The 144,179-nt window shown below is 46.3% G+C and overlaps 1 protein-coding gene and 3 non-coding genes across 4 annotated transcripts; all 4 read left to right on the top strand.

Annotated features, from left to right (window-relative positions):
* Nucleotides 1-33,766: 33,766 nt before the first annotated feature.
* Nucleotides 33,767-113,111, top strand: LOC119162198 (uncharacterized). The gene is made up of 3 exons (XM_075879229.1): nucleotides 33,767-34,274; nucleotides 94,798-94,878; nucleotides 108,975-113,111. Exons 2-3 carry the CDS (start codon nucleotides 94,810-94,812, stop codon nucleotides 110,658-110,660), a joined length of 1,755 nt encoding a protein of 584 aa, XP_075735344.1. The 5' UTR covers nucleotides 33,767-34,274; nucleotides 94,798-94,809; the 3' UTR covers nucleotides 110,661-113,111.
* On the top strand, nucleotides 102,760-102,832 carry TRNAT-CGU (transfer RNA threonine (anticodon CGU)). Its single transcript has one exon. It is a non-coding gene; the product is annotated as a tRNA-Thr (tRNA).
* Nucleotides 103,216-103,288, top strand: TRNAT-CGU (transfer RNA threonine (anticodon CGU)). Its single transcript has one exon. It is a non-coding gene; the product is annotated as a tRNA-Thr (tRNA).
* TRNAT-CGU (transfer RNA threonine (anticodon CGU)) lies at nucleotides 103,672-103,744 on the top strand. Its single transcript has one exon. It is a non-coding gene; the product is annotated as a tRNA-Thr (tRNA).
* Nucleotides 113,112-144,179: the final 31,068 nt, after the last annotated feature.

Below are 144,179 nucleotides of genomic sequence, written 5' to 3'. Positions count from 1 at the left end.
TGGCGCATCAATGCTGGTTTTTCAGCTTGATGACTGTATGCGCTCATTTTATGTAGCACATGCTTCTAATTTAATATTTACGTGCACTTCGGATATTTACCGCTGCATGCTCAACATCGATGTACACCCGCCACAAGCAGTGTTATCCCATAGTAATGTCGCAAGAGACTCCTCTCACATCGCCTGTTGGAATAAAAACAAAGGCTCTGTGGTTTATTACCAAGTTTTTCTCTGAAGTTCTTTGAATTACGTCCTAGTAAAACAGGGCATTCGAGCAGTCTATGTTAAAAGTTATTCTTCTTGATGCAAAGAGCGTCTACAACTAACGCATATTGAAGAAAATTGGGTTTCGGTTAGATTTGTGAGGGATACCAAAGAACGTTTCTGGAGGAAAGCGATACAAACGAGACTAGGTTCGGCATTTCCCAAGATTGTAGTATCTCCAGATGGTGCAAGCGAAGGGCGTATTAGGCTGTTGTGGAAATAGAAGAAAGAAAGAAAGGAAGAAAATAAAAACATATTTATGACAATATCATTGTCATTGGTTGAAACGGGCGTCGACGCACGTGCTGGAAGAACGGTTTGAAGTGAAACTCGGTGTAGTGTTTATTTCAGTAAACGTTTGTAAGAAATGCAAAGACACGAAAGGCAGGACGCATAGAAGACGCTTGCACTCTGCTTCCTTGGCTCGCGTCTCGTCGGTGTTACACGCGCTCCGTCTATATTCTCGAACGCGATTGGTGTTCCTGACTCGCACCTCGTCGGTGTCGCTGGTCTTCCACTCCGGACGCTTGCGTTCGGCTTCTCTGGCTCGCGCCTCATCAGTGTTTACGTCGCCATTCGCGATCTTCTTCACTAACCCTTGCGACGCCAGTGACTGCCGGGAAAAGTGCGCGCACACTGGAAGCATGCCGCGCCCGCATCCTACCCGTCAGCGCTATCGCGCGGCAAGCAGCGGTGCGTGGTCCATATTGTCTGTGCCGCGAGATTCTTGAGGCGCGCGAGGGTAGTGGTGCGGACAGAGGGATCGCGTTACACAGGCTAGTCAAAGAGCTACTTCGTATCTGATATTAAGTGCAGGAAGTGAAACGTCCCATGAGGCTGTCGGCTCAGTGTTTCCCCAGTTTCATTATAACGAGAAACCAGTGAAATCATGGCTGCATGGAGCAGTTTCCTTTGTGCATGCGACCAACGAGCCGAGCATGTCCAGTACCAGTGTTCTTTATACTTGTCGGAAATGATTACTGTGCTTTTTTACACCACGATAAAAGAATAGGGTATAAGCCATGAACCAGGCAGTATTAAGAAATAATTCACAATGATAGCATGAACCGAAGATAAAAAACACGTAAATGAACATATGAAACTAGAGAATACAATAGTGGGTAATGACATTCAGCTGGTTCTGAATGGCATTCAGTTCGCGAATTCAATATCAATGAAGAACAAAGGCCAATAATATTAGATATTCTGGTATGCTGGAATAAAAAAGGCTATCAACAAGGCAAATACAATTTAATCGCTACATAAAAAAAGACACGGGCTCGTCCGGGATGAGAACACGGGACCTCTCGCACCCTAAGCGAGAATCATACCCCTAGACCAACGAGCCAGACACACCGCATTTTACTACATACGAATACATATACAAAAGGCTGATATTAATGACTCCCTTCCAACCACCTCATTATTTCAAATATAGTGAATTGAATATGATGAATAAGCAACAAACTTAGTAGTTGACTACAAAAATATTAACAATAAAAAATTATTATAAAATAAATACGTAACTACTGTGAGGAGGTTTATTCGCCGTTAAAGACAGCGACGAGACAGCGCGAAGAACCGTCCAGCGATGGGCACAGCAACGAACCGAAGCACGAGCCGAGAGAGCCGGGCGTTGGCTATGCTGCTTGCTGCAGGCACATCTTCTTCACAATCGCCCCCGCTGAAAAAAAGAGCCATCCTGGCGACCTAAGAAGTTTCAGGGAGAGGCTCATGATACGGTTTTAGGCGGGAAACATGGACGATGTCACGTGCACGCCGGCGCATGTTTTCCGATCGGGAAACTGGATCAATTAGGTAATTAACCAGAGAGGTTTTCTCTAAAACGGTGTAAGGCCCCTCGTACCGGGGAACAAGTTTTGATGAGATTCCCGGAGTTTGGTATGGGATGGCAAGCCAAACGAGAGACCCTGGGGCATAGCTGGGATCCGGAAGAGAGGTGCAACGGTTTTCTTTCTGGCATTTCTGCTCGTCCGAGGTGAACACACGGGCGAGCTGGCGGTACTCTTCGGCTTGTCGAGCAGCATCGGAGATAGGGGGACATTCGGAAGCATCAGGACGGTAGGGAAGTAGAGTATCAATTGTATGGGAAGGGTCACGTCCATAAAGAAGAAAAAAAGGTGAAAATCCCGTGGTTGTTTGTATTGCAGTATTGTATGCAAATGTCACGTATGGGAGAACACGGTCCCAGTTGCTATGATTAGATGCCACGTACATTGAGAGCATATCACCCAGCGTGCGGTTAAACCGTTCCGTTAGCCCATTAGTCTGCGGGTGGTATGCTATCGTTTTCCGATGAATGACGTGGCATTCCGAAAGCAGAGCTTCGACGACCTCGGAGAGAAAAGCGCGGCCTCTGTCACTAAGGAGCTCTCGAGGTGCGCCATGTCGAAGGATAAATTGACGTAAAATGAAAGAGGCGACATCCTGAGCGGTAGCGCTCGATTAAGCGGCTGTTTCGGCGTAGCGTGTTAGATGGTCGACTGCCACTATAATCCACCGATTGCCATCTGATGTCAATGGAGGGGGGCCGTAGAGGTCAATGCCAACGCGATCAAAAGGCTTGGCAGGGCACGGAAGTGGCTGCAATTCACCAGTAGCACGTAGCGGTGTTGATTTGCGTCGCTGGCAGTCAGGACAGCACTGCACAAATTTGCGTCCGAAGTTGTACATGCCGCGCCAGTAATAGGGATGGCGAAGGCGTTCATATGTTTTGAACACCCCGGCGTGGCCACATTGTGGATCGTCGTGAAGAGAAGCCTATACCTGCGATCGCAAAGTGCGTGAAATGACCAGTAGCCACCGGCGGCCATCAGGAGAGTAGTTGCGTCGATGGAGAAGTTGATCGCGGATGGCAAAACGGAAAGCTTGACGTCGGAGGCATCGAGATACCGGAAGGTTGGGCGTATCGGATAGATATTCGAGAAGAGATGCGATCCACGGGTCACGACGTTGTTCGGTGGCAATTGATTCAAGATTTAACGATGACAAGTACTGGAGGCACGTTTTTCCGCACGTCGGATCTGGTGGCAAAGGTGAGCGGGACAGGGCGTCAGCATCAGAGTGTTTGCGTCCACAGCGGTATACGACGCGAATGCCGTACTCCTGGATGCGGAGTGCCCATCGCGCAAAGCGGCCAGAAGGGTCTTTCAGCGTGGAGAAGCAGCAAAGCGCGTGGTGATCAGTTACTAGATCGAACGGGCGGCCGTATAAGTACGGCCGGAACTTTCCAAGCACCCACACCAGAGCCAAACACTCTTTTTCTGTCACGCTGTAATTAGTTTCGGCTTTCGTCAGAGTGCGGCTAGCGTAGGCTACAACGTATTCTGAATAGCCGGGTTTTCGTTGGGCGAGGACAGCACCTAGCCTGACGCCGCTGGCGTCGGTGTGCACTTCGGTAGGAGCCGTCGAGTCGAAGTGGCGAAGAATAGATGGCGAGGTGAGCAGACGGCGCAGAGTAGGGAAGGCAACGTCACATTCAGGGGACCAGGAGGAGAGGTTCACGTCACCGCGAAAAAGCTGGGTTAATGGTGACATGATGGATGCAAAATTTCGAACAAAGCGCCGGAAATATGAGCATAGGCCTACAAAACTGCGAAGTTCCTTCATGGTTGTCAGCTTGGGAAATTCTGCGACTGCTCGAAGTTTTGCTGGGTCAGGTAATACGCCGTGCTTCGACACGATGTGGCCTAAGATGACGAGCTCGCGTGCAGCGAAGCGGCATTTTTTCAGGTTAAGCTGCAGGCCAGCGTTTGTCAGACAAGTCAAAACCTGCGTGAGGCGAAGGAGGTGCGTAGGAAAGTCGTGCGAGAAAACCACGACATTGTCGAGGTAGCAGAAGCACATATTCCAGTTGAGGCCACGTAGCGTGTTATCCATAAGTCGTTCAAACGTGGCAGGCGCGTTACAAAGCCCAAAGGGCATGACGTTAAACTCGTATAGACCGTCAGGTGTAATCAATGCAGTTTTTTGGCGATCGGCTTCAGCCATTGGAACTTGCCAGTAGCCAGACCGCGAATCCAGCGACGAGAAGAATTCCGCTCCGTGAAGGGTGTCAATGGCGTCATCAATGGGCGGCAAAGGATATACGTCCTTGCGGGTTATCTTATTCAAACGACAATTATCTACGCAAAATCGGATAGATCCGTCTTTCTTACACACCAAGACGACAGGAGACGCCCAGGGACTGTGAGATGGTCGAATGACGTCTCTACGAAGCATATCTTCGACTTGATCGTTGATGACGCGGCGCTCTTCAGTGGAGGCACGGTATGGTTTTGACGCAGTGGCTGGTGTAGGCCGGTGTCAACATGATGCTTGACTTGCGACGTGCGGCCTAGTTGAGGTTGGGACACATCGAAGAAATTCCGGAACTCATGCAGAAGATCAAGCAGGTCGGCCTGTTCGGTGGGAGTGAGGGTGTCGGCGATGGCGCTAGAAAACGTATCCTTGGACGACTCCTCGAGGGCCGACCGTGATTTTGGGTGGTCGCAGTAGTCATCCGGGACATCAACCAAAGACGAAGGGTCGAGATCCTGCACGCGGCCGAGACATTCCCCCGCAAGCAAAGTGACAGGTGTAGAAAACGGGTTGAGTATGAACATATTGCTTCTTCCGGCGGCAAGGTCAATCGTTGCTAAAGGCAGCGGCAGAGCTCGACGACTCGTGAAGATATCGGAAGGCATAAAAAAGACTGTAGCGTCAGTGTAGGCATTGCATGAAACTGGAACAAGTGCGAAGTTTTCAGGTGGAATATCGGTCTCTTCATGCACGAACAACTTCGGCGGCTGATGAAGAGCGTCAAGTAATGTGACATCACAAAAGGGTGAAAACTCAACTTCAGCGCGTGCGCAGTCGATGACGGCATTATGGCGGGATAGGAAGTCCCATCCGAGGATGACATCATGCGAACAGACAGCGAGGACAATAAACTCCACAGTGTAAACAATGCCTTCGATGGACACTCTTTCAGTGCAGGCTGCGAGAGGCGTTACTTGCTGTGCACTTGCGGTGTGGAGTGACAGTCCCGAAAGCGGCGTCGTGACTTTACGTAATACACGGCAGACATTAGCGGCAATAACAGAAACAGCGGCGCCGGTGTCTACAAGGGCGAAAGTAGAATAACCTTCAACAGTTACTGCGACCACGTTAGCAGGAGAGGGGGAGGGCTTAGACAGTTCGAAAATGGCGCAGTTCTTGCCTCTTGAACTGCGGTGCTTAGTTTTCCTGGTCAGAAGGTATGGGCCGGCGACGCATTGGGGAGGGCGATCGCCGACGAGGAGAGGGTGCGCGCGGCGTCACGAAGTCGGGGTCGTTAGGAGGGGCATAGCGAGGTGACGAGACCGGCCCGTATTGCGCGAAGGGTTGGCGGCCGGGTTACGACAATCGGACATAGTCGCCGAACGTCTCAAGTCGACGGCGGCAGTAGCAAGCAACGTGTCCGGGAGTAAAGCAGGCGTAGCATATCGGTCGGTTATCGGGCGTCCTCCAAGAATTGGCTACTGGTGGTGCCGCCCAAGGTGCAGTATAAGCAGCCGGGTGTGCGGGCTGTGAGCGCGAGGTGTAGGGTGGTTGCGGAAGCCTACGCACAGCGTCTGCATATGTGAACGGCGCTGCTACAGGCTGCATAACTTGCGAGCAGGCGCAGGAGGAGCCACAGGCTGCGCTGCATACGTTAGGGGCGCGGCCACAGGCTGCACGGCTGGCGGGTAGGCGACAGGAGGGCCTACCGGCTGCGCGGCACGCTGGCAGTGGGCAAGGCTGGATAGAGGCGGCTCGTGGTGCGCAACAGGAACAGCTTGGGCAACCTGTTCCGAAATAGCAGTGCGAAGCGGGGCAGGTAGACGGGTGGTGGTCTCGTGAGTGAAGGGCACTAGGGAAAGTTGGCGGGCGACTTCCTCACGGACGAAGGCTTGAACTTGCTGAAGCAGTGGTGAATTGTCCGGCAGGGTGTCGAAACTGGACAGTGACTCACCACCATGCTGAGGCTGCCGAGTCAGAGTGCGTTGCTTCTTCAACTCGTCGTAGCTCTGACACAAGCTGACGACTTCGGAAACTGTGCTCGGATTTCTTGCCAAGAGCATTTGAAATGCGCCGTCATCGATGCCCTTCAGGATGTTTTTGACGTTGCCAGATTCGGGCATGGTGTCATTCACACGTCGCCAAAGGTCGACGACGTCCTCAATATAGCTGGTAAAGGTCTCGCCAGTCTGCTGAGAGAGGACGCGCAAGCGCTGTTCTGCCCTCTGCTTGCGGACAGCCGGCCGACCGAACACTTCAGCACATGACGTCTTGAAGACGCTCCATGTGGGGATGTTGTGTTTGTGGTTATTAAACCACAATTCGGCGACGCCGGTGAAATAAAATATCACGTGGCCCAGCTTGTCGGCTTCATTCCACTTATTGTTGGCGCTCACCAGTTCGTAGTGCTCGAGCCAGTCTTCGACGTCGGTCCCATCCGCACCGCTGAAGACCTTCGGCTCCCGTAGCCTAGGATGGCCAGGGCAGTTGAACTGGAGCGAAGGCGTCGATGTAGTGGCGTTGGTAGTCATGACAGGTGGTAGCATGCGGCTTCGCAGCTCCAGGGTGTAGCAACGGGGATTAACAGCACCTTCCATCAAATGTGAGGAGGTTTATTAGCCGTTAAAGACAGCGACGAGACAGCGTGAAGAACCGTCCAGCGATCGGCACAGCAACGAACCGAAGCACGAGTGAATTAGCCGGGCGTTGGCGATGCTGCTTGCTGCAGGCACATCTTCTTCTTCCCACTACATATTTACTACAGTTTAACTCGAATGACCTGGCTGAATAAAGGGAAATAAGAAAAGAGGGAGGAAAGACAGGGACGCTTACAAATTTGCACAAATGGAAAGCTACCATACAGTGGGAAAGGTAGAGGGGAGTTTCGAAGGTAGAGGTTGAACGAAAGAACAGCGGGAAATATGCTGTAATTATGCTTAGAATCTTTTTTATTTCATTTTGAAGTGTGATTTATTAGTATATAAAAACTAGGAAAAGTTTTATGAAAAAAAATATCCGTCATCGCACGTAGTGGGTCCCCATCATGATCTTTTTATTTCCGCCAATGCAGGTGCATGGTTTTAGCGCCAATAATAGATAACCACACTGATGATTATTCTTTTTTAATTGGCATGAGCGTACTACGAGAACATACCACGCACCAAATTGTATTACATAGTAAAGATATAGTAATGAGAACACAAAAGGAAGAAAACAAAATATAAAAAAATATATTAATACTTTCTGATTTATAGCTGACGTAGTTTGTGTGCAGTTTTTTAGCTATAGCTTTTCTGCAAGGTTCTTTTATTGCTGCTTTTTGAAAACAGCAGGGTCCCGTAATTAACAGACGAGTGCTCGGTTGTGTCTCACTGTGTCTCGATCTTTCAGTATCCGTCTATTTCAGACTGTAAAAAAAAGAAAGTGGCCAGAGATCATGAATCAAATCACTCTCCCGAGAGCCTTGTTAAGTGATGCCCTCTGCCCCTTGTTGAAAAACGACGGACCGATCCCGCCGAAGCCACCACTGTTGCGAAAGACGGCGACGCCAACACGGCCCCGGAGGCGCCACTGCTTTCAACTCCGCCGGGAAGGTCACCAGCCGTTTGGTAGCGTATGTTTATCAGCTCGCGACTGCTTCTGCGCAGAGCTGATAAGACGAGCGGACGAGACGACGGTGAGTTAAACAAGGTTTATGTACAGCATATTTACAGAGGCGTTACAATTTCGGCACTGGGGCCGACAGAGACTCGAAGAGCCGAGCTCTTCTCTCTAACACATAGGTCAGTCTTTCACCTAAGACCGCTGACTCACACACATGTCGGCACTCCGACACGGGGACGCCTCTCACATAGGACCGCCGATCCCGACGCGCCGCAGGGCTTCTTTTATTTACACCGGGTCCAACCAAAGTGTCCAATCAGAAGCGCCGCGGGTCGTCCGGGCAGATTCCGCCAATGGGGGCCGCCGCGCCATGCGTCAGACCACCTGACACGAGGACGCCGGCTCGCTGTCACGTGCGCAACTGACTCACTGCACGTGGGCCAGAGGAGCGCCGCGCGTGTTCACGCCGTCGAGGTGATCGCGCCAGGCAGACTGCGGGCTGGCCTTGACCCAGATTGCCTTTTTCAGAGGCACGGTCGTTTGACGAGGACTCGCTGGCATAACAGCACCCCCGCCGCCAGACAATGCACCGGAAAGACGAGCTGCTTCCACGGGGCTCGGATGTCAGGTGCGCTCGTTCGCCAGGTCCCTCCAGGTTCGCCTCCAGGGCCATGGGGAGAATACAGCTCCAGACTGTTCCGGGAACACATCCCATTTTTGACGACGGATCCCAGCTCCACTGGCTCGTCGCCACACCTTGTCGACCAGCTTCACTCGTCTCTTCTGACCATCTTCGGTTTCAGCACTTGTCGATGGTTCTGCAACTTGCTAAGAACGGTTCGACAACAGACAACACACGACACAAGCAAGTGCCCTCGGTCACCCGACAGAACACCAGACAAAGTATGGTACAACATATACCTATCTACGTGTCTATCGGAATTTTGTTCCCTCTACATCAAGAGGCACATGTGGGACACAAGACTCTTAAAATGACAACTCAATATTTTTTTTTCCACGTACAACAACGTAACGAATAAGAATACCACAAAGTTGGCCCCTTGAGATCACTCTGAACGAGAGCGCTCAGCCCAGGTCGTGATGAGGTCAAAATTTTGCCCCGAATCGCCAGCCAGAAACCGAAAGGTTGAGAAGGTACTAGCTAGAACGCACTGCTCAATGCACCTGCATTAACGTTTACCTTTCCCTTTTTTTTTTCTTTAGCGAACGTCAAAGTTGCGCTGTGGAGCAACATGCTCCACCTCAGTAACCGGCCACTTTTAGGCGACGATACCTATGCGGCACCAAGAGCGGCTCACACTTTCGACGTTGTACAGGGGAACAACGATACGGCTTGCTACTGATTGACTCCTCACCGCTTAGCTCGATATCGTGTTCGACCACCGTCGCGTCTCCGGGACGGTCCGACAACACATACCCAAACTCGGAAACAATCTTTCTCAGGTTCTCTTTCTCAGGTCCTCCTTCACTTAAGCTAGGCTCTAGGTTTATCTGCTCCCGGATTACTTTCGATCCCCCTTCGATCACCTCACTAGAACTCAAATTTTCTGCTTCCTCTTCCTCTGAAGCCTTCAACAGCTGATTTACGACCGCTTGATATTGAACATTGGGTTTCATCAAGTTGTAAATTTTGTTCTGCCACCTTCCTACTTGCACCTCATAATTTGTATCGCAAGGCTTCGATAATACTTTGGCGGGCCCTTCCCAATCAACCTCAAGCTTGTTCCTTTTGGATGGCTGCAGCCGCATTACCTGATTATCAACTTCAAAAGCGCGCTTCTTCCCCGATTCCTCGTAGTGCTCCTTCGACAGCACTTTTGCCGCGTTTTTCTGGCTTTCCACGAGCGCTTCAATTTGGCTTTCCACTAGCGCTTCAATCGAGAGATCCTCACTCTGCCCTCGAATGAGCGTCTCTCGATCAACTCTCGGCAGCTCGCTCCAACTTTCCGCTACAGGCGAGAGCGTTGCAACCCTCTCGCTCTGACTCAATGGCGCCACGTCGTCTCCCCCAGCGCATACCGCGCCGGCCGCTCCCGCGACGGGCCGCTCGCGTGACTGCTCACATGACTCATGCGGAAAATTTCCTTTCTGGGGTTCCGTCGACCCGCCGACAAGGTCACTTGAGAGTTCACCGCATGGAACCAAGTCAAGCTTCCGCGAAAGCTTTCGCGCTTGCGATCGCGTGAGAGCCATGCACGCTAAGTTGGGGAAGAACGATTTGCCCTGATCTTTGAGAAGCTGCTCTGAGTTGTTGGAGAATAGATAAGGAAAACGATCATTTAGCGCGGCAGACACAGCTGCTTCGGTGCAAAGCTTACCGAACGGGCCTTCAATGACAACCGTGGCGATTGGTAAGCGAACACTCGGCACCTCGGCGACTTGCCTAATCCACGCGCATTCTCCTGTGAAGTCATCCGGAGACACCAATGAAGGATGGACAATGTCCATGGTTGCCGCTGAGTCTCTAAGTGCTCGGCACGTTTTCTCATTGACCCTAATTTCTTGGAGATACGGCTCCAACAACCGAATGTTTTTTTCTGATTCTCGGATCGTTGCGAAGGCAAACTTTTCCTGACAGTTTCTCGCGATGTGCCCTTCCTTTTTACAGTTGTAGCAGATTAGCGGCTTCCGTTTGTTTTCCGGTTCTAATGCCTGTGTGGTAGAAACCTCACTCGATTTCTCCGCTTCTGTTTGCCCTTCCCCTACACTGTCCTTCGTAAGAGACGGGTCCTTTTTGAAAGTACGGTGCGGAACGGGTTTCCGTTGATCAGGTTTCCTTGAAAAGCCCTCTTTCCTTTCATCCTTTTCAACGCGCACTGCCCTGCTATGCAACTTTCGGCGAGCATAATACTCCTCAGCTAACTCAGCTGCCTTATTTAACTGTACTTCCCCAAGTCTGTCCTGCAGCCAAAGTTTGACATCCTCCTCGATGCAGCGGTAGAATTGCTCCAATGCAACGCAGTCCACCACTTTATCGCGGTCGTCATACACACCTTCGCCCTTGAGCCACTCAATTAAATCGGCTTTAAGACGAAACGCGAAGTCAACGTGTGACTCATTCCCCTTTTCAGCATACCGGAACCTTTGCCTGAAAGCCTCGGGTGACAACTTATAACGTCTCAAAAGCACTTCCTTAACCTCGTCATAGCTCTCAAACGCTTCCCTCGACAAGCAAGTTATCGCGTCGGACACTTCGCCGGGAAGAAGAGCTAGCAGGTTCCGCGCCCAAAGAGACCGCTCCAAAGCATTTCGCTCACAGACGTGTTCAAACTTGACGAGATACTTCGCCATGTCCTCGCCTACTACGAACGGTGGCAGTTGGTCCCGAATTCTAAAACCGCTGACCTGAATCGTCGGAGAAGCTACGCTAGGCGCCTGCGAACACTGTAGGATTGCCAATTCTAGTCGTTTCAACTCTAGGCGCTCCTGTCTCTCGGCTACCTCACGTTCACGAACTTCTCGCCTTTCAGCCTCCTCGCGGCGTGCTTTGATATCCTCCCAGGCCTCATCGACTTCCTCAGCCGACACTCCCTCATCCTTCATGATCTCAAGGATCGCTTGCTTTCGTTTCGCACGGCCCAAAGTAATGCCGAGTTCCTCACAAATTTCGATGAGTTCCTTCACTTTAAGGTTCTCCATCGTTCACACTAGCCTCTTGCTGTCTGCCCCTGTTAAAAATCTACTTGCCGTACCCACTATAAGCCTACTAGCAAGACGCGCAAGCAATTTTTCACTCTCCCGTGTTTACCACCTCCGCATTAACTTTGGTTTCAAAGCACTTCAACTTGGCTTGAAACGATCAAAGCTCACTCGAATGCTTCACGCAGCCCTTCTCTAAACTACTACAACCTGAGCTAGAGTAGTCTGGTGAACTGAGGGGAAAACGTCAGGCACTCACCGCATCGATGTCGCTGACGCCGGCCGATCCCGCAGCTGCCAACCACTGTTGAAAAACGACGGACCGATCCCGCCGAAGCCACCACTGTTGCGAAAGACGGCGACGCCAACACGGCCCCGGAGGCGCCACTGCTTTCAACTCCGCCGGGAAGGTCACCAGCCGTTTGGTAGCGTATGTTTATCAGCTCGCGACTGCTTCTGCGCAGAGCTGATAAGACGAGCGGACGAGACGACGGTGAGTTAAACAAGGTTTATGTACAGCATATTTACAGAGGCGTTACAATTTCGGCACTGGGGCCGACAGAGACTCGAAGAGCCGAGCTCTTCTCTCTAACACATAGGTCAGTCTTTCACCTAAGACCGCTGACTCACACACATGTCGGCACTCCGACACGGGGACGCCTCTCACATAGGACCGCCGATCCCGACGCGCCGCAGGGCTTCTTTTATTTACACCGGGTCCAACCAAAGTGTCCAATCAGAAGCGCCGCGGGTCGTCCGGGCAGATTCCGCCAATGGGGGCCGCCGCGCCATGCGTCAGACCACCTGACACGAGGACGCCGGCTCGCTGTCACGTGCGCAACTGACTCACTGCACGTGGGCCAGAGGAGCGCCGCGCGTGTTCACGCCGTCGAGGTGATCGCGCCAGGCAGACTGCGGGCTGGCCTTGACCCAGATTGCCTTTTTCAGAGGCACGGTCGTTTGACGAGGACTCGCTGGCATAACACCCTATAGAGAACTGGCAAAAACTATGGACTGGACAATTGTTATATAGTGCGAAGAGTACTTGGAATTGGTCGTGACGCCTAACATTGTTATGACGATAGTCTTTCCTGGGGACCTTCGACGGAAAAATTTTTGTCTGTCTGTCTGTCTGTCTGTCTGTCTATCTGTCTGTCTGTCTGTCTGTCTGTCTGTCTGTCTGTCTGTACACTTGTCTCTTTGTCCGCCCTAACGGTACCTCATACGGCATTAAACGGCCAACACCATTCCCAGCGCCCACCAATATTGCTCAAGGTTTAGCGTCCATAGTTGTGCGATTGTCAAGTAAAAAGGAAATATTAAGCATATCTGAGGCGCCACAACAACGCTTCGATGTTTTCTATGTCTGCATTTATACTAGAAGAGGCACGCACAAGTTACTCTAAGGAATGTAGCGTTAAATCGCGTTGCGTGGACAGTGCAACGCGATGCTCATGAAGGTGTTTCCAGCACTTTGCTACGACGTCACGGTGGTGGCCCCTGCCCGTCGCTTTGCGTTCTACACCTTATCACCTGTGAGACTGGCACGCATCTTTCTCCGCGGGCTGCACACCTTCGTTTTCGAAGATAACTGCCAGATGGCACTTGTGTCTAACGTGCCTTAGAGTGCCTCGATGCGCGCGCCCCCGCTTAGAGTGGTGTCAGCCTTTGTAAAGGCAGGTGCCACCTCCTCGGACTTAGCGGCGGCATGGCCGCCATTTTGACTCCACTCAGTCACTTCTGCGTGTTCGCTGCGCCCGAATAATTGTGCTGGCGCTCGCTACCATCACCGTAGTGGGTATTGCGTGCCGCAGGGCACTAATCATTGCAGAAACTCTGGAAGCTGTATCGTTTCCTAAGAGACCCGAAATGAAGGCCTTTTCAACAGTGAAAATCAAACATGACAAGTGGCATCCGACAAACAGATCATCCGTTCACAGCGTAAGTTTCCAGCCGGTATTCCGAATGCATAATTTGTACCGGCACCAATTTCGTGTAAGCAACAGACACGCTGACGGCTGTATGCTTGATTCTCGTGTGCATGAATCGCGTATTTCATTTCGTAAACATTGCTTGCTGCTCTTGGTTGGTACTGTATCTGCCCTTGATTCTTGGTTTCACTATGTGCGATGAGAACTTTATCATTAAATATATATTACACGTGTTTCTTTGCAGATGATATCTTTGTTTTTTTTTCGTAATATTCATTTGTGGGAATAAAGCTTTGCGCAGCGGTGGTGTCGTACCCAATGAAGTTTGAAGAGTGCGTGTACGTTACGGAATCACCATATGATCACGAGAGACGCGGTATACATTGGAGGACTTCGGAAATTTTAACAGGTGTTTTTTTGTAACTTGCACCTAAGTTTAAGAACTCCGGCATTTCATCTCCATCGAAGTGGGGCCACTGCGGCCTGAATTCGATTACCGACCGTTCGAGCGCCCAAACCGTTACAAAGCCACACAGGTTCTTTCTTTCTACGATCTTTTCCTCGGTTTAGGTACGCCTTCTATGCTGGTGTGATGACCCTTGTAAGAATGTGTGCAGTTCAAATTTTTTTCATTGTTCCTGTACTTCAACTTTTCTTTTCGTCCTGTCTCGAATCATTACGCAATTGATGTTGTTTTTTTAATCGATTACGACTACTGCGAAGCAACTAGTGACAGTACTCAGTGAATTATGCCATGGAGCGTATAATTTGAATTGCTTCTGGCAGCGCTGCATTAATGCACAAAAATAAATTATTTCTACACTGAATGATAATAGGGGAAACGGAAGGCGTGTACACACGCACACACACACACCGTCAGTATTTAAACTCTTTAAGCACGCATTATTATTTAAGTAAATAATTTATTTATTAATACTGTGAGCTATCAGGGATCATACGCAAGTGCTTATGCAAACTGTACTCGCGAAGCGTCCATACAAAGAACATGCATAAAGACAAGACGGGGCACCGCTGTGTAGAATGAACACGCTATGTCGCAAAAAAACAAAACAAAAACAAGTCAAGTTGTGCGATGAGAAGATCGTGGAGAAATAGTTAATGCAATAAGAAAGGCGTCCGCCTCAGTGGTACCGTGGGCACGGTGCTCGGTTGCTGACGCGAGGCTCACGCTTTCGATCTAGGCCATGGCGGTCTCATTTTGAATAACGTAAAACACCAGAGGACACCCATGTACTGTGTCAGTGCAGGCAAAAAAAACTGATTGTCAAAATTGCGGCAGTCCTGCAATCAGGCGTCATTTCAGAACGTAAAAGCCTCAGATAATAATTAACACTAACAAAGAAAGCATATAAACGACACCACCGATATAGATTTAGAATCCCCTCTGTGGTAACCGGCGTAGGGATTTGTTTTCAACATGAAAGAGTCAGCGTCTGCCTCTAGCGCATAAATCATGCGCAAGCCGTCAGCTTACATGAAATATGCGCTCCTTGCATGCATTCAGGCAAAATTAACTCTAAAAGATGTCCAAGCTTCAATAAGAAGAAAAGCTCGCTAGCTTGCACATGTTTCCGGGCGTATAAGGGCACCACACGAGCGTTGCGTAGCGGGCTTTGCATACGGTCGAGTTGTGGTGGGGAGGCGCAATGGTGGCGGTCGTAGCAGACGACGCGGCTGTCCTCACCCTCAGCGGAGCGCGCGGGCATCAAGGCACCCTAACGTGCCTAGATGCGCTCGTTCGCCTCCGCCACACGCTCAAGGCACTCCAACGCAGCGCCTTCAGAATACCATTCACCGATTTTCTTACGCAGAATATCACATAAACGTTTTCTTCACTCTCTCCAAACGCAAGACTATCGTCTTTCGACGACATTTACAGTGTAACATGTAGATTTGGGCCAATTTTATTTCGAGGTCTTTTTTTGTTGGTGGTGATGTTAATGTCTTCAAAAGGCACTTATATTTCCTTTAGCTTTTAGTGATACATGCTTCAACAAGTATGTATTAGCGGCAGCTCAATGCTCCTGCTGAGATGCGCTTTTAGTTTTTTTAGTGCGTTATAGGCCTAACTAAAACAAATCTGTTGCAAAACACAATCGCGGAGGCCTTAGCGCGTAGCCATCAAGCCAGCCGAATTATTGAAGCATAGGAGCCATACATTGCAAGTTTTTACGTTTGAAATTGCATCTATCGCACAAGCAGCATTTGTAATTAAAATAAGAGGAGTGGGATATAGCGCTCGCTTACAGCCTGAGGATTCATTTCTCCCTACAATTGCGTTAAGACTAAATTTGAAAACTGTATAACGTCGCGTTCACCCATATAATGATGTCAAAAACACAGTAGCATTATGGGATATTAACGCGACGGTTTTAAAGTCTGAGTATTTTTTCACGTTGCCTTTTTATACATTGTGACAAAGAGATATCTCCTTCAGTTTATCGGAAATTCTGCAGTGTTCACACTTTAGTGACAGATGTCATTCGTGACCTCTACTGTTTCTGGTCGTTTGACTAATACTATTACGAAAGTTGTCTAGCCCACTTGCTTCATCGTTATTGTGGTAACTATATAGCTCATCTTATTTCACCTTCTAAACCTGTTGGTTAGTTCATACCGCAACTCTACGTGAGACTGTTTCACAATTATAGTTTTCCGGAAAACATTTCTTGTGTGTTCCTTGCATTGTTTCTTCAGGTCTACCCCCATCGTGAGAGCAATCCCTTTCGTGTTAGTGACTTTTGTCTTTCGGTTGGAAAATACATTTGATTTCTTTTACTTTGATGAAGGGGTGTCTTATTATATATATATATATATATATATATATATATATATATATATATATTGGCATACCAAGTCTCGGTACCTCAATTTACATAATAACGCTACTGACGAATTTACACTGGCTGCCGCGGTCACGGTCGTAAAGACCCTGAAGACGCAGGTTCGACTTTGGTCGTCTCGGTCGCATTTCGAAGGAGGTGACATTCTAGACGTCTGTGTACCTTTGCTACACGTTCATAAACTCCACCGTATCGAAATGCCGGAGCCCTCTTCTATGGCGTGTCTTATAGTCCTATTCTGGTTTCGGCACGTAAATTACTAAAATTTATTATTAGTAACAGTTCACACCACATAAACGTTGCTTTCTTAAACTGCCAATAAAAAATTACTGCTAAAATTTGAAGTTAGCATGTTTATTCACAAGAAAGAAACCTGGGCTCGTTCGAGTTTTGAACCTGATACTTCTTGCGCCCAAAGCGAGAATCAAACCCCTAGATCAACAAGCCCGAAGGGGGGCTGTGGCCAACGCCATAGTGACACCAGTGTAATATCTCACCGACAGAATGAAACGAACCAAAATGAAAAGGCGAATGTTAGGGAATGAAGAAAGGAAGAAAAATAGGCTTATTTTGTCCCGCGGATTGCGACTAGGTCACGCACCCGGTAGCTAACCCTTTGCAGGCACCAGGGTTGCTCCGCTGGAAAGCAGTTCCGAGAAATGGTGTTTAAAAAGAGAAATAAGGAGGGAGAAAAGTGTAACTGCTTCTATACAAGTTCACTGAGTCCTCTGAGTCACGGCGGGCACAATCAGGTTCCAATTATATTCTGGAGAAATAACGTGCCACGTCTATAGGACGCTAAATTCTCACTCTGCAACAGAAGTTTGCCACCAAACAGTTATCGTGCAAGCGGCGAACGCTCACAGATGTGTAGCAACTAACGAACGCAAGCGCTTGAGTAGCGGTGCATGAGCGTGTTTCACATTTGGCGTGTTTAGCGCGTGCTTTTGTTTTCTATCGGAAAGATAACAACCAGGCATTGTTCAGCGGCAAACCAATGCTTCATTCTGGGGTTCTTCGAGCTGGCCTACAAGTTGATATCTTCATAATTCGAGCAAGAATAATAAATATGGTTAATGCAAATTAACTTGAAGTTTGAAGTTTGAAGTTTCTTTCACCACAGTGTTACACCATACAATGTGTGGTATATTAACTGCTTAGCAATGAAAAAAATACGGGTTTTTTGTACACACAATTACCACCTAATAGAACAGGGAGGAGCTGCGTTGAGAGCATACTTTTCCATTTTAACTGTTGTTACGAGTTAGCTAAAACACGTGGAATATATGCGGGATATGTATGGGTGATCACATCGCATGCGGGTATAATTTTTTGAAGCTATGTTTCATATTTCCTCAAATTAATCCAATAACTAACGTTTACTTCTTTCTTTGAGGTTTAATATTTTATTGTTCTGATGTGTAGGCTTTTACTTGCTGGTTAGGACGAGTGGAGGACTGGGAACTTCATTTCCCAGTCTTCCACTAGTCCCAGCCAGCGATTCAAAGATGAACTCCATGATAGCCCATTGTTTTCAGACTTGTTCACTCCTCCCTTCACCGCAAAACTATTTCTCCTAAGCCTTCCCAGTATACAGCTAGTTCCTTTGAAGTCGCTCTTATCACTTATCAGTTAATTTCATACTTCTTGGACCAGTTGTTGGAAGCATTGTTTCCATTTACCATTCGATTATTCTTTCCAAAATTATTAAAAGCTCTAGCAACGATTGCTTCGACGACAAAATGATATACTGTGATGTTTTACTGTTGCTAAAAACGTTGATCATATATCACGGAGCACTCTTCAGGAGCTTTTGCACGGTTCGCTTGTTTCACTTTTTTGCCCTTGCACATAAACCTCGCACCATTTCTCCGCCCAAAGTCCCTTAGAAACAATGTGCTAGGCCACTGCAAGGTTTACACTCCAGAATGAATGGAATACTTGCACTTTTTTGAAGAATGAGGTTTCAAGTCACCGTTACGTGGACTACTCAGTGAACACAAGACATGACTACGCCTGCATACTTCACATTCAATTGACTCATTAAAGAAAATACCCATTTTTCAATACTTTTGTGTAGTTACATCACCACACCTTGTAGTTGGGCTATAGTAACAGTTGTTCTAACTTTTTCTGTCCACCTTTAGTTGCTGCCATTTTATTTTATTTTATTTTATTTTATTTTATTGCTTAAGCAGACTTGTGTTGACGTTGTCACGCAGCCCACATGGTGGGCTAGCCGGACGATTTTTGCGAGTGTGCAAACGAGCAAGGGCGGCCCTGAGAACATGTAAGCAGGCTCTATGTGTTTCATTTTGCTTCCATGTTTACACCAAAGAGGGCCCAGCGGGATACGAAGTTACAGCAGCCAGTGAGTCTACGTTGACGCCACGCCAATGTCGTGAGGAGTTCTCGCGGAAGAGAACACTCGCCTCATTTCGGGTCGTTAAGGAGTGTGGCGACAATTTCAGGCGCCGCGCTGTAAGCACTCGGGAAAGAAAAGATGACGCAGCTGTTAAGCGAGGGCACCACTAAATGGCTCGGCTACCTGTTCCGGCTTCCTCTCGAGGTCACTTATCTAAGGTCAAGGTATTGTGGGTCGAAGGCTGCAGTGAAATTTGCGTAACGGTGGAAATAAAACAAACAAGTCTTGTGTGAAGTGTGTAGATGGCGAACCATGAAAGAGCTCATTGACCTGCGTATATCATGAACTCTCCCTCACCTGACAAGGACGTTTCTTGACCAAATGAAAGCATGCGAGAAGTCAACGCATTTCTGTGAATTTAAGGGTGAATGGTCACAGTTATAGCATTGCAGTGATCAAAAAACACGCTCACAGCGAGCTTTTTTTCATTGTCCTAGATGAGCAAACTTGCTACTCGGCTACACGATTTTACCCTGTAGCACTGTGCGGAACGATAACCGAAGCGTAAAGCAAAGTAATGTCACGTACATTATAGGCTTATGATGATGCTCAACTCTACAATCAATAACCAAATACCAAGCAATCTCTTCATGTTGCTAAAGCCTAATTTACGGGAAGTGCTGTGAGGACGAAGCAATGCATTTTTATCGCAAGTGTAATGTTGAGATTGCACAAAGAGAATATAGATCTTTTTTTTTTCAGTAGACTTTCAGAAAAATGCAATAAAAGCCAGGCTGCTTTCGTCATCGCGTGCGACCTCTATGTCGAGGCGTTGATACTCTAACGATTAGGAAGGGTGACCGCAAGAAACTGATAGAATGAAGAAAGAAACAACTCCAAGGTGTTGGTTGTTCGTTTGCAGGAAGCCCTCAGACACCACATCATGGGTGTCTACATTAGCCTAGCTTGACTAACACTTACCAATGCAAGCGTCATTGGAAGTAGTAGCAGAAACTAAAAAGGTAAGCATGTAAATTTGACGTGATATTCATAAGTCATGATAAATACGTTTTCGATGGTATTCAGTATGCCTGAACAGTGTGCACACCGTCAAAGTATTTCAATATGTGCATTAATGGGCAATCCCAACACGCCAAAGTGCGACTTCAGCTGACATTTCGATGCCGTTCTAGTGCAAAAAATGAGCCTGACTTCTAGGTGAAGCAGATTTCCCACATCACTGCTACATTTGCAGCATTAACCAGCAAGGCATTCTTGCAGGAGCGTTATCATTTATTTGGCTCTGCGCATTTGAAACCTCTTATAAGCGTTTTAACTGCATTTCTTCCATACACCGTAGTATTCATCTCCGCCTAGCGGGATGTGGCTCACTTTGATAGATTGGGAGTTAAATGTCGCTGCCTGTTGGAGATAAGAAGATACGATTTGCACCTATATGTATTAAGCACTGGGCTAGATTTAATTATTCTAATTCGTATCACGTAATCAGGCCAGGAATTCATACTTCTTCTTTTTGCCAAACAACATTAACGATGTACGACCAATCACGCCACCAATCTTTTCTATGTTTTTGCTGAATCATCAGAGGTACCCATCGCACCAATGTCTCAGAAAAAAGCACATAGATTATCTAGATCACTTCCAATAGAACTTTTGAAAAAAATCTATGATGTGCCCATGCAAGAAATATAACGGAAAACATAGAATTACGCACCCAGGGCAAGTAAATAAGTTACCCAGCTTGCCTCACCTAAATACACACTAAACGAAAATGACCTAAAATAACCTCAAAAACTGGGTAAACCATTTGTCCTCTAGCGCACTACCTTTCCTGGGTTTTTTTTACCACCTACTACCGAGGTAAAAATTTACTCTCGTGCTAACTGAGTTTTTGAACGTAGGGAGAGTAGTAAATATTTACCCCAGTGAGGTTTTCAGCGAGTATAGAGGGAGTAAATTTTTACTACCTTCAGAAGGTTTTTGAGGCTATTACTGGGAGTTATTTCTGGTGGTAAAAAAATTAAAATTGACGGGTGCATTCGCCCAGAGACGACAAATTTATTGAATAGCAGAACTGATTGAATTTATTGAACGGCAGAATTGGTGACACATAGATTCACATACAGACAAACACGCACATACAACAAATGCAGAATAATACACCACTAGAACAGACTGCACGCGTTGCTCAGCTATACTTTGACAGTCCGGTATATATATAGGCACGACTTTTTGACCGGCCCTGTAAGACCAGTAAGAGAGCTCTTTTTCTGCATCGATAAAAAAGAACAGTTGAAGGTGCAAGCGTAAACTTAAGGTGGGCTGCAGGACACTAAATGTCACACCGACCTTTTATTGTAAATCTACCCAATCTCACCTTTTTGAGTATCCAATAATTACTTGGCACACCGGGCTCATGGCCCCACGCGTGTTAGCACTGCTGATGCACAAGTCCATAAAATATACCTAAGTACGCACAAACTATGGTAGCTCAATGATTTTCATTGAGCGACGGTGCACAAACACAGTAGCAGCACGTATTCATCACAACGGGCGTAGAGGAGCGGTGCACGCCTGCACACAAGCTTCTTACCGACGGCGCACTAGGCCTTTTTGAGGAGCACGGCTATCCGATGAAACACAGCTGGCGATCACAGAACACATATCCTGTGCGAATTTCGTCGTCGTTCCAGACACAAATGAACACGTGGCCACTATCTTACGGGGACGGGGCGGTGTAAATACCACCGTCCGGGTTTTCTTCGTGCTCACCGGCAGCCGCTTGTTGGTCCCGTCTACCTCGTATAGGCTTTGCGCTACATGTTTGAGAGCATTTGGTGCATGAGGTGGGCAATTCGGGCAGCACTTTACTCATGCAGACATCGCCTACTGTGGAACAAAACAAATGCGATGCTTCTTTCACCTGCCCCGGCGACACACTCCCACTGGTCACTGGCGGCCGCGGCTCGGTGCCGACGACAGAGTGAAGCATTTTGCTTATTGCTTCTCCAGTAGGCAAGCACGGACGATGACACCAGATTGATTTTGTTACCACTGGCAGATATTCGCGATTCGGCTCGGAAGCGAGATATCCGCGACGTGCAGGTTCGGAGGCGTTCGGAAGCGCACGGTCGTTTGACGATGTAGGAAACACGTGAGATCCATCAGCCCAACCAGACACACAGATACCGAGCTTCTTGCACCGTCTGTCTCCAAGGCACCACCGCCGAGCAAAAGCAAACAATTTGCGAAAATATGCAGGACAAGTTTCCTGAGCAGGTTTTCTTTCTTTTTTTCTCTTCTTTCGAGACCCCCCCCCCGTCTTTTTTTTTTCTTTTTCGTTCACAGAATGCTGTTCACGCTTGTTGTGCTTATGCTGCCCCCAGTTCCAGTGAAAGTGCGTTGACTCGATGTCAATCCCGAGGCACGGCGATGCCAAAAAAAAAAAAAAACTGTGGTCCTCGCGTACCTTCAGGAGAGCGTCACAATGGGGCAAAAGCCACCGAAGCAGCTGCACCTTGCAGTCACGTGGTAATAAACTCTGAAACGCAGGTTAAAAATCACGTGACTGAAAACTCCCTAAGTGGTAAAACTGGATTTTGACATCCTTTTACTACTTGCCTGAGAGGTGGTGGTAAAACTATGTCATGTACCATCTTTTACTCCTACACGAGGTAGTAATTTTAAACGCAAGAGAGTTTTCAGAGGTCATGAGCCGCAAAAACCCCAAACTCGGATAGTTTTTGCTTACAGTGTATAGCGAAAATACTGAGCAAGAGTTTCTTCATTTTCTTCTGCAACAAGCACGTTACTTAAACTTTTTATTGCGGCTAAGGGCCAATGAGCTTGGGTTTTAGCAGGAAAATGTGATTTCGAGGCCTTAGAAAGGTGTATTCTACAATGCGTTACATCCATGTCGTCAAACAGGCTTGTGAGCAATCTACAGAGTGTGCAAACTAATGTAGAATAATAAACGCCATATCTGTTGCTCAATGGCAAACTATTGCTCCATCTCTTTGTATTTTGCCTCCATAGATTTTATTTCGTAGATAAAGAAAAGTCGTTCAGCCAGCAGAGATACTCGTTGTTACGAAAAAGTTGTGAAATCTATTCGTCTGACAGCTTTTGTAAACACCTTAGCGAATGTCTGTGAAGAAGCCACAGATACCTTAATTCTGCGAAGAGCGGAAAAGTGCCGGAGAATAACAGGGCCTGGCAATACGACGCAATCTTTGCAATGCTATTTGTAGAGAGTTCGTGATAATAAAGCTATTACATTTGGGTGGTTTGAACAGATTAGTCACCCCGCCGCGATGGTCAAGTAGCTACAGTACTAGGCTGCTGATGCGTAGGTCGCGGGATCGAATCCCGGTCATGGTGGCCGCATTTGCGATAAAGGCGAAAATGCCCGAGGCCTGTGTGCCTAGATTTAGGGGCATGGTAAAGAACTCCGCGGAGGTCTAAATTCTCGGAGCCCTCCAGTATGGCGTCCCTCATAATCATATGGTGGCTTTGGGACGTTAAACCCCAGCACGTATTATTATGAATCGTTCAAGCGCACATATTAATCAATAATCATCAATTGGACAGATTAGTACGAGTGATCAGTTGCATGCTGTGCTACGCAGTCCGGACTTAACGACACAACTATGGGCAGTCCAACGGGCCCACGACGTGCAAATGAGGCTAGGCCTATCTGTCTCGACATGGGAGCGGCCCGCTATGTGCTGTTGCACGCCACGATGGACCTAAATGAAGTTTTTTACATAGTGTACCATACAATTTGCAAAAAACATTGCCCTGATCAGCAATATTAGAGATGACTTTCACCAAATGATTGATGACAAAGGACTGATAATATGAGCAAGACTGCGCTTACATATGCTAATTGACAAGAATACTGGCCATGAGAAGGAAACGTACCAAAAAATAAAAACAGCTTGGGTTACATAAGACAGGCATTATCAAATCATCGCTGGCACCCTACCGCTATTGTAGGCAAGATAATTGGGCAGTCCTTTCGGTCTACCAGTACTTACATTTGCCTCAGAAACTTGAAGGTTAAAAAACTTGAGAAGCTCACGTTTATACAAGAATCAGTAAAACCCCAAGTGTCCTACGCAACGTTAAGAGACAGTAAGTGAAAGCTTGTAATGTTCGAGAGCACCCACATTTAAACTGTTTTGGCGACATTAAGTGAGAGAAAAAGTTTGTTCGGAAGGCCGTTTAACAAGCTGGGACAAATTACTGTAGCTCTATTAGAGTCACACAAATGGCGAAAAACATATTTCTTTAGTTGGGTGGGAAGTTTCTTACATTAAAGAAGAATCACCTGGTACGTCATTATCATAAATAGTTCGAAGTACTACTCCTCACGTTTAATTCTGCCCTAAATTACACTATTACCTGGGCACTGTGCTCCAGAGCACCATCCTGCATGGCTTCTGCAGCTCGTCTTACGAACTAATTGCCTCATTTGTGGCCCGGAAAAAGGTCATGCAGTGCACAAGCTCTTGAGCTACTATATGCTTCATTTTTTTTCTCTCTCTGAGGCTGTCTCTGTTATTTTTCGCAATACTTTTTCTCAAATATGACAGTGTATGCGAATGGAAATTGATCACAGCCAACTCAGTGTCAGGTATTGATCATCGCTGTGGTGCGCTCTGGACGTAAGGGCCAAACATCTATCTACCTCACACTTAAAAGTGAATGCACTGTTTATGTTATTTTCTTTGTTATTTATAATATTTTTATTCTCTTTGCCTGTAATTGTTATATCTACCTAAAATTATTTTGCTGGCCACCTAAGCTGTGCTTGTGGGCCTCTGCTGGAAGACATCCCCCGCCTCTTGAAAGAGTGCTCTTGGCAAGTGAACAGATCGTCGTAAATAGACAACTTCAGCTGATATGACGGTGCCCCTTGTACAAATCGAAGCCACTTGTTCGGTAGGCTGACATTCCACAAGCGGCAAAGTAATCGCCGCCAGAAGGCGAGCACGGTAATGAATACCAAAGACGCTGGCTGATGCTTTGTTTCTACGACAGTCATTATAGCGGCAATAGTGTCATCCAGCAAACACCAACTTTGACCCAAAAAACTAGTCGTCTTCTGATGTTTGCATTGGAAACGCTTTCCACACTAAAACTTTTTTCTCACCGACCCTGGTAGCTTAGCACGTCAGATATCGCATTGCTAATCTTGAGGACGTAGCTGCGATTTCCGGCCAGAGCGGTCACATTTCGATGAGGACAAAACATGAATAAGACGTAAAAGTGTGCATATTTATGAATAGGTTAAAAAACGCAGGTAGCTTGAATTCCAGCTGCTATATATCAAACATTATCCCAAAGATAGATGTGTTTGCTTGAGAACTGGTAGATGTTCTAGATTTAAGAGTACCTAATTTTCGTTGTTACAGGTTCTATGAGTAATAGTTAATAAACGCAAAGTAGAAATGCTTAGTGTACGTATTCTCAACCTTTTCATTATTTATCCGTTCTGTCAATTACGTAATGAGACTACTGCACATGTAGGTCGTATAGATGTGTGTCGCACGCATGAAACATACTGTAAACAGACTGAGTAGAAAGTGGCATGCGTGTTATTATTAGCATCGCTCCTTTCATTCTATACAGGAAGTCCCACGTAACATTAGCCAGAGTTTAAAAATATGTCGGAACAAGTAATTACGACGCGACCAAATGCATGTTGCTCACCGCTGACCTGGAGTTATTCATACTATTTTTTTGTATTCTCAGACATTTTTATTAGATCTGTTTAATTGACTAATTTTTTAAGGAACAAACATGGTAAAAAGTTTCAATGAGAAAGTTGTAGATCGGCTTGCAAAACGTCTGATTAGGCAGTTTCGAATTTTATATCTGTTAAACATTAGTGTTTTTCTGCAAAATACAACTGCCCGCAAAATACAAAAATATAATACCACGTGACAAACCCCCTGGCGCGCCTACGCGTACCGTGATTCTGGTGCACCCTATTGTTCCACGTACGAAAGACACGCTTCCCTCGCACCGGTTCATGACAGCGACGAGCAGTCACAGCGGTTATCGTTTTTGTGGCCGATAGCAAAACGTGTTCGTCGTAAAGCCACCACCATCGTTGCGGTCCTGCCAAGACAGCACAATGAGGCAAATGCTATGGTCTTTCGTGCGTGGAACGTTGGGGAGCACTAGAATCACTGTGCGTACTGGCGCACGAGCAGATTTGTCACGTGGTATTATCGTATTTCGTGGGCATTTGTGATTAGCAAAAAATCAGTAATACCTAAAACAGATATAAAGCTCAAAACTGTCTAATCGGACGTTTTGCAAACCGGTCTACAACTTTCTCATTAAACCTTTCTCATCTATCTTCGTTTTTAGTAGTAGTAGTAGTAGTAGTAATTTATTTTATTTCTTGAAAGGCAAGAAAAAGGATACAGAAGCAAAAGGCGTTTCATACGCCTGACAAAGGCCTCTGCACCTGTAGTTCGTCACAGATGCACTTTTTTTTTTTTTTTTTTTTTTTTGCAGATACAAACAAGCAACAAAAACTAACATGTCATGTACCACATGAGCGTTAACAAAAGAAATACAGGAATAAAAAAAAAAAAAAAAAAACAAGCAACATATAATACACTTAGCATAATACAGATGCAGGAACATAAAATGGATGCATCGTATACCATAATGCACTACTTACTTTCTTAACATTAACATTCTACCTACTCTTTTTACACAATATAGATTAGTGATGATAAGTTATTTCTCTTTTGATCAAAATTTGTTTAACTTGTTTTTTAAATGTCCCTAGGCTGACGTCAAACTGCAAGCCATTTTGGAATTCATTTACTATTCGCGTTGATTGGTAATGCAGTGTTTGCTTTCCGTAATTTGTCCTGGTTCTCGGTAAACGCTGTAAGTTTCTTCTTGCAGGATAACGTTGGTCATTTTCTTTTTGTTTATACCACTTATTTTTGTGTACCTCTTGAAGCAGTTTAAAATAATATATTTGGTTTGCCTTTAAGATTTCATGTTTATCAAAGAGCACTGAAGTGCTCAAACGGTCTATTCTACCCTGGTAATTTTCATAACAGCGAAGTATTTTCTTTTGTAGCATTATAAGTTTGTTATAATTTTTCGCTGTTGTGGTACCCCATACTAGTACGCCGTAACAGAGTCTCGAATAGAATAGGGCATTGTACAAATTTTTCTTCAGCCACTGAGGAATGAGGGAACCAATTCTGTACAGGCATCCTACCGTTCCCGCAAGTTGCCTAACTAAATGATTAACGTGGACATTCCACGTTAAGTCTTCACTGAACCATACCCCAAGAAATTTTTGATGTTTTTCTCGTTTTATGATGTTCCCGTCAAAGCTTATCTTTATGTCATATTTAACATGTTTATTTATTGGGCGAAATATAATATATGTCGTCTTCTTGGCATTTAACTGTAGCTTGTTTTGTTTAAGCCAGTTTGAGAGTGACGTCATATATTCATTTACATTTTTTTCTAGTATTTCTAAGTGATCTGATGTGAAAAATACATTTGTGTCGTCTGCATACATAATAAGCTGTGGTGAGGCGGGTATACATACAATATCGTTAACATAAAGCAAAAAGAGCAAAGGACCCAGTATAGAACCCTGCGGAACTCCTTGGGTCAACTGAAGCCGACTTGATGTGGCTGTCTTCATTTGTACTAGTTGGTACCGGTTATGCAAATAGTTTTGTAATAGCTTAAGGGTGACCCCACGTATGCCGTACCGTGATAGTTTCCGTAACAATATATCATAATGTATTGAGTCAAAGGCTTTTTTTAAGTCCAAAAATAAACCAAGCGTAAATTTCTTATTTTCCATATTTGTAATTATTTGATCTTTAATAATCGTTAACGCTTGTTCAGTAGACTTGTTTTTCTGAAAACCATACTGACATGTTGTGATGATGCCATACTTATTGAAAAAGGATAACAACCTGTCGTGAATAACGCCTTCAAAAACCTTTGATAATGTCGAGAGTACTGAAACGGGTCTATAATTTGACATATTATTAATGCCACCTCCTTTGTAAATTGGGGTTACCCTTGCAACTTTTAACTGTGCCGGAAACACGCCTGTTTTCAGTACAAGATTTACTATGTAAGCAAGCGCCTCGGATATTAGCGGACATATCAACTTTAGTTCAGCTGCGGTGATTTCGTCTATCCCTGGCGTCACATTGCTCTTAAGTTTTTTTATTAGGTTAGCTATCTCAGCACTGTCAGTAGGAAGCATAAAGATTGAATTCTGCATAGCTGTTGTTTCTTCGAAACACGAGTCATCTTCTCTTTCAGAAAAACCACTATACGCGCCCGCATTGACGAAATGACGATTTATAGCATTGGCTAGGTTCTCTCCACGCAGCACCCCGTTTTCCTCTTGCATTTCTGTGACGTCATGTCTTGCTTTCTTTCTCCCAGTAAGGGCATCCACTGTTTCCCAGACCCTTCTTGGGTTATCACATATGTTCTGAAATTTTTTCTGATAATATTCTCGTTTAGCCTTTTTTAAGTCTGATGTAAGTGCGTTGCGGTATTTTTTGTTACTCGGCAAATGCTTCGGGTTCTCGTAGGCTTAAAAAATTTTTAAAAAGGCCATTTTTTATTTGAATACGTTTATAAAGCGAGCAGTCTATCCAAGGTTTCCGGCAAGTTTTTCTCTTTCGAAAAGAGACTTCTTTCCTAGGAAATGCCGTGTTGTAACAGTGACGTAATGCATTCAAAAAACCATTATAGGCCTCATCAGCATCTTTTATCTTATATATATCATTCCAATCTACTGCTTTGACGAGCTGAAAGAATAAGTTCTTACTTTCACTATTTATGTTGCGTCGGACGAAGGTTTCCTTCTGTTGCTTTTGGTGTTTCAATAACAAGGGTATGTAACAAAAAACTGGCAAATGGTCGCTAAGATCACTTGACACGATACCGCTTATGATCTCCGCTGGGTTCGAATTTGTAACGCATATATCGAGTAATGTTGCACTGTCCCTGGTCACTCTGGTAGGGGAACATACATGATTTACACAACCAAACGCAGAAAGCAGTGTCTCAAAATGTACGGCGGGCGTATCGTTTGCAGCAAGATTGATATTAATGTCCCCCATGATAACATAAGAAGTGTTGTGAAGTAATGGGGAAGATAGGAGTGTGTCTATAAACTCTAAAAAACGTGTTTTGTGCCCTTGAGGCGGCCTATAAATGACAATCGCTACAAGTTTATCAACCTTTATAGCCAAACATTCAAAATCTGTTGTGATTACCGACAGTTCTAGTTTTTCATGGGTATATTTTTCTTTTAAATAAATTGCAACTCCGCCTCCTTTTCTGTCCGCGCGGCAAAGATGCTCAGATCGATATCCAGGAAAGCTTGGGACATTATTATCATCGGTTAACCACGTTTCAGTGAACATGAGCATATCAAAGTTTATTGCCGCGGTGTCTAGAAAAATGCTTATGTCGTCTATTTTACTTCTAATACTCCTGGCATTCACATGTAAAGCAGAAAGGAAATTTTTATTTTGTGGATAACACGATTTTAAATCAAGAACATTGTAATACTTATGAGTTTCACTGAAAACACTCATAGTGAACAACGAAAAACAACATTGGTACACGCAAGATACACTCAACAAACTCAGCACATTTTTTCTATGTCATCTTGACAGGTCACATTAACCACAGCAGAAGATTCATCCTTACGGGCAAGCACTCTACCACCAGAAGTCCAGACAAACTTCCATTGTTTTTCCTTTTTCCTTTGGATGGCGGCTGAAAGCAGCGCCTTGTTAGCTTGAGTTAGGTGCTCATTTACAAAAATAGCAGCCCCTGGTCTAAGACCAAGCATTGAAGTGTCTAATCTCCTCTTTCTACATTTAGCCAGAAAATCATTCCTCTTTCCACGCCTGACGAACCGAACAAGAATGTTCTGAATTGTAGGTTTTGGCGTGCGAACCCAGTGACAAATGTCAATATCTGACGTGTCAACGGTCTCACCCACGCTATCCCCAATCTTTTGAAGAATACTGAGAGCATCACTACCAGGTGGTATGCCTTTAATCTCCAGGTTATTTGAACGCTGATACTGCTCTAGCTCATCACACTTCTTCGACAGGCGCTCATTCTCTGTCTTTAGTTTCCTGTTTTCACTAAGCAGTTCCTTTATTTCCTGCCTTAATGTCCTGATATCTTCTGCGACGTCTTTAACATCATTGCATACATCAGAACAAAAAGACACTCCCTCTTTCAGTTCCTTCATTTCTACCCGGAAATCACGTTTGAAGTTCTCAAACGCCCTGAACAGGTCACGTATCTCTTTAGAATCTGAAGTATCTTTTCCAGAGCCCTTACTTCCCATTTCCAAAATGTCATGCACAACAACAGCAAAGACGCTATGTTCGGCAGCAGTGCACTCCTATGCCAGAGAAACAAATGGGACTAGCCTCACCTGCAAAAGCAGTAGATTGAGCGTCAGAGGTACGCCTTTCTTGTGCACTGCTGCCGAACTAAGCGAGCCGCAGGATTCCGCCGTCTTTTCTACTGTTCGCCGTCACTCCCTCCGTGTCAGCTGACTTGATAGGCTCATGCGCCGAAATGGCTGCGCAGAAACGCCGAAGCGATGTCCGGGGGCCAGCGTGTCTTGCTTGTTCGTTGAAGAAACGGCAGTATTTCCACGAGGCTCGGTAGGCCGACTTGGCAGGGAAATCTGCAAAAGCAGTAGATTGAGCGTCAGAGGTACGCCTTTCTTGTGCACTGCTGCCGAACTAAGCGAGCCGCAGGATTCCGCCGTCTTTTCTACTGTTCGCCGTCACTCCCTCCGTGTCAGCTGACTTGATAGGCTCATGCGCCGAAATGGCTGCGCAGAAACGCCGAAGCGATGTCCGGGGGCCAGCGTGTCTTGCTTGTTCGTTGAAGAAACGGCAGTATTTCCACGAGGCTCGGTAGGCCGACTTGGCAGGGAAATCTGCAAAAGCAGTAGATTGAGCGTCAGAGGTACGCCTTTCTTGTGCACTGCTGCCGAACTTTTTTTTGAAAAGTTAGTTAATAAACATATCTAATTAAACAATATTTGAGAACACAAAAAACAGTCTAACTCCAAGCAATGGTGAGCAACATGCATTTAGTCGCGTCGTAATTACGTGTTTCGGCATATTTTTAATCTCTGGCTAATGTTACGTGGGACATCCTGTATAATCTAGTTCCTCGAAATTAGGCCTTTCATGTGAAAACCCAAAAGTTTCAGAAGCTGGCTTCGTTTGAAAAATGCAATGTCCTCAACTTCGTAAGAATGTGACGTTTCGTAAAGAAGGTGCATGTATGATGTACTTGGGAAAGAGGCACGAGTCAAACAACTTATGTTCATGCACTCAAACTTTCCCAGGTAAATTCCTCCTGCACGACTGGTCATTCTTTGACGACTTTTCATCGTGGCCTGGATTAAAAGGTCAATGAGAATGAGTGTTACTAAATTGTTTCACTTTGGTTTTTTAACGGCTTCTGAAGTCATCATGTATGGGAAATGATTCCTAATAGCTTACTAAGAAACGGGACGCCTGTGTCAAGCGTTTTCGTTCCTAATGTGTTGTCACGGGCAAAACACTGTATCACAGAGCAGAGTCGTATAAACAAATTACCATGATCGAGAGACAACCATGCTCCCAAAACTCCTTCGCGTGCTTGGGCAGGTCGTCTTGGTGAATCAAAATAACGATTATACAGTTAACGAAGGCGACGATCAACGACTCGAAACATGCCTAGTGGACCTCCTTATGTGTGATTTTTGTGCTCATATACGAAGGCCTGTCGAAAGTACCAGCTTCACTGCCATCGAGATCTGTCCATCCAGACGACGCGCAGGGGGAATTGGATTCAATTTGGGGAGTTGAATAACACGGCCTTATGCGTGGGCTGAATTCACAGAGCTTTTCAGCGTAATGAATTGTTTTCCGATCGACATCAATATTGTCTGGTTGTAATTCTTTATTTTCATTCAGAAGCACTGCGTAGGGTAGCAAACAGGACCTCTCTATCTTCCGTTCCCTCTCTTCCCCACACACAAGACTAATACAGCCAGTGTTTGTAGGAACTGGTGTAATGCCTCGCTGCAAAAGTATTTGAGAAGCGCGGACTGCTGGGTGAGTTGGTAATTCATCCTAATTGAGTAGAGCGAAAAAAAATTGAAGTACAAAGAAAGACACTTGGACAAGTGTCTTCCTTCTGCACCTCAATTTCAGTTCGCGCAGCTCAGTTAAAATAATATCTAGAGTTGTACCTTCCAAAGCCACCATATAGTTATGAGGGGCGCCGTAGTGCAGGGCAAGTTTCGACCATCTGGTGTTACTTAACGTGCACTGGCATCGCACAATACACGGGCTTCCAGGATTTCGCCTCCATTGAAACGTGATCAGCGTGGTTGGCACAAAACCCGGGACCTTTGTGTCAGCAGCCCATCGCCGTAATCACTACACCACCACAGCTGGCAGCATGTCTATTGTTGCTCTGGAATAAGCTATCCAGTGGGTCAACGGGAACGCCGTTGTTATGGAGTGGTTTACACGGGCACGGGAAAGATCAACTTTCAAGTGGCTGTATGTTATATAACATTTCAACTTTATGTTTGCATTGTCGAAGCTTTGAACACTCGCTACTTGAACTCAACCGACCCTGCACTCCTCACAGAGCTAAACCTAGGTGAAATGGGTGCCTCCATTTCGAAAGCAAATTTTTTAAGCAGCGTGAGGCATAGCGCGTAGCGAAGCGCAGCGCGCTCGGCTGCTATGGGCGGTGGCCCGAGTGGCACGCTGGCCGGGCGAACGTGCACGGCGACGGAGAAAGGCGAAAACGAAATCCGGGAAGGCGCCGCAGGAGCGGCGGCCACACAGTAGCACTCGCAATACAATGGGGCAGAGATGCACGCGTCGGCAGGCTGCGACGCCCCCTGACGCGCGCGTGCGAGCGACAAGGGGGTCCCCTATCGGACGAGACGCGTGCGGCACCAATAGCAGTGGGTCGCCGAAGAAGAATAGACACGCTAGGGTGCAGGCCATCGACACCTTCGACATGGTGCTGCGAGAAAGCAGTCAAACGGGAAAGCCGCCGCGGCGTGCTGATAAAAGTTGCGTGGCGCATGAACACTCCATCAAAAAGTGCAGATTGCTTTGATCCAGTAACCGTGACAGAAAATACGTGAGATAGAGACCCTTACGCGTGCACACAAAAACGAGAAACAGTGCAGGCGAAGATCTTAGAGGTTGTTTCTAGTGACTTGGGTGGCTATGCTTTCCCCGATATACTGCCACAAAACCGTCACATCATTGACACAAGTTGGTCCAGTCCTGAAACAAAACGTACTCGAAAACACATGCGCCAGGATGAGAACGAGCACTGCACATCATATTTGCACCGAAAGGGCCCACTATTCATGTAACATAAAGACGCTTCGTAGAGTCCACGGTGATCACAGGAATCGGATGTAGCCGATTGACGAGCTACGGCACGAGTTGCGACATCGCAGATGTGTCTTTGCCCCACACCTGAAAATTTCAGAGCAGAATAACTCTTCTTCGATTAGTCTGGCATAAGCGTGGAATCAATTTCTCTCTCAGAGCGGCAGTTCGAATGTACCATCCGCTTGAAGCCACTCCTGGCGCGCGAAGCGTGCAGCAGGAGACAGTGATTACGGCAAGCTGTCTTCACCGTGGTGCTTGCGCGCTCTCGGTGGCGGCGCGTGCGAGGGCTGATGGCCAATGCGGACGCAAGCGAGGACTGCGGCCAGCCGTAACCGGCTGTGCTACTCTTCGCCTCGCGGAGACTCCGGACCAGCGGGGGAGCCCCCCTCCACAGCAGCAGCGGCGGCTCAACGAAGAGAGGGAACCCCCGAAAAAGGGAGAGGGTCCGAGAAGCTCATCTTCGAAGTAGGCCATCACGGACCGGTAACTGAGTATAAGAGACTCGCGAGGTCCCCGGGCTACATTTGGGTGCCTGCTATCCGTGCGTACCGGCGGCAACGGGACACGCTGCCTCCTCAACAACAGAGAGTGGGACTAGAGAGACGCTCGTGTCGTGCCTGCCACGACGGGATGAAGGACCTGTGTGTAGTATAACCGCGGCTTCACTTCCCACCCCCACCCCTGCTCCTTCGGATTTGACTGGACGGCACGGACTGCGTGCGCGCGACACACAGTGCACCTTCGACAGCAGCCGGAACAGCCACCACACGCTTCGCTCGCCGCCCTCAGTGATCAGCCGGACGAACCCGCTAAGGATGCAGCTGCTCTGTTTCTGAGCTCATCATACCCAGTGTTTCCCGTTTGCCGCATCTGACTTCACACCCTGGTCAGAAGCCGGGGCGACACGAACGCACTCTGAATGCGTTGTATCGTGAGTGTGCGACAGTCCGCTCTCTGACATCTTCTCTTTAAGTCCGCGCGACGCGTTGAGAACAAGGATACCCCCTCTGGACTAAAACGGACGCCTAACGATCAGGTGAGTGCACTACTCTAGTCCCTTGAAAAAGTGTCTAGACCTCTGATGGTTGCTGTTAGATATGTCATGGGTTTTCATCAGCATTCATGACTACGTTCTATTGATTTATGCTCTACGTACATTACAGTATCGTGGATAATTTACTTAAGAGCAATAACAATGCCTTACATACTAATCTTCCGCTTCCCATTTCAAATGAATCAATTAAATCACGTGACTATTCCACTTTCCGCAAGGTAAGACAAAACTCTAATACACGGACGCTGTTGCATTTCAATCACATTTGAATCGAAATGCAGCCGCTCCTATCCGATGTCCAGTCATCAAGGTATGCCTCAAAAATATTATGAGCAAAGTTTTTTTTACCTGTATTACTGGCTCATTGAAGAAGGGTAGTTTATATTTAAATGAACAGTGGGAGGCTCCTTAAATAAGAAGGCGCAGGTTATCACTACGTATAATCAACAAAACTCTAAAACCATTTAAAAGTCCGGGGATTACTCCGCTGAAAAGTCGTTACGATGAATGAACGTGCCAACGCTTTGCAGTCCAAAGAGGTGGAGCGAAAAAAAAATAAGAAGAAGCGTCTGACCTGGTTGAGTACTGATATTTTGGGCTTTTTCTTTTTGCGCTCCTCCTCGATTTGCAAAGTCTTGAGCCGTGTAGCACGGGACGGGCTGGCTCGTCCCACTGTTTCGAAAGCAATTACATCATTTTACGTTTATTCAAGTAACCGAGTGGGAAAGTTCTTATATAACATCTCCCCACATTTATGCTTCCTTTTCTAGACTCCGCGTTCGTAGTGCTGTTAAAAGAAATAAGCAGAAAAGCGGGAACTATAAGCACGAAAGAACAGAAGAAAAAAAATTACAACCGCTGTTTATCAATGTTTCAATAGACACTAAGAGGACAGGGTCAACGCAATGGCTGCGACAAAAAAAAAGAGCCGAACGAACCAAAACAGGGACGCAAGTTTGTTGCTTCGTTCGTATCGAAACTTCCACACACTCGGTGAACGCGGAAGACGCAGGCTCACTTTAAAGTTCCCGCGAAAGAGATATAGAAAAAAAAAGCGAAAGAGAGCAAGTTCCGGTGGCATCCACGAAGTCGGGACCCAATGTCTTCCTCTATTCCTAGCCATGCTTTCTCATTCGTAAAAATAACCGAACGGTTAAGGGGTCAAAGACAGCAGCGACGGTGACCGGCGCGAGGGAATATAAGCTGCTTTCTTGCCGCACGTGTTGCATAGGGAAAAAAATGGTGGGGGAGAAATAAAGAGAATGGTGCGATGCTCGCGGATGGCTGGCGACAGCCAAGGAGCGAATCCCGCAGTGGTCCGGCACTCAGCCGCTTCTGTCCCCGCGATCGAGCGGAACGGCTCTCTCTGTATATACTGGTGGTCCGACCGAGGGGAGCTTCCATCGTCGGCCAAGCGCGCAATCGTTGGGCGTGTGTATAAAGAAGCCGGCGCTGGCTTCCAAACCGCGTAACAACGCCGTGTAAGAAAACGTTCTCTTTTATTATTTTTGTTCACTTATCAGCCGAAATCCTCGTTCCTTCTCTTTCTCTGTCGCGAGGCTTTCCAACGGCGAGACGAAAGTCGCGTCGCGCAGTCTCGCGGAACGGAATCTCCCGTTACGCGAAAAAGGTCACTGTCGCGGCTAACGGTCCGTTCGCCATGGTCAACGGTTTGCTTTCGCAAAACCGCGTGCCCACGTTCACCGCTCGCCACAGTGGGGCTTTGCGAGTTAGACCCGTTCAGTGTGGCACCAATGCGCATGTTTACCTGAAGCTGCACCTGTGTTCGAGAGGCATGAGCTGTCGCACATGGCATCTCACTATCTCCAGAGGGGTCGCTGATCATTGTGAAATCTTGCGAAGGCTGTGAGGAGACGGTCGGAAAAAAAATTTAATGGACGAGGTAAGCGTCGCGACACTAACGCTAGGGGTTTCAGGCGTTCACCAGAAGCTTTCAACTCGTACTTGCGTGATTGCGTCGTTGCAATCACGAGACGAAAACAATCGAAAGTACAAACACAACTCGTCATTCTTCTGTTATCAGCTTCTTGTTGCAGATAGCTGTGGGGCTTCCATCATTAAGTGTCTCGTTCACATGCAGTGTTCGTAAATGCAACGTACTGGTAACCATGCGTCCATGATAGACGCACTTTTGACTGCTTGTTACGAACAGTGTTGGGGCACACGTGACTCTCAACATTCCTTCGAAAGCCTTCGTTGCTAGCAAGGCCTTCTTCACATTTGACACCGTCAGAAAACTTGGCTCGTGGTCATAAAGCTGTTAGCTAGACACTTTCGTGAGAATGGTCGTAAAGTACAGTAATGCATGCTCAATACATATGACTCGTTCAGTGAAAAACAGCTCTTCCAAACTAAGAGGCTTGGTAAATCTACCAGCTTTCCTTTTGCGCGACCTTTGATTATTCTGCAGTCATTGCACCACTCAGCGGTGCGTATTAGCAGGCTGATCGTTCGATATCACGGAATAGTCAACCCGTCACTTATTTCGCGGTGAGCCAGGAGATGTAGAAAGTGTCAACGAAAGCTACGAATTCTTAATGTACGCCGATGATTTGTATTACTCTGTCATTGCGGTATTAATGCAGTAGACTGATCGCTCATAACCAGATCCTGTAAGAAATAATGCTCATTGCACTGATAGCTAAATGTGTTTGTGAGTTTAAAACAGTTGCTTTCAAAGTATCACCTTGGAAAAACCATAAGAAGTTGGATCAGTTCCAAAGTTATGCAAAACATTCCTCTTGACCAATGTTACTCTATTTCTCCAGCAAATTAGCTATATTATTTTTTGTATAAGTATTACGGCCGCCGTGATTCAATGGTAGCTTGTACCGTTCTGGTCGCGCCACGCAGGTAATACATACAACAGCATCCAGTAAATTATTATAATAAATGATGACTACTCGCCACACTTCCGAACCTAATCCTTGAGTTTTCAAATCAAAATAAAAAAAGGGTAGGCCAGTAATGGCTACATACCTGTGGAAATAAATCACAGCTAATGTCACTTGGTTTATTTGTGTACGAATCACTACGTTTCGGGAATGCATAGAGCATTCATGGCAAACGCAATGTGATTCTTTAATGAGAACGTCACTACAAAGTCGAAGAGCCGTGCCATCACCTACACCAAGCGCTTAATTTGTCGCTGATGTGATAAAAACGAGAAGACGTATTTTAATACGGGGATATTACATGAAACATGTGTAATAGCTTGTTCTCGTCACACTTTTCTGCGGGCGCAAAGTGCACAGGCTCGAGCCTCTCTGCGCTAAGAAAAGGAAAATCGGGAACGAAGAGACACGTGCTGAAATAGGTGGAGCTCAGACACCCCCCTAATGCAACCTGGCGAACACACGGCACCGACCATTATTGGCTCGAGTGTCAGTCATAAGCATGCGTAGCCGTATTGTTTCGTTGACCACCACTGCAGGAGTGCCAGCTCTGTGAGTAATCGTTTGATTCATCACTGGCTCACTGTATCTCATTTCCCAGCTCAGCTGTAGTGAAATATTCGATTGTGAATGTAACTGCACTACTGAACTCTCATAATATTATGCGCTACTTGTGCAGAAAAGGGATATACAAATCCGATGTACATATCAGAATCTACAAAGTATTCAAAACGAAACTTTCGAGAACAGAATAAATCAATGTACCCAACCAGGTGTGGTGCGTACGATTCTTTTTCGTGACATTCTACACAATGTGCAGGCTCATAAAGTGTTTATGTTTGTGCGCTGTGCGCTGTACAATTAGCAAGCGACGCCTAAATGCAAGCATTAGTGCAGGTGAACGTATGCTGTCAGATATCGAAAGAGCGATGGCAGGAGTATGAAACCGACGTCTGAGGCTCGTCGATGGAAGAGCACTGAGAAGAGGCTCATGCAGGAAAAAGTTCGACACTCAACTAAATAAATTTTGGGCTTCTATGCCACGCACTTGTTGCACGCTAGCGCGCATCCCTCGGCAGAGCCAAGAGGGAAGAAATATTACTCTATTGTTGCTCAACAGGCGATCTCGGTCGAGGCCTCACCCTCACAGCTGTCTTCCCAGCGATTGTGATGCACGCGACCTAATATGTCAGATAGGCATGCATGCGCCCAAAATAGGGACATATCTGTCATGGCATACTCGAGGCATACATCCAGTACCCTGAGAACGAACAATTAGCAAAAAAACACGCAAGTTGTTCATTATTCATACTACAAGGCGGTAAGTGGGTTTTAGGGACCTATTAGACATGATATGTTCAGATTCAATATTGTCGTTGATTGTTTGAATATGCATAACCCAAGTGGCAGGGCTGCCACACGCTACAATGTTCTTCTAATCTATCTGCTGCAGAGTACTTAGGATCTACTGTGGCGACAATACCAGCGTTGGAAGAGATACGAGAGAAATTTTAAGTTCTCGGACGAAAGATGCTTGCGTACGCAATCTGCTTCTGTCCGAACAAACCCGCAATCCACTACGTCCTTGAGTTAAAGCTCTCTACTAAACGGTTAGGGGAAGGGGGTAGGGATCATAAAAGAATGTATCGCTTTATAATATAGAAAAACGTACACAGAGTTTCTTTTAATTTGTCTATTCCCATATCTCCATTGTTTGAGTGCTTGCACAGTGAAGCGCCGCTCACATGCATTGGTGCGGAAAGGTTGCCTGTTACCTCTGTTTATTGTCCCAAGCGAGTTTAACCTGCTATGCTCGTCTTTCCTGCCGTTTGGGAGCTGCTTCAGCTTTAACAAAATAGAGGTATTGGGTTGATGTCCATGCCGCACTGACCCGGCAGGGACAAAATCCATCCCTCGATAGAGCATTTGTAAACGATCATTTCATACAGCATTGTAATATATAGCATCACCCCAAGTAATGGACTGCGTGTATCCTCAAACAAAGCAGTCATCGTGGTACCAATAAGCAAATTGCTATCATAACATGCGGCTACATTACCTAGTGCCAATTTCTACAAGCATGCATGCTCTTGCCTGTTGGAACACGGCAATAAATGTCAAGGATATGGTGCACTCGGCTTATTGAGATCGCTGCAATGCTCGGTTTAGAAGGTCCTTGAGCTTATCGGGATGAAAGCTTAGTTTGAAAACATGACGTAATATATCATACCGAATATCATGTAGACTGGCTGAAAACGTACTAAAAGCACTCATCGCCACTCCGCCTAACTGTTAATTCCGAAATCATTCGCTTGACAGCAGACTTCCCTATCAGTGCATGCCCATTGTCTTGACTGTCCAAAATTTTCGCCAGCCATAGGTGTACTCGACCTGAGCTTCAACACTGAACCAAGAAAAAAAAACGAAACAGGAGTCAAGAGGAACGGGAACAGTTTTCTCGCATTTATTTCGGCAAAAGAACACGAGATGGGACGCGGAACTCGAGATCCGCTTTGCTCTCAGGTTCCTATTCCCAAACGCTCCTCGACTAGAAACGACCTCAAGAGGCCCTTGAGGACTGTTTCGCGTTTCGATTTCTGTAACGAGAAAAGTCTCAAGGGTCCCTTAAGAATGAATATCGATGTGAATATGGGCCTAAAACTCTAAGATGTCTAATGACGAAGAGTGCTGCATCCATCTTTATGATTGAAACACAAAATACCAGCTAGACTGCTCAAGCCCTGACATCAGTGCCGTGGCAATTGCGAGACACCGGTGTCACGTCACAGATGGCAGAGCCTCCTCGGGGTCGCTTACGTAATGCGGTAGCCGTAATGGCGTATACAGTGACAGAGATTTCGCAATGGGGGCTGGACCGGGTCGAGTAATTTATTTTTTATCTATTTTTTTCGTGGTGCCGAGGGCTGCTCTTCTTAGCCGCGAGCGGCTATCGGTGGAGGACGCCTTCCCGGTAAGTGACCCAGAAATCTGCGGCGCGATGACCAGCCAGCCGCGTTCGGGCAGGCAAGCGGCCGCTCTAAAACGGGTCACCAAGAAGACAAGAAACGCGCCCGCCGGCGAGCCAAGGTCTGCGCGCCGGAGGAAGGAGGCTTCCCGCTAGCTCTAATCGATCGAGCTCTCCTGGACGCTGCTGCTCGAACTGTCGCGGAATGCGGTTTCCTCAGATCCGACAGTTCATGGGCGAGTGACGTTGTTTTGGCCTGCGCTGAATACAAAAGACCTTGCACAAAACAAACGCTGGCACAGTATGCGACGCAGCGATACAAACCTGAGTCGAGTGCATCTTTTTTGTCGAACTTTTCTTGGTGTATTCAAAAAGTCACAGTTTTGCCGCAAAGGCGAAACAGTGAACACGATAGCAACAAATTCGAAGGTCACGCACAGAGTGGCAAGCAGATCAAAACGTGCCCCGCGTTGCTCACGCACAAATGACGCACGAAGCGTCCTCACAGGTACAGATGAACACGGATAAGCGTCTCAGTTGCTACTTCGCTGTGTCTGAAATGCACGCCCTTTTCGCAAACAGAGGCTGTGCAAAGATTGCAGAGACCTTTGTGCGCCCGGTAACTACAACGGAATCGTTCAGGTGAAAGCTCAAGGCCAGCCAAGACGTACGGTGGTCCCTACCACGAGATAAGCGCACGCGTTAGCGTCCACCCTGCTTTCTCTCCTCGGGACAAAGTACGCGTGGGAGATGAGGGCGCGTGCCGTCGCGTGACGACGATGTGGCGACGCGTGCTCAATGCGCTGTCTTGATGGCAACCCTGAAAACACGATAATTTACCCCGAGATGCCCGTCACCAGCAGCAAGTAGTAGATATAAATAGCTTGCTGTTTAGCGTTCAAGGAGGAACTCCTTCGTGGCTCAATGGTTAACGCCCCGCACTCGCGTTTAAGAGGTCCCACGTTCAATTCTGCATGCCGGAGTCCTTTTCTTAGGTATTTTTTCTTGCGTTTTCATATATATAGACACTTATACATATACCGTGAGTGATGGTGACCACGACGTCAACGCTGACGTCGGCGGCAAAATCCAGACGAGAGTGTCCATATAATTGTTATCGTAATAAAAAGCAAACGTAAGTTCAAAACAATGTCCATGCATACAACGCAAGCCCTTCTTAAATTAGTGGCGTCAAAACTCGTTGCCTTTGGGAAAATTAGGGACTATCTCGTCATTTGTTGCAGTGGGAGTACTTATGGAGCTCTCCCTCCACCTCTGAAATCTTGATTGCCTATATTTGAGATCAGAAAAAAGTCACAGTTTCGCCAAAAAAGCGAAGCAATGAATGCGATAGCAACATATTCGACTGTTTTGCGAAGCAAGGCTAGCATTTTTAGGAGCAATAATAATTGTAGTAAACATGCACTTGCTATATGCAAGCAAGTTTCCTTCGGCGCGGCCACGTTAGATTACTACAACAAGGCTCGTGCGTAGTCACGGCGCTAATGAGAAGCACCTCCCATGGGCAGCGCATGGTGGTACTAAGGACTTTACGTCGTGTGTTGCTGCTGGCGGCAGCTTTGTTACGTGTAGAGTGCATCTATGTGTGGGGAGGTCCTTCCGCGGTTGTGTTCGGGACGATAGTAACGCAAACCCGCACGGCGAAATAAATTGCGTATTCAATGACGTGTAAAAATGTAAATCAAAGGCAGCAAATATAGTATTCGATAGAAACACTGGTGAATGTAAATGAAACACAGCTCACTTGTTGACAGTGACAACCACCTTGTCGTCACTAAGGTATGTTGGCAATGGCACGCAGTGCACTCGTGACGCAACATTCTTTCCGAGCACATTATCTAGACACATGTTGTTTCGTGTACTTAGCTGTGTCAAGTCCAAGTTCGGCAGCGCGAAACGCCATAAGTCACTCATTTCCCCATCAAAGTACATTCACGTTGAAGCCTCCTGTGACGATCACCAGCACATCCTCCTAGCACGCCGCACTGAAGTTGTGAAGCAAGAACTTAATGATGTCGTTCCGCAAGGTTTCCAGTGAGATTTAGACTGCTGCGACGATGAAGCTGACTGATGTTTTGACTGCACATGCATAACCACAAGTCATCAAGGGCAGCGAGTTGAGTGGGTATCGAGCGCGGCAAAAGCGTTATACCGTCGAAGCGTTCGTAAATGGTAACTCCAGTAGCTCGGTGGTTTGCCGTTTTGCGAGGCTGGTGCACTTGCATCCTGGCAGTTCGATGGCAGCGCCCATCCACGTTTCCGTGACAAATTGCAATGTTATACGAATTGAGGCTAGCAGTCAACTCGTTTAGATCCGAACTCTCGTAACTCTACAAAACGCTTGTGTAAAAAAAAAAGTACATGGCTGCTCCAGGTACAATGTTGGCATCGTTTTTACGTGTTAAGAGTACAGCCGTAGAAGCTCCCGCCCGCTGTGGAGGCACAAGCCGCGCGCTGATCGTTGCCGCAATAGGGCGGTGACCATAAGCGCCCCCTTCCCCCTGTTCGCTTACGAGATAAGCGTGCGTGCAGACGATTCCGGCCGGAAAGGCGATGTTCGCTCCGCAGAAAGGGGAGGCTAGAAGCGCATCCTTCTCCGTACATAGGTATCCACATCACACAGCTTTACTGGCTTCTTGTTTTACCTCCGTTAAACAATAAAACAGTTTCCTTACGATTTTAGGCGCGAAATACTGCTATGTGTATTGTGTCAAACAGATAATCCACATTCAAACGTACGCCATCAGTTATATGGGTCACTAGCACACAACTAAGTCATCCAGCAAGGTTCCAAGAGCAGTGATTAGCACTGTGCGCTACTTAATCATACAGAGACAATGGCTGGACAGTGAAGGTACTGGCCGTACACGAACTGACCCTGGCATGCCTCTCGTATATAACCACTAAGACTTGAGCAAAGACTGGGCAGCTTAGCAGATTTATAATCACCGTTTCCCCGAGTGTTCTAAATTGTACAGACCTACAATGTGCGCGTGTAAATGAGAAAGCAGATAGATATACGGAAGTGAATAACGTTACTTTTGCAATGGCCATTCATGCTATGAGAAAGAGGGGTACCAAAAACAATATGTAACAAAAAAAAGGCGATGAGGCTGAAATTCTCACGATATATTTGTAGTTGCGCTGCCATGCCAACGTTTCCATGTATTTTATTCAAAAAATAGACGCAAACGAGCCCCTCGAGGTCATCAGTTTAAGGGAGGGGGAGTACGAGGGATAGCTTCGCTTCTCGACGTTTGAAAGCGTCGTTTGCGACGAAAGAGGTGCCTTTCGGAGCGAATAGCCTCCCTCTTTCTCCCAGGCCTTTTTTTCAGCGGACATCATTGTCCTTGGAGAATCGCGGCCGGCGGAAGTTGATGGTGGACGAACACAAATATAAATTGTGCACGATAACGGGGCTCATTTTAAGAGTCGGTACTTTGCTTTTGTTGTTGTCCCTCTGGCGCCGCTGTTGCTGCTGACCCAGCCGCAGCGTGTTTTCGTCGGGGGACCGTTTTATTCAGTTTCCGAGGAACGCCCAGCGCGCCAATCGCAGCGGAAAATGAGGACATTCAGGTTCCTCGGTGTATTTTAGTATGCAAATGCAGTTATTTACTCAGTGCCCCTTATCTATCGACGTCCAGCATTTTAACGATGATCGGGGCCTTCGGCACTGCATTATATATCCGACCGCCTTTAATGTTGCAACATATGATCGGCTACTAAACTTAAAACACAGAAAAAAAGAAGAGTCTTCTATACGACGTGGTTAACTGCTGGAAGCACTGGTTGTTTACCGACGGAAGCTGCTTGCTTCACCACTATAGTTTCACATGGCGTATAACCTGCTGCCTTGGCGACCGAGCATACACCTTGTTTTTTTGCAACTCTGTTTTCCTCCGCTGTCAGCTCCCCCCCCCCTCCTCTGGCCTATTTCTTTTTGCCTGGTGTATTTAAGAAATACAGGGACCAAACGTGATGCTCAAAGAATAGAAAGCAACACTACGTTGTAGCTTATATGTATAAGAGTCCATGCTTGTAACAAAAGGTGGATGGGTACTTGCTTCTCAACACTATAGCTTCCACAGCCGCCCCCTCCCACACACACCATCGCACTGCCCTTCATTCAGTGTTTCGACCGTCAATGTCATATGTCATCTCGTTCCGCTGAAACGAAATTATTTTATCCTACATATGCATACTGTACTGCACTCACACATCTCACAGAAAGTCATGTAAGGCGTGAAATGATTTTGCTTCTTCTTTTTTCTTGCGTTTCAGTTTGCACATTCTACATCACTGTCATTTAACTGCAACCATTCGACATGCAAAGTCACCAACCAGCCCAGATGCAAACCTTCTAAGCTTTTCTCAAGCTTGAGAAGCCGCAACTATTCTTATCCAGGTTTAGTTAAGAACCTCTCTGCAAGAACACTTTATTATTTTTGCGTCTGTAACGTAACCTGCACGTCCGTGTGTAACCTAGAGTGGACACATATTCGCTTGTGAATATACGCAGCCTTTCAGGCCCTGTGCCAGTCTCCCTTCACGAGGCGCATAATTTTCGCAAGTAAAGGAATCCACCACAAATTGCAATTATAAGTGGTCCGCCTTACGGTAAAAATTATTCACAACTGACGTGACCAAGCATGTAGGCCTTACTCATTTTCATCGGATTGCCACCCACCAGGGCTCATTAATGGGCTGTAGTGAATCTCAAGAGGAACCGACTCTCATATTATAAAAAAAAATTAAACGATGACTCAGCATTTGCTTGTTTACTTTGCTACATCAACGTTCGCGCTCGCATCTACGCACTTCCGAAACATTGCCGGCACCTTTCCGTATCGCACAAACACCATTCGACGGGCGTACCGAGCGAGCTGAATGTTTCTGCAAGACCGCCCACGACGTGGCAACGTCACTTTGTGTACCGGCGCACTTCGCTCCGTTCGCAATGCGCGTTTTAGTGACGGGGGTTAGCGAGTGGACTGATCGCGACTCCGGCGGGAGTGACTCAGCGCGCATCTCCGAGCTATCCGCGCGCACGGAAGAGGAGGCAGCTGCGGCGTCTTTCGCAACGCGCACCGGGAAGTTGCGCGGCCCGGGGCGTCAGGAAACGCGCGCCGGTCGAGGTCAATGGCGCCGGGAGCCGATGCCGCCGCGGCGAGTAATTGGCGCGCCTTCCCGGGGGCATAGGAGGAGCGTCCCACGGCACACGCGAGGCCGCGCTTACGAGCGAGAAGCGCCGGCTGCTGTATAAACAGTTAAACAGCGTTCCTCACGAAACTAAAAGAAAAAAAAAGAGAGATACAGGCTACGCTACGCGCATGGATATCGCCATTATAATAATAGTAATAATAATAACAATAATAATAATAAGAAGAAGAGGAATAAGAAGAAGGAGAAGAAGAAGAATTATTTCTGTGGTTTTACGTCCCGAAACCATGGTACGATTATAAGGGACCTTTTAGTGGAGGGCTCCGGAAATATCGACTAGCTATCTGTTGTTCAAAAACGTGCACTTCAATCTGTATGCGCAGGCCTCTAACGCTTAGCTTCCGTCGAAATGCGGCCGCCGCCTCCGGGATTTGATCCCACAACCTGATTAGCACGATCGTGTGACCAGGTTAATGGTACTGAATCGAAGGTTTGTAACGTGACCCTTGATCATACTGGCGCAAAATTAACAAAACGTCATCTTGCGTATGGTCGTTTTTCCATTGGTCAGTCGGCTTTTTCTAAGGATAGTTCAGGTGTCGCGATTGGTTGAAATATTCTCTATCAAAAATTTTTGAGTGACATCAGGTTTTTTTTTTTTTTCGGAGAAGGAACCCTCGAACTTTGAACTCAAAATGGGGACTTTCAGCCATAATTATGGCACGTTTCATTTTGATGCCTCAAAATTTCACTCTTAGTGGTGGAACAGCGGCTATGGCGTTGCGCAAATAAGGGCTTGGTCCCGGGCATGGTCACTTCTATGAATGTGAAATACGAATGGTCACGTACGTAGGTTTCGGTGTACGTCAAAGAATTCCAGATGGTCAAAATCAATCATGACACTGCAGCGTGTTGCAGAATCATATCGTGGTTTGGCAACTTTGAGTCAGCGGACAACCTGAACAGTTATGTCTCACTCTTCCATCTCGCATAAGGCTCTTATTCTGTGCAACCCGTTCGCTCAATGACAGAGCGCTGTAAAGTCTGAGTTTTACCAAGCCAATGTCCGGGTATGGAAAACACACAAAATGCTTCGTGATTCTGGGGCTACCGTGTTTGCGGGAGGAAAAAAAAAAATTTCTCATGGTGTACTTCAGTACAGTATGACATGCCTTGTGCCTCGTGGTACCCGTACCGTTCGAGTTATCGGTCGATATGCAAGCGGAAAACATCCGCAGTCCATCGCGATAAAGTCTATTGCGCGCTCTACTCGTATAGCGGCGTGATTGGATCGACCACGCCTGCGGTGTATCGAGTTGCCGGCTCTGTTTCGACGTCGTCAAGGGTCGGGCCGTGACATTCCGAGACGTTCCCGTAGCGCAGGCACGGGCAATTGGCCCTGTTGCAATATTTACGCTGCGCAATGACGAGTTGTTCGAATAGGCTCACTTTGTTTCTGCCTCGGGACACGTTTAACGCAGCGGAGAAGCGTCGTGTGGAGAAGACGGCCTTCGTAGACGATTCCCGAGCACGCATACAGCAGTTCTCTCTCACAAGCACACTCAGACATGCATCATACACTTGTGTGTGTGCGTGTGTGTAGAGGCGGAGTGCAGGGTTTGATTGCCAGTGTTTCTGGGCAGCCACGTGTTTTCCAATGGGGAGAGAGGCATAGTGACCCAGACCTTGGTATATTCTTTTCCCTCAGCTCCCCCTTTCCTACGACGCTGTGTTGTGCTCCCTTGTGTGCGTTGCACAAATTATTCTGTTCATTCGCAATTTGAAAATTTTTCGGCGAAGATCATTTACTGCGATTATCAGACATAGGAACAAGTTTGCGATGGAAGACATGTGACTTCTTCCGCACATGAGCAGCTCGACAACTGAACTATAGAATATTTTGTTTATCCTCGAACTTCGCTGGTATGGCGAAGGTTTAACAAATTTAAAGCTACTAATCTGAATATAGCTAGGTTTTTTTGAATGGTGCTCTGTATATCTCGTTTTTTTTTTTCACTTCGCATACATATATGCTTGGCAAACTTTCGAGCGAAAAAAAACACTTAAGGTGGCGGTTCTACTGTCGCCATATTGCGAGTAGTTCTGGAAAAAATACCAGACGGCGCCACCAAGTCAGGACTGGAAAGCCAACATTTCGGAGGTGAACTGCCACACGTGTGCCGGCGCGCCACACTGCATGACGAGGGGGTGCAAATCGCGCTGACACGGTTCGAAGAAATGAGGCACTGAGCAGGGGCTTTTTTTTTTCTCCCCTTCACCGACACCTCCATCTCTCTCCATGCTCACTAGCCCCTGACCCCTGCGGTCGCTGCTTTTCAAGAGATCCCTCATGTAGGCTGCGTAGCCTGCTTGGCCAGCTGCTCTACGTTCCATACAGTGCCGGAATGCGGGGTTGAGTGAAAAACTCTATCGCGGAGGTCACAACAATGTATACAATGGAGATCAAAACTTGGACTATGAGTATTCATGCGAGGTTCAACGGAACAGTTCGTTCTACAAATAATTGGGGTTGCTGGAGCGTGATGCGGTTCGGTGGGACAGGAGAAGGCAAATTATATTTGACTATGTATACTTCCTTCCCAGTATGACCTAAGCTTCCAAATTTTCAAAAAAAAACAAAAAAACGGGTAGTTAGGCAAATCGCGTGCTAAGAAGTGCGGCCGCTGTGACTCACGGTGCCCAACACGTGCCGACTGCATAATCATTAGTTTTCCCCACTATACGTAGCGTAATTTATTTCATTAGAATTGAAACTTCAGCAGGCTAGTATGAATTCATGTTTTGGTTGATGCAGCGTTTATTTATCACGTTGCCGTACGCAAACCATCGGACTAGTCGACAAACTATGTTTATGACGAAAATGAAGCAATTACCTCTTGTGTGTCATATGAGCGAGACTCGCACATGCGTCTCGCTCAGGTGCGTTATTCCCTTGTCCAAGGAACGACTTCTCTATTCGCGTACGCTATTTCAACATCTTTTTTTTTTCCTGTAAAGGTCGTGGCAATAACATGAAGAGTGATCGTTTCGCCCAAATCAGTTATTGACTGCAAGCTCGTAGATTCGAGGCCGTTACCTCAAGCTCTATAAACATCTCATGATAAAAACTGGGGCGGATTCACACAAACCTCCCAGGAGTGCAACAAGGGAGGGGAACTTGTCGCGGGTGCTTCAAAGCAGAAAAAAACAAGAGCCCTGGTGCCTCATTGCTGTCCCCGCACCGAAGTACTTTCTTACACCACGCCGTGCATTCAGCAAATTTCATGCCACTTCGCTTCGTTGTTACTGGCTGAAAAATCTGCAAGATTTTCAGGCAGTAGCATGATTTTAGCCAGTTTATGCAGTGAGCAACGGAATAAATATTGCTCGGTTTTGTGGTTTATTGAAACCGATGACGGATATTCACAGCTGACTTCGAGAGAAGAGTTTGCAAGCGCCCGCGTCCCCTTAGAGCGAGTTTGCAGTGATTATGAGGAACGCCGTCATGGGGTACTCCAGAACATTGGTGTTCGCGCATTTCGGCGCTATGGAAATGTGCGCTTGTCGTATATAAAGGCGGAAAGCGAACACGCGTCCTCAACTCCTGCCGCACCGTAGTTTTCCCCAAAGTAAATAAATGAAATAAACACGCAGAAAGTACAAAACAGACTTCATCTCATTCCTGTAGGTGTGCCTCGTTTCGTGTTTGTGCTGTTTGTTGTGATGGGTTCATACGAACAAGCGCAGCACGTCTGAAGCTCCGTATATTTCACGGTAAAAAAAAAAAGATATTCACAAATACCTTACTCACGCACGTCTGCTCAGTTCGCTCGTATCGCTCGTTTGTCGTTCGTTTTTCTGCTTTCTTCTGACTGTCGTCGCACAGCCCTCGCTTTTCGCTTTAGTCCGTGGGGGGTGAGGAGGGCGACAAAGACGTGCACACATAAAAGAGGGACTTTCCATGAATTCGGCCTTTCTTTTCCCGTGAAGACGCTCACCCCACCCTCTCGGAGGATACTGCCGACCTGTTTTCACGCTCTCCCGCGGTACCGCGCAGCCTTATGAGACTCTGAGGGGAGGAAGGCTTACAGATGACGGTGCATGGTTTGAAGTTAGAAAAGACGTTTCCTCCTGAGGCAAAATGTTTTTGCACACCACATTCGGGGAGACAGGGAACCTTCAAATTCAGCGCTTTCCTTATTTTTGTTTAGGTGGCGCTAGGGGAAGATTTTCGGTGTAGTGATAAGAATAATGTAGATTTCTCAATATTCCTGCAGCTGTTGTGTGCGATTCGTGTGTATAAGTATACCAGGAGACCGTAACTGTTATAGTTTAGGCTATGCATGCTTAGATTTCATTGCTATTTCAAGATAACAACGACTTTGTTGATGTTTACGGCACGATAAATTAAGACAATTCGCGAGCTTTGTTTCGCATTTCTGCTTACTTTATTGAAAAACGCTACGTTGAGGAAATAGATCAGGGGTTTTAGTTTATCTACGTGCAAATTCAGCAAACGAAATTCAGTAGTTCTCCGCAAAAATGGGCCACGGTAGGTCTATCTAATGAGAATATTGCCCAATTTAGATCAATATAATTAAAAAGTGAGCGGGCGTACATAAATAAAATTGAGCACTCAAACGGAAAATTACATCCTCTATATACACCCAGAAAATGAATTTTCTCTAGCGAATAGGTGCCGGATAGTTCGCATCGACATTTACTGAATTTGGCTCTTTTCAAAAGCTAATCAGCAATACAGTAAAAGTGCTAGAATAATTTGGTACGTTGAGGAAATAGATAAATATGTCTTAAATGTTCTGCGCAAAGAACAGTGCTGTAACTGCAGCAGATTTTTCAGAAAATGGTCGCTGCTGACACACAGTCAGACCAAACCATGTAACTAGCGCTTATTCTTGGCTCTCCCTACCCAAATGCTAAAAGCTTACTTATTTTTAATAGATATGTTTAAAATGTACAAAAATTAAGCTTTTCAATGACACATAAACCAACTATATAAGACAAGAAGAACAGCCGCCACGTCAGTTGGAAAAGTGACAAAAACGATGTGCTCGTGCCGCCGGAGTGAGACCGCCGCCTTAAGCAAACATTTCATACTAGGAAGTTCTTAGTGCGCAAGAAATTGTTCGGACATTCATTATTCGAACAACATGAGCTCAACGATATCACTTCACTAACCGTCATTTACCTTAATCCTAACGATAATCAGCAGAAAAAGTCAGCTTTTAGACATGAATAGCCAGCACTATATACGGCTGACGTGTTCTGTTCCTTTTTCTTTTTTTTCTTTTTTAGAAAAAACTATTGATTGGGAGGTTTGTTTTCAGTGCGAGGCTCTGTTGGCGGGCCTTCCTATAACTCAATATAGACCACGTAACTCCCGCAAGTCGTTCTTTTTGCTAGACACTAATTCACAAAAAACATAAAAAATTACCTCCATACTACCTTGTAAAAGTGAATGTCCAACGAAGCTCTATTAATAAACGCCACACATACAGACAGAAGAGGGGGGGGGGGGGGGTATGTGTTACTATTACAATATGGTAATGGTAGGGATAATCGCTTTGTCGTCGGTTTAGTAGACATTGATTCGCTCCACGACCATTTTTAGCAAGATGAACTTGTTCCCTCGGTTGGGCATGGCATTCAAGCTGTTTTTATGGTATCTTCAATTTCCGTTGGCTATCCATGGCAGTCAGAGTAAACTGAATGAGCTGCAAGACAGGTCTGCCTTTTGATTGATATGTGGAGTTTAACGTCCCAAAACCACCATATGATTATGAGAGACGCCGTAGTGGAGGGCTCCGGAAATTTCGACCACCTGGGGTTCTTTAACGTGCACCCAAATCTGAGCACACGGGCCTACAACATTTCCGCCTCCATCGGAAAAGCAGCCGCCGCCGCCGGGATTTGATCCCGCGACCTGTGGGTCAGCAGCCGAGTACCTTAGCCACTAGACCACCGCGGCGGGGCAGGTCTGCCTTTTATATATGAAAGTAGAAAACACACGAATGAGGAGGAAGGGCTGTTTGACGCCATTCGAAGCCCTCGTGTGGTGTGCAAAGCAGCTGCAACATTATGTTTACCGGGAACGCGTGAGAGGGTATTCCCGTTGTTCGCAGGCGCCTTGCTGTACATCATGCGGTGTTTATGCAAGTTTTGCGGTTTTCTTTATTGAAACGAATACTGGACTATATGCTGAAGGCCTGATTGCATAGAAAGATATTCTGTTTGACTTCAATTTCAAAGCGCCTCTAAACCATCCTGAGGCCGAATTTTAGTTGTGGCATTGCATCTGGGGCACGAATCTACAGCGAACGCGTTCGTCAGCTCGTCTGCTCACCTCTCCGAACGCCCTTCCTCAACGTCTGAGGTGAAAACGCAACGAGCGCGCGCATCTGCTATAACATAGGAGCACGTGAGCGTCTGTTGGGGGTTTAAGGGTCATGTGTTTTGTGCTCAGTTCGCGGAGACAGAATCTTTAGAGGTGTTTGGCTTCACTGTGAAATTTTATGTTAACATAAATATTTTTTTTCTTCATCAGCTCAAAAAAATGAAAGCTGCAGCTGTTTCTTTTCCTTTCTTTCTTCTAATAGATACGTATGTGATAACGAAATAAGCAACCTGAACACGCGTCCTCACGCCCGTGACAAGTTAATATTTTGTCTGACCTGCGAAGGCAATCCTCGTCGTGACACGATGAAGACTTGTCCTCGAAAGACTCTGTGACTGGGCACGCACTGACCGACCTGCACTTAATAGGACCGACAGAGCCGGCGTCGGCACAGCGGCGTGTGAAAGCAACTACTCAAAAGAAAAGGGAAAAAAAAACAAGATTGTCCCTCCCCGTTGTAGAAAGATGGGCACATGCTCTCCGCACAAACGGTGCGCGATTCCCGCGTCTACACGAATCCTTCGATCTCGGTCGATGGAGCGAAGGTTGAATGCGAAGACAGCGAGAGATAGCGCGACCGAGCACGCATGGCCTTCGGATAGATTTGAATAAGCGGTCGTGGGGCCTGTCGGCAGCTCGACAATGGACGTCGAGTGCCGGTGCAGGTGGAAGCTCAGGTGGAAGTCTGGCTCGAGTGGTCGAACTTGAAGATGTCAATAGAGACAGACGACGCTTCTTTATGCTTTTTTGCATTTGACAGCGTCGGTAACACTGGCCGTAAATCAGAGTAGGCTTGCTGTTGTTTTGCAGCACGCTCGACCACTGGTCAGAGTTGAAGGAGTGTCGATTCTTAAGTAGGAGGTTGGGCCAATATTATCTACCGTAATTGTGGGAGCCGACATAAATATTCGATCCTAGTTAACGAACAACACTGTCAATGCAGCATCGAGTCAACCACACACAAATGGACGCGTTTAAAACCTGCACTAGTTGTTCTGCATCAACCTATCCCACGTCCAAGTTTGTCACGCGAGCTCACCTGGTTACTTGACCACAGCCGCTATATGTCGATATCGAGGCACTGGTACCAGTTATCTGGCAGCAGCAGTGACCCGCACCTGCAGAGCACTACACTTAAGAGGAGACCCTGCTTCCGAGACGAATCTTGCTTAATTTCAAGTAGATTTTCAAGTAGATAGTCAGGATGCATGGAGTTGTTATGAATTTTCGATACACTTCTTTTGAGTCCTTCTGAAGCTCCATGCCTCTTGGTGGACATGGCACTCCATCATTTGCCCCTCTCTTCTGTTCGCATCTTGCCAGTGATTGTTGCGTTCGGTCCCAGTTCATGAAGAATTGATGCTGCAGAGTGTGCGTTCCCAGAATTAAAACGCAACACTGCTTCGGCAACCGCTGCTTGAACAGCAAAAAAGAAAGAATGCAGCTCTTTGGAGATTAGACTCCAAATAATCAAATGCAATATTTCATTCTAGTTTTGCGCTTTTCCTCTACGACATCTTTGTAGCAGACGTCGGTCAGGCAGACATTTGTAAACAGGCAGTAATGCATCTGCAACTTCTTTGGGCAAGCTGTGTGGTGTTCAGGCTCTTGAATACCCTTGGCCTTTGAGGCATTGTGTCGGGTACCATGACTGCTCGCCTGTTGGGCACAAACAGTGGTTTGAGCACTCGTCACTAGACGTTATGTGATGGTACGGGGACATCACAGCTGGCTGCATTTCATCCAGATTCCCTTTATGTGACTTGAGTGCACGACCATAGTAGGTGTTCAATCCAGTTGAAGCAATACTTTTTTGCAGACTAGTTGGTTCATACTTGAAAAATTGAATTGCTGCACAAACTTGAAGGAAAACAAGGGAGACAGGTCTGCGCTTTTCCCGGTCTCCCTTGTTTTCCTTCTAGTTTGTGCAGCAATTCAATTTTTCAATCCGGTGATGAGATTAGCAGTGAGTCGCCCTTCCCTCCCAGACTTCAGCATTCAGTTTATTATTTTTTTAGCATTTGAACCAAGTTCCTCAAAGCTGCCTCCATTTGGTTTCGCACAGTGTCTGTGCCGTTTTGCTTTTCTACGTCTATAGTATCATAAACATTGGCATGCATTTTGGCATTGTATGTTCTGCTGTCGCCACCACACAAGACTGTTGTGCAGCGAAAATTGTGTCGCTTAAGGGACCTCTGAAAAAGAATAAGCATCTCGCCATTGCTGATAGCCCTCACCACCGGGTTTACGTCCCACCTCGCAGCCCAAACAAAAATTTCAAAGAATTCAAAGCTCGACGTATTCCAGAACATAAACTGTAAAAGGTCAATAACAGCTCCAACACCGATCTGTGAAGAGTACCCTCGAGTCATCCAGCTCTCATGAAAACACAGTGCAATGTAACCACTGTGTCCAAAACACAAGTCCTCGTAGAGCAATGACACTTAACGCACGCACTGCCGCATATATAGCATCCTCAGCTGCTCGCGTAGCAGCGCGTTCCAGCTGCTTTTTCAGGTGCCGCTAAATAGTGTTCTTATGCATTGCTCGACTGCACGGCCTCAACGCGGTAATTATGTTGTTCATTGCCATCTGGACATTACCAGTAGAAAACATTGCGCGTCCCACAGGCATGTTTATCGCAAAGGGCCTCCACCTCAGCGAGGGTTCGACTCGGTGCGAGCTCCAAGCATCCCCAATGTCGGCGCTGTTGTCGTGCAACGCGCGTAGCTTCACTGCTAAACCATGCTCACGATCGCCGCGGGTTAGCTTGACTTTTCTACGGCAGATGTGTGAGTGAATAGCTTGAAGAACGGGATCACTGACAGCGTCGAGGTCGACGATACTGTGCGAAGCTGCAGATTCCATCGATACAGTCTCTGCGCCGCTTCATCGGCTGAAGTTTTCTACCTTCCGCGCGGGCGCTGGCGTTGATCCAAGCTGTTCAGGTACTGCTTGTTTTCGTGCCTGCGTACCCCCCGTACTTCTTCTTAGGTCACGAGCACACACACGAATCACAAGCGTGAACATGCGCGACTGGAGGCGATGCACTACCGCCGTCCGTGACGTGGACCAGCGATGCTCCGTGAACGGCTGTTTGCGACGATGCCGCGTCCTTTACACGCACTTTCCCCTTTCGTCGTTTACGCCCAAAGTGATGGCGTGTATGAAACGTTTTTCGTCCCGCCAGGCATGATAAACTTCGTGCGCCGATCAAGGGAGCTATCAACAGAGCGGTGAGTTGAGCACAATAGCTGTATACACACGCAGTCTCAGTCAAAGTGGCGGTGCATGATGGCGACGTGGCACTTATGCCAATCAGATGGCCGAATTGTGATCACGTGCCTCATTTGACGAATGGCAACGCGCGAAAGCTCTTTTTTTTTTGCGGTACTTTTTCCCGCCTCTCAGGAACGCACAGCATGGCCAAACTAAATTTAAAAGAAATGTCTGAAAACGAAGCTATTTAACAAAACCAAAATGGCGCCGATAGAGCGTACCAGTTGTGAAGCGGCACGCGATCAGAACGCTGGGTATTTGTGCCTATTTTAAAAATAAACTCTCGCAGAACCTTGTCTTTAGGTCGTGATAACTGCAAAGACATGCAGAATTTGGGAACCAAATTTTGTAAAAATGTGCGGAAACACGTCAGGAACGCGAAAATTGACAGAATGAAAACTCTATTTTCGGGCACACTTTCGTCTCGAAAAGTCAGGTCCCCACTGCTTTTTTTTTAAGGAGGAGTGTCGAATGTTTCATACGGCATGTGCCCTCCGCCACACCATTCGTTCTGCAGTGCGAACGACCATGAACGTACAGCAGTAGGTGAGAACAACACATCATCCTGGAGGCTGTCCGAGAGCGCGCAGAAAATGACCATAAAAATAACCGCGAGGTGGAGCGGGGTTATGCAGCTGTGCTCCTACACGCGGCCAGCGTAAGTATACTTACGGGCAGGCGCTGTTGCAGGTATAATGCTGACCGTGGCGTGTTACTCCCGCGACCGCGGCTATTATCGCGCGACGCGTACGCGACGGCCCATCGCAGCGTGACTGTTCCCGTCGTCCACGCTTACGTCTCCGCGCTGTCCGACTAGACGGCAGTGGCGTTCGGAATGGCCGGACGGACGTAGCAGCCATTTCCCACTGGCATGCAAATGAACGGGAAAAGGACGCCGGACGGGCTCGTCGATGCGCGCGGTCGCCTGCACGACCGAGTCGCCTCTCGGAGGTCAGAACGATTTGGACCGAGGCACGACGAAGCAGTGACGACTCGGCTCCGGAGGAAATTCCATCCAACACATTATACGCCGTGTTCCTCGCCGTGTTAGCCTCTGAGATTAATTCGGTTCTCGTTGAGTGTCACACATTTCGGGTGACGCCCTGCCGATCTAACAGCGGCAGACTCGCAGGCTTCCAGTTGACGCTTAGGCCTGCGATGCCTGAAAGGCCTCCTAGTGGTACATTTCACTTTTTACTTCTTTAAGCTGGTCGACTTGTGCGGGGTGGCACGTGCAGTTATGTTTGGTTCTAGCTCACGAACTCATAGAGCAGGCATGGACATTTCGTTAAAAACAATCATTTATTTAAAAGAAAGTATATATATATATATATATATATATATATATATATATATATATATATATATATATATATATATATATATATATTCGTTTGTATTTATGGTATCTATACCGAAATCGCTAAGCCATAACAATATGACTGTATGACGAGCATAACTGACTAGTCATAACATAAAAATCATGACATGAATGTTATGATTTAGATTTCATGGTCTTGTGCTCTAGTGGTAGATTCATTCACATAAAATATCGAAAAACTGGTATGGTATGTATGGTATGACATGACTGCATGGCGAACATAAGTGACAGATCCTTACGTGGAAATGCTAGCATGTATGTCATGACTACACGCCACGCTCATGGTGCGCTAGCGGTCATTTCGCAAGCTTCACATATACCAAATTTGGTCTTACGGGATCTGAATTGATGAAGAAGATATATAACTGGTGCAAACGTGATAATAATGACATGCGTGTCATGTAAGAACATGACAACATGTCACGCTCATGAAGCTCTCGCAGCCAAGTTCACTAACCTCACATACACCAAATTTGGTATTACGTGACGTGAATGGACGACGAAGGTAAATGACACGTCCAAACATGATAATGATGACATGCGTGTCATGTAAAGCATGGCTACATGCTACGCTCATAGCGTGCTCGCGGCCGTTTCGTTAGCTCCACATATACCAAATTTGATATGACGCGATGTGAATAAACGACGAAGGTAAATGAAACAACCAGACATGATAATCAATACACGGAAGTCATGTACGGCTAAAGTTACCTCCGCCTCGTAGCCTCGTAACGTTGTGCCGATTTCAAAGTCACATCAACCTTCCCTATTTGTGCTTCGTATATCATCGATTTTCACTATACTTACGTGAGGTCTGCCTTTTTTTTTTAGGGTGAACGCAGGAGTGGTGGTGTTAGTTACTGCTAGGGGCTTTAGACGACACGTCACAGTATGAGGGCGCGTGCGCGAGGAGTGTAGATATGATTCGCACGCAGGACGTTAGCGTAGCGTTCATGTGTCATCTGCAAGCTTATTTTAAAATTTGCGTGCTTTCAGTTCAAACAGCTTCTCTCTTATGCCTGCCATGTCCCTTCTTTTGCATTTTTTTTCTTGTTTTCTTATAGACGTAGAACGAATAGGCAAAAGAACGCAAACACCTGAACTGTTATTTGGAACACGTTTCACGAAAGGCTGATAAGTCTCACGAAGTTTTTTTTAGTAAACTAGAATGCTTTCACTCAATGTTACACAAGTATTTTGTCATGTCCTCTTTGAAAAACAGTACCATTGCTGTCATTCTGGAAGGTATAAAAAGAGTATTGACGAGTATACTGCCCTGGGCCAAAGTTACGATGCGCTCGTATAGACTCAGCCACTCTTGGCGAACCTTGAGTTTGTCCACAGTCGCCACACAAGCAGGGTGTTGCACAATAGCTCATTTCATGTATATTCCCACATATTTTCACAAGTGTTCATGCTTGCCAGGAGAGCTCTGCAATCCGGTGATTTCATATGTGCTTGTTCATAGGTTTTACAGCGTGTTCAGGTCCTGCTGGAACGCAAAATGTGTGTCGGAGAAAGCACCCAGTGAAAGATCAACGATGACCCAGAAAACACCCAGCAAAATTCAACATATCTTAAAGTTTTATTGTTTATCTGGTGGAACATCATTGATAGTTATACATTGTTGGTACTCTGAGATACACGGCTTCTCCTTATCCACCGGGCGCGTTGAGCAGACGGCACGTGCCAGCTCGCCTGACGCAATGCGCGCGGCAGCACTGCGCATGAGCAATACTTCTCGCTGCCACCGCTTAGCTCCGAAAGCCACGCGCTCCCCTGTTCACTCTCAAAAAGATTGCGACTGTACAAGTAGTCACAACGCGGAAGGTTAATAAAATAATTACGTGATTGAAACCAAAAAAAACGACAGAAGGGAGAATTAGGAAGGTGGGGCCTCTGAGCTGCTCGCGCGACGCCCCGCACAGTGAAACAATACTTGAAAGCAGGGTATATTAAAATAACAGTTTGAAAAAATCTCAATAAAGAGTTCTATGTCAGCTCGCAGTTCACGTCGGGAAGCTGACGGGGTGCCACTGAAGATGTCGCCACCATCGGTAGACGACGAGGGAGCCCGCGATGTTGAAACCGACTCAATACGTTGCGCTAGACACTCCGTAACTCGCCGCCTACGCGAGACTCGCGGCACCGACGACAGCCTCCTCCGCTGGTTCAGGGTCAACTGCTGAAGCCCTGAAATTCTCTTCTGGGCGTACGCATCGCCCGTAAGGTCATTTTCCTCGAACACATACGTGCCCCCTTCGCCGAGCAGATGCCCGAAGTTTCTTTGCCACTTAGAAGGAGGGGCGCGAGGTCGAGAATTTCAGACGTTTGTGTCATCGAGTCTAGATTTGAATATGTCATATAACGTATATGGTTGACTATTAGATAGCTCTCCGCGTGAGTGTGTTTCCCGGCCATGGCGGTCACGTTCTGATGAGGATGAAATGAAAGAGTAACCGTGTATTTAGATTTACGTGCACGCTAAAAAAAACACAACGTGCACGGTCAAAATGAAATTGGAGCCCCCGACGGCGGCGTGCCTCACAATCTTTCCGTTGTTCGAGCAGGCAAGGCCTATTGCTATTAATACTTTCTTTGTATATATGCACGTGTGTCTCTCGCTTCACTATGCTTCCCCATGTGTGCTCAAAGGTTTACGAATAGTGCGTGGCTTTCAAGCAACAAGACCCTGTTTTTATAGAGACTTCAAAGTTGCGAGCTCAGCGCCAGTTATCAGAAGACTCAAGCAACAAGACCCTGTTCTTATAGAGACTTCAAAGTTGCGAGCTCAGCGCCAGTTATGAGAAGACTCAAGCAACAAGACCCTGTTCCTATAGAGACTTCAAAGTTGCGAGCTCAGCGCCAGTTATGAGAAGACTCAAGCAACAAGACCCTGTTCCTATAGAGACTTCAAAGTTGCGAGCTCAGCGCCAGTTATGAGAAGACTCGCATATAACTAGCGTAAGCTTTGGCTCTCGATGGAAATGTGAATAATGTACTGATAAGTCGTCATTGAAATAGCGCTGAGAACACAAAAAAAAAAGGGCCCTAGGTACGCCCGTCGTGTTTCATTCTCTGTTCTCCTGCGCAACTTCGTAAAACAGGCAGTGACGCGGCGCGCCTCAACACGCGCATGCTCCGATTTCGCCTGCAAAAGGAAACAATCAAGGGGGAACGAGAAAAGACTGGACGATCTGCGTCTCATTCCGAAAAAACGGCGGCTTTCTGTGGCGCACGAGGAGAACACGGAGACAAGCGTTATACAGAGGGTAGATCTCTTAACCGCGCTCTTCAAAAGGAGCAGCGTATAATGACGAGGGCGTATGTGGGTTGAGGAGTTGTATGTATATATATATGTCGCCAGACTGCGTATCACGAGTCGTTCAGCTCGCGTCGTGCCTAATGCAGCCGCCGACTTCTTTGTGTCCCTCCTTTGTGAATAGCGGGCACAGTCGTCCCGTAAGAGTGGCCGCGTAAACGCTCCGCGCAGTTTTGTAATGCGCCCGACCGTGAAAACCACGGCCGCTGAACAAAGGCCATAGAGCTGCCCCTGACAGCCGACGGGAAAGTGGCGCACTTGCGGCCATCGCACACACACACCGCTGCATCGGCACGGCACCTGGTTAAGTATCGCTCTGGTTTATTTTCTCTCTCTCTCTCTCTTTCTATCTCTATCTGGGTTTACTGTTACATTCTTTGTGAGCTCGAAGTACTGTCGGCAAAACGACCCCCCTTCCTCCGTATTTCCTTTCAGGTCAGCTGTTTTTCTCGATTTCTTATTCTTTTTCTTATGCGCGCTACAGATCGACAAGTTGGTTCGTCCGCAAAGGGCAAGCACACCGAGGTCATTAAGTTACGCCTACCACTGTAATACTCTACCTTTTCCTTTTAATTTTTTTTCGATCACAGTTAATCTGAGTAGGTTAAGGATCCACCACACGACGCAACCTCTCCCACTTTGACTCCAGAAATCACAGTTGTTTGTGCCTCAAAAGCACTTAGATTGCCCCCTTATTGCCGCACTAGCTGAATGATAAGCATGGTTCTCCATTCTTGCGTGGAAAAGAAAATGAAGAAAGGAAAAAGGGGATATGACATTAAAAAAAAATTCTTCTTCTTTTGTTAGTTCAATGAATTTTTCGCTATTATTATTTCGACGCGGTGGGCCCATAGGCATAGTAATTCATAGTGCGAAACTCCAAATTTTTTTTTCTTGTATGCCGACAGTGAAACAAGGTTTATCGATCCATAACATATGATAAAGTCCGTGTCATTGCGATATAAGGGCTCCTTTCTGAGTCACGTCCGATGTATACTGTCTCCCAGTAATGTATTTTCATCACGACATGCACGTGCGTGTATCGATCACAAACAAAGATGAATGCTGTCGCTGGCAAGTTTCCTTGAAAATTGAGCGCGCGATGAACACGTCGTGCTCAATGGTGCATCTAATATAAAGAAGGGGGGGGGGGGGGGAACGCGACACTTAAACATAAACGCGGCTGGTTACGCATGAATGATCGAGGGTCGTGGGTGTCGCACGATTTGCCGAGAAAATACAAAGCCAACCTCGTGCGATCGAGCATGCGTGACATTATGAAATGAAAGTTGTGAAAGCCACGCAAAAATGCAGGAGTGGCTTTTTCGAGGTATTCGCAAAACATTCTAATAATAAAAAATGCGATATCATTGACATGGTATATATTTTTTAACGTACGGATTTAAAAAGTATTAATAATTCAATTAAAGCCGTGCAACACATGACAATAATGCAGTCTCTTGGAAGATGGCACCAGGCCGTAATCGAGCGTAGACTAAATCAGGAGGCATACCGGCACTGCAACTTATTTTCCGGTGCCATAGGACCCAACGGGTTCCAACCGGTTTTTTGCATTAGCATTCCACGGCCATGGTCTCTCAGTTGAGTCGCCAACATTGGGCTCTTTCTGTTGCGAAAGTTGGCACCCAACTACGCTTTTATCTCCTCGTCAACACGCTGTAAATAAATCTTCATCTATCTCGATTCTAATTAGATTCCCATCAAAATTAGCTGAGTCATCTTCATTGTGAGCAGCTGCAAACTCGGCGACTAGCGCGGCTGGCATGTCAAGCAAGTGTGTGAAGGCGGCCGCATATGTATGCATGCTCAATTTCACAGATTGGCGACAACCTTTTTGCGCAAAGGCCAGTGCACATATAGCCAGTCGCGAGTGCAACAGATGAAATCCACTTGACGTCAGTTCACTGGTCACTGGTGCGACTCCTGCAATCAGCTCAGGATATCTATCTACTCTCTTTCAAATAGGCGCGGCGCCGTGCTCCCAACCAGGCTGCAGAAATTAGGCTCCTGCTTCCTTTTCTAACCACTACCACCACCACCAACTTCTTCCAAGATACGCAACAGCTGTATCATCCCAACAGGTTGAAGTTCACTTCAGAATAAGATCTTGGAAGAGCTGGTGTTTGCTAAACATGAACTTCGTAGCACCAGTAGGAAACGAGAGAAAAGGACAAAAAGAAGTGCTACACTCAGAACTGTTTATCTTGAGACAATGCCACATAGCTGCTTGTCACGGAAACTCGCAACCTGAACGGCTCTCTAAAAGTGGCCTCTCCAAAGCGCTTTATACGCAGAGCAGCCACTTTCACCTTTAAAAACTATTTCTGAAATGGTGGCGTCAACTAGAAAAAATATAGCAGCGACAAAGCAAGGGTTTTAGCAGAAACAGTACTCTGCAATAAGTCACCTTTTGTAAAATTAAATTCTAAAATAATTGACGAAATTTATATCGTATTTGTACGCAACCACTACGAAAATATCACTTAAGGAATGCTCTACGGAGTTCTCGTAGCGAAATTCCAGTCGCATCAGCGTAGCTATGAATAAAGCTATTTCTGACAATTGCACAATCAATCAATCAATCAGTCAGTCAGTCCATCATTCAGTCAGCGTAACTATACGTGCTACAACTTGATCGTGATGCATTTTCAATGAACGTTTCGTATTTGGCACAAAAAAAAAACTGGACTTTTTGCTTCCGATCAAAATAGTAAGGTTTGGTCAGGCGCACCTTACATGACAGTTACAAGCAGCAACCTTTTCTCTCTCTCTAATATGTTTGATTGATTGATTGATTGATTGATTGATTCATTGATTGATTGATTTGTGGGGTTTAACGTCCCAAAACCACCATTTGATTATGAGAGACGCCGTAGTGGAGGGCTCCGGAAATTTTGACCACCTGGGGTTCTTTAACGTGCACCCAAATCTGAGTACACTGGCCTACAACATTTCCGCCTCCATCGGAAATGCAGCCGCCGCAGCCGGGAATCGAACCCGCGACCTGCGGGTCAGCAGCCGAGTATCTTAGCCACTAGACCACCACGGCGGGGCTCTGTAATATGTTTAATTTTGTTCATTGTTACTACGTGAAATGCTCCGCAAAAACTGTAACATCGCTGTCAGCAAACTACCCTAATGTACGGATGAAATCTAAGGCATAACGCTTTCTCGATTGATTTGATTGATTTGTGTGGTTTAACGTCCCAAAACCACCATATGATTATTAGAGACGCCGTAGTGGAGGGCTCCGGAAATTTCGACCACATGGGGTTCTTTAACGTGCACCCAAATCTGACCCGCTTTCTCAATATATTAAATTGTGATGGTACAAGACGACAAAACGAGCGCAAAAACGAGCACACTTCTTTTTTTTTTAACAAAGAAGTAGTTAAAACTTTCCTTATATGTTTCTAGTTCTTTTTTGTACTCTTTAGGAAAAGAAGGAACAAAATAAAAACCAGTTCCACTTCCATCGGCAAACAACTCGACTGAATACTTCAGACGAAACGAGCGAAATATGGGTCAAACGTGACCCCAACGAAGAAAAGCCGTGTTCCGGTTGCTCGCATTTTCTGTAGGCCACGGTACACGTTCTCGATCATCGTCTTCTCGTGCTCCGAAGGCCAGCGGTGACTCGATGCTCAGCCTCTAACGAGGGACGCACGCGCGGCAGCCTTGACCCTAGCTCAGAAACGATTCCCGCCAAACATAACAACAGACCGATGCACTACAGGATGCCATGGCGGGCAGGCAGTTCGAAGTCGCATTGCTTTCTTCGCCAGTGTGAGGGCTAAACGCTTATCAGAAGAAAAAAAAAGAGGGAAAGAAATTTTGCCAGGGTATTTTTGTCTGTTTTCTTTTGTTCGTTGGTTGAGAGGGAGTGGGTGGGTGGATGCAAGGAGTTTTTTTTGTTTTTTTTTTTCATAAACAACGCTGGTCTCGTCAAAGCAAAAACCGAGAGCGTGCGCACCACACCTTCGGGGACCGTTCAGCGGCGGCAACGAACGCACCAGACGCCTCGAGCCACGAGGCAACAAAGTGCTCGCAGGAGGGCGTTCCCGTGTAGCCAGCGGGCAATGGCGAGTGCAGCGAGCGCGTTTATGCGTATCGCTGCGCTGTGCGCGCGCTCCGACGAGGCGCAAAGTGCGCGAAGCCGCGTCCCGGTGTTTGTAAACGGCAGCGCACCGGGCGCAGCACCCCCCGCGCCGGAGAGGAGGAGCAGGTTCCTGTCCGACCTTGAACCAGCGCCGAAACGAGGTCAGCGCGCTGTCTGAGGATCCACGGCCGCTCTCGGCGCGCGTAGCTCGCGTGGCTCCTGCTGAGCGGCGCCGCGAGTAACGTTGGCGAGTACGGCGTGCGTGCCACCTCGGCGTCGCGGCCTTGCTCTTGGCGCACTGCTCAAGGTGCGTGCATCGGCGGCGAGGAATAGCCACGTTGCAACGACGCGAAAGACAAGAAGGAAGTAGAAACGAGCACGAGGAATACTCAAATTCTAAACTGATCTCCCAATGTTCAAAAATTCTAAACTGATCTCCCAAGTTTCGACAACCCGGAGTTTGTGGTAGGAATGTCGGAGAACCTGAATTTATTATAAGCAAGCCTGGAGACGTGTGTACGTACGATGTCGTGCATATGAATGAAGGACTAGTTTGTGGTCAGAATTAACTTAGAGAGCAAGCCTTCTCCAGAAGCCATTCTTATTTTCCTTGTTTCTGTTACTGTTACTATTTTTGACGCATTATATTCTTGTAAGAATCTAGCCGAGCAAGTACTTAATCTATACTGCTTCAAGCATGTCCACGGACGCTGAACCAGAAAATGCCGTTGACTACACCATCAAAAATTACTAGCGGCAATCCAAATGCAATTACCGTTCCGTCAAAAGGCGGCTGTCCATTCGATTTCATTCAGTTGCGTCCGTACTTGCCTCTGCATGCTACCCTAATCAGCTTGTCTCGTAAGCAACTGCCGCATGGTAGCAATGCGATGACACGTTTGAAGACATAAGTGCATGCAAAACATGTTCGTGCTAGGGTAAGTAAAAAAGTTTTTGTGATGACCAATAGTCTTCGGGGAGCCAGAAATGTGCAAACTACCAAGTAGCCGTCCTAAGGATTTTTTTTTTATGACCAAGCACTCGGCATTGTGATTCGCAGGCTTTGGCTTGACGTAGCTGAACCCGAGGTCAGAAGTTCAATTTCCTGCCACGGCGGCTGCCTTTTAATGGTGGCATAATCCAAGAACACTCTTGTAAGCTGGTTGTCAATATTAATCTGGAGTGCTCTGCTACCGCGTCCGCCACTGCGCCGTTTCGGCACGTTAAAAATTCACAGTCAAAGAAAAAGTGAAAAAACAAATGTGACGCCAACATCGCTTTGAATGTGAAATGTGACGCCCTCTGAGACGGGAGTACTTTGTTCGGCATCACGTGCTACATACAGGCGCAGTTTGCTGTATACGCATCGGGTACAAAAGAATACGGGAACCGCATAATTTTACGACCAGGGCCACAATAACGCAAACCAGGCGGCTTCGGCGCGGTCCACTTTTCAAAGTCAAATACAATAAAGAAGAAAAAAAATGGCAAGCACGAATTCCTGCCTGGCCCGACTGTGTAGTCGCACGCCGCACTTCGACGGAGGAGCAGCGTGTTCTTCGAGGCAGGCCAAGCGCGCACCCACGACGTTTAAAGGTCGGCCTCGGCTGCTGTCTCTCGACGGCCACCGTCTTGTCGGCCAGCCAGAAGTGGCTCCCGGCGCAGAACGCGGTCACGGTGCCGTGCGTACACAACGAACAGGCAGCCCTCCTTTCCTGCGTGTCAATCCTAAACGGCACCGAGGATCCGCCAAGCAATCATAAAGGCAGGACGGGCTGATCGCTTCTAGTTTGTGGGGCGCGCTCGAGTCGAATGCGCGCACACCTGTATGCATAAGGGTGCGTGAACGGTGGGCTCCCGCTGACGCGACAGGCTGTTGGAAGCCAACGCGAGGGGCGCTTCACGTTGAAATCACTTCGAAGCCTTCCGTTGAACGCGCTGTCAGCCCTGAAAGGTATCGAGAAACGGGAGGGGGGGGGGGGGGGGGGGCTACAGGAGAGAAGCTCTCGCCATCGAGTCGATCTCTTCTTCTTTTTAGCTTATTTTCTTCGTGGGGATATCAAGTGAATGCTTGAATCATGCTTATTTTTTGACGTTGAAATGGACCCATGAGTGTAGCATCCTTTCTCGAGTACCGTCCCCAGGGGATGCTCCAACACATCACGCGTACCTGCATCTTTAAAAGTCTACTGACACAAATGTTCGAAGCTTTGCCACAAAAATATTCTGAATACAGAAGTCACTCAGAGGGAATGTAGTTCATAAATACTGATAAGATATTTTGTTTTGGCTTTGAAATCGGATTTCGCATCTGGCACCTGTTCACATCGACACTATCGTGACGTCTGGCGACAGTGTCAATTCTGGTGAGTTAACTAACTTCACGACCCACGGATCCACGGAGCGGAGCTTCGGTGGAAGCGTCATGATGACATTCGCAACCACGTGACGAGAAGCTCATACCACTGTCGTCACGTCAGGGTATAGTAGGAACTGACATTTCCTTAAAAAAAAACGCCGCAACTAATTTTTCAGGAAACACGCACACTTACCACTACAGTTTCGAGGCACTTCGGGCCTTATGTAAGGATATATGGGGTTTCACATCTCAAAAATAGTACTATATGATTATGAGGTATGCCGTAGTGGAGGGCTCCGGAAATTTCTACCATCTGGCGATCTTTAGCGTGCGCTGATATCACACAGTACGCGGGCCTCTAGCATTCATCGAAATGTAATCTCCGCAGTCGAAATAGAACCCGCGGCCCTATGGGGTCCGCTGCGGAGCACCGTAATTGTTACCCCACCGCGGCAGGCGCTCTTCGGGGTTTGGCATTTCGTTTAACACAATAAAATGGCAACTGAAAATTCTCGAGTCAATACCCCTTTGAAGACGACATCCTCAGCGGACGCCGACTCTCGACAAAAACATTTACCCCAGACAAAATTGTCAGGTGGCGGACCCTCACTGACCACACGGGAAGTGCCCTGGATCTTTCTTTACTCAGGCCATTGACCTGTGGATTTTTTTATTTTCTGGATAACTTTTTCTTTCATACTTTCTTTTATTGACCTCAGTAAATATAAATAGGAGGTTAGACTAATAGAAGCCATCAGATTTAGTATTGCCCGAGAGCATAGAGGACGTGCTTCTCAAGCAGTTCTGTATACGACGTCGATGCGAACGGTACCATCAGGAGCGTTTCCAAGGTGCGGTACTGCCTGCAGTTTCCTGTATACCGCATGTTCAGCTTCATGGCGGCAAGAGTTTTCATCTAGAAAGCACGTAAGCCATCACCATTGGTCATCTATAGGACAAACCTTCACAGCGCCAGATCCGATCTTGATGGTTCAATGTGCTGCGCCTGTCTCACAACCTTTTCGACGAGCGCGACAAATGTGACAATGCGTGATCGAGACCAGTCTCCTAACAAGTAGGATTAAAACAGCCTAGTACACTAGAACGTAAAATAGTACTAACATATATATAAAGAAGATCAGCTGTCCATTCTCTCTACCCTGCCTGGAAAGCTGGAACAAAACAACAACAAAATAAATAATGCAGATACATTGCGGCCACGCCACCTCCTCGCGACTAGCGCCAGCCACACGTCCGACCCTGACGCAGAGCTGATTAAGTTCTTTCGTTTTAAATCAATCGAGCAAACCTTTATTAATCTCTCTATCAATCAACGAACAGACGTGCAGTAAATGAGAGACTCTTCTATCGGAGCACCGAACAGAGTGGACCAGTGGCGAACATTCTGTGCTCGCATCGTGACTATTTGGGAAGCACGTGGTCCGCGTTACACACGCAGTGGGGACGCCCTCCTGTAATACTAGTTCCAAGTGGGTCGCGTTCGGTCTGGAATCGGGTTACACGCTTCCCGCCTCGTCCGCAAGAGGAACGCGCGCGCAAGCTACTCTGAGACCGCGTTGAAAGGGGCCGTGCGAGAGATTAACTGGTTCAATCAGACGGCCAGTGCCTAATAACGTGTCGGGGCGCCACTTGCAGCGCGCGCGGGCAGCAGAATTTGCCCGCAGGCGCCGGCGGGTCCCGGTGACGACGAGACAGAACGGAAGGAAGCGACGTGCCCTGGCCTTCGCCTTGTCGTGTACAACGAGGAATTGCGCGCCGGATCGCCTTCCAGTCGCCGCACTCGATTGCGCACCTACAGCCGCAGGAGAAGACGTGCAGGAATGGGTCTTTTTTGTTTTCTTTCATTTTCCTCGTTAACGCAACGCCGGCGACGATGCACACACGCACACACGTGCGAGCCCAGCGGCTCCGAGTAAACGCGGCCACGTTGGGCCACCACCGCGGTGCTGGAACTGGTTCCCTGGCGCAAACCGGTACATACGGGCTCCTTCGGTGACGTATAAACTGCGCGTACGCACTCGGCGTGTTCGGTCGCTCGGTCGCGTCCTCGCCCCCTGTCCTGTCGTGGCTAAAAGCTTGCGCCAAACGGTGCGCTGGATTACGTGCAGGGGCGACAGAAGGGCAGAGCTGCCTATGTACCCCGAGGCGAAATGTGTACTAGGTGCGGTTCCGACGTGGCCTGTAGGCGCCGGTCAACCCCGGAGGTGTAGACTACGCATTCCACCGAATTGGGGACACGTGGCACTGCGCTTATCATTGGGCGCGGCGAGCTCTCTACACACGTGCACGATGTCCCCACGCCTCTGCTCTAATAATAAAACACGCCGTAATTGAATATTAATCATCCGATTCTGACTAATTGCAGCGGTCCAACTGCCTCGAGGCATCGTCTTCATGACAGCCAGCAGCGCGTCTGGCGGCCGAGTCGAGTTCTTGTTGTACTGCGCGAAATCTATACGTACCGCTCACATTAACGACTACCGTGGCCCGGCCATTGCAGCTTGTGTAATCCGGTCTTGTACCTGTACAACGAGTACCCCCAACACCTGTAGAGCGAAGCTACGCTCCCTTACTGCAATAATGCTAGGGTGGTAGTCCACGTTCTATTTAACCTCTCGTGAAGACGTACGCTAGTCATAAGATGTGTACATCGCATTTACCGATACTTATACAAACCAGGGCAACTTTGCAACAGATACGCACTGCGGATATTCTTTAGAAGTATTTGAGAAAAACCCCACCAATCTCAGGCCTTAAAAGCTGTATTGATTCAGGGAACAAAGACGTTGGCCAGAATCCTGTGTGATTAACCATAAACCGACGAGTGAGCTGTTGCGGCGCTGAGCGTCACCTGATGCTACCATTCCGATCTCTGGAGTGGCACAAGTATTTGAAGCACACGAGCACTACTTTTACACTTTTACATCAGCGTGCTTCAGGTCGATCTCGGTCATTAGTAAGCCTTGTACGCAAAAAAAAAGCTTGAAAGTTAGCGTTCATTTAGGTGAAGGGAAAAAATTACTCCATAAAAATCTTCCGTATTTAGTAAACTTACAACACCTGTTGAAAACCGATTATTAAAACATTTAGGCACCGAAAGTGTTCCGTTCATTTCCTCCGATCACACAGTTGTGCGCAGCGTCAACATATTTGTAAAACGCATTTTGCAGAGCCAGCGTATAGTAATATTGTTTTGTTTGTTTGTTTGTTTGTTTGTTTGTTTGTTTGTGTTTTCAATTCGTAGTCCAACTTCTTGCACTTCAACGAAAAGGTTTACCAAGATATTGTTGTTACCACTTCTCCTTTCCGCTATGTCGGGAAGAGATTAGCACAATCTCCCAAGAAAAAGTCGGTTACGCAGTGAAAACCTGTGTACAGGCGTGCTATGCAGGATGACCTGAACTTCTCGGGCAGACAAGCTCACTCTGTGGTGGCCATAGCATGAAGAGAGTGCAGAGTATGTTATAGCAGCGCTGATAAAAATGGCTACAAGAATACGCGCGCAGCGCTGGAAGCTCATGTGGGACATTTGCGGCGGTTAACAAAGAAACACCGCGTGCGAACACGTCAGCGCCGCCACTGAGTCAACATTTTAACACTGCTGCGACGTCAGCGTGATTGTCGCGCTATCTTTTTGCCAACTCAACACGCGCCTCCCACAGGCGTGTTCGTGGGCGTATGTCCTCTTTCGGACAGCTTCTGTCGTTCCGTCTGCAGCATGAAAATTTCCACTTTCGAAGGCAGCTACATGAGAGTGCTGCTCGTTTTCCTCCTATCAAATATTGCCGATAAATATAAAGACAGGTGGTCACCAGGGGCGCTCGCATCATGGTGGCAATGCGGCTGTGATTGGGCACGTAATGAGCGCGCTCGAATTGAATGCGAGATATCGTAGCTGCGTGGTGATATCACTTTTAGTCCTGCGTGCGTGTATGCATTGTCTGCGCGATGAAGTTGATGATTAATCGTGCTGCTCGACGTGAGTACTGCTCTTCGGCAAGAGCAAACGTGGTGGGCATACCCGCTCTTCTTAGAGGGCGTCTGTCAATCAAACTGATTGACACGTAAACTCGGATACAAACTCATTGATTCTGAGAAGGCTTCAGTTCCACTCGTGACTGTGATGGTGCCGGTCTGACTGTCAAGCGTTTGATGTGGTGAACGCTACGCGGCAGCTCCTTTGCATGTAACATAGTTTAGTGAGCTTACACTACTTGTGCAAGGCGGGAGCCATAGAGGAGCTTGTGATAACCTAGCTTCTTGCAGCTTTTTCATTTGGTCGTCTGGTCGGCTTAGAAGTGAAGACCGCATCAGCTCTGTCTTAATTTTTATTGTATTAATTGACTAAGAATTAGTAACCATTACAATGAGCAGTTTTATCTTCATTGATAAGGTCTCAATCAAAAGGCAATTATCTCAGGTGCAATCAGCAAGGCCATGATCAGTATGAAGCTATTTAACGTAATCCTAATTGTTATAACACTAATTATCGTCATATTAGTAAGGCTGAATTAGCACGGTTTTGCTTAGCGTTCACATGATTAACGTCGCGTTAATTAGCATGGTTTAGTTACCTCATATACTAGCATGCTTTAGTTATCCCGGTCCTAGCTTTACATAGCTTCATTAGCATGGGATTTATAATTGATTAATATGTGAGATTTAACGTCCCAAACCACTATATGATTATGAGAGACGCCGTAGTGGAGGACTTCGCAAATCGCACACGAATCTGAGCAAACAGGCCTACAGAATTTTCACCTCCATCGAAATTGAACCTACCGCAGCCAGGGTTCAATCCCGCGACCAGCGTGCTAGCAGATGAGTACCTTAGCCACCAGACCACCACATCGGGACATGGTCTTCTTAAGATGTGGCGTAATTACCTTGGCCTTACTATGACTTGGCGTAATTAGCTTGGTCATAGCATGTCCTGCCCTAACTAACCAATTATATCATCCATCCAAATAGCTGATTAGCCGTCCGCACGTGCTCGAGTGCTAGCGGACTATGACAACAAAGAAGACGCCTACCGGCTGAGCAGCGCGCTAGAATGTACAGGCTAACCATCATAATTAACACGTGGCCTTGGGTTCAGCTGCGGTTGCGAAAAAAAAAAAGTGGTGCTATTCAAGCTTCAAACAAAAACTAAATACTCCATTGGTTTATTATGCACACAACCAGAAGGGAAGAAGCCTATAGCCTGTGTTATAGGGTGATTATATGCGGCTATCCTCTGTTCCATATGTGTTTAAATTTATCGGCAGGAAAAATTTGAAAATTTAGTTTCCGTACTTGGTATTTGTACGAGGAACACTCCACTTATCAGCACTTCAATTTCAAACAGCTTTTTCTTTTAAGGCTAAATCAGTTAAAGGTATAAAAAAATCATTCACAGTAGGCGGTGAATATCCAGAGTTACACAATAGCCGATGTTCAAATGTGGTGGCAACGTGGATAACATAATATTTGGCTTCAGGTACATGCATTATATGTGAACATTGTAGCCACAGCAAAATAACTATGTACCTTCTTTGCGTGTACATCCTCTTTGAATCCGAAAGAGCAGCCATCTCTGCCGCACCATAGGCTAGCTGGGCAACTACCTCCAACTGAGAACAAAATTCTGGGGCATCAGACGACCCTGACTTGAACGCGAGTCACTTTATAGCATTGATGAGGTTTCTTAAGTAAGCCAGATTTAGCAGCACATTTTAAGTGTTGACTGACAATGTTGGAGCATACGTAGTTCTCCGACGTCGACATTGTCATCACTTTGTAGCGTCTTCACAGACTCTTCTGATCTTTGATTCTTTCTCACCCCCTTTCGTCTTCCCAAGATCAAAATAGGCAGCCAGATGCTTTTTTTGGCTAAGCTTCCCGTCTTTGCTTTACATTTTTAGATCTTTACATCTCTATCTTTCACTTTTTTGGTCTATCTTTCTGCAGGTATTCGATGTGCTGTTCGTGCATATAAAAATAAGCGATCTCAAGGTACACACTGTCCAACTTTCAATGCTGACTCATTTACTCTCTAAGTTATGCATTTACTCTCTAAGATACTTATAGATGACATAAATAAAATGATGCACGGTATCTGCATGGGGCATATATACTGACTGTGTGCACTAGTAGCTCAAAGTTACACTATAACGCCTGTATAGCGAAGGTAATATCAAAAGCGGGCTTCTCCTCACATATTGTCAGCTAGTGAGAAAGACAGCTTTAAGGGCGGCCGTTAAAAACGCATGTTGTTGCACATGCGATGAATGTTGCATTAAAGGTTGTATATTCTGGGAAGTATATTTATTAATTTATTCTCAACTACTGCTGCCCCATTCAGGGCTATTGTAGGAGTGGGTACATATATTTAAAACAGCGAAGAATAACAACAATATCACAACAATTAGTTTACAGAACAAATATCATCACCTCCTAAGCACGACCGGGGATCGAATGATGAGGGAAGAAAATAAGAACGTCACTTAAACGACTCTAAAAAATCTGATATATTCATTTCAAGAACAAAACCAAGTAAATCATTCCAATAAACAATTGTGGCAATATACATTACGACGATGTCCTTCAAGTTCATTCGGACCGTAACCAACCAGTCACCTTTATGAGGAAGTTATCAAAAAAATCTAGCACACGCACAAGATCGAGCCCATGATTTCCGCTAATGCACCTTTTTCACGAGCGTCAAGTATCGCCATAAGCGTGAATTGCTACTTTCGGGCCACCATTTCTTTTTAAAATATTTTTCAAAATCTTTTTGGGTAGTTTATGCTCTAACTAGTTCAGTACAATGATAACGAGCAAGTCCAGGTGTCGCATTAAAAATTTACTGATTCGTAAGTGCACATTGCCATTTACCGGCTTCAAGTCATGCGCCAAGCACCTGACTGAAAATTTCTTTCTCAAACAATACTAGCGCAAAAGCATTCCATGAATACAGAAAGAAAATATTCAGCAGTGGCATTACAGTTTTTGGTAAAAATTGTAACTAACGTGGCCTGGTTGGGATTTGTACAGAACTAACAAAGTTTCTGAAATAATGCTTAAGATGGTCTTATTCTGAGATAAAGTTTAGCTTAGATTCTTATGGTTATTTTTATTCAGATATCTATCGAGCACTAAAAAAATAGTGGACAAAATAGAGGATAAGCGACAGTAACAGCTTTACAGAAGGGTAGTTTATGTTATTGCGATCTGCGACAGTGGTGAATGCACGAATGTTGAGAATGCTCTAAGTTGTGCGTAACGCATTGACAATCGTCGGCATGTTAATTCATCATGGGAAGAGCCAGGTCACGTTGCATTATCCCTTCCGCATCATAGCATTGCATATCTGACCAAGCGAGGGAGTTTCGTCATCCCTTCCTTCTGTGGCCTGACGGGAACAACAGGTTTGTAACCACCTCTTGTTAGTAATGAAAACATGCACACACATTTCTGTCACATTTTTGTTGAGGTTTAATACATCTATTGGAGCTATGCTATATCCCTCTCGCTTCAGAGAGAAAATACGTAGTTAGTGCATGGAAGATTGTTAGGAATTACTTACAGCCCCTCTTTAAAACAGAACATAATTTCTCGTGAAAGCTGTGCCTGTCTACAGGTTCACGACACCTGTGCGCGTAATTTAATTTCAGATTACGCTGCACCGCCGCCTCGTGTGAACTCGGTCGCTCGATTGGCCAGTGCAGTCTGCATGAAGTTTAGCGCCCGTATAAACCTCATGGGTTGGCCCAGTCCGGCGTGGCTGTGCTTCGACTGCATGGCGAGCTGTGACCCCTTTGCTTTCTTTGCTTAAGCGTGGGACGGCTCTGACGGGGGCGCGCGGAGAACGCGCTAAATTCGGGTCTCGCTAATGACCTCGTTTGGCACGGACGCCAGAGCCAAGGCGCTTTCAAACAAAGCATGCGCTGTGCATACTGAGCGCTACGCGTCGTCCACAGTGCGCATGCGTGCCCCGAAAGTTCTCACGCGCGTTCTCCGCCGCCACCGGGGGCCACTTGCGAATGTGGGCATCTCGTGAAAGCGGTTGCATTCGGCGCGACTCCTCTCTTTAGTGGGTCAGACTCAGAGCCGATGCTGTTGGGGAATACGCTAGGCACGCAAATCTGCGTGGAGTTGTTGCGGGGATTAGAGCACGGGATATTGTTCTCTGCATGAACCGGTCGCCTCCTGCGAGTCGGGTTTGAAGGAGCTGGGGGTAAACTGAAAACATAGGTGCGTGTGGATACCTAAGTCGTGCAGCATCCTGTTGGCTTGGCTGATTATCTTACCTGGCAAAACAGGGCATTGGGCATGGGCCAAAACTAACAGACGAAAAACAAAGACAAAAAAAACAAATGAAGGCTTAAGCAACATTCTAGCGCATTTAGGACTATGGCATATGGGAGTATTTTTTTTTCTCAGCCAACATTGGTATATGTTCTAGAGCGTGAAACTGTGCAAGGCGCTGCAAAAAAAATTACTTTATTAAAATCTACGTTCCCAATGTAGTCGATGACACTGCAAGAGATTGTTGACCGAAGCTTTGACACCTAGCAAGTATTCGAGTGTTGCTACATATTTCTGAGCATTAGTGGAGTTATTGTCACTTCTCTCTCACTCTCAGTATCTATCTATCTATCTATCTATCTATCTATCTATCTATCTATCTATCTATCTATCTATCATTCTGTCTGTCTGTCTGTCAGTCAGTCTGTCTGTCTGTCTGTCTGTCTGTCTGTCTGTCTGTCTGTCTGTCTGTCTGTCTGTCTGTCTGTCTGTCTGTCTGTCTGTCTCTTACTGTTTATTGTTTGTAGTATGGTAACCACTGCCAGGAACAGACGTGACACGCACTCAGCGAATAAACGGGTTTGATTTACATCGACCCGCAGCGGCCGTCGTTGACACGAAAGGGGGCCACCCAGGGTGCTTACATACGGCCACCTCAGCTTCAAGTCACAGCTCTTTCGTTGTGGGCGTGCTAAGTTCGAGGTATAGGTTGGAAAACAAAGCGATCGCTCTTATACACACACGCCTCTCACGCTGCCGTTGTTATAGAAGTGAGTAACGGGGGAGAGAGAGATCGGACCTGTCAAAACAAAGACGAGTGTGCCACACGGATGACGACAACGACGGGGTGAGGTCCCACTTCGGAAACGGGTCGGATTCCCCCCCCCCCCCCCCCTCTCGTAGTGCCTAAATCGAGTTGTGGCAGAGACAAAAGGTGCGCGTGCAAAGAGTCATGTAGCCGGATCTGTGCGGGTCTTGCACTTGGCAAAGGCTCGCCCTTCACAGGTTAGCAGCATGGCGCGAAACTAAATGCGGCCTCTGACAAACACGCCGCGTGAAACGAGCTGCGTGAGCTGCCGCGAACGAACAATGCGATCGGAAGCAACAACGCCGTTGCCCGTTGGCCCAGAGAGAAAGAAGTGATCACGTGCCTTATTGTCGTACAGACGTATGACTGATGTGGTATTGAAGGGAACGCCTTTGTTCAGTGGGCTTTAGAATATGATGATCGCTACACAATGCGCTGGCGCACTCGCTTGATTTCTTGGTTCGCGCTGTCATTTGGTATACTGATTGATGATGCAAATGTTTGACTCGTGCTCAATAAATCCTCGTTGTTTAAAAACCAATGTGTGATACTAAGCCAGTAAGTGGCATGTAAACTAAAAACTTTTTCGCAATCTTATGCGAACATGGTTATTCATGCTTATAACTGCTACACATCGCTTACGTGAGCGTAATTACATCCACTTTCTACGTGACGATGTAAATCGTAATGCAGGGCCTGCATAAAAAGTATCGGGAATTTTTTTTCCTTCTCGAGGCTGCATAAACGTAGCAGCATAGCAGCATACTCGTGCCATGCGCGTGCTGTAATGGACGCTTGCAGGCCTCGAAGCGCGCCACGCACCGGTCGTCTGCGAGTGCTCTTTCAGGTTAGATCGCGTTCTTAGAAGGCCCTTTTAGGGTGACTCCATGTGAGCGCAAAATTCAACCAACAATTGAAAAGCAGTGCGGCATCAAACCTTGTGTTGGCCTGACGATACCTAGCTTAACGATAATAGAGATCCCGATGATTCCCCAACTCCCTTGACCTCTGCGAGTTGGCACTAGCAGACTATTTCCTATTCCACTAGTGAAATCATCTCTCAGAGGACACCACCATGGGACCTTTGTCAAAGAAGCTTGTACGTGTGCCCTTAATGAATCCGCCAACCGAGAAGCCATCGAGTGGTGCAAGAGATGTTGGCAAAAGTGCGTCGATGCTTAAGGGATCTTGTTGAAACCTCTGAGGCATTTTAGTGAAATCTCTAACAAGTATATTTTTTTTCAAAATTTTTCTTGATACGTTTTATACAAAGCATGTATTTAAAAAAATGTATGAGCTGCACAGATTATGACATTGCCCAATGGGCTCAGAATTCCAATAGTAAGAACTATTATCTGTAAAGTAAGAACGCTTCATATAATAATACAGGATCCAGTCGGGATGATTACCAATTAAGTACTTTCCGTGATTGGTCATTACGTCAGTGGTCATCTGGCTACCACTTCCATCACTGCATCATGAGTGCCATATACGCGAACGCAGGCAAAAATAGACACGCTCTTGTAAACTGCCTGATGCGGTCATCATAGAAGAATTAATCCCCCAGCTTTAAGATTTGACGTGATGTAACTTGATAATAATGAACTATATAGAAGTACCGACCGCCAAACAAAAAAAAAAAAGGTTCGCTGAACGCTTATCTAAAGTAGCTTGCTTCCATAATAATTTGTTTTTGTTTTGCGACACGAAACTACGATGTGTTTGTGAAGAACCCCGTAGTGAAGTGATCTGGAAATTTTGACCATCTTGTGTTCTTTAACTTGCTCCTAAATTTAAGTACACGAGACACTAGCATTTAATCTCCATTGAAATGCTGCCGCTGAAAGCCGCTTGCTTTCAAACCACTGAAACGGAATCGCAACAGCATAAGCTCTAGGTGGCACTTGACAAGATTAGGGTTGGTTCCATTTCATTATATTTTCAGATTGCGTCTTCCGATGTCAGTAGCAGAGAACACCAAGTGCTCGTTCACGCGAATCTCTTTGCACCATATTATGCGTATTCGCTTTAAATACAATGTACGAGAGAACAAAAGACCTCTCGGCAATAAAACAGGAGTTTGTATAAATAACGTTGCGGTCCATTCTGCAACGTGCAACTTTTTTTTCACGTATAGGCGACGTGGTCGCCATATGTACGAGTGAAATAGGTTGTGTTGTTTTTGTTAGAAAGCTGATTGCGACTCTTCATTAAGAAGAAGGCGACGTACAGTATACGCCAAAAAAAAGCATTGTTTCGCTTTTTTTCTAGTCCGGCATGTCTTTGTTTAGGTTTTTTAGTGAAAATAAGGTACACTGCCAACAAAAGGAACTGCGTGTTTTAAATACTACGCCTTTTTGTCGTCCTCACTACAATTTAACAAGTGCGGAAACCAGTTCGAAAAACTTACGCCCATATATACGTATCTTGTACTTTACTATTGGCTCAAAAGTTTGAGAAGTATATTAACTATATGACAAACGTATGCTGCCTTAGTGACTAACTAATGATCAACAGCAGCAGCCTTTCAGAGTGATAAAGCTGGGTCACGAAAGAGAGTCTAAATGTTCTACTGGTGTGAAAAGACATATATAGTAATAACAGTCAATGAGTATCACAGGTTACCGCGTGTCCTGTCGTAATGTATTCCCTTCACCTTATTTTTCTTTATAAAGAGTAATTTCCATCATTTTTTTTTCTCACGAATTGGTAGTGTGTGACAACAAACTTGCTGGCGCAGTCTGCCAATTGCGAACTGGCCGTGTGCCACCCACTTTAGCAGCCACTTTTTTTTCTTCTCATTTCTAACAAATCATACAATGATTGCAGCTTGATTTCTGCCTAGTGCGCAATAGACAATCTTTCACTGGCGAAGTGTAAATATTAGCTACCACGCACTCCAGGTCCACTCAACTTCTATTGCAATGTGCTAATGGTCATCCATTTTCGGCAACAATACACTAACACATGAGGAATTGAAAGCACGTGCTTTGACGTCAACGGGCAGACATCGATTGTCCGCTGACAATAACATTGTGCTCTTATTACGCGTGTTTTCGCTTGAAGTCGTAGACCCTGCGAGACGTACACACGTATAGATAATTCACACCTCCACCCACGGCTCATCATTAGATTCCGCCAGTGTACATGAGTCGCGATTTGCCCCGTCCACTGAAAAATTCCAGTGCCACGGCCTGCTATAGTCACAGTATATAACTGTTTCTGGTGCAGTAGCATGTGACGTAATGCTCGAGGTTCACTTGAGATTCTCGTCTATGCTGTTTGTCCTTGTTTTTGTGCTCTAGAAAAATGTGATGCGTTTGCTCCGGACCCCAGTGACAGACATTTCCCGACCGTAGCGCCACCGTTTTGAAGCGAGTACTTCGCCATAAGGTGCTGAAGTGCTCGTAAAGTTATGCAAACTTGAATTCAAGAGCTAAAGGGTCAGCCAAAAGCTCCGTATTGCGGCACCGATTGGCTGGTTCTTTAGCGCCCAGTGCGCGGCCTTTCTTTCTTGTCTTTTGCCTCCATTCAAGCCTCTATAGTCACCGCTAGCATACTTATCTTGGCGATGACCTCTTTTCAGCCACACAATTTGTGCCTACATGTGTACACAACCTCGTTCGCTGGTGATTTATTATGTTATGTTGAGTACGTTAGATCGAAAACCGTTATTAAGAATGAATGCATCAGTTATAAAGGCGTAGGTTAACCTTGCCATGCTGAGCGATATGTATGACGTTCCAGATATTGAGAACAAAAAAAAAAGGTTATGCAACAAAGTCCCATTAAAGCTTTCAACACCGTTTATCGAGTGTGGCGAACGCCTACGCTAAAATTGAAGGTTTCAAACACACTATCCTGGAGCACCACACCAAGGCGGCGCATGTTGGTGGCCCAAAAAGCGTTCTACACCGGTCAGAGCAAGAGTCATCGCTCATGGGAAGCGTGGAGGCACACGTCCAGCTCGCAGCCGCATGTAAAAAAGAAGCCCATTCATTTCGTGGAGATATCAGAAACTCGTTGATGTATTGCTTCTTTGGAATGCGAACGAGGGAGAAATTATCCGTTCAGTCAATGGAGCTACTTACGCTGCCCGAGAAAGGCAGTGCCGTGAATCATTCAAGAGTGACGAATGTGGGCGCTTTCCTTCGGGAGTATTTTCTATACGGCTTGAAGTAAGCTGCTAGTGAGCGTAGGGAAACCTTGAAGAGACGTACATTATTTGAGAAAGCTTGGTGGTGTTTCATGAGAAGAGGGCATGCATGACAGTTAAACCTGTCTAAAATATTTTTACCGAGGGATGAAGTGAACGAAGACGAAGAGTAACAACTTGTATAACTAGTTCGGTAACATTAATAAAGCTACACGCGAGGCTATTGTTTCTTTTGTTACATTGTTATATGTGCTGGCTTCAATCCACTTTTGAGGTTAAAATTATAGCACAAACACACAAGACGCTCACGAAGAAAATACACGTACGACACAAGAGTTGCTTGTGTTGTACTTGCCTTTCATTCGCGCCTCTTGTGTGTTTTCGCGGTAATTTCATCCTCAGGATTGTGTACTTACTAGACCCAAATGAAGTTTTATTGAATGCACTGAGTCGCGACGACAACAATTACTGTGATAAAGGGAGAGAAAAAGGTATCAAAGAAAACAAAAGAAAAGGTAGGGAGGCTAAACAGAACAACTATTCTGTTTGCTACCCTTTATAGAAAGTTGTATGAAACACTAGAAAGATTGGAAGATACATAGTATAATAAAACTTGGACCATCTCCCCGAAGGTAACCCTGATGGGATGAGAAGCAGAAGCGTTGCCCACGGGTGGAGTCACGAGTTGAACGGTGCTGACACGGGTGCTGCGGTTAGCGCTGGAAGCTTCGTTTGAAGCGATTGCTGGCGTAAGTGTTGTGGGTGACACGTACAGGCAGGTTCCAACGCGTACGCTAGGCGCGTGTCAGGTTTATCGCTCGTGAACTGACGAGTCCGCGGTGTAGCGAGCGGTGGTCGCGGCAAGTGTTGCGGGAGAACGGACGAGGCCGCAGCTTAGGGCGCCGTGGCGAGCACGCAGCAGGCGAGGGAGAAATTGATGTCGGCGTGCACTGCGAGAGGAGCCAGACGTCAACGCGCAGCAGCGGTGTGGCCTACTTGGCACCGCGCCAAATTCTGCGGCGCGCGCGGCGCGTTCATACGGAGGGACAATGTTACACAAACTAGTCAAAGGGCTGCTTCGCACCTAAAAAGGACATGCACGCAATCAGTGCGGTTCACAGCAAAGTATGACTTTTGTCAATACTAGACTAGTTCACGTAGAATTGTCGTTCGTTAAAACCACAGTAACGCATTCACTGCCTGCTTCTGTGACGATTTATGCGTATTGCATTTTGAAGCGAATTCCAGATATGTTGCCGACACGTGCTAGCGCACTCACAAGCGCTTGGCTCTGAACACTGTATCGAGGGCATTCGCAGAAAATAATATCAAGTCTCTCCTCTAGAAGCCAAAAGAATGGCATTGTCAGTCGCTGAAATGTGGGGCTCAAAGAATTTTTTTAGAGATTACTCCTATATCCATGGCCGACAAAGCAGGGTTGCATCGCGCCGGTGAAGCCCTGCCGTCGGGAGAAACATGTGAAGAGCGCATCGCTCCACAATGTAATTCGTTCAATGATGTTTGATGTTGTAACGCAGTTATGAAGGACCAACGCTGCCAGCCAACTTCGAGTGACTGCAAGGAAAATCACTCTCTCCACTTGGATTACAAGCAGACAGTCCAATCAACTCTACTACAGCCCAAACATTTTACGACTACAGACGCCTACTGGACTACGCTGAAATTGTGTCACTCTACTTTGCCGTTTATGGCTAAGAGTGGCTTTCACGAAGTCATTCTCAAATGACTGACAACTCCTGTGACAACTGTGAGTGTGATGAGACATTACAGCACATCTTCTGCGACTGTCCTGGCCACAATGCGCAGAGAAAATCGCTTGCAGCTGCTCTAGGTTACATAGATCACAGACCGATGACGGCGAACATCATTCTGGAACGTCGTCCGGAGAGGTGATTGCGAGTGAAGGCGACGAAAGCAGTACTCAGATTTTTGAAGGCAACAGACTTGGTCCGGCGGTTAAAACCTAAGCGTGTTAGAATCATTGTGACGTGCGACTTTGAGTGCGCGAGCTCTCTTCTCTATCCCCCATCCCTGTCCCTAGTGTAAGGTAGCATACCTGTCACTCTAAACTGGTTAACATCCCTGCCTTTTCTTCCTCTCCGGTTCTGTTTTGTGTTGCTGCTTCAGCAGCTACTGTGATGCTAGTAATCAGTGTGATCCTCAAAAAAAAGCTTGAAAAAAAAAAGAGGAGCAATCTCACCGGCAGAGGGGGTGATTCTCTCTCCATGAAAGTCACGTGCCTCCCTCTTCCAGGTCAAGCTCTACATTTCTCGGTCATTTCCATAGAAAGAGAGAGAGAGAAATAAAGCCTCTCACTTCGAGAACACAGTTTTTATGCAGAGACGTGGGCAGTTGAACCGAGAGAGATGCGTGAGCACTTCGTGGGCCAAATGAGCTAGGGCTAGGTTTCGTGTTCCCAAACGCGGCAAACGTTTCACACCCGTCGCCATAACAAGGAGCACTGCCGAGACGTGAAACAGCAGAAGATGCGGGACACGCAGCCAGCTTTTGTTCTCTCACAATGCTGACTGTTTTGGTTGTTGTTTTTCTTTATGCACCTCCAAGTATCGTACGAAAAACGAAGGTCTCCTATAAGTGACAAAAAAAAATACGAGAGAGCCTGTGCATTTCGCTGCGCGGTGGCGACAACAATAGCCAGAGCGCTCGCGATGCATCATTGTCGACAAAAAGAAGCGCAAGCACGCGGACGCACTCGCCGACGGCCGCCGAGTGAGGGCGCACGCGGATCTGGGTAATTGGCGGGGCCGGCCCCGCTGACCTAGTTCCCAGCCGAAAATCGGCTCTCCCCCGTCTCGACAAAGGCAGCCGCGCAAACACGGCTCTGCACGCATCAGTCCAGAGGAGAACGCGCACGTGCACCTGTAAAAATAAAAAGAAACAAGAAAACCAAGTAGCCATCAGTGGTGGCGGCTGCGGGGGTTGCGACCTTCGCCGTCGGCCACGGTCACTTAAAAGAAGGCGAGAAACGATAAAGAGCCAAAACGGCCGGGGAAAACCATGCTGGGCATCAAAGCAGAGCAGTTTTCCCGCCTTCTCGAGAGGGCATCACGCAACGCGGCCCTCTGCAGCAGGTGATGCATGCCCCGTGGCTGGGCACGTCACGTTCAACAGTCTGGAGTGTAATAAAAGCGGCCGGGGCGGACTGATGACGACGGCGGGGCATCCTGAGGGGCCGTCCGTTGAGGCCGCATGCGTGCGTGCTCATTTATAGTGCGACGGCGGTGTTGCGTAAGAAGAAAATTCGCAAACATGGCAAAAGTCGAAAGTGAACTACGTGTTTTTTCCGAGTCTGACGTGGCGTCGTCCTGAAACCGGGCGTGTACCGCACGTGGAATTTTCGTTCGTGGAACCGAAATTATACCTTTCGCTGACCTCCTTGTCAAAAATGAGGCTCTCTGGAAATACCTGGTAAATACCCACGTCCGCTTCTTCACGTGCTCGAAAAAAAGTAATAAAAGTACGGTACGAAGAACTACCGCAAATGGTATTGCTCCGTAGCGGTGGCCGAGTCGAGCTAGGGTCCTGTTCCGCAGATAAACAACAGCTGAGCAAAAGAGAAACCTCATAAAGGCAAAGCCTTTTAACGGCTCTGCATATATATATATCGTCATCGCGCACTCGCATCAGTCTTCGTTTTCACCTATTACCGCGTTGTGCTTGGCTGTTTTGTCGAGGCACACGGGGCTGCCTCGACGCTTTTCTTGAGCGAAAGTAACTGTCCGGCTATCAGACCAGTGCCGCCTTACAAGTGATATCACCTGCTCAGGCGTTCAATACCCGTACTAGCAAAATATGAGCGCTACATAGGAGGGTGCAATACGAAAGGCGCATTAGACAATAGGCAGGAAGTCCCCTTCTCCTTCTTCTTCTGGTTCATCTTTTATGGCTTTGTAATTGTGCCTTAATTCTATACGCAACAAAATTTTGTTGAATGTACGCAGGTGAATATTGCACTGACATTCCCGACAAAGCTACTGAGCACGTGAGCTGAATCTCAATTTCATTCGATGACGACAGGCTTGATTTGAAGATTTGTAGAAACAAAATCTCTGAATCATTTGACAGAATCATCTGAATCATTTGACAGAACTGCGCTTTCTCCAACAGGAGAATGCACATGAATCTGACTGTCATAAGCACAAATTTCACATATTCCGAAAATAAACGTAATAGTACTTCCACGCACACAATGGTTTCAGAAATGTTGGGACATGTTCGTTCACTCGGATCATATGTGCATGTTTTTTCTCAACAGTCGCCGGGGATTATGTAGTCGGATACCCTAATTTGCGTACAATTCTGGGGTGATCTACCGCCACGTTTCTAACAGTAATGCTGACTTCACATAGGAGCACCGCTGATAGCAACAATTCCAACACAAACGCCGGAAAGTCGAGATCAGCTCTTTCAATGGCACAGTAATTTACGAGGTGGCTATCTAAACTGGCAGTTACGAGCCAGACAACACCATTTGAACGAATCTGCATGAAGGCAAAATCTGACATCAATGTGAATTTCCGCACATAACCTCAACTAATTCCATGAAATGAAGATCCAAAATTATTGCGAGAGAAACATGGAACTGAAGAACGTGTTGAGTAAGCAAGTACCAGACACAACTGCGGCGGTGGTATTCTAGGGCGAGCGCTATCAAGATTTTTTTACAAGGCGATAATGTGCTTGAGCACGGGGATTCACACACCAGCGAAAGCACTGTCCGTAGATACGTGGATTCCTCTGATACAAATTGCCATAGTGGAGGGGAAACCCTCATAATTTCTATAGGAATCAACCAGGAAAAACTCAACCTAACAATGTAAATACTGTGTCTTACGTGTCAAAATTGCATTATTATGCGCCAGTGAGTTTGTTGTGTCCCATCAGTAGTATGTTCTTGCTTTTCACAACCCTCGGAATGCGGCTGCCTTGCTTAGGTATTGAATCCATCATCGGGGTTAGCAGCGCCACACAGACCTTTCGACTCCTTTCGCATTGCCTACGACCGAGCACGCGATTGTGTAGAGGCGAAAGCAAGCGTTTATTGTTTTACTAGGAGCATTACCGATTTTCTTTTCGTCATTCACGTGAAGCTTGAGACGAGCAGAAAGCGAACGTGAACAGCGGAACAGCGCAGGAAGCCAGCGCACCATTATGCAGGCGCGCGGCGGCGAGCATCGAAGAGCCCACTACTTCCCGTGCCGTGACGCCCGTGCCGTGACGTCACCCAGGCCTCCCACTTGGAGGCGCCACTCCAACTTCTAGGGGCTAATGGAAGATAGCCATACAACACAAACGGTCGAGTCTGTGTTTTCTGGATCTCTTTCTTTGTGTGCGATTGCTTGTCACGAGCCCAGAGAGTGACAGGCGTGGATGTGCGTACACATCGAATAACTCGACACGCTATATTTAGATACACAACCGTTCGACCATTCTAAAAACCTCGGTGCAATATACTCTTTAGGTATTGTAAACTCTGAAGCCAAGGTCACTGTCCTTTTCAAAGTCGTCTCATCTTGCTTCAGGGCCGATATCGGTGACGCTCGGATGATAAATGAGAGCGTCACAGCGCGTCCTCCGGTTGATACAGTGAGGCTATATACAGTCAAGCACCTCACGTGGTGACACAACGTCGGGATACAACGCTGACAGTGCGACAAGAAAAAACAAAAAAATCACAGCATATCCACAGAGTGAATGATGATGCGTGGGGCGAAGTGCTAGAGGTTTCATAGTTAAACCGTGAATCATCCGCGAATATCGCCCACTACACCATCGAAGACGTGACATACTCTGTATATATTTATGCAAGAAATTTTATTGTTTGTAAGTGGTAGATATACGTTGCTTGCATTCCCCCTTCATTATAACGGCTTTGTGGTCGGTGAAGTGGTGGATCGGCGATGGGGCGAAGTGGGAAGTTTGCAAAGACGAAGTATAGTGGGCCGTTTGCTAAGGTGGAACTATAGGTGGTCACGTACAACAAGGGATTGACACAATGGGATAATCTATGGTTCTCTAATGCGCGCCTGGATACAAGTACGCGATTATCTTGCATTTCATATTGGCTACTTCTCAACAGTATTATCTGTATGGTCGGTTAAATGGTGGATCGGTGATGGGGCGTAGTGGGATGTTTGCAAGGGCGAAGTAGTTGGAAGTTTGCAAAAGTGGAACTCTAGGTGGTCACGTACATGCAAGGGATGGACAGACCCACGCCTTTAGGAGCTTCACCCCTAAAAAAATGTTTCATTCGAGCTGGCATAACCGTGAGAAAATACGAATTTAAGTATGCGCTTGCTCGATAGCACGTAAGCCGGTAGCATTTGGTACTTGTACGGGGAGTGTCTACGTACGTGCGTGTGAAAAGCAGTGCCGACACGGGATGGCACTCGCGGATGCCTGACGATATGAGGATGCGCGTGTCGATGGAACGAAAATGAATTATGCAGTAGCACCCCATCCCCCCGGTAGAAGAAACCTAGGTGTGCTGCGCGTTTTCAGGTGATGATGCAGATTTGAGTCTGCTAGTAAATATCCAGCTAGCGTGAACATTGCGCGGCGTCACTTCACGATAGAGGTGCGCGGACGATCGAGCTTTGCAATTGCTTTTGAAATATATTTCATGCTTCGTTCTGTAGACAGCACACTTTTACACTTGGAAATGTAATTTTTTTGTTTTCTGACATGTGTGATTCACGACAAAAGTTGGTGGTTTGTTTGTTTTTTCCTTCGTGTTTTATTATATGCTGGTTGCTCTGGAGAGATTTGGCCAAGGAGCTCGTTACCTGGTCCGTTTCTCCATTTTGTGTGGCGACTATTCATTGAATTTATACATCGTAGTGTGAAATCAGTTGTCGATCTCTACGTGCGTTGAAAGGCTGCTAAGTGCAGACCACTTCCAAGTTACGAAAATGTACCACATACGCATTAAAGGGACGCATACAAGAAAGCGACGCACGCGCGTACACACCAAGTGCTACGGTCCTATAGGTCACCGCAAGGCAGAGTTCAATGCCCAGCACATATCGAAAGAGTTACATGCATACAACTAATCATTTTAGGGCTAATAACATCTCTGTTTAGCTATTATGTTCATGAGTCCAGTCGCAGGCGGCATCGGTTTGTCCAATATGCATTAAATCTCGCATTACAATGATTACAAGAGGCATGCTTCGCCTCGTAGCAGAAGGGTTGAGAGAAAAAAAACATATTATTCGGAGACGCACTGCTGCGTAACTTTAGTGTTATAAGCGGGGGAAATGTGTGAATCATTAATTTAAATAGATGGCATCGCAATTGTTGCAATAGCGTCGCCGGCTTCTCTAAGAAGCATACATTTTTCTACCTATAAATGACGACAGGTTGAGGTGATACGAACAGTGGACCTGCAGCGAGACAGCACTTGTAAGCGTACTTAAGGAGATATTATTTTCAAAAAATAAAAGCAAAGGCGTAAAACGACATATTTCACACTCCTTGCAAATAAAGACATTACTTCTATTCATCAGTTGCTTTATAATAATTATTTCATTACTATTTCACTCCTCTGGGGAAGGAGGATATGAACAGAACTTTTTCCTTTTTACACTTTCTTTAATTTTGCAGGCTCATAATTCTCCCAGAATAAGCTGGGTAGCAGTAGTGGACATCAAAATTTATAACACAGTCACCCGTACGACTAAAATTAGCTATAATTAACCAATCCAGAACCATTTCAAATATTTGGGGGGCAAGCGGTATCACTAGTTATGCGCGACACATGAAGCATTTCTTTAGCGGAATTTTTACTGTATGACGCACATTTAAAGAAGTGTGTGCCTGATTTACGTAGCGATATGCCTTTCTTCTCTACTCAATATATGTTTCTGCATTGTGAAGAAGAAAAAGAAAATGCAGGTTCGGAGAACTCAAGCCATGCATCTAAAGTTCAATGCTTTGTAGACAAAAAAGAAACATGTTTCAACTGCCCTCACAATAATAGCTGTATCAGAGCGTGTCCCACTTAAAACGTACATCATATTACCGATATCGATTATTATTAGGCCCTTATAACAGATAGCAATCGAACAGCGTCGTAGTAATCCTGCGGTTCACGTCCTATACACTTGTTTGCCACGGGCTGAAAAGACCAGATTTCTGCGTGTTCGCATATACGCGAAACACGTTTTTCGCGTGTTCCTGCAGCGCCGCACTTGCATTCATCACGAGAGAGCAGCCGACCGTTGCCGCCGCGCAAGGAGACCGCGTGGCCTGCTTTGATTGCTCGCCACCGCCGAAGAGCACGACGACGAGGCACGTGGCTGATGCGTGTCGGGATCGGGTTTATCTCACCATCTTTTTTTCTTTTCTTTCTCCGTCCCTCCTTTGTGCCGCTGACTAACCTGAGAAGGATGCACCTGAGCAACAAGAGGCGCTCACGACCAAGTCACAAGAAACGTGTTCGTCCCCGTTAGTATATATAACGCGGCACATATATCTTTGTGTCTGGTCGTGAGCGTACGATTCGCCGCGAAGATGACGTGCCTGTCTATAGCAGCTTCTTTGGCACTACGAAAACTCTCCACGCGAACGTGTTTTTTTTTTTCTTTTCGGGGTACATATCCCGGAGTCGTAATTCATCGACTGCTATATGCGGCTGAAATGTAAGTACAGCCGTGTACGTAGGCGCAAGTTGAAGAACTCCAGGCCGTGAAAACTGATCCAGAACCAGTCACTACCCCACGCCTTATTTGTATAATTTTGACACGTAAAACCCTGCATTTAATTAGCTCCTTTTTTTCAACAGGGTCGCTCCAAAAGGTGAACATTACTTGTGGGATGAACTGAAATTTATACTTTACGTAATAAATAATTCCTAATGTCACTTTTCTTCAGTCATTTTTCAGTGATTTCAGCAATCACTACTTGTAAATCGCAGCTGGTGAGTTCGCCGAAGCGTATTTGCTCGATTTAAATCGTGAGCATACTTCAAATTTCAAAATGTGCGTCGCCAAAACTTGCATTGAAAACGCGCATTTGGTCCGCTCACTTTTCTTTTAAAACAGATTCTTTTATGCGCTGCATAGTATCGAAGCCACTTTAGCACTTATGCGTTGCATCGGCACATATTGGAAATGTTTTTCTCGTGACTCATGGCATCCTTTCAGTTTGTTCAGAGTGCATAAACTTTGGGAGTAACCTGCGACCTCTCTTGGTTCCAACATGTGCAGAAAGTTCGTTATAGTCAGAGGAGATAACTCGATTGTTTACGGCGTAATTGACTGTACTTGATTACTAGAATACTTTTATTTCTGTTGCAGATAATACCCGCTTTTCAGAATGATTCATACTGCTCAACACCTTCAACTACAATATCTGTCACGGCAATTTTTTTAATGTTACACAAAACATAAGACGCAGGGGCTTTCTTCCTCTCTTTCTTCCTTTCTTTCTTTCTTTCTTTCTTTCTTTCTTTCTTTCTTTCTTTCTTTCTTTCTTTGTCCATTTGAGAATAAGTGAGCACATTATGCACTCGAAATAGTCTGATACGAATACCGGTTGCGCGCTTGTTCAGCGCACTTTAGGTATAATTGACGCGCTTCCTCACCATGGTGCTCTACTGCTTCTGCCTTGATTGCATGCGTTGCAGTGTGCGCGTCCGTACATAATTGGGCCTCGGCAACATTGCACGGGGTAGTAGCATCTATACTGGCACGTACCAACGCATACGCGCACAACGCAGGTAATCAGAACGCAGAACGCACTAATGATTCCTGGTCAGCAGCAACAAAAAAAAAAGAGAGAAGTGAGGGGGATAGTAGGCACAAGCCACAATAGTAATAATATTTGATTGATTGATTTGTGGGGTTTAACGTCCCAAAACCACTATTCGATTATGAGAGACGCCGTAGTGGAGGGCTCCGAAAATTTCGACCACCTGGGGTTCTTTAACGTGCACCCAAATCTGAGTACACGGGCCTACAACATTTCCGCCTCCATTGGAAATGCAGCCGCCACAGCCGGGATTCGATTCCGCGACCTGCGGGTCAGCAGCCGAGTGCCTTAGCCACTAGACCACTGTGGCGGGGCCTATAGTAATAATAAGTTTGGGTAATAAACTTGCCCAAATAATAAATGTACCCAAGGATTTGCACTCTTACATTTCGAAGTTAGTTTTCAATGGCTTCACGTTTCTTTTCAAAGAGTGTGCGTTCATATAGCTTCTTATATTAGACTGTGTCGGACAATGACGTTTACGCAAGGTATATATGGTTTGCACGTTAAAGCGGAATATCTGTTGTGGCCGAGACTCCAAAGTCGGTGTGACGTTTACCGAGAAACGTGGCCGCGGTGACACCGTTAACTATTATAGCTACTTATAGCTACAAGCGTCTATTTAAGTATGTATGTCAGAAAAGTTTATGCTTGGACCTAGGATTCACCTTAACGTTGGATTCCATGCTGTCCTAGTTTAAGCTACGGTATTATACTTGTAAAACAACATTTTGGGAGTAAAGAAAAAAAATTATTACAGGACAGTCACACTCCCAACCCATAGCGACAATTTCTGCGCGGCTAAGCTAATGAGTGCGTGATGTAGAAGACAACCATTCGCGTGGTCGCGGGGCTATGAAAGAAGCGAGCGTGCTCGTGCACATGTGGTCCCACACGGGAGCAGTGGACGAGGAGCACGCGAGTGCCGGCTGTCATTCAATAGAGCGCCCCGTCGAACTTGACCCTAGCGCACGCAAGGTCCCCGCGGCCCGCGTCGTCCTTGCGGCCCGCGCCCAGTTAGCAAAGTGGCTCAGTGGAACGCCGCTTCTCCAATAACGCGCGTCTCAATCAGCGGAAGACGTCGATCAAAGCGGAACTCGAGGAGGCCGCGAGCAGCCGGTGGAAATAGGGCTCGCCGAGGCATCCGGCTCAGTGAACGGCCGAGCGGCCAACCGCGGCGGCAGACGGATCTCCGACGGCACGCTTGCTTGCGTGGCCAGAATGGGGTCTCTGCGCTGGGTCAGCTCACGCTGGGCGCTGCACGCCTACTGACACACATGGCAACCGCCGCCCGCGTTTATTTAACAACGGCGGCCCTTTCTTCGGCTCCGTGACGGACAGTCGTCCCCTTGCAGGGAGAAAACACACCGAGCCCGACGAAAGCGCAGGGCCCGCCCATGTCGTCAGCCCGCGAAGCAATTCGAAATGCCGCTCATAAGGAAGCGCTTCGCGCGACTCAAGCAACAGAAATTTTGCCGCGCCTGCAGATAACTGCGTCTTGAACCAAAGGCAACGTTTTTCAATTGCCAGATGATGAGCAGTTCTCCCTGTCATGATATCAATTCAACATTCACAACCATAACTCAATGCATGGAACTCTACGTGCTTGTAAAATTGTTCTTGTTGTTGCTGTAGTTCACAATTAACAACATAAAAATTGCGTCATCTAAGCAGCCAAAGACACGTGCTCTGAGAAGGCATCTCTAACGCAAATTTGCAGCAGCGCATGGATATATTATTTCTGTGCTTACTTTATTAATGTACCTCTTAGTTTTTTTTTTTTTTTGGTTATTTTTCATAACGTGCTCCCACACAGAGTAGCAGGAACAACTATACTCTCGGGCAAGAAGTAAATTCAACATTAAAAGCTCTGTATCGGTTTCCTTTGTTACAAGCCCGAGTGAAACTGGGCCACAGTGAGCCAACCTTTTAAAGTTTCCTTTCCTGGCGATGGTCGCTGCGGCGGGACGAAGACAGCTTTAAAACGCACGATAGCGAAAAGATTGTTTCTGAACAGCGCAATGAGCAGCTTGGAACTGCAAATATCCGAGCTAATAGACGAGAATTTTGTTGCTATGAAGAATGGTGCTTTGAAGCTACCAACTGTAGAAGAGAAACGCCCATGCGAAGGTTTACAAAACATCAAACGAGGTAATAAATTTCTTCAACACACATTGCCGCATGAATTCACGTTTTAAAAGCCTCCGTTTCGTTTGCAGCAACTGACGACCTGCTTTTCTTTACAACCGTGCTTTTGCATGCGCGAAGAAATCCAAGAAGCGGGCCCGAATATGGGTTTTATTAAATAAATACATTTGCTAAAGTGCGTTACCCATTTACACATTTTTCCCTCAATGTGGTTCAAGTAGTTAAGGAAATGAGCATTTTTTTTTATTTTTGACTTGGAAAGTAATGCTTCCTTCGTCGTGCTCAACGGGAGGACAATTAGTCTTTCCTCTGCAGGTAGGCACCTAAGATGCCTATTACCATGGAGTTCTGTACGTCGTGTACTTGTGCAACCTACTATGTTCTACACCTGCCACCATTGTCACTATAGAAACTCCGGCTAACAGACTCAGGATCAGATTTGCGCATACACAGGAAAGTGGACGGCAGAGTTAAAATCGAAGATACGTTGGCAGCGCATCCCACAAAGAAAGCTGCATCGGCAGTAGGCGCATGAGGAATGCTTTATTACTCACTTGCATTGAGAGTGCGTGCCACATTGATTGAGGGCAGCTGCAACTACGCCCTCATAAACGCATGTGTAGGTGAAAGGATCAAAGAAGTACGTTATGCGAAGCATAAAAACTGAAGTAAACAACATCGCAATGCGGCGATCAAAATATATGGGGTCTTTAGGCGTTAGGCAAAAATTTTTTTAAATATGGGTATTAGATCAACGCAGCAAACATACAGAAAGAGGTCTGCAAACAATAATCAGAGATTAAAATACGATGATGAACGTTTTCGTGTAATGAGGCTGTACAAAAGGCGTGCAGGCTAAAACAAGCTCGCTTCCAAAGCGGGCCTAGGACATGGTCATTTTTCGACGCCATAGCCGCAACAAAAATAAGTGTACGGGCTCTACTAATCCCGTTATGTATGTGGTATGCACGTCGCAATGGCGAAGCCCACTTGAACTCCCGCCGTTTTACATTGACCACGTCACACTTGTCTTACCGAAGAGAGCAAAATTCGGTATCAGGCGCCAGTCGCTCTCTTATGTGGCCGGGCAAACATTCTTCACCTTTCAGTAACGCAAGCGCTCATCGGCGTTACTGTTTCACTCCGCTAGTGATACCGGGTTACGCAGGCTTTCATAACGTTGACGTTTCTCCCCTGTTTCCCCTTCTCAATTTTCATGCCCATTTTGTGACCCGATTCTTCGATGAAGCCTGTAAGGAGAAGCAAAGCTAAAGCTCTGCAATGGCGTAATCATATCTTTGCGAGTTTAAGTGGCAAATAATTCCGCCCATAGGCGGTGGCGGGAAACTCCAGCAGCGGCATTTCTTACATTCAGCTTCGAGGCATGCAACCCGTTATAGCTGAAGTCTATATACTATAGCGCCAACCCTCTCCGGTTCTGGTCGGGTCTCGCCTCGGTAATGGCAGTAAAAAAAAAATTGGACTAACTGCCGCCGCGGGCGCCCTAAGCGCCTAAAGACCGGCCAGTCAGGAGCGCGTGAGAAGCGACCACTCGGACCCCGTGGCCGAGTCATGCGCGAAGGCAAATTGCGGTCGCTCCATACAGTCGCCCAGGGGCGTCACCGGGCGTCCCATCTTCAGAGACGTCCTCGCGCTGTGCCGGCCGCAACAAGGCCCCGGGCCGCTCCTCTGGCTGGTGCCGGCTCAGTGACAGCGCGAGCAATTAGGCTGCAAGCCTAATAATCCGGGATGCCTACCGCGCTTATTTAGGCATTCATTGTGCAACGCCACTGCTCCTCCCCCACTGCAGCGGCAGAGGGGTATAACTGGGTGTTCACAGCCCCTCCATTCTAAGCACGCACTCTCGGACATGGGCGTACAGCCACCAGCACCTTTAACACGAACACTTCGATGCGTGGCCAGGGCTAGTTTTATTGATGCCAGCCGCGAAGTGCTGGGCGCTTTTGCCGAGATAATGTCTCGTTAGGCTTGGATGATGTCTTGGCATGTACGGTTAGCATCTTGGCAACAGAACCCAAAACATACGTGGTGTCAGCGTCAATCAAACTGCTGCAGGACACGCGGCGGAGCGTTCGTGTTAAAGGTGCTGGCGGCTGTACAGACGACGTCTTGGCGTCCTCTTTCAGCCAAAGTCTTCACAGCAGCAAAGGATCGTGGTCTCGCGGTAATATGCCGTAGTGAAGTCAGGTCGCGTATTATGTAATCGTCCACACAAATGAGTTTTGCTGCTGGAGAATGTTTGCTCTAATGTTCATCTAGAAGTTATAATACATGCAGCTTCCTTATTAATTCGCCATCGCTGCAGAACATTTAATATATGAGCCACAGTCCTTGGGTTACATTTCGATAATTTGACACCATGTTCCATTTATTCGGCAGCATATATACGCGATAGTGTGCTTGCGTATACTTTTTTAGGTCTCTTCACTGCGTCTAAGACGCTTAATTATTTTTCGCTGACTCCACTGTCAGGATACATGAAAAAAATTAAAAAGTATAGGTGGCATCTAAAAAGGGTTCAAACACTTGTATAGACCACTGCGGATAAATGAAACAGTAGCCTAATATACGCATGTTTCTTCGAAAATAGTGAACAAGCTGATGAAAAAACGCGTTTTGTATCCGAAATCATACCAGAACGTAATGCGTTCGCTTCATTAGAGTACTTCAAAAAACATTTCTTGCTTATTCATTCGTCTCATACTATAAGTGATTAGAATACTTTAGCAGCAGCACTTGTTCCGTGCATTCATGGAGCTCGTCCATGCCCAATGGCGCACATCTGATACAAGCATACACGCAATATATTATGCCATAAAGACAATTCAGTCACAATAAAAAAAAGTGTGCTTAAGAACTGCTGAAATTGATGAAACTGAGAAAAGTGATCAAGGTGCTCAATTAATTTCATTATTTAAATCAAAAAGTTGATGAAACCAAGGAAAGCATTTTTCGGTCCTCTAAAATTTCAAACTGTAACACGGCGTCAGCTGAAAGCTACCGCACATAAGCGTGCGCACACGAGTTGGACCAGAGGAACCACCTCCCTCCTTGCCCCCCCCCCCCCCCCATGGAAAAAATTCAATTAGGAATTGAGGAGGGGGAGGGAAAGGGGCAAGCCTGCCAAATACATTTATTAGGTTGGACCTGTCCCGTCATAGTTTAAAAAGCAGAGTTACGGACATGCGGGTTTTAGATGATAATGCCCCTTGGCAACGTTTTCTTCTGGATAGTAACGCAAGTATAATGCAGGGAAAAGTGCATGCTGCTGCTTATTGCACTCAGAAAAATGACTATGCCGTAACAATGGTCTTTGCGCGGCTTGTGCAGGGAGGAGAAGCGATGCCCCGACCATTGTGCCTGCTGTTCTTCCTTCTGGTCGCCTGCACGTGGCCCCTGCCACATCAGCAGGTGAGTGCGCGTATCTTGTGCCTGCCCCGTGCTGTGACATGTTCTTGGGTTTGGGTGTGCGCGTCGAGGCAGCAGCAACGGCCACGAAGCCACCCCAGAAAGCAGCACAATCAGCAGTATTTTTCTCAGTTTTTATGTATTTGACTTGATTCTCTGAACGCGAATTCTTTTGGTGATATATAGAAGAAAGTGTAAGCAAATGATTGGTATACTTCTATAAGGCAGGTAGTGGCCAAGTACTGCACCAGGGGGCCAATCCTGCCCTGGTGAGAAAGCGAATTACCGGCAGGTGGTCGCCAGTGAGGCCACACCCCAGACTTCTTTTTCTTCCATGATTACTTTATCACGCATTTTAGGTAAATATACGACGGGGAATGCTCCAGCGTCTGCATTCAAACCGAGATTTGTCATTGCATGCTAGTCGGCTCCGCTATCTCTAAGTGTAGAGTTCTGTTGCTCTTTCTTAGCGCTGTAGAATGCCACCTGACAGAATGGTAATAGCTCGTATTCACCTATATATTTAAAAAAGCAAAGACATAAACTAATACGAAAGCAGCCGAATAATGAGCTGTGGCGAGAGGAAAAGTACGAAATCAGAGTTTCGCTTCAAAATAGATTCGAGGCTCTAAACGAAGTAACCGACGTTAGCGTCGACACAATGAACGACAATCTTACTAGTACCATCAAAGAGTGTGCAATGGAAGTCGGAGGTACAGTCACCAGACAGGACACTGGCGAACTATCTCAGGAGACAAAAAATCTGATTAAGAGATGACAAACCATGTAAGCCTCAATCGCAACCGACCATATAAAGCTAGTGGAGCTTTCGAAACTAATCAATAGTCGCAAGGTGGCTGACATCAGAAGGTACAACATGCAGAGAATTGAGCAGGCTGTAAAAAAACGGCAGAAACCTAAAAGTTGCGACCGTAAACTTGTACATAGGGAAAAATCAGATGTATGCATTTATGAACAAGAAAGGCATTGGCATAATCAATATCGATAGAATAGTTGAGGTGGCGGAGATCTACAGAAAACTTTACAAAAGCCAAAACAACCAGGATGATATCGTAAGAAGCAATAATAGCCAAGAGGAATTCGGCATCCTACCAGTAACGACAGGTGAAATAAGGAAAGCCCTAGAATGAATGCAAAGAGGCAAAGCCGTTGGTGAGGATAAAGTAACAATGGAGTTGCTGAAAGATGAAGAAATCGTAATAGAAAAACTGGCCACCCTATATATAAAGTGTCTCGTGACGGGAACGCTACCAGAATAGTCATTTAATATGATGCTCTGGCTTAAATTTATTGGTTAGGAGTGTGATGAGGCAGCGTGAATACTTGTTTTACATTTATTTATTCGAATGTTTGTCGCCTGTCACAAAATGGGTGAAGCATGCAACTTGTATGTAATCAATTGTGTTCAATAAAACCTTGTACGTTCTGTTCGGTGATGTCCCAAAAGTTGACATATTGTGGATCATAAATTCATGAGCTTCTCAGAATTTCGCGGCAAGTGCCACTTCAGCCAGGGGAGAAAAAATGCGAACATTAAACTACTCCCTGATGTGTTGCGCCAAATTATGAGAACGGTATTCGACAATGTGCAGCCAATGTGAATGTGTAGACTGTTGTGTTGCTACTGAAGCTGGCATAGGTAGTCACATTACTCTGTCATTAAATTAATAATACTCAAACTTCAAAGGTGGCCTGCCCCACTGTGTGTTAATGGCACTGGGAAATCACAATGTCCAGTTTAGCGATTAGGCGACGTACTTTTCAAATATTCACTTTTCAATATGACGACCTGTTGATATGTTATTAGGAACTCTTATTGATAGCCGCGTGATTTATTCAGTTCTACGTGTACTATACAATCCGGCTCATCCATGGATGCAACAACTGCAACTAGTTTTAAGCTTCGAGCGTGAGCAAGTGTAATGCCTCTGACTTGCTTAGCCTCGACGCTTTCTCACCAAGCAGTTCAGGTGTTGGTATAGCCGCACAAGTTCTTAGCACCGAAATGAAAAACCACTACGCCGAATATCACTTTTCGGAAGAGTGGTTCAAACTATGTGTAATAAGATGCCAGCCAAGACCCGCTTTTTTTCATATCTATGGGCGGAAATGAAGAGAAGATGCATGTGTGTTTTTTTTTTTTTTTTTTGTCAAAGAAAATGGTACTGGCATGCAACGCTTACTGGATGAGCCACTGCTCATTTGCACAACAGGGTTGAAGCGACAAGGTTTTATTACCAGAGGCATGGAAGATTTCTCCTGTTCTCGGGTACTCGGGTACTACTCAACGATACTTGACCATCCAAATCTCGTTGATCTCACATGGCCAGGAAGCAAGGTCGATGCAAAGGGAAATAACTTGTGGCGAAATTCGTTCATCAAAGGAAAGACCATGAACTGTGTACGTAGTGTACTTAATCATCAATTTGATAGGTTCATTCTCACATGATTGTTTACGTGGGGCTGTAACTATAGGCTTGTAGAAAACCTTTACATAAGCTCTACTGACCCACATAGTCATTTCGGTTATGTGGGTCATGGAAAGTCAGCGCTTCGCAAGAAAGTTGGCACACAAGATTCAGTTATGTAGCCAAGCTTTCAAATTACTTTGTAGTTCAGGTATGTACAACATGCAACGTGATCTACGTACAACGTAATCGATTTTTTTTCTTCGACGGTACGCTTTGTTGAGGGTAGGAAGGCAGAAAGCCATTAATTCAAGAGCCGGTATCAGAGTAGTGTCCCGCAGTTGTTTAGTTTTACTTGCGACGAGTTTATCTAGCACTTCCACGGGACAGAAAACGTGCTAAAGCGAAATAATCACAGAGGTGTCCTAGTTATAATTTCTAGGAGGACTGCCAGTTCGCCGTGTTAGTAGAGGTTCATGATGAAACAAGCGATAAAAAAATACACACACTCAGAGAGGACACACACAATATTATCTCTGTGGTTCAGTATTAGCAAAAGAAAAAAAAACATGTCACCAATTCCTACAATGTGCGTGCGTTAAGAAAAAAGAAGAAAACAAATGGCAAAGTGCAGGCTCAATGTCACAAAGCAAAGAATGCAAATGCAGGACTTCTAACACTTGAAATCAATGGCAGTAAAGCACGTGGTTTCACCCGTCTCTGTCACCTGTCAACATGTGGTCGACCCTGTGCCATTGGTGCCGATGTCGCAGTGATATCACCATTTATTATTTGCCTTGCTGAGGATACGTCGAAGAATAAATAAGTGATGGTGTAGCCACAGCTGGGGTTAACCTGATAGACCTGGCCGCCGATTGCTTCACGAGTGGCTCTTTCGATGCAGTATGTCTCCCCATGTACGACCTAAGCCAGTCTATCACAAAAAAAACGTAGATGTATAGGAACCGATTCTTTGCTGATCATCCGCACACCTTCGGGAAACGATGCCCCGCCGTGGTGGTCTAGTGGCTAAGGTACTCGGCTGCTGACCCGCGTGTCATGGGATCGAATTCCGGCTGCGGCGGCTGCTATTTCAATGGAGGCGAAAATGCTGTAGGCCCGTGTGCTCAGATTTGGGGGCCCTCCACTAAGGCGTCTCTCATAATCATAAGGTGCTTTTGGGACATTATACCCCACATATCATATCAAATCCTTCGGAAACAAAACTTCTTCTCGGCATTGCTAGTATTACGAAATGATGACAACAGTAACGTTAAAACTTAGGTGCGTTGGTGATCACTTATTACATCTTCCGAACATTCTTGCGAAGCTTCCAATGTAGTTTAACATAAAAGCTTAGGTTGCACGGTGACAGGCATGCATATATAATGCTAATAAAGGAAAAATGACGCTCACGGAGTGATTTGTTTCTGTAATGGAGTTTTTTTTTTTTTTCGTTTTGCACTGCCATCGCGACTTCTCTGACGGGTTCTCTGAAACTGCCAGTGAAAATGCGCGCTATCAGACCCAACGCACGCATTGCGTACGTACGAGTGATTCACCGAAGACACCAGATGTTAAGCTCTCGAGGGAGTGCCGAAAATATTCAGGAAAGGTCTCAAGCTGATCCTGCGCAGTACTTATGAAGCCAGTGTGCAAGCTCTGTGAAAACTTTCGAAATTATTCTTGGATTAACACATTCAGTTTGGGCTCGTCTTGCGCATTTGTACCTGTGTATTTCAACATTGGTAAGGGACACTGCTCCTCTCGATCTCTTGCACCTAATATCACAGCAAAACTTGGCGAAGTACTTCAGCACAGGACCCCATCTGAAAAAGTGCGGCAACACGGCGCAGTAGCTTACTCACCCAAAATTATTCGTCTGGTTAAGAAATTCTCTGGCAATGGTCCAACTCATATTGCGGTACACTTCCTAAACGACCAGATGCATCCAAATATATTTCTTTTTTTTTACTTTTTTGTTCTCATTTCATGCCATATTCATCAGAGTGAAAAACAAAACAAGTAAATTTCCAGAGTGTCTGACTCGTGGGGCCATGACTCCGTGTCTGTCCGTGCCCTGGCACTGGATACGTTCTCATGCATGCCCCAGTACGAAGTGATGGCATCTAAAAATATAATCACAGGGAGCTGCACCGAAGCTCTGGGGGGGTGTCAAAAGGACAAGATGGGGCGAACTTCCGCCGCTCGACTTTTATTTTGCTCCTTTCTTTCGTTCTTTCGCTCTTTCCCTGTACTTTTTTTTTTTTTTTTGCCGGAAACGACTGAACACGGAAGAGTAAAAGAGACATGAAGGCTCTGCAGGCGGCGCGCGTGCGCTGTTGCCGAGGCGCTGGGGGACATTACGTTGAAGAGAGGAAAACGTTGGAAAATTAAAAATAAAAATACTAATAAAGTGCAACCCTTTTCAGCCCCCTTCCCTTCCTTTTTTTTTTTTTTTGCCGGAATTAAGCGTAGCAAATGCGACCTCTTGAGGTGAATGTGCATAACGCCGCCTTCACTCGTAAAAAGAGACGCATACGGCATCTCGTTTTTTATCTCTTTTTTATATTCTGTGTCCGCACTTTTTTTCATTTTTCGCGGTCTCAGAAGCCGCCTAATGGAGAAAGAAGAGACGAGTTTCGCAAAACTGGGCAACCGAGCGTGCAGATGCTTTGCAGCAGTTCTCCGTGTGGTCGGTCTGTCACGTAGCAGCCACCGAGATAGAAGAAGAAGCAAAAAAAAATGTAGACCTGGAGCTGAGAATTGTGCAACCTTGAACGCAGTATAAAGCAAAACGGAAGCGATGACGAATAAGAACGTCGCGCGAGTAGTCGCGATTGAATCATTAATTGTTGTAGGCTGCTGTGCGTCATCCCAGCGTAAATTCACATATCGCGTGTCATGGCTCAGTTTCCGCGTCACGCTCGTTGACGTTGAGAATTTAGGCGCAAAGGAAAAAAAAAAAGACGTGTAGTGCTGGCAGGTGGATTGTTATTCACGAACTTTTTGTTCTCGTCTTTCTCCTACGCGTTAATGTCATAGGAATATTGATTGCATCCCACCCTTTCATCAAGCAAGCTAAGCTTCCTTTTTAACTCACCAGGGACGTTTTTATAGGAGAGGTATTCACACCGTTTAGGCGCTGCGTATAGTGCCTTTGGCACGTCCTTACCCCAGCATTGGGTGACGGAAGTAAGGCTTAAAACGAAATGGTTCTCACCCTATCACATGCATCTAAGAGCACTTGCAAGCGGCATACGTATATATGTATAATGGATATCACAGTAGTCTTTGTATGCAGAGAACGCGGTAGCGATGCACTGCTGCGTGACGCACCTACGCGTCAAATTTACCGGATGCAGGCGTCGCGTAGTAGAACGAGCTGGCCGGTGACCGTTAAGCCTTTTGCGTACTGTCTGCATTACCGCTCGTGTATGTCACTACAGTAGCCCCACAGAGGTCGCTGCGCATTTTCTCCTGTACAGTGGAGGCAGCAGTTATCTGTTCCATCGCAATCACGCAAGGCTCATCGCATGGCGAGACGGCTCTCTTGGATTCCGTATTCGATTCGCCCCGTCGTTTACAACCGCACCATTCAAGATCACCAATTCTGAACTCAATAAGCAAGAGCATTGGTCACTAGTATATAAATTGTGCGCCGCCTGTGGCCTGTCGCAGTTGCAAATGTGCCGGTATACAGGATCGACCTCGTGCGACGTGCATAAAACAGCTGCAAAGACTCGGTCACTTATGCATCTGACCATACAAAGTGTCCTACTCGTCATTCCTGGTGGCATGGAACCAATTGAGTACTGTGCTGCATGCGTGTCAATTTACAGACATGTGCATAAAGCCTACATTTAATGGCACATTTTGAACAAGTTTTCAGGGTCGGATTCACGTAAATCCGAGCCCACGCAATTAGCATCGCGTTGTGTAAATAACGTCATGTTTACATGTTCATTCTGATACAAGGATTATTTCCGACGACTATCATCAGCTAGTCTCCATCTGATTACGGACGTCTGTATAATATAGTCTTTCGCTAACTATCTTTAAAAGTGACTTTCTTCTTGCGGGTGAGTTTCTGATTGTGATTTAACTTCCCAAATGAAAGGACAAAAGTAATGGAGCTATTCCTAATATTCAGTGACGGCACAAAACCAAAGAAAACCTTCCTTGGACCTTGAAATGCAAGTGTACAGCTAGTGTTAGAAATTCTCTGCGTGTCAGCAACAGTCAGAAGTACGTGCCTGCCTAGTATTTTAAACGAAAACTTCGCCTCCGTTGTTCACCGTATGAAGTCAGAACAGCACTACTTGGATCCATCGTGCGTGTACCCTTCAGGGGAAAGGATCGCATTACGGATCAATCAATATTAGGCAGCTTATTAGTGATGCCATTGAGGCACGCTTGCGTGTATACCTCTACAGGAGACGACTTGAGTGGTGTGGCGTCACGAGCAGGTACCCGAAGACGCCAGCAATGAAGCTCACTCACACGAAAAAAAATGCAGACACTCGCAAGCAAAAAACAAATGCAAGAATAAAGAAGATGCGGTAACTGATCATGACGATCAAGGTCGAATGGGAGAAGCAGGACGAGTGCTTGCGTGCTGCAGGAAGTGTGTACGTGTTCTGTCCACCGGCGAGCTACCGATAGGCAGGTCGAGTCTGTCTCGCTTGGCTTTTATTTATTCTTTCCTTTTTTTTCTTGGAGGAGAGGGGCTCACGTTTCTTGAAGCAGCACGTTTGCGTATTTGCAATGCTATAGGATCCGTGTTCCGCATTTGCTTCTATATAATGTGCGCATGTCGCTCACGTATTCTGCTCATACACGCCGAAATTACAGTATTGATTGATATGTGGGGTTTAACGTCCCAAAACCACTATATGATTATGAGAGACGCCGTAGTGGAGGGCTCCGGAAATTTAGACCACCTGGGGTTCTTTAACGTGCACCCAAATCTGAGCACACGGGCCTACAACATTTCCGCCTCCATCGGAAATGCAGCCGCCGCAGCCGGGATTCGAACCCGCGCCCTGGAAATTACAGTACAGGAAGAAGGAGCAACGTGTAACGGTTATAAATAAATATATATATATATATATATATATATATATATATATATATATATATATATATATAATGAGATATAACAGACAGTAATGCCAAGGAATGTACAGGGGAAGTTATTAACATTAATGGAATGTAAATAAGAAGAAAGAAAAGTGGATGAAAAAATTACCAACTGTAAGCAGGAATCGAACCTACGACCTTCGAATTACGCGTTCGATACTCTAACCACTGAGCTATTACAGCGGCACTCCCTCCATCCACTTTTTGGGGTTTATCTGTGAATTTAGAAGTAGGAGCGACAGTAGGAGCGCTGACTGTCGCTCCTACTTCTAAATTCACAGATAAACCCAAAAAAGTGGATGGAGGGAGTGCCGCTGTAATAGCTCAGTGGTTAGAGCATCGAACGCGTAATTCGAAGGTCGTAGGTTCGATTCCTGCTTACAGTTGGTAATTTTTTCATCCACTTTTCTTTCTTCTTATTTACATTCCATTAATGTTAATTACTTCCCCTGTACATTCCTTGGCATTACTGTCTGTTATATCTCATTATTATTGTGTTAAAAACACGGAAAAACGAGCCCTTAGGTATACACTTCTTTCCCTTATTTCATTGAACGAGGGTCTCGTACTGGCAGACTTGGTGTGTTTAGGTTGTATAAGAGGGACAATTAATCAGCTGCCCGCTCATAATAAGTTCACGTGCTACGTGACGCCAAACATGCGCATAAGAGTGTTTTCACACTCGTTGTTTGGCTTATAGATGGCGCTGACTGTCGCTCCGACTTCTAAATTCACAGATAAACCCAAAAAAGTGGATGGAGGGAGTGCCGCTGTAATAGCTCAGTGGTTAGAGCATCGAACGCGTAATTCGAAGGTCGTAGGTTCGATTCCTGCTTACAGTTGGTAATTTTTTCATCCACTTTTCTTTCTTCTTATTTACATTCCATTAATGTTAATAACTTCCCCTGTACATTCCTTGGCATTACTGTCTGTTATATCTCATTATTATTGTGGTAAAAACACGGAAAAACGAGCCCTTAGGTATACACTTCTTTCCCTTATTTCATTGAACGAGGGTCTCGTACTGGCAGACTTGGTGTGTTTAGGTTGTATAAGAGGGACAATTAATCAGCTGCCCGCTCATAATAAGTTCACGTGCTACGTGACGCCAAACATGCGCATAAGAGTGTTTTCACACTCGTTGTTTGGCTTATAGATGGCGCTGACTGTCGCTCCTACTTCTAAATTCACAGATAAACCCAAAAAAGTGGATGGAGGGAGTGCCGCTGTAATAGCTCAGTGGTTAGAGCATCGAACGCGTAATTCGAAGGTCGTAGGTTCGATTCCTGCTTACAGTTGGTAATTTTTTCATCCACTTTTCTTTCTTCTTATTTACATTCCATTAATGTTAATAACTTCCCCTGTACATTCCTTGGCATTACTGTCTGTTATATCTCATTATTATTGTGTTAAAAACACGGAAAAACGAGCCCTTAAGTATACACTTCTTTCCCTTATATATATATATATATATATATATATATATATATATATATATATATATATATGAGGCCTAACAGACCATAACGCTAAGGAAAGTATAAAGTATAGGGGAAGTTATTCGATGGAATCATAATGTAAATGTGAAGAAGTGGGTGAACCGTGGCCAGGAACCGAACCTGCGACCTTCGAATAACGCGTTCGATGCTCTACGACCTGAGCTACCACGGCGGCCATCCTCCCAACCAATTTATTCAGTATATATTTTTGAATTAAACGTGGGAGTGTCAGTCAGCGCCAACAGTAGCCAAGACGGTGAGTGTGGCACACTCTTTATGAGCCTGTTCGGCGTCATCAATAAAAATTTAATAGTTTCGAGGTGTGAGGTTAAACTTCCATATCCCCCCCCTCCTTCTTGGCTACTTTACTGCGTGAAGTATTCTTGCGTAATGTCCGTGTTATGCGTTGTGACATGAATGTGTCTGCGATTATCTTGCTGCTGTTATACTGTTTGGCATTAGGACTATACTGCACAGCATTAGGTCACAGCTCGATTCCCAGCCGCATTTCTATTGAGCCAAACTACGAAAAATCCCGTACTGCTAGTTTGCGTACACATTAAAGAACCCCAGTTTATGTTCAACTTGGCCCACACCAGTTGGCCAAGCTTGATTCAGTGTCATCCCCGGAATCGAATGATTTTGCAGGGGACAACTTGTTTTGGATATGCGTTATATCTCAGGTGCAGAGCTTTGCGAGTTTGAACTCATGTCCTAAATGGACAGGGTCACTTGTCCTAAGCCGTCAACACAATATGCGCCATCTAATTTAGGTTGAAATCACTCATTTGTTTGTTTTCATGCTCTCTGGACCACACGCCGGGTGGAATTTCCAAGTTTGTGTTTGCGCTCACTGTGTTCCTTTCAACTGTCATCTGATATCAGCGCTCGATCAGGTATAAGGCCGAGCCGAGTAAAGCACTGATCACTCAATTTTCTTGAGGCCGGAGCTTATCTCTCGTTACGTGCGCGCTTCTTACAGCTGGCTATGCACCCACCACATTATTCTGAGGCATTCTCCTCAACCAAGTATGCGCACACCGTGGATAGAGTCGATAACCCTACCGCGCGACTGGAAGGTCAACGCGAGCTACAGAGCATCGTGCAAAGAAGGCAGTGCCCATCGGAGTCGATCGACGCGGGGGCGTTTCCACATCGCTCCGTATATATATATGCCCGTATACAGTGGGCGTATTGCACAAAAGGTCAAACTAAAGCGTCACGTAGGTCGGACTGCTGCCATGATTCCACATCTTTATTCTTTTTTTTTTTTCATTTCTACCATCCACGCTCGTGCAAACTTTGCGCTGCGCACAGAGATTTCGGCACGGCGACCTGTTGCCCTAGCTGTTCTTACACTGGCTGTAGCGGAGGCGCACGTGCTTTGCGGCTGGAAACGCGGCAGCCGGCGCATCCCCTCAGTCACCTCGCAAAAGGGTCAGGCGAAGGCAGCTCACCGACAGCCCGCGCAGAACTCGTGGGCCGTTTGACCCGGGCTGCTACCAAAGGGAGAAGTTCTCCCTCCTTCTCAGTCATTCCTGTAAAAAAAAAAAGGAAGGGGGGGGGGGGGCATGGTTAAATAGACAAATTCTTGCGATGGCCCCCACGCATGCACCATCGTAACGGCAGTCATGGCCCGATCGAGGGTCCGCGGTGCCCTGGCAGTTTGTCTTCGCCAGGTTCGTGTAAAGCGAGCTCGGTTATTTGGCCTAAGCGGCCTGTCACGGTTCTGTAATATGATCGAAGAGAGGTTATTTTTCCCCGACAAGGAAGAAAAGAACATCTAAACAAAAAAAAATGGCAGACGACTTATTTACCGAGCTGACCGATCTCGCGCAGCTCCATTAGACGCGCCCGCGGGTAACAAATCGGTGAGCACGACTTCCGATCCGATCGCGAGCTGCCCGTGTGTATTGCTAAATACACGCGAATCGGAAGGCGCGAGAGCAGGGAGCCATGGCGCCAACCACTGACGGAATCAGTGATGTGTGCGTATGGCCAGGAGCACAGATTGCGCGCACCAGATCGCCAGCCGGGTGTACGAGCGTGTATACGCGAGCGTGTAAAATAACCGTCTCACGTTCCGCCGCGCTAGCACAGTTGCTATCGGTCCTCACGCGTGCGTGACTGTATAGGCTAGACTCGAATCACTGCACGTTAATACCTTTGTAGGTCAAACTGACCGTGAAAATGCTTAACCGCATGCTTTATATAGCCCGTTTATCTCCTCGTTTTAAAGTAAATAAAGTCGATATAGGCTTATCGTTGTAAAATGTAGTGATTGAAAGATATCAGCGTTATTCGTGAGTTCATTAAAACGCACTGGATCTCCCGCGATTTATCGAATTTGTCTGGCTTTCGGCTTTCTTTAGGACACACTAATATATGTATATATATATATATATATATATATATATATATATATATATATATATATATATATATATATATATATATATATATATATATATATATATATATATGTGTGTGTGTGTGTGTGTGTGTGAAGAAAGGTATGGAGGTTAACCAGAAAGCAAGTAGCTCCGCGGAAAGCATATTTCAGGCGTTCACCTGCATGGACGGAAAAAGAAGATATCACTAATCACGGAGGTCTCTGCGGTCCTGTTTGCTTGTGAGTGTCGTTACAAGGAGAGGATCGGGGCAAAAAGTCCCCACCAATCATGCGATCACCGCTTTCATTCAATTACCGCTAGGGAATAATATCCTGACCTTCTTAAACCATACCGAGACCTCAAAAAAGTTTGTTGTTAACTTCGTTAGGGCTGCGTAAAGTTGAAAGATACATGATGTTTGGTTTGCAATGTTTCGCTGAAGAGAAAAGAACAAGGTTGATTGCTGAACCAACCCGTATCGCGCCGTCGTGTCGAAAGACGGCTCCACGGCCATTCAGCACCGTCATCTATATAGGTGTGTGTAGACAGGCGAGAAGAAACAGCTCAGGAAAGACGGGTCTCTCAAATTTAGGGTCTGTCGCTTTAGAAGGTGAAGGGCAACACGGTGCTCTGCGTGAAGAAGGAAGCTCGTGGGCCATCTGCGCAGCTACCGGGGTAACGGACGCCCTATCAGTATGCGAGAAGGCGCGTTTCTTTTAAAAGTCAGATTTAGCTTCACCAATGTTTGTTTGTTGTTTTTGCTCTTGATATTCCCCAAATCTGAAACGGTGTTGAAACACGCACGACATGTTTACTACTAGAGTATGACGAGGACAGCGAAAGAAAATATAAACACGAATAACAACAAGGGCGGCGTCGCAACTGCGACACGCTGTCGGATCTAAGAGACTTCCGTGTGCGCGCTGCTCGCGGGGCAAATATTGCGCAGTGCACGCATAGTACGAGAAATGCTGCAAAAAAAGTGGAGACGATTGAAGCTCCTTCCTGCTGAAACTCGTAGGCCATTGCCTATATTCTCGCTCCAACCTGCGATTAACTACAGGCGGAAAAGGTAGCTCCATGTATGCGCGAACAAGTAACGCCTTTTGCGCCTCGTGCCATCACCTTCCTGAAAATTTCATCTGATAAGAACATACCTGTATGACACCGCATATGTTACATAAAAACCCATATTATCGGTTGCGTTTATCAATACTTTCGAAATTGAAATATCAATGACTTTAGTCCGGTCCAGCCATACCATACGGCCAACTTGAAGGTGCTATAAAGAACGAGCTGTAAAGTTTTAAGTTTCAAAATCCATACGAGATAAGCAATCCTGCAATAAGCCCGCAAAATGTGACTTTCTCTTTTCATTTCTCTGTCTCACAGTGAGATATTCTGCGTGAACCATGCCTTATCCGCTTTTTTTTTTTCCTTCCGCTACATGACAGAGGAATTTTCGCATACGTTGGATGAAATGAGAGTAGTTGCGTTCATGAAAGAACCTTTCATACTGTCATTCTAGTGCTTCGTTCTGTCAACACTGTCAACATTAAGACTAACTGCATGACAGGTTCAAAGTTTTTATAGACCAGGGCAAGTGGCCAGGGAACTTTTCATAATTAAAATGCCAATTCAGCCAAAGTGTGCGACTCCCTATACTCACGCCCATGCGATGCCCTCTATAAGGCTCAGTGGGCATTGGCAATCATGCCACCCTATGCGGCGAAGCCTCACTCTGTATTGCCGTATAGGGTTGCGTATAGTATGAACCTTGTGTAGTCTTCGTGATACCGTTTCAGTGCGTGCATTTCCCAGGCGCATCTTGCGTGCGGAGAGAACAGCGAACACACGTCATGTTGACAGCATGCAGTGACTTTCTAACATCATGTTCTGAGTACATACAAATATTGTGTGATTCCTCCATCAAATTATCTCCATAAAAGTTTGCTCGAGAACCCAGTGGTCTATCTTGTTTTCAAAGAAAAAAAGATATAAAAGCAACGTAATTGGATTGTGTGCGTGCAATATGTGTGCATCGTATACAAACTACAAGAAGTAGATTACGACGGCTTCACGAAAGTAATATTATAAAAATATAATAATAATAATAATAATAATAATAATAATAATAATAATAATAATGTTATTATAATTATAATAATAATGTTACTATTATTATTATTACAAAGCTCCATGTCCCAAAACTATCAATACGAAAAACGCCATAAGGAAGGTTTCCGGAAATTTCGACTATTTGGTGTTCTTTAACGTGCACTAACGTCACACAGTACATGGGCCTCAATAATTTTGCCTCCTCCTAAATGTGACTGCCACGGCAAGGATTCATGAAAATGTTAACACAGGAGTTTCCGAAGCAGCTATATCACGAGGATGTTCTGTACATCTATAGTATGCAATTATAACGAAAATACATTGAAATTTTCAAACACAAAGCAAATAGAAACCAACCCATTTCAGAACTGCAATCACGAAACAACAACGAAACATGTCAAATAAGCATGAAAATTTGCAGTACCAGTTGCTGTATTTCAAGATGCATTGTAATACACAGCGTATTGCATCGTGCAGCGTACGGGATGATTAAACACGGCTTCATTTCCGTCTCGCAGGTGTGGGCCAAGGAGATCGACAAGGCTCAGGACCTGCAGCAGGAGGAGACGGCCCACATCCCGGCCGAGCATCGTGGGGGTGGTGGCTACGAGCCTCCCGAGCCGCCGCAGCAGCGGCCGCACCACGAGGCATCAGCGGGGCACGTGGCCGCCGTGCCAATCATCCCGATACACGATCACCATGGTGATCACCACGGTGACCACCATGCGGTTGCAGCCGTGGGACCGCAGGACCCGGGTGACCCGTGGCCATTGGGACGACCAGACATGCCACAGATCAAGAGCCTCAATGTCAAGTGCGAAAAGAACCATATGAAGGTATTCCTCGAGTTCGATCGACCATTTCATGGCATGATCTTCAGCAAGGGACACTACAGCGACCCTAAGTGCGTGCACCTGCCGCCGAACACGGGACACATCGCCGTCAACTTCGACATATTTCTGGGCAGCTGCGGCATGTCCAGTAGCCAGCAGGGTGGCTACGACAACCTCGGCAGTGGCGTGTTCATCGAAGACACCATCATAGTCCAATACGACCCACAGGTGCAAGAGATCTGGGACCAGGCGCGTCGGCTACGTTGCACTTGGTACGACTTCTATGAGAAGGCAGTCACTTTTCGTCCCTTCAACGTCGACATGCTGGACGCAGTGACGGCCAATTTTCTCGGAGACAACATCCAGTGCTGGATGCAGATCCAAGTGGGCAAAGGACCCTGGGCCAGCGAGGTTGCTGGCATTGTAAAAATAGGCCAGACCATGACCATGGTGCTGGCCATCAAGGACGATGAGAACAAGTTCGACATGCTGGTGCGCAACTGCATCGCGCACGATGGCAAGCACCAGCCTATCGTGCTGGTCGACGAATACGGATGCGTAGCGCGCCCCAAGATCATGAGCCGCTTCCAGAAGATCAAGAATTTCGGTGCCTCGGCGTCGGTCGTGTCATATGCCTACTTCCAGGCCTTCAAGTTTCCGGACTCAATGAACGTGCACTTCCAGTGCGTCATCCAAGTGTGTCGCTACGAGTGTCCAGAGCCCAAGTGCGATGGGGACGCGGCACTGGGCGGCCACTACCTGCCGGCACCTCGCGACCCATCGTCGGCGTACTCGGAGCAGAAGGCGCACTTCGTCAAGCCGTCTGAGTCGCAGAAACAGACCGTCTCTGTGACCAAAAAACAAGGCGCGGTCACTGTGTCGACTGACCCGCCAAAAGAGAATCCGCCACCCGTATTTTATAACAGACAGGGTGAGCAGCTGCCAAGCGACAACGACGTGGTGCACTCGAACACGGGCTACGCAATCGCGCACACGGGTGGCATGCCACGCTCGCATGACGCTCGGCGACGCCGGCGAGAGGTTGGGGCCGACGCGACCGACATCCAGACCCAGAAGGTCATTCAGGTGGTGGCGCCGGGAGACGTCGCCTTCAACCTGCCTACGGGAGACAACGACACCCTAGTAGATGTGTACAGCAGCCGCTCCGCGACAGCAGACGGAAACATTTGCATCTCGCTCCCCGGCTTTGCTGCGGGTCTGATCGTGCTCCTGCTTCTGCTCATCGTATCCATGTTGGTAGCCTCGTTCCTCTTCGTACGCGTGCGCCACATTGCGAACAGCAAAAACCACGACCAGATCATCTCCTACGACAGCCCCGAGTTCGTCAAGGTGGCCATCACTCCACAGTGAAGACGTCACGTTTCTCGCCAGTGCTGCGATTCTTGCGTGTTCTACGGATGCTCCCACCGCACAAGCGTTAGCGTGGAACACGCAGGCCCATCGCGAACGACAGGCCGTGGGGAAACGTGAGGGCTTGTGGCGTGAGTTTTGGTGTGGCACCTGCCTCAAACTGAGTAGGAAGAGCAATGCGACTGAGCTGACTGATCTGCTGCGAAAGTATCACTTGGCCAGTCGCATTTAGACTAACATTGTCAAACATAGCGGTGAGGAATAGTCCCTCTTCTTGCCATTGCCTTACGTCACGTGACTAGCAGGCAAGCAGAGCCAGCCAAATGGTTCACGAAAGGAACGCATATGAGGTCACGGCAGTTTTATTTCTTTTCCCCCTCTGTGGTGTCAAATGCCATACGGCCACGAGAATATTATTTGCTTCGGGCATTGCTCTCAGAAGACACTGCATTACGAAATGACATTCATCCATTGCTGTATGCAATTAGGCCCTCATCATCGCTCTTTGCTGCAGATATACAATCTTATAGCTTACATTACTCCCCCTTTACCCAGCTTCTACACCACGTACCTCACAAATGTTCATAAACATTTTTTTTCTGAGACTAGAAGCTGATGCAACCGTTAAATGGGGAGCTGTGCTTTGATACAAAAATGGCAGAGCGAGTTGTAATATTCTGTGAACACAGCGTGTGATTTTTGCAAAATCAGTGAGAGCGTCATAAAAAGCGATCATTTTCTAGAGCTTATAAAGCAAAATGGCTACTAGATATAATGTTGTCTAAGATGTGCGTCATTAGCGCCGTTTTGTGCTCAGGTACGTAGGCAAAGCGTCTCGGCTGTTCTGGAAACAGCGTAGCTGCGTGCGTCAAGTTAAAGACGTCGGCTTCAGTTTCGCAGATGCCAGATCTTCATGCATTCAGGAGAATATTAGTCATCCATTGACTCCCACGCGCCGACGTATGCTTCCTATACACCCCTCCCCCCCACCCTTTTTTCTAATCTCCTTTTGTTGTATAGGCGTCCGATATGGCACGCAGTGTGCGATGCGATAGATTCGCAGTCTTGCCTGTCCGCGCTTCTTTTTTTGTAACATATTTATTTCGTGTTGGTAATACCACCATGATATTTTGTTGTTGCAAGCGTACGCATGTATCCTGTTGTTGAAGTTGATGGACACTAATCGTCAATAGTGTAGCACCGTGGGACCTGGACTCTTAGTTTTACGGCCTTCTTACTTGAATGCATTGTCCCTGAATGTGTGTGTCTGTGCGTGCTTCTTTGTTAAACGCTTTCCTTCTTTGTTTCTCGCCAAGTTTTAAGCCAGCGGAATGTGCGGCAACTTATTTTTTTTTTTTTGCATGCTGGAAAGAAAAGACAACAAGTGCGTGGTTTTTTCGGCGCACTTGAAGGTACAGCCATCCAGTGAATGGACCTTTAAGAGCACGGATTCAGGTGAACGTCACAACAAGGCCCACTTCAGGTGGGGCCCCTCCAGATGCCGGGCCGGAGTTAGTACTACAACTGCATTGCGCCATTCCACGGATTCCAAGCCACACGGGTTTCGAAGAGTCATCGTTGCCCCTGAGCCTTACCAGGCACCCCAAGTTTCTCAATCATTTGCCCTGGCATTCTCTCCGTCCTACACACGTGTGACTATAGACGGCCTGTTATTACCGGTGAAACAACCACCCGAGGATACCGCTTTTGTCTTCGTCTCACGGGGCATTGTATGTCTCTATTCGTGGCGTTATATACAAAAATTGAATGAACACACTGTCCCAGTCACACTTATTTGGTGCGCTTATATTGCCCATGAATGGCTTGTAGAAGGTAAAGGCACTGCACTTGGGTGTGGAAGTTTGTTTTTACTTCTTGAGCAAATGGCGACGCCTTCTCTTCACTGCTAACAGCTGCTCGAAAAAAAATTCATGTTTTTAACTCTCAACTGACAGGAAAGAATAGCGAATCTTTAGCAAGTGTGATAGGGATGACGGAGGAAAAAGTTTCTGCTTCTTTGCCATGCAAGGAAGTACGGGTGTGGTCTTCGAAAAGAACCGCGCAGCGAGTTTTCCTGCAATGTACCCAGTCAACTCACCTTCTATACAGCTTCTGATTTTCTCTTTCTCTTTTTTACCTATGTATCTGCCCATGTTGCACCATGCATTCAAATGTCCTGCGGTATGAAATTTTCTCTCTGTGGTGCTATACAGAGAAGAAAACTCGGCTTGGTGGGAATGATGTTTAAGTTCTTTGTTTTGTTTCTTTTTTTTAAACAGCCGCACGTGCACTTTAAAATGAGTTTGCAAGGTTTGTAACATGTCTAGGTTGTCACAATGCCCAGTCGAGCACTGCTATTTTTTTTTTCGCTACGAGCATACGAAAACACGGTATCTTCTTAGCGCCATGATGTGGTGACGAATGATTTTTAATAAACGTAGAGACAAATGACTGCACTGACTTTTTTTTAATTTTATGCTCCTATGGGCATACGGCTACCGGAGTCACTGTACCCAAGGCACAATTCCCAGACCAACGGAGTTATGCCTTGAACGCCTTGATACGCGCTCTGTAACGTTTGAATCTGACTCCATGCATTTATGTTCGTTGTAGAAATTGTAGAATGCAAGGTAAGGATGAAATGAAAACCTTTGTTTATCTGGTCTTTCAGGCTGAATTTTCGCTGTGTTCTACTGGTGGTAATTAATGTAACACAGCCCCGAATCCGTGCTTTCTCTACTTCTCAGAGTGCGTCATTGCGTAAAGGTCCTCGCGATTTTCTTTGTCAAAAGTTTGTGTGTCTATGTGTGAACACTGAAGCCATTCTGCTTGTTCTTTTGCTGTGAATTTTACTTCTGTAATGCTTGCGTTGGCGAATTTCTCTCATATTTGAAGGATCCAGACCATCGGAAGCGTAAGCTTTTTCACACCTCTGCGCTCCCGTATATTGTGAGCAATTCAAGTTCACCAACTATTTCGGCAGTCTCCGGCCTTCTCTGCTCTTCATGAGAGCCTACTCCAGCGCGCAATGGTCTTGCTGGATTTCTGTAGCTCTTCAGAGGGATAACTGACGCGAACGCTACTAAAACTTCAAAAATCAGAGGAAGATGTGTGTATACAGGCGTCTGACGACTCACGCAAGCAGTACAGTTATTAAGTTACGGTCACACGAGACACAAAAAAGTAGTAGAGATAAAACGGCAAAAAAAAGGGGGGGGGGGGGGCACACCCGAAAGACTAACGGCGTGTATTCGCCTATTTGTAAGTATGCCGTCGTATTTGAGCCATTTTACCTTTCCTAAGTATTAAATAACTCGTCCAAGCAACCGTTTTAACAAAGATTATTCTGTAGAGTTAAGATCCATCGTTGTATGATTCAAATGCGTGGTATAAGTTACTGTGTGGTGCAAAGCCGTTATTACATAATGAAAAGAAATACTGTGTGTTTCTCATTCGGCGCGATGATGGCGCTGCTGTATATAGCAGGTTTTTTTAGGCTGCATAGAACAGCGTCAGCATGTACTTACACTGAACCACAAGCGGCTCGTGGTCACGTCCGATGGATTTCATCCGCGTCATCAACGTGGCCGCGGCGCTGGCGTCGGAAATGGGCCCGCGGCCGCGGATGAGAGCGGGTCCCGAAAAAAAGACGAACCAGCAGAGCGTGCCGACTGCTGCCGCCGCGTGCTCAGCTCGCATGCGGGCTGCGCGAGACGACGTGCGGGTTAACGATGCGGAACGCTCATCCGCTTCGCCCCGTGCGTTCCAATGGGCGAGTTTCGGGGCTAAAGAAGAGAACGGCCCCGATGAGACGCCAGACGCTTTTCTCCTCTGAGTGCCTCTTTCCCTTCGTTTCCCCGAGAATCGCACTGCCTTTGGGCACAGTTGCCCCCTCCTTTCAGCCCTCCCCCAACCCTCCAGCAAATATGTGTACGTGCACAACAACACCAAAGCAGAGACGCCCTCGTTTAAAGCGTGGTACGTCAAGCGCGCGCTCGCCGATGCCGCGTGATTTGGGCGGACGTGCATCGCATTTCACGCACAGGGGCACGAGCCGCGTTGTCAGCGCGCGCGAACGTTGTGTGAGAGCAATGCGACTCGCGATAAAGAAACTATGGGTGCAACGAAGGCTTCGGCGCCTTCAAGTGCATGCTTCAGTGCGGCGGACAGTGTATAAAGCTCATACCATGGCGTCCTCATTGAGCCTAGGGAACCATATGCCAGTCTACCTCAGCAAATTAAGAAAGGCGGTTATACTCCAACGTATCTGAAACAGCAGAATACCACAAATAATTTGATGACATAATGAAATTGGCGCCTGCAGACCATTCAATAATTTCGTGTTCATCGAGCTGTTTTGGCTTGCCAAGTGAATCCTAATGGTCGAGAAGAAGTGATCTCACGTGCTTGATGGCGGTGGTTTTCAAGCACTTGTAGTTCGCGGTTCAAGGGCTATAAATACGAAGAATTCGCAGTAACTGGAACAAAAGCGTTACATTTGTATATAGTTGATCAATGTCATTATAGATTGCTGGTGACAGCAAGGAGAACCACGTGACCAAGACGTCATTGCATAAGCAGCGTTCTTATATTGGCCCGTGAAGCAGCACAGTATGCAAGAAAGTATAGCAAATGCTGGTAGGAAGTATGGTAAAAAATTATTTATAACAAGAAAAAAAGCGGATAAAGAATGAAAGAATATTGCAGTTCATTCAGCAGACGACTTCAACCTTCTCAAGATGCGCTAAGAAATTACAATAGCAATGGTACTGGCACCGGAAAAAATTAGAGGGAAAGAAGACGTGGAGCGCCGTCATCGTGCGACTGGTGTACGCCGCGCCAGATGGTCGACTCCGTGAAAAATGTAGTGCCTCCAATGAGCTAAACAAAGCAAAGAAAGGAAAGAGATAAAACAATTAATGGAGCAGGTTTGTCATGAGGAGGAATGAATCGAATATGCGCTGGCATTCGAAATTGACGGAGGAGAGCGGTTCCTGAGTAGGAAGAAGGCAAGTATACCGGTGACGCAAGAAGCTTCGCTACCAAATATGCGCAGGAACGAACCTGCTCAGAAGAAACGCGGGTCAGCGTATATACAAAGGCCGACTCACGCACAAGACGGTGGACGTGGTCCGGGCGAACGAGCGGCGCTGCAAGTTCACGTGGCAGGACACGCGCTCCTTTAGAAGTCTTACAAACACACTCGTCAGCCCTCTTAGTTACGTCTTCCAAAAAAAAAGAAACAGAGAGCATCCGTCTATGCAGTTTTTCAGAATCGGGCAGATGGATAGCTCTAGAGATAGAAAGAAAAGTTGAGCGGTTCTAAGCCGCAGATGACTCTTCTTACGACCTGCTCTTATTTCCTTACAGCCCCCCTCCCATTTCGCTCTCCTGGTCTGGCGGGCACTTTACGAGAGCTAAACGACGTCGGCGTGCCCTTGGCATTGAGCAGCGCGCGACCACCGGTGGCCCACTCTCTAGTGCGGCAGAGCGCCCAGCGAGCGCGCAAATTGAAGGCTGTACGGCAACCGAGTGACCCGAACTGCTCGCACGCTGGTCAAGATGAGAGAGCGCGCTCCACCGCTCGGCGTGTACTACATACGCCGCGGAATCAGATCCGCAGGGAAAGAGATGTCGGGCAAGCTTGCTTCTGCGATGAATCGAGCGCGCCCTCACTCGCCGCTGTCTACACCGAGCGGGGCCTTGGGGTTGCGAAAGGCGGTTCGTGCCATATAAGGCAATCGTGCGCGCGTCATTAAAGCCGATGGCTACTCCCTTTCAGCGAGTTAAAAAAAGAACTGAAACCGATTACTGGCGGCTCGAAGCTACCTGTCGTCGCCGCGTTGTGTTTCACGGTAAGTGTTTCTGTATACGTACATATTTATTGCGCTGAGTACAAGTATAATGCGTTAAGCGCGTAAATTCGCTGCCTGCACGCGACGTATACACGCCAAAAGGACACGCCGTATAAGATCATCAAGAAATTTACTACACAAAACGGGAACTCGCTGTCACGAAATTGCGCTTTAGCGAGTTCTTACAGCAAAGTCAGAATATTTAGAAACAAAAAATAGGAGCAGATTGCGGCAGAACATGGCAGAAAACGTGACGAAGAACGCACTGGACACAGCGATTTCTGTCAACTGGTTTCATTGTTGGAAAAGCGGAGAATATAGAACCCTTATGAAAAAAATTAATGTGCTTTTATAAACAGGCTAATGTCATTCAACATCACAGTCATCGAACCGTCTAATGTCAGTCGAATGCGCTTTTCTAATGCGTACCTAATGTGAGTCTAGTAGTAATTGGCCACCGTTAGTCTGTAGAGTTATGACATTAGAGTTTCTGATGACTATGGTCTAGCGTAAGTCTATGGAAGCCCGACATGAGAGTTTCTGATGACCATTGGCTAGCGTTAGTTTATAGAGTCCTGACATCTGAGTTTCTGATGGCCGTTGTCTAGTGAAGTGCCATCGAGCATATGCATTAGGTTGACATCAAACATCGCATTGTAGACTAAGGCCCTATGCCATCAACAGCACATTTGCTGAAAAGCAGATCAATAAGTCACTTCATTATAAATATGAAAGTGTGCACACATTACAGGATTGTAAAGGAAATACCATCAGACTATTTCCACCAACGAACAGATCATTGTTTTTTACATGCCAGAATCTTTCAAGGCCGATAAATAATGCTGCAAGTGTGTAATGACTGCATTTGGAAACACGCTTTACATTGTCAAGCAATTCAGTTCCAATAGGACAATAAATGGAGCTAGTTCGGCCTTGTTTACAATTCTTGCGAAAGTGCTGTTTTATAATTACAAACAAACAAAACCACCAAATGAGACATTTCTAGGAACAACTACATTTGTATTTAATTTTCAACTTTGCACTGATGATAGGGTCTCTTGTAGCACAGTCGTGGTGGCACCGCTGCTGTATTTAAAACCTGCAAGAGAGAACATGAAAACTTAGAAGGCACTGAAGCATACATTTTAGCACAGCACATAAATAGACATTGCAATTGATAACTTAGGCCTTTTCTAAATAGTGATATATATTTATCAGTCATATTGAATAATCCATCTGGATTCAATGTCGACACACATAGCCTTGACTTCATGCTGCGTTGAAAAAAAAATAACCACTATACATCAGCTCACAGTGCTGCCGATTCATCAGTTCAGAGGGCTGCCGATTCATCAGTAATTGGAGAGAAGCCAGCTATCATGAACAGAGGAATCAGCTGAGTCAGCTTCTCTAAGGCAATATTGCAGAATAACCTCCTTTCACGATTCCAATGGCACCCAATGTATGACTACGGCATGCAACAGTGGGTCTATTCCAGAACTTTGTTTTACACAAAACTTCCACATTAAAACCCCTCTTCTTTAACTGAGAACTATTGAGGGCTCATGCTCAGAGGTGCAAAGTCATAGGCGTGCGCAGGGTTTCCCTACACTCGGGTGGCGGGGAGGTTCACCACGGCACTCCCCCCCCCCCCCCTTACTTAGTTAAGTAAGCTTCCAATTTTGTAGCCCCCGTCTTAGGTAACAAGTTGGGGGTGAGGGGGGCTGCACCCCGCTCCTATGCGCACGCCTATGTGCAAGGTGAAATTGAGCAACAAACAGGCACATGAAATGTAGAGCTATGTCTAGGTGATACAGCTACACAACTCTAGTGAAAACAATTAAAAAATTGTGCTTTTTGTAACCTACAGTATATTACACAGATATGCATGCTGTAACATGTCAGTGGTCCTTTCTACACATCTTTCTACAAGCAACAGATTGAAGGAAGCAAGCAAAACATTTTTGTACCCTTGATTACTTTTGCATAATATTCAACAGCTAAAAATACATTTTTAGGTACCTTGAAGAGGAGACAAATGTTTTATAAATAAGGAAATATTTTATCTAGCTCCATGCTTTGTGTACAGTTGCCCATGTTCACTAGCCAGTATTGCAAATTATGAAATTGATCGCTGGTCATTAACAAGCACAAGAATCCACACTCGGGTGTTTTGGCACTTGTTTAACGTCTTGATAGGACACGGATAGGAACTCTTTTTAAAGAAAAATTCCAACAGCAGGAAAAACATGCACCATCAAAAGGGCGGCGGCAACACGAACTAGCCCTACTTTGTGTCGTCTCCCTTTTCTCTGTTCATATTTTGCCGTACCTTACAAAAGTTTCTAGGCAATGAATTACCAACCCGACCAAACACTTGCGTTAATCAAGTATTTAAGGAAAGAGCACATCACAGTGTTGAACTCATGACTATTTTAGATCATGCAGATGCCAAAAATATCACCCGAACCCACACGTCACAGAGATAATACAATTTAGAGTGTATGTACGAGCTCAGCGAGGATATAAAATGTACACTCAGGAGTGAACAGCATCATGAGCTAAAACGCCGACACAGAAAGAATAATGGATGCAGTAGTCCATGTATTTGCTTGCACTCCTGTTTCCTCCGAAGTACGTACCAACATGCCCAGTATGGTTAACATATATGTAGAGTACTCACGGATTGAAACAGGACATTCGTAGCGTGTGGCCGCCAATGCATGTGCCGCCGCTCATGGGTGCTCGTGGAACCAGGGTGTTGCACCGTTGTATAGAGTGAGGGCAAAAACAGCTACAGAGCAGGCTTACTCCTTCCGGTCGCTAAAGAGTTGGCATAGGTTAGCGATGACAAACTAAAAAGAGAAGATGGCATAAATTCTATTGCGTGATTTGGTCAGCCAACATAACTATCAAATCAGACAAGGGTTTACAAGGTGCGAGCAGAAGAAGATTTCACGAAATCATAAACACGAGAAAAAAAAAAACGGTGAAAAGGGCTATAGCTTGGAGGTGGGTACAAAACCGACAAAAACAGTTAGAACTGGACATTCACAAATCGACAGAAGTCTATCCCCAAAGTCCAACAGAAAAAAAGGGATTCTTAAGCAAGTGTAAACAAGTGACAACAAGGCTAGAATACTTCAACCAGGAAGAATGAATCAAGAAAAACTAATAAGGAAAACAAAAAACAAAAGCATGTGACGAGAAACAGCGTGATCCTAAATGAGGCTCGAGGTAACTAATTTCGTTGTCACAAAGTGCTACTTATGGAGCGCTAACTGCTTTTGGCTGCTTCTAGTAAGCCCTTCTCTCAATTTACAATTATTCCGGCCGGCCGAATCACTCGCTATAATGTGTGCCATTTTAAGCTTTTACATTTGTCATTCTTCACCAGTCTACAAATTTTCTGTCTTTCCAAAATAGGCAACAGTTGACAGTCAGCTATGTGCCATGTGTTTTGTTCGTCCCGTTACATGCACTGTTCTGCCACCATTTTCATGCACCAACTATGTAGCCCATCCAAGTGAGCAGATTGATGAGCGACATTTTGCATGCTACAGGCGAAGACCAGATCACATCGTTCATCCCTTTACAACCTTAGAAACAGTTTGGTAATACTCTTACAACGAAGAGCAATAATGGCATGGCACGATGAAGAGGCCAAGGAAAGAATCGTACGCATTGCATGAAGCAGCACCCACGAAGCAACACACACAGTCAAAAACCCGAGAGAAGTATCTTCCTTTTGCCTTTTTTTTTCTTGGACTCATTCCCGTACTTTATTGCAAAGGTGGGAAGAAAATTGCTTTATACGCTTTGACCCACATTAGATCTCCGTCTTCACAAAATTCATCATGCAAGCTCTGAGCTATGTGTGGGAATACAATGGACGAGGGTGTGTTGCGCACATGATTGTGGCCTGCCTTGTTTATTATTTGCAGCAAAGGCAGCCATTAAGCTTAGGATACCAGACAACTAGTCATTGCCACTAGGATATATACTTCACTAGGTATAGCCATAGTAAAATACATTTAGCCATAACAAAGACTCCTCTATCAGTGTGGACAAAGCATTCAACATATTAGCGACGCTTTTACGCAGAGTAACTCGATTTCATATTGCTTCACTTTTTTTTGTCAAACTTTCGTTTTCAACTAAGAACGCTGTTATCTGAAAAGAAATAATATGAATATTCCCTACAGATTCGAGAATCAATTGAATAAATAAAATGTTTTCACTTTCATGATGATTCTTCCACCTTTCCGGCTTCGCTGTTCGGGTTTGAGAAATAATGTTCCCAATACGCCACTTACCGCATGGTCGCGTGTAAGTCTGCACGTGTATAGCGGATGCGCCTGTAAATCTGGCTTTTCTGCAAGAAGAGTCGTTCAAAGGAGAGGCGCACTTATTCAAGTGTGATTTTCTCCAAACGATAGTGACTAGTATCTCTTTCCACTTTTCCGCGTTGGCATGGGTGAGCGCGTGCGGGCTGTAAAGATACGCCTGCCGTGATTGAACATGGACATCCTTGATCGAGTTTCACTGATGGCTGTGCCACAAAATTACCTGTGAGCCTACTCTGAAAGGACCCTGTGTAAGGACTAAATAATAGATAGAACAGAAAGACGCAGGACAGGCACTATTCTAGTATAGTGTCAGCCCTCCTGGGTCAGCTGCAACCAGCCAAGGTAAAACGTTTCATTATAGGGACACTAAGCAGGAAAGTGAGGCTTCCGGCTACGATCTAGTCGTTTGCTTTTCGGTGAAGAAAGACTAAAGTGCACCATTGTAAATGATCCAAAGTCTTAATTAGGCAAAAATCGGTGCTTCTTTTTTACTTTTTTTATTAAGATGCAGTTCTAACAGTATACCACTAACTCATGTTCGTTACTTCATGCCGACACTCCTGCTATGAGATGTTGGTGAAAAATAATTTTTTTACTATTCACAGACATTCAAAAACTAAAGTTTGTATCTCCGTGCGTCAAGGCATGAGAAACATATATAGCTTCCGAAGAAATATTTTTATGTTTGTCTAAACGACTTCATTGCTGGTCTTGTAGAAGGGCCAGTGGGGTATGCGACGAAAGGGTGATGTCACAGATGCATCAAGAGCAGCAGTCAGCCCCAAGCACGCTTTCGGCACAAGCGAACTCGGAGATAGGCACATGGCAATGATCAGGCAAGTTTTAAAATAAATGGGCGAAACTTCGCTCCATTAGTAATACGTGAGAATTTAGGCAGCCGTGACAATGGCTGGCAGTTATTTTGATGGAAGTGAGGGACACACATGCGCGCGCGTTTCAGGGCTCCTGAAAATAATTTTTTAGCCCTTTCTTGAAAGGACATCAAGAAAGTAGGTTGAGCTGCGTTATTGAATTTTAGGCTGCTTCAACCATAAAAACCACTCTTACCATCACAAAAGGCTTAATAAGACAAAAATTGAAAAAGTTAATACCAGGTTTTCAGACCAGATTGTAGTTTGACTGTTCCTGATAATGAATACATGTAAATGCACGCTGTTACTTCACTTGAAAATAATTTCAGATTAACTTACGAGGTTTCTGGATTATGGGTACAGGCGTGCTAAACACCGTTACGATACTTAAAAGTGCTTCCAGGCGAAAGTGTGGAACGATGCCTCGATTAATGGGACATTTTGTTCCAGATGACTGTGCCTACTTCGCTAGAATTCCATTCTACGTATTTATTCTTACGTATAATTAAAAAGAGCTTCATCTGCATGTAACAACACTTCAAGTCTTTTATTGTTTGCTGTGAAAAGCCATTCTGGTTTTGTTACGTTAAGAAAAGAAAAATTTTAGGTGACCCTGGTGTTTGACCTATATGCCTTGTGTGACGCGAGCACAGAGTGCGGGTATCAACCATACATTCTTTAATGTGTACGAATGAATAAAAGCAAATAAGTTTTATTTCGTTCCATTGGTTTAACGCGGGCCCCCATGCTACGCCTCCATGCTTGCAACGAAGGAGCATATGTGAGAGTATGAGTGGTACAAACCAAACGAAGCAAGATGACACTTTTTGTCAAAGCTCCGTTGAATTTGGTGAACGTGGATTAAAAATCTTCTGCAAGAGGAGATGTAAAAGCTAACAAGTGGACTTTAAAGATCGGGAAAAACCAAACTGAGATATTTTCTTGGCAAACATGCGTTAACAGGTGGCGTGATGTGCATGCCATGTGGCAGCGTTCTGAGACCCCCACGAGTGCTCCATACACCAAATACACCCCTTTAGAGGCTCGCGAGGCTTCCTGCAGTAGATGCGTTCGCACCAAAAGATACTCCAATGACTTTACAACCCATAATATGACTTCTTTTTGTCTTTAGGCTGAACAATAAATGAAGATGCCTTATGTCTCAGATATAAAGAAAATCTGTCATATGCGGTTGATGATATAAGCTGTTCTAGGCCACTTGGTGTGTATTCCATTTCGCTCTTTCCCCGCTGTGGTGGCCTAGTGGAAAAGGTACTCGGCTGCTGAACCGCAGGACGCGGGATTTAATCGCGGTTGCGGAGGCTGCATTTTCGATGGAAGCGAAAATGCTGTAGGCCCGTGTGCTCAGATTTCATCATAATCATCATCATCAGCCTGACTACGTCCACTGCAGGACAAAGGCCTCTCCCATGTTCCGCCAGTTAACCCGGTCCTGTGCTTGCTGCTGCCAATTTATACCCGCAAACTTCTTAATCTCGTCTGCCCACCTAACCTTCTGTCTCCCCCTAACCTGCTTCCCTTCTCTGGGAATACAGTTAGTTACCCTTAATGACCAGCGGTTATCCTGTCTACGCACAACATGCCCGGCCCATGTTCATTTCCTCTTCTTTATTTCAACTATGATATCCTTAACCCCCGTTTGTCCCCTAATCCACTCTGCTCTCTTCTTGTCTCTTTAGGTTACATCTACCATTTTTCTTTCCATTGCTCGCTGCGTCGTCCTCAATTTAAGCTGAACCCTCTTTGTAAGGCTCCAGGTTTCTGCTCCGTAGCTAAGTACCGGCAAGATGCAGCTGTTATATACCTTCCTCTTGAGGGATAGTGGCAATCTACCTGTCATATTTTGAGAGTGCTTGTCGAATGTGCTCCACCCCATTCTTATTCTTCTAGTTACTTCAATCTCGTGGTTCGGCTCTGCGGTTATTACCTGCCCTAAGTAGACATAGTCTTTTACAACTTCAAGTGCACTATTACCTATCTCGAAGCGCTGCTCCTTTCCGAGGTTGTTGTACACTTCTTTCGTTTTCTGCAGATTAATTTTAAGACCCACCTTTCTGCTCTCCTTGTCTAACTCCGTAATCATGAGTTGCAATTCGTCCCCTGAGTTACCCAGCAATGCAATGTCATCGGCGAAGCGCCGGTTACTAAGGTATTCTCTATTAACTCGTATCCCTAACTGTTCCCATTCTAGGCTTCTGAAAACCTCCTGTAAGCACGCGGTAAATAGCATTGGGGAGATTGTGTCCCCCTGCCTTACACCCTTCTTGATTGGTATTTTGTTGCTTTCTTTATGAGGCACTATGGTAGCAGTTGATCCCCTGTAGATTTCTTCCAGAATGTTTATATATACTTCATCTACGCCCTGATTCCGCAGTGTCTGCATGACAGCTGATATTTCTACTGAATCAAACGCCTTCTCCTAATCTATGAAGGCTATGTATAGTGGTTGGTTATACTCTGACCATTTCTCTATTACCTGATTGATAGTATGAATGTGATCAATTGTTGAGTAGCCTGTTCGAAATCCTGCTTCTTCCTTTGGTTGATTGAATTCTAATGTTTTCTTTACTCTGTTAGCAATTACCTTTGTAAATAGCTGGTATACTACAGAGAGCATGCTGATCGGCCTGTAATTCTTCAAGTCCTTGTCATCTCCTTTCTTATGTATTAAAATGATGTTAGCGTTCTTCCAAGACTCTGGTACCCTTCCCGTCAGGAGACACCTCGTAAACAGGGTGGCTAGTTTTAGATGCGGAGCATCTAATACTCGAGGCTTGTAGTGCGGCACCGTCCACAAGCTTCCTCCTCCTTCTTCCACCATCTGTGCATCCCTTCCTCCTCTACACACCGCGCGCGCTTCACTCCTCCACCATCTGTGCACCCTTCCTCCTCTACACACCGCGTGCACTTCTCCTCTTCACGAACATTCGCTAGCTGTATAATGTAGCGCGCATGCGCCGTCACGCTTCGAGAACATCGGCAGCTGACGCGCGCGCATGCACCGTCAGCTGCCGTCAGCTGACAGTGCATGCGCCGTCGCGCTGTATATATACTCAAGGTCGGTGCTCGCTCGCTCAGTTGCCGCTCGTCGGTTGGTTTGTACGGCGCGTCGACGTCCGAGGTCGCAATGATTTACGTCCCTTCGACCAGCGCCGGCCAAAGTGTTGGCGGAACCGCAACCAAGTCGTCGTCCAACCCTTTCGCATACGTGTCGTACGTGTTCACTCATTTAACACCCCTCCTACAACCACGTTAACCAATTTAGCCAGCGACCCAAGTAAGTCGCAATTTAACACCCCATTTCACAACCACGTTAACCAATTTAGCCATCGACCCAAGTAAGTCGCACTTTAACACCCCGTTAACCAATTATATGCTCCGCATCCTCCTCAGTGTTCCCCCGAGGGAAGCTGCGGGCAATTTTTTTCTAACACAATCTGTCCTCCATCTTTCAGCAGATCTGATGTTACCTGATCCTCACCAGCAGCTTTGCCTCTTTGCATGCTCTCCAAAGCTTTTCTGACTTCTATCGTTACTGGTGGGGTGTCATCTCGGTTACTGCTAGTTCTTATAGTATTAAGGTCGTGGTTGTCTCGGCTAAAGTACAGATATCTGTAAAACTCCTCCGCTATTATAACTATCCTATCTATATTGGTAGTTATTTTGCCTTCTTTGTCCCTTAGTGCATACATCCGACTTTTGCCTATCCCAAGTTTCCTCTTCACTGCTTTGACGCTTCCTCCGTTTTTCAGAGCGTGTCCAATTCTTTCCATGTTATACCTTCTTACATCGCATACTTTAAATCTATTAATCAGCTTCGAAAGCTCTGCCAGTTCTATTTTGTCTGTTGTACTTGACACTTTCATGCTTTGACGCTTCTTAATTAGGTTCTTCGTTTCCTGGGAAAGCTTGCCAGTGTCCTGTCTAACTACCCTGCCTCCAACTTCCACTGCACACTCCGTAATGATACTCGTCAGATTATCATTCATTGTATCTACGCTAAAGTTGGTTTCCTCACTAAGAGCCGAGTACCTGTTCTGCAGCGACACTCTGAATTCCTGTACTTTCTCTCTCAGTGCTAGCTCATTGATTGGCTTCTTGCGTATCAGTTTCTGTTGTTCCTTCTTCAAGTCTAGGCGAATTCGAGACCGTACCATTCTATAATCACTGCATCGTACTTTGCCAGCCACTTCCACATCCTGCACAATTCCTGGGTGTGCAGTCATTATAAAGTCTATTTCGTTCTTATTTTCGCCATTAGGGCTCCTCCATGTCCACTTGCGGTTTTCTCGTTTGCGGTAGAAGGTATTCAAAATACGCAAATTATTGCGTTCTGCGAATTCTACTAGTAGCTCTCTTCTAGCGTTTCTAGTGCCGATGCCATAATCTCCTACTGCCTGGTCTCCAGCCTGCTTCTTCCCTACCTTTGCATTAAAGTCGCCCATCACTATAGTATACTGTGTTTTTACCTTACTCATTGCCGATTCCACGTCTTCATAGAAGCTTTCAACTGAAGCGTCATCATGGCTGGATGTAGGCGCGTAAGCCTGTACTACCTTCATCTTGTATCTTTTATTCAGTTTAATTACAACACCTACCACCCTTTCATTAATGCTATAGTATTCCTCTATGTTGCCAGCTATGTTTCTGTGAATTAGGAACCCCACTCCCAGTTCTCTTCTGTCTGCCAAGCCCCGACAGCAAAGGACGTGCCCATTCTGTAGCACAATATAGGCCTCATCTGTCCTCCTAACCTCACTGATTCCTATTATATCCCATTTAACACCCTCTAGCTCCTCGAATAGTACAGCTAGACTTCCCTCACTAGATAAGGTTCTAGCGTTAAACGTTGCCAAGGTCAGGTTCCAAAGGCGGCCTGTAGTCCAGAGATTCTTAGCACCCTCTGCTGCGTTGCAGATCTTACTGCCGCCATGGTCAGTTGCTTCGCAGCTGCTGGGAACTGAGGGCCGTGAGTTATTTGACGTATGCATGTGGGAGGTAGTGGCCAGATACTGCACCAGGGTGGCCAATCCTTCTCTGGTGTGGGAGTGCGTTCCCGGCGGTGGTTACCGGTGAGGCCGCACCCCAGGCCTCTTAATGCAGTTCCATCCACACGCGCATTTTTTTTCCGGTTGGGAACTGCGCGGCACCGGGATTTGAACCACGGACCTCTTGCATGCGAGGCGGATGCTATAACCACTACGCCATCGCCGCTCAGATTTGGGTGCACGTTAAAGAACCCCAGGTGGTCGAAATTTACGGAGCCCTCCACAACAGTGTTTTTCATAACCATAAGGCGGTTTAGGGATGGTGAACCCCAAATGTCGATAATTTCGCTCTTTGAGGCTTCATTTGCGGCTCATCGGAAATTCCTCACGCGAGAACTCGTGCTCGGCACGCACGAGCGTTTACAATGACAAACGCCGCCGCACTTCTCGCATAGTTTCCGCAGCGTCGCACCTGGTGTGTGCAATCAGGTGTAAAGAGAAGATGACAAACGCCACGCCGATGCCGACAGAGAACGGCGTTCCACAGACTACCTATACAATAAACCTCAACGCTTTCGCATCACTTACGCTATACTCCCAAACGAGATTTTGTGTGAATTCCCTCTTTTTAATGTACGCACGTTTTGTGTTATTTTTTATTTGCTTTTGTTTTTATGTTTATATTTTTATTTATTTAGTTTTTACTCTCTTGGCTCGCACATGTATAAGTCTCCCGCGATTTACGCGTATACAAGTATAAGCCACACGTGACTTGAGTCGTTAATTGTGATGCAGCTGACGAACATGTCATGTTATTCATGTCACAGCTTATCAATGACGTTATAGGCGTGCGTTCATACCATTCTATGCCAATTTTAGTGTATACAAAGTGTAGAAGGTGCAAGGTCTTATTTTGCGTATTTTTGTTTCTAAACGCCTAAACCGGAAGTCGATGGGTTAACCGGAGGTGCTACGCAAGCAACAAGCGTGTCGCTGGGTGCACGCGCCACAACACTCGCGCTAAAAAGAATGTCCTCTCATTGCCAGGACTCGAAGGGAATTCAATTAGGAGCTATTTGTAGATGGATTCGCACTGGGTCAAAAGCTTTTTTACGGCAATAAACCTGTTTTAGGTTGTATAAGAAAAATAATGCTGGGATGGTGGATTTTATGTCGCCATTAAACAGAAAAACAAGAAGAAGATTGACAGTAACATAGCTGTGGGCTTTTAGCTGCCTATTTTTTCCCTTAATTACGCATACAATAGGGTAAACTAGCTTTCTTTATTGCTTAGCTTTTTGCATGCCGTCCGTGCTCGAAGGCAGCCATCGCAGGCAGAATTGATGAATATATGTAGAAGAAACCTCTTTATTTCTTTCATTATTAGCAAATTAAAATACAATGCAAATTTTGCTAAAGTATGGTCAGTTATACTAATATATACATTAAAAATCTAATCACAACAGCAACAGCAAGAGCAAGAAAAGAAGAAAGAGAAAGTGAACTATACGGTACAAAATGCCCAAACCAAAATGTTAAAGATCGAAATACACCGACTTAAAATTTACTGTACGCTGATGCTTCACGTAACACTTTTTCGTACTGCACTTTTATTTTACTGTTGTTACGTATGTTAACTGGGAGACAAAAAAAAAACTCTGTGTTAATCAGTGGCATAATCGGGAGATAACGGGGAGTGTGGGGTTAAACTTTTCTCGAGTTCGTATTATTGTAATGTTGGATGCTTATATTACACGCCCACATACAAACGCACGAACATACTTTAAGGATAGTTAGATTTTCAACCACCCTTAACGTATGTTCATGTGTTTGTATGTGGGCCCCCAACTCTGAAAACATTTACAGGGTACCTAAGATGACTCGCAAGTGCAAGCCAGCGTCTTTTTCTTGTCGGTCTCATTCGATTGCATTGACCTCCCCGACCCCGCAGGGTTATTAGCTATAGCACGGTTATTTACTGCCTGCAGAATCAGAGACGTTGCCATCTCTCCTCCCCTCACGTGCCTGCGTGACCAGCCAAACTATGCCCGAGTGACGATGACGTCACTATACAACATCCTGTCATGTGACGAAATAGCAGCATCAGTATGACAACTTCCCAAATTTTTGCGAACTGTAACGCCACAATGACGTCATATCTTCATGGGATTGTCTTCATCACTGCCGTGTAGGCGTCGACGGTTGCTTTTCCTGTTTGATGAGGCATTGAAGAATTTCGCCTTGAAAATTTGTAGCTACGCATGCAGATTATTCGCACCTATTGCTTGGAACCAGCGCGAGGCAGATAGTATCGGGCAAACGGTTATGCTGCAAGCTATGACCGGCTTCAGCTTTGGCCCCGCCGCGGTGGTCTAGTGGCTAAGGCACTCGGCTGCTGACCCGCAGGTCGCGGGCTGAAATCCCGGCTGCGGCGGCTGCATTTCCGATGGAGGCGGAAATGTCGTAGCCCGTGTGCTCAAATTTGGGTGCACGTTAAAGAGCCCTAGGTGGTCGAAATTTCTGGAGCCCTCCAGTACAGCGTCTTTTATATTCATGTGGTGTTTTTGGTACGTTAAACCCCACAAATCAATCAATCAATCAAGACTTCAGTTTTGCTACTGCAATAGGCCTTCTGAAGCCCTGCTGCTTACACACACCAAGTCTCGAATATACAGTAGCTAGTAGGGTTGGTATTAGACGAGTGCACTGGACGTACTGAGGTGCTCAGTATAAGTTGCAACACCGTGGTCACGGTTGAAGGGGCCCCCACCTACAGAGTAACACCGACCAACGGGAAACTGGTTCTCCGTACACACGCATAGTTGAAGCAGTCTTACATCTTTGATCGTTTTCTCTGTCGGCGCCACGATGCAGTGTTGGCGCCGCTTTGACTAAAGGCAGCATGTTTCGACTTTTATTGCGCACAACTATACATCACATTCACATCTTTCCGCGGCTCTTCCCTCTTTTGATGTTGTATATCAGGTAGCGGGGCTGCCGACTGCCTTGCTTACAAAGCATTGTGGGTGTCAGGCCAATGGAGGAAGCTCTTTCTCGAGGCGCGAGAAGATAATCACCTTTATCTTGAGCGCTATCGTATTCTATTCTAGATCTGATCTGCTGCACCAGCACTGCGTCATCGAAGGACTTCGAGACTGAGCCGTCCTCCTTTATGGTCATTGTGGAGGTACACTTGATTGTGGCGTTGCAAGACTCACTGCTCAGCACGTCATCGTAGCATGGGAATTTTCAAGCACTCGGAAACATTAATGTTTACTTGCGCAAACGTCTTGAATTGGCTGGAAGTTCCACCACTCATTGCTGAGCTAGTAACTGCAAATGACGCTCTCCCTGTCATATATGGCCTCATGCACTTACCCTGTTTCGCATTCTATATGTATATTAGACCAAGATAAGAAAGGTATAGCCACAGGCTGGAACCAGCTGAAGCGCAACGGCCTCGAACACAGGCGTAATCTGCATTGCGTGTTCCGGAGAAAATGATTGGTATGAAAAAGAAAAGAGTTGCAGCTCTTCGATTTCATTTGCGATATAAACGTGAAGTGCGAATGATGTGGTGTGTTGGCCGGATAGCATATTGATGTGGGTTCTATACGGGCTGAGGTTAAGCCTCAAGCCCAACGCTGGCATTGTCTGGCTTGAGTACTGCGACAGATGGCAGACTCTGTAGGCCACACTCATTTCAAGCGTCATTCGGGCGGAGCGACTATATTTCTCAATGCCCACTGCGCCCACAGCTCCTCGTAATGTCGTTTACTTAAAGATTGGTTAAATTTTTGGTAATTGAAGAACTCACTATTGTGCATATTCAGGCGTATTCCGCTGATGCGAGCCTCAGTAAAATTATAATTTTGCTTCTAATCAGGAGAACGGTCGAATAATATACGAGGCTCAGCCACAGGTGAAGCACGCGGGAATGACCCGGGCGGGGGCCGATTGATTCCACACCATAGCAGTCGAGCTCTTTGGAAATATCGTTTTGCTGCCTTTACGCGTCTAGACGGCGTAAATGCAATGTGCTGCACTGTCTGCCTAAACGGAGCTCTGCCGTCGCCGGCCACGCCCTGTTCTCGTGCACGGCGCGTCTGCTGCGCGGTCCGCTTTCACCGACTCAACTGGAGCGTGCGCACCTCTGTCGCGGCAGTGTTGGTTCTTTGGAGGATTCCTTACTTTCGGAGTTACGCGCTCCAGAAAATCTCGCAGGAAGGGAGAAGGGGCCACTCAGCGCGTGCAAGCAAGCGCGAAAGAAAGCGTCGCGAAGACGGGCCGCTGTTTCGGCCTCGCTGGACGTGAATGAGACAGAAGTATACCCTACGCGCGTGTGCTAACGCGTGTACACGCAACACGACGCGCGCGAGATGGGCGTCGCTCGGTGTCCGTAGCACGCCATAGACAGCTTCGCGCGTAACAAAACGAATGAGAAAACGTCGTGTCGCGGACGCTCCCTCTGTTGACAAAGGCTTGCGGGGGCCCGTCGTTATCATTCACGGACCTAAACAGTAGGCGTATACATCAACACTAGCGCGATGTGTGTGTATGTATATGCTCTGTCAAAGTGCTGCCCCTGTTGCCTGGTACAGAGGACTGAGAAATAGGCACGCAAGCGGCGGCAACTTCCACACTCCAGTGCCTCCTGCACAATCTATGTTTGTCACTGTAACAACAGTAAACGCGAATCGATGCTTCCTTTGAGTATAGGATGCGCCACTCTGTTCGAGTGTGGCCTCAGCGCTGTCAATTTCCGCAGTCTCAAAATGCAGTCCTCGAGAGCGAAACAAAATCGATGATGCACGCGCTCAGAGACGGCGAAAACGAGGGCCATTCCACACTATACAGCGAAACCAAGGTTTCAGATCTCCGCTCTCGAGCACGTAGTTTTCTGGCGTTGTGCAAACAAAATAAATATCCAGCGCGTTCGATGAAATCAAGCATATCTTCTATCCTGACGAAGCTTTCGTAAAACGTCTGAATTAAAGTACATAGGCGTGAAAACACATGGTGCCTGCACGCCATTTTTGTTTTACGACCGGTACACGTGGGGAAAACTGCTCGTTTTTCATCGTATGTTTTGCCATTCCGCTTCGCGGTAATGCAGCTTTTCTCCTTCCACAAACGCGCTTTCGAACATATACGATTACGTTCCTGCCAAGTGCGACGGCTATAGACGCGGAAACTCCCACCATGCGGCCCACGTAGCTTGTAGGCGACTGCGAATGAACCGGCCGTCGCGAACCACCCAAATTTGTTCACGCAGGCTCATGGGTTGGCCCACTTTTCGTTACATAAGAAGTTCTTGTTGGGTGAGTTGGTGATAGTATACATTGCATCGTGATTTCTGTTCTAAAGATAATGAACCCATGAGCGAAGAGAAGACAGGTGCCTGCTTTGTCGTCTCTCGTGTGTTTGTCAGCTTTAGCGCAATAATTACGTTGTTATGTGCCCGGGGGGAGGGGTGCTCTGCAGGACACTGTTTAACTCCAACATGATGGCAATTGTGTCATATTCGCATTTTCGATTGAACCACAGCATCGCTACGCACTCCCTGCTTGGTTTAATTTACTTTCGTTAATTATTATCTCCACACGACCTATTTTGACAAGGTCAAGACTGTTACGCCGAGGGCTCATTGTGGAAGCTGTACTGGTCATTGCTGTTGAAGTGTCTGCGAGATCGGTCATGATAGGCAGGAGGAATACATTAGAATTCCCGCTTAAATACGCGCTTGAAGGCGTGTATTTGCTATCTATAGCGAGGACTATTCGGGAAACCCCACGCAGAACGATCACTATTGCTGCGCAATATGTGTTTGACTTATACGAACTTCGTTATAGCAGAACGTTTTCTCAAAGCTGCACATAAATAACTTTGAATGTGATAAAAACCGTTCATTTGTCGCTTGCAATCAACTTTACGAAGCCAGCAGATGATGAAGCTATAAGAGAAGCATATAAGAGCGTTATTTGTACTCATTGTGACATGAAGACCAGCCATCGCAACCAAGCGTTGATCGCAACTGATGCGAAAGTTCAGAATTCGTTCTCAAAAGTTATTTTGCCGTCCATCCGTTTTCTTTTGTCTGATAATTACAACGCTTCAATTTAAAGAACTACATTGATGTAGCTTTTCATAGACGTGGCCGATGCTCAAGCGGATGTGGACTGCCCGCAGAAGGTCTCTTTAGGTGAACAAGGATATATTTGACGTCCTCGCTGTTTCGAGGGAGTGCCCGGAGCGTTTTATTAGTTTCTACGGGCTATTAATCGTCACTGGCCAATGAATGCCGTATTGACGGCTACGTTATTGAGCACCGCCTCGAGGACGAGTGTAGAACTGCACAGGCACAAGCGCAGTTATGTGCCTATGTCTGTGCAGTTCTGTACTCGTCCACTGAGCGTTGTGCAGTAACGTAGCAATGAATAGATAGATACCAACAAGCGCAAACCTGTGCCCACTTGGTTGAGCCTCATTGTAGATGAGCCATCGACTTCGCATAAACGGTACCTGTGGGGCAGAAAGAGGAGGATATCATTCTTCTTCTTCTTCTTCTTCTTCTTCTTCTTCTTCTTCTTCTTCTTCTTCTTCTTCTTCTTCTTCTTCTTCTTCTTCTTCTTCTTCTTCTTCTTCTTCTTCTTCTTCTTCTTCTTCTTCTTCTTCTTCTTCTTCGTAGTGCGCGAATTTTTTTTTTTTGACCAACTGCCCACACTGCTGTAGGTTAGTTTGTTGACCTTTATTAAGCAGGCGCAACCCACTATGCGGGATTGGACATGAAACGTTCGGTACCTTGTTATATAAATGCGTTTGTTTATATCCTCAAAATGCTTAGCAGTAGATAGATTTTGAAATCATTCATTTCCCGATTTAGAAAAAGAAAAGAAAAACATTAAAAAACATCATTCTTGAAGAATATGCTGAATTTAGATAACTTTAGCATTCAATTAGTTTTGTCTGATGTAGGCAATCGCATGCGGCATCGCAAGTGTTCCTACGGCTAAAACCCAGTGCGGCAGCTCCAAAAGAAAGAACCACCGCAAGGGATAAATTGAAGCCCATCTTTCAGAGCAGTTTCCTTGGAAGTCTTTTTTTTTGTTAAATAATCTGCATGTTAAGAAGAAATTATATGTACAGGTATTCACTCTCATTGCGATAGAGGCATAAAATTGACTGCACAATACCAGACCTGTGTAGGTAAAAGTTCAGATAGGGGACTCGTAATCGTATGCTGGTGACTGATATTGTTGCCCTTCAAGAGAAGCAACAACGATTTTCACAATGATTATTGATATGCGTCACTCAAATGCTGACAAAGACCTGTTCTTGGCTCACAAGCACCTACTCCACGACACTTCACCTCTTCGTCTTCTCTCTCCTTCTCCGCTTTCCCTTCAGATATATAACCTCGTTTTGCGTAGACACACCCCACGGCACCGATTTCACAGATGTGGCATGTATGCTTGCGCCTGGAACTACAACTAAATTGTCCTATGATTTCCTTAGCTTGAGTGCAACTTCAGCAACTTTGATGCGCTTGTGTCTGATAAAAAATGAAAATCTATAGTGCAGTTCTGACTTAGATGAGGCTTGTAAGGGGCGGTTTGGGGGGGGGGGGGGGGTGGAAGGTCAAGTTCCTCTGATAGCTTTCAGTTTTGAATAAGTGTATAATTGGCCCTTCTTTCGTAAGCACTGCCATATTGGCTAGCGGGGGGCGCCGTCTCTGGTCTGGCAACCCACTGGCGTGTGCAAAGCTCCGCGTTTGTATGCTGGGGATAGATTAGACTGCAGTTACACTCGTTTTTTTTTTTCATTTTGGCGCACTGAATTTGTCTGTGAGATGTAGTGAAATCCGTTAATGGTTGATGATGTTACTATACGGCGGCGCGAACGTGTAGCAAACGGCCGATGTCACACAATTTTGGCACTGTCTTTCTGTTGGAAAACCATGCGCATATTTCGACTCGTCCTAGAAGGCCGAGCAATTAAGTGCTGGCACACTTCAGAGATGATATGAATGTTTTAATATACTCATACTTTTTTTCATACGCGGTTTGTATATGTTGTCGCACCGACTACTGCTCGTACGTGCGGTCGTGCGTGAGCGCGCAGTCTAGACTTCGTAGCGTGGACGGCATCTTTCAGTTGCTCACAAGCTGCTGTCTATCTCGATTGATTTGATTTGTGGGGTTTAACGTCTCAAAACCAACATATGATTATGAGAGACGCCGTAGTGGAGGGCTCCGGAAATTTTGACCACCTGGGGTTCTTTAACGTGCACTCAAATCTGAGCACACGGGCCTACGACATTTCCGCCTCCATCGGAAATGCAGCCGCCGCAGCCGGGATATGAACCCGCGATCTGCGGGTCAGCAGCCGAGTACCTTATCCACTAGACCACCGCGGCGGGGATGCTGTCTATCTCGTTTCTCAACTTGAAAGGACCGTTTATTACTACTAGCTCGTTTATTGCCGTTATATAACAACGATGCCCGGATGTTGACATGCCGGCGCGCTTATCCTTTTTTTATGCCTTTCTTTTTCGTTTGTTAAGAGAAAGTCGTGGTATTCAATTGCCTTTCGGTGGCGATAAAATTAAAATGTTTAGAGAGTTTTTTTTTTTTTTTTGCCATGAAGACACGAAGCGCGTTCGGGCTAGATCAAAAAAGACATATGAGCATATAATCGGCATCGAAGGCGGTTCGTGTTTATTATTCTTTTTTAATAATGTCATCTACCAGATGTACTCTTCTTGCGAAATTCTTGGTGCCGTCTTCAAATATAAGCAGCAAAATTAACAGTTCTCCACGCAGTTTTGTTTCGTCACTTAGAAGAAAATTGACTATGTTACACATTGCGCGACTTGTCGAACACGGTTCTTGACCACATAAAAATTGTCTTCCTGAAATAGCAATAGCAAAAAAAAGTTGTTCTACACACAAAGCGACATTTTTTTTAAATATCTGATTGCCTTCCATATTACATATCGTCTACGAAACACCCCACAGTCCTGCGCAAGGTAACCCCTCTACAATGATCTCGTCACGTCCTTTTCCTTATAGTGTTCATTGAGTGCCCGGGTTTTACAAGGCTGGGAAGTGAACCCCACTGCGAAGTGAGGGAGTTCTCGTCCGTGCTAATAACGTGACATCAGCTCATGCGATTGTCATTTGACTTCGTAAAACACTCGATATACCGAATATATTGCGGTACCTGCCAATTTAGAGCCTGTATAGGACAAACGATGTGCATTGAACAGCCGAAAACACTCCTCGTTTGGTGATGCACGTCGCATATTTCTTCAAAGAGCAGTTTCCTTTTTAGATGGAAAGCTTCTTATGGTTACGCACTATCTGGTGTGCGGCGTGACCTACCTTAATTCGCATGCGCGTACCCGCTCCCTCTATTTCCTCTCCTACGCTTCACTCTCTCTCACCTCGCAATGCCAACGCAGGCAGCGTCTGCTAGCCAGTGCTCGCGTCTCTTTCTCTCCTCTAGGCATCCCTCCCAGCGGCGCTACTGGCCCATTGCGCATGCGCGCCCCCTCCCCTTCTACTCCTACCACCCCCTTCCCTTTATCGCCTCGCAACGCCGACGCAGGCAGCGTCTGCTGGACAGTTTTTTCATTGCAAACACCGACTGCTCGCGCGCCACAGTTGACTGGCTACACCGTACATATAGGCACTGGATCTCAACCTCCAAGGTAGTGCTAGTGGGAGATTTTCCCTGTGTATTCTTGAACACTAAAAATTCGCAGCGTGCGCGTTAACTAAATGTGGACTGCGGGTCTCTTGTGTCCAATCAGAGTCTTCTGTCTCTCATTGCCCATTAGCATGTTCCAGCAGGAAACACTGGTCCATCACTTCACGCTTTGCGACTCCCCAGGTTTTTCTCCTGCGCAATGCCGCGATGAGCAAACGCTGCCACAAGTGCAAACGTTAGCGCCCGCTGCTTCGCATCTGCACATGGTTCTTTTTAGTGGGAGATGGAGTTTTTTTTTCTGTAGTCGTTTCAACGACCAAAACAGTACAGTGGTTCCCCATTGACTTCCATCTGGCTGACATGGGAATAGATGAGAGAAAATCCGCAGGCTGATTTAACATTCAAATATTGTTCAACAACGGCACTTATGCGAACACCAGCCCGCCCACTCCGCACCGTCGCGTGCTGACTAGAAAGAAGAAAAGCGCTGGTTTCCAGACCAGTCCTCCTCATCAGATGCAAATGTATATACACGCACAAATACAAACACACGCACAAACATACAAAAAGGTTATTCAAACCCCTCCCTATCCCATGAAAATATTTCTGGCTACACCCCTGACGATATCACATGTCCACCGAAAAAACTACAGTGAAAGTTGGTAATCGTTCCTTCACGAATTTCATATATATATCACCAAAACTCATCCAGACCATGTGCAACACAGAAATGTAGAACCTCACTGCATCGTCCGCCATGTGGATAATTGCTCGGCAGCTCACCCGAGGTCGCGGGTTCGATTCCGGCCGCAGTGGTCACATTTAGGTGGAGGTGAAATAGTAGGGGCCCATGTACTGTGCAATGTCAGTGTACGTCAAAAAATACTAGATGGTCAAATTTTCTGGAGCCCCCCACTGCGGCGTCTCTCATAATCACACCATGGTTTTGGGACGCAAAACTCCTTAAATTATCATTATAGCATCACTGCATAAGCTGTAACTTCATTACATCGCATTCTTGGCAGCGCACTTTATTCTTTCTTTTTTGTTACCTTACGTTGTATTCAGCCCCTCTCACCAGCCGAAAATAGCCATCTTGTATTTACTTTGGCTATATACCTCCCCGAATGACTTAATATTTTTGCACCTCCTTTAATGCGTGGGAGCAAATATTAGGAAAGTAACGTACCACAAGACATTCATATGTATGATGATTAACATTTCAGCGCAACGATGTTGTAAAGGCACGTAATTTACACCACAATGTAGGGATAACTGCAAACAAATAACCTGTTTCTAGAATGGGATAATAGTATCCAAGATTTGTATACTGCAAGAAGCTTCCGGTCACTTCATTCATCAGTCTCGAGCACCGAAACGAAAAGCCTGTTTCTACTAGTCGGGTCAGAGTAAGAAATGCTCTTTTTTTTACCTTTTTTTAGATACAAGGAAGGTGCATAAAATCGAATGTTTCCTCTTTGCATCTTGTGCATTGCTAAGAGAAATATTTTTTTCATAAATCGGCTAGACACAGCAAGAAAAGGGTTGAAAGTTTGAGGGTGGCACACGAAAGCATCGATCTATTCAGCGCCGGTATTACTAGGATAAGTCGGCGCACAACACTGGAAGCTGTACAGAGCCGCAGTTTCGCAAACAGTGCCTACACGCACTGCAATGAACGCACGCCGTCGCATACAGCGGATGTTACTACACCCGCAAATTGCGGGGCACCAGCGGGTATGCTGCAGCGGCTCAAGCGGATGTGAGTGTAAACGTATACAGCATATAAGGAGCGATATGAATGATAATATTTGCAATACATGATGATACCTGACGGTAATGTCACCACAGAAAGTTTGCTCGGTCATCTGGAAATACTTCAGAGGACCTCAATTAAGTCGCTTGTTCAACCACAATTTTTTGTTCTAGTTTAAAAAGTTTGCTGTATGAAAATATGGACCCCACTTTTTTGGGGGGGAAGGGGGGGCGAAGCTCCCTAAGCCGTGGGTCGTGCATCCACAGTGCATGTAGTAGTAGCAGTAGTAGTCGTCGTCGTAGTAGTAGGTAGCCACCTCCAGGGCCAGACTATAAAGGAGTGACACACGCGCATCCTTTGGAATTGAGAAGGAAACCAGCGCATGCACGTTAATCATAAATAAAAAGATAGTTGTTTCTGATGAACTAACTTACAGAGACGAGTATCGGTGACTTAATCTCCAATAAAATTTGCCTTGAATTGGATGCTTACTAAAAAAAAAAAAAACTTGTAACAGAAGGACGCACTTTGAGCTCTATCAGACCACCAAAGGTTGCCACGTTAAATTTGCTAGGCGTAATCTCCTTATTTTTAGCAATGTTTAGCTAGGGTTGGGCCGCAGTGCCATGAACTAGCGGCGTTGAAAGGTAGGTACTAGACATGAAGTGCAGGTCGTAAGAGAGTGCGTGCGTGCCACTCCTCTAGTCCAGCCGTACTACCTCTGTTTAGTCCTTGGAATGTCCGCTGGATGGCGCTACTTCTATATGATGAATATATTATGAAAAGATGCGAGATGGCAGTACTTGAAGTGTTCGTTAGATGGACGGATGGATGGACAGACGGACGGACGGATGGACAGACAGGCATATGGATGTATACATGCACGGACGGGCGGACGAACGGACGGATGTACGCATGGACGGTCGTACAGACGAACGGAAGCAAGAACGAACGGACGGACGCTTTGCCCCACTCATCATCATTCACTACGTGTATATGCTGTGATTTTTTTGAATTTTAACATCAGTGTTGGAACAATACAGAAACATTTTCCTACGAATAGCAGCTGCACGTCTTAGAACCAAACTGTTTTACAAATGTTTTTGTAAGATTCAATTACTAATTGTGATTGAGAAGATAATTAGACATGTGACATGCATACCAACAAAAAAGTGATACTACGCTCAGCCTTGTTGTCGATCCTCAGCTCTCTATTAGCTTTAACTTCACACCTCTATTGGACCATCCTCGCTCTTGCTCCATTGTTGACAGCGCAACTGCTCAGATGTTACAGGCTGCCTTGTGGAAAACTGTAAATGTGCTGTTGCAATGGAGAGCTTCAATGTTAGTTTTCTGTGTTTGTATCAGCGGCTTCTTATAATATTTACAAATTATTGCTGTTTTTTTGCGCATCGGGCATATAATTTTTTTTCTGTGACTCCAAAGGAGTGATCATCAAAAAAGAGAGAGAATTGAATCGGAGACTCCTCTCAGAAGACCTGCGCGCACTGGTTCGAAGAAATGAGGCCGAATTCGGAAAGGTTTTTGTTCCCAAGGACTACCTGTCTTGGACAGGGCGCCTAGCTAACAGTACGTTCTTTTGTTAAAACGATTGGCCTGCGCATGCGCCGCCGTATTTATACGCATGCAGCGCGCTAGCTGCACTCAATAATTGCGGAACACGTTTCCGAATTTTATTCCTTTCCAAAGCATTCGACTCTGTTCTTGATTCCTATTCTCCTCTTCCTTTCCCTGTATATGAATTCGTGTCATCAGCACTGACAATGTGTCTCCGCGCCGCTCATCGTGGTTTACTCGAAAGCGTCTGCCGCCGCCTGCACATTCCCGAATGGCGTCGCTTCGAGCCACCGCGCATGAGAGGCGCTCTTACAGGCTGGACGCCGTGTACCTCCAAATCACGAGCAAGTGGGGTCACGCTTTGCAGTCACGACTCTCAAGTCGCTGGCTGTCACAAGTGCCGGGCCGGATGCCGCGCAGCGGCTCTCTTCCGAGGTCTGAGGCGCGCTCTCTGCAACAACCTCGCTTGACTCCTTTTTGGCTATTCTCTATTCTCATGTTGTTATTTTATTTGAGGTTGAGAGTGGAGCGTCTGGCGCGCGGTATAGCTACATGCCTGAACAATTCGAGCTCTCGAGCTAGCAACTGGTGCCGTCTGTTCGTCTCTTACCCAGCGTATACACGTGTGAAAACGTTGTACATTCACACCACGACTGGGAAATTTGCGAATCATGCATCATCTACAAATTCAACACGTTGTCATCAGGCATAAACGAAAGTTATGCCGAAAGTTATGCCCAACAAGCATTATCAGCCTTAACCCATCGCCCGTAGCGTCATCGGTTAAGCTTGATGGATGCCGTCTCTAATGCTTCTGTTCTTGTGCGTATCGGTGTATCCAAGGTTTACAATCACTTGCGTAGTATAATCGCCGCCGCTATCACGAATGTGGATGCAAGACTGTTTTTGAACGCGCACGCGCAATAAAAGCAACAACTACTCATCTTATTCATATCACAATGACTGGTCTGTGTATGTGGCGCACAATCTGACTGTAATATCACGTGTTGTTTTGATATTTTGATATTCATGCTTTCATAGTAGTGTTATCATTATCTATCTCCGGTTCTTACAGAGATGATGTGTGCGCGAAGAAGTGATTTCTGTTCTTAAGTGTTCTCTCTCTCTCTCTCTCTCTCTCTCTATATATATATATATATATATATAGGTGTGTGTGTGTGTGTTTGCATGATATCTAACTGTACTATCATACACACTTCACGCTATGAATTCTCTAATCGCTGATATATGTCGCCGATCTGTATTATCGCATATGAATCGTATTTATAAGCAAACGCGTTGGCATGTTTACATGAACTTCCTGGTCCACCAGCCGAAACGTCAGTCAGCAAATATACCGTGCAAAACCAGCTTGTGCCGTGCTCTACTTTCCTTATATATAATACAATGACATCAACGGGAGAAGTTCGCAGCTTCGAACATTTCTCTCGCGCATTAAAAACGTGATGCGCAACTTGCGTCCAACTTTCCCTATAGACGATGGATTGCATTACTGTTCGTTAAAAAAAAGAAAAAAACTGGCCAATAACATAAAATCAGCTCATATAGCACAGCTATAGACGTATGTCTGATCGGAGAGGGCAAGACTGTAGGTCTCCTACTTAAATGCATGCATATATATATATATATATATATATATATATATATATATATATATATATATATATATATATATATATATATATATATATATATATATATATATATAGGTTAAGCGATATCATGTAGAACGGACGGCCTTCATCACAAAGTGTGGCAAAAAATACCTATACAACCTGATGAAGGCAACAACTGCGTCTTAACTAACTCCCTCTAGCTTACCGAGATTCCAACAAAAAAAAAAAATTGGCCCCGTATCTACATGTTGCAGTGCAAATGTCGTCGAAAGACGGTAGTCTTGCGTCTGGAAATAGTGACAAAACGTTTATTTGATGTTCTGCGCAAGAAAATCGGTGAATGGTACTCTGGGGGCGCTGCGTTATGCCTAGTTCACACTGAAACATTCGCTTTCTACAGCGACCGAAATTCCCCTGCCGCCGAAACGCAGCGTCGTTCGCACTGGACGCGCCCCGCGCCGCCGAATATGCCATCTACTACGGGGCGAACGCGGGATGGATGCGCTGTCACCCGGTTGTTGTCGCGGCTCGCAAACGCTGCTACGCTATCCGGTGGTGTATACTTCGACGATTCTCGTGCGCAAGAAGCAAGAAAAGAGAGTACTGCTTACTTTGCTGGCAAGTGGCTGTCTTGTAATGCACGAAGAGCAGAAAAACCACCGACGCCAGCGGCGTTGGTGAGTTAGTTTTGCTCTGCAAGACCGCAACAAGCTCGGTCACGCCAACAGCAAGCTCGGTCACCTCTTCCACGAAATACGGACGCGAAGTAGGCACAGAGTAGGTTGAATTCTCGTTGGTTTCAACATTCAGTTACGTGCACTGCGGCATAACAAGTGAGTAGGGCTTGGCCGCCATTTTTCAAAATTCCTCGACGAGCGCTCCTATTGGTCCGCGGTGACCGATTCGGTGGCAGACGCCGCAAAAATCGGTCCGAGAGCGATCGGCGCGGAGAGGGCCCTTTCGGCGGATCTCGCCGCCGCCGAACCGGATTCGGAGCACTTTCGGCGGCCGGAATGCTCAGTGTGAACGCGGCCTTAGAGTGCCTCGAGCGTGCAGCGGAGGCCAACAAGTGCATCAAGTCACGTCACGCGTTAGGGTTCCTCGATGCGCGCGCCCCCCTCCGCATCGAGGAACCATAACGTGTGACGTGAGCGCTATCAGGCAGTTATCTTGGAAAACGAAGTGCGCGGCGTATGCGCCCGTCTCGGAGATGATAAGGTGTAGAATGCAAGGCGATGGGTAGGTGCCACCACTGTGTCGTCTTAGCAAAGCTTTGGAAACAATTGCCTTTTCGTGCAAGCGTTGCAGGGTCATCGCAGCGTGATAAGCGCTACGGTCCTTATAATTACTTATGTATGCCTTTTCTAGTAAAAGACAGACATACAGAATATTTAAGTGTTGCTACGGGGCCTCGGATATGCGCAATAATTGCTTTTTATTGACAATCGCACAAGTATGAACGCTAAATCTTGAGCAATATTGATGGGCACTGCGGATGGGGTCAGCCATTTGGGGTAACGTTTGGTGCCGTTCGAGGTATCGTTAAGGACGGGCAAACAGGCAGACTGACCAAAATTTTTGCGTCGAAGGTCCCCTAGAAAGACTATCGTCTTTAATATGTATCTACAGTGCAACACCACTCGTCAATCATTTTTGAAGATTAACCCTCTTTCATGGTGAATCCTCAGTGAACACCTTTCATCTTCTTATGGACTGTCGACTCGTTCTAACATTATAAAAACCTTTAAAAAATATTACTAAAAATTGTACCCGTTCTGGCTCGAATCCAAGATCCGGAACTAGCTCGTTGGTTAGAAAGATTGGGTCTACTGTACCCAGGAGGGTACCCTGACTACGCCACCTCCCTCCCCCCGCTGGCTAACATGTCAGTGAGGTCCACTGACTATAAAAAAATCTGGGATTATTGTGATCGAAATTTTGCCCGGGAGAGGGTGGTGGGGGCTCCCTGTTGATGCCTCTGTGCACACAATCTGGTCGATGGCCCGCCGCCTGGTCGATGGGTCGATTTTCATCAAAAATGGTATAAATCTAAAATTGACGACGAAGGTTGGCAAGAGAGAAAAAATAAAGGAAGGACGTGATAGATGTTGCTGCTTCTGTCATTACTTGGACATTTTTCAAGATTCCATTTGAAACAGAATATTTGCTTCGTGTTGGGGTTACGGCCGTGCGCACGCATGCAGGCGAGCGCACATCGCGTTGCTAAGCATCAGGTAGCGGTTTCGATTTCTGGCCACTTGTTGTATTTTGCTATAAACAACCCCAGGAGTACAAAATTAATCCAAAGTCCCATACTGCGTCATGTTTCGTAATCACGGCAGAGCAGGGCCAGGGGGGGGCAAGGGTGGGCTGGAGCCCCCCCCCCCAAATTCTCGCCTGCCCCCCCCCCCTCCTATGCCCACCCAAGTGCCCGGAAGCATATATTGAAAACCTAGTAGGAGCAAAGCTAGCTTGCCCCCCCCCTCCCCCCGGAGGAACTCACTTTTCGTGGTTGCCCCCCCCCCCCCCCCAGTAAAAACATCCTGACGCCGCCCCTGCGGCAGAGACTAGAAGCGTAACCATTATTTTGTGTGTTTGAGGAGGGGAGGGGGGAGGGTCCGGAAGTTATGTATGCCCATGCGTTTTTTTTTTTTTTTGCATGCATGACAAATTAAAAAAAAAATGGCGAGGAACGGTTAAACACACTTCCCCCCCCCCCTTGCCCTTCCACAGCTAGGCTACGCCAGTGGTT

Source organism: Rhipicephalus microplus, chromosome X (assembly GCF_043290135.1).
Source record: "Rhipicephalus microplus isolate Deutch F79 chromosome X, USDA_Rmic, whole genome shotgun sequence".
Classification (NCBI taxonomy): Eukaryota; Metazoa; Arthropoda; class Arachnida; order Ixodida; family Ixodidae; genus Rhipicephalus; species Rhipicephalus microplus.
This window is presented reverse-complemented; position numbering and strand designations above follow the sequence as displayed.

What these genes read in the sequence shown, in the direction of transcription:
- LOC119162198 (XM_075879229.1), top strand. Translation starts at nt 94,810, where the DNA reads ATGCCCCGACCATTGTGCCTGCTGTTCTTCCTTCTGGTCGCCTGCACG. An exon ending in GGCCCCTGCCACATCAGCAG is followed by an intron (nt 94,879 to 108,974) that starts GTGAGTGCGCGT and finishes TCCGTCTCGCAG; the next exon opens with GTGTGGGCCAAGGAGATCGA.